Source organism: Callionymus lyra, chromosome 19, assembly GCF_982586985.1.
Source record: "Callionymus lyra chromosome 19, fCalLyr1.hap1.1, whole genome shotgun sequence".
Classification (NCBI taxonomy): Eukaryota; Metazoa; Chordata; class Actinopteri; order Syngnathiformes; family Callionymidae; genus Callionymus; species Callionymus lyra.
The window spans coordinates 6,682,095-6,799,136 of NC_141836.1; the positions used below are offsets into that span (position 1 = coordinate 6,682,095).

Here is a 117,042-nt window from a genome sequence, read left to right on the forward strand (position 1 = left end):
CTCTCCTGGACGATTGAGAGAGCTCGAAGAATGTTGGGGAAACTTATTCTGGTCACTTGTATTTGGTCTGGACCTGAACCTTTCCAGGTGGGAGGAGGCCCGGGGTCAGACCCACAACAGTCAAGAGAGATTAAGACAAGAAGCACAAACCTGTGAAGAGTTCATGTTCTGTGTGGAAGAAAGTTCAGCTCCAGTTGTGTGTTTGTGTGTGTGTGTGTGTGTGTGTGTCTGTGTCTGTGTGTGTGTGTGTGTGTGTGTGACACAGACAGAGTGGGTGTGTGTGACAGGGACAGATAGCACACAGCTAAGATAAAGACACACGTACACACACATCCATCACTCGTTTCAAACACACAGATTAGCAGGCTTTCGTGCTGCTGGAGAGGATTTGTGTGTTTACACGCCGTCAGAGACAGGCGAGCGTTCAACCAGCAACCCCTGGATTCTGCTAACTGGGTTGCCCTTATCTCTCGATGCTCATCGACGACTTAAACACAGGTATCGAAAGTGAAGTCACTGATAACGGCTCAAGGCCATGGAAGTTTATCAGGGCCTTGAACGATTCAATTTAACAATTCGAACTTTATTTTGTAACAATTATTTATTGACATTTAAACGTTTTATACGCATTTAGTTATATTTTATTTAATTATTTAGATATTTAAAGGTGTAATTATTATTTTTATTTTTTCAATTCAACAGTTTAATATTCAAAGTACAACCAAATTCAACCGTTTGATATAGAAATAATTCAATTAAATCGGCAAATTGACAATTAAATGCTTGAAAAAACAACTTGAAAAACAATTAATGAACTAATCCACTCATTTAGAAGTATTTTCGACCTAAAATAAAATAAAAACAAACGTGATAATAAATTCAAATAGTAATAATAAAGTCTTGCAGGAGGTTTAAAATTATGAAAAGGTCTCTGACGTCACACACCGTCATCAGGTGAACCAGCGTGGATGCTGTGTGGCGATCATCATCAGTGACTCGGCAGTATGGCGCCCTCTGGCGACCCCTCTAAGTAACGACTTTCCGTTTTCACCGTTGAAGCACAACAACAGCACCTCTGTGGTTGAAGTCTTTTATTCGGTTGTTCTTCCACATGCACAGCAGCCGACATGTCATAAAAATCCCTTCATGACTGCATTTTTATTTACATAAAAAAAACTGTTTTCCTGGAGACCCCCCCCCCCCCTGCCCTTGAGCAGAACCAGCTGATCTGTAGTTCCAACACTCAGTGTGTGACCAGCGGAGGAAGACCTGTTTTGGCACCGTCTGCGGAGCGTGACATGCGTGGACCATTATGAGCAGAGGATGAACATGCAGGTGAGTCGTTGAGACCGACTTCAAAAGGAACCAAACGGAAAACGTCAGCGTAATTGTGTGTCTTGTGTTTTTACTCTTCTTCTTGCCAACACTTCTGGTCTGGAAAACATCTCGTCTCTTCAACTTGATTAAAAAAAAAAAGTATGATTCATAAAACATTAGAGTCTGCTCGTAAATTAATCTCGACTGCCTGTCCTGGCTGTGTGTGTGTGTGTGTGTGTGTTTGATGGAACTACACGTGTGTGTTGATAGAATCCAGGAACACATCAGCGTCACTGACTGTCTTCTGCTTCTCATGACTTCATATCTTCATCCAAACCTTCAAGGATCCCACTGGAATGGCGGAAAAAGTGCACTTCAGTGTGTGTTCCGAACGATCCGACCAGAGGAAGGACTCTTGATAGAGGGAACGTTGGGGGTCTCACTTCCAGGAACTCGAGTCTCCTCCAGAAGTTGCACAGAGAGGCTCCAGGGGGCGCCCTCGGGCCTTTTAGTTGATGGACGTGAGCGTCATGCACCACAGCTCATCCACCTGACAGCGACACGTACACGCGTGTGACTCCAGTAGTCGTCCCGCTGAGGAATGTTCTGGTCGCCTGCACGAGCCACGAAGGTCCAATGAAAAGCAGAAACAAAGTATTTTTTAATCCGTGTTCAACCGACGAGAGTCTGAATCTTCTGCGAGTGTCCACAGAAGAGCCGGTTTTTAATCCAGAATCTCTCATGGTTTCGAGAAGTTCAAAGGTCGTCCTCCGCCAGCTGAGCCAGGTTGCTGGGTCTTCGTCCGGCCGAAGGGCCCGTCAAAGGAACCGGGTTCCCGAAATCAGCAGTCTGAGCTCTACGGCAGCTCTCTCCTGCCCTCTGCTGGAGGGAGAGAAACATCAACGTCAGAGGATTGAAAACGTAACGAGGAGATGGATGGAGGCTTGAAATCATGGTCATCACTGTGTCTCTGAGCAGAACAACATTTTTGAGTGGTTCTGAATATCAGGGAATTTTTGAGACATTGGTAACTGTTTTGTGTGTTTGTTGTGAGTTCGGGAATGGTGTCCCAGAAGGTTTGTGGGTCTAGTTATGCTCAAGGTTTCTGCATGTCATTAGGATTGTTTTCTCTCACTCATTGTTGATTCGCCTTTTTAATTTTCTCTCTTAGTCTTATTTTAACTGCAAAGTGTGGTAACTTTGTAATGATTTCGACACTTAAAATAAAATTGAATCGATGAGGTTTTAAACGTAAGATGATGACTTTGATTCTCAAACTGTTGTCGAATAAGTCACCATGGCAACCAAGACAACTCACACACAGTCAAAATTTTCTATTTGGGACGAGAACCACTTACACACTTCCTGGTCCTGCCCAGTCCGCTTCCTGTTTTCGAAGGAGTCTATAAATATGTGTAGTTGCGACTCACCTCGCGCCCAGCAGGGGGCGCACTCACCACACTCATGCAAGCTTCAAATAGAGGACGCGAGTTTACCTGCAGGTGTGTGGCAGGTGAATAAAGCCCGTTGGTCAACGTGCGGCAGTTCTGGTCGGGGAAAGCCAGCTGGACGTGCGAGGGGCAGGAACTGTGGGGGTCAGCAGGACACGGGGGGGCCAGAGAGGTCTGCAGACACAAGAGGAAGATACATGCATTTGTCTTCAAGACCCACTGGAGGAACTCTCCGGACCACCATCAGTTGGACCGACAAGGTGAGACTCACGTCTGGTAGCGGGCAGAAGTCCACAGAGCCGGGGTTCTGGGTCTGGCTGGGCAGGTAGAGCGTGGGCAGGGACGTGTTGTAGGACTGCAGGGACGGCAGCCGGTGACGGTCGATGGAGGCGGAGGAGTGGGGTCGGAGGGCGCTGGCTGCAGACAGGGGGGGTCTCATGCTGCGACCCAGACTGTTGGACTTGCTCTCGCGCCGCTGGTACTCGATGGGCGACTGCAGCGCTGGAGGACGGATAAAGACGGAGCCGTTATTGAGGCCCCACGGATGTCAGGGGCCCGATCGTACCGTTGAGGAAGTTGCGCTGCGACTCCAGGATCTGCACCACGTCGTTGGTCCACGACCTGCAGATGTCGGCGGACGACGCCTGCAGCTGGTAGCGGACCACGTTCCCGTCCGGGTTCCTGGACGTCAGCACCAGGCGCGACTCGTCGCCCTCGACCGTCGGCTCCAGCCCGAGGCAGCTCACCTGCAACACATCGCGACGCCGGTGTTAAACAATGCCGGAGGCGACAACGGAGGTGTGAGGCTGTTGTGTAGCTGTGAAGCTGTTGTGTAACCAAACTGGTCCTGAAACAAGAGCCAGTAAATGTCACATGAATGTCTGGCTCTGGCGTGAGAAGAGCTGTAAGAACATATCGATACTTAAAGATCGCAATCTTTTTTTTTCTGCATGATAACAATATTTATAATTATCATTTAATTTGATCACAGTTCTTTTATGGTTTATATTTCAATAAAGCACATGTGTTTTTAAATGTACAAATATTTACTGCGTTTGTTATTTAAACTTCCTGCCGACATTCCCTGCCACAAAAAGACCAGGATCCCGGCAATGACTGAGGACAAGAGGATACAGTTGAATGTTTGGACATATTTTGGTTTGAAAACAAATGAAAGCAGTTACGACTTCATTCATTCATTCATTGACAACCGATTTATCCCGCGGTTGGGGTCGCGGAGCCTATCCCAGTGTCATAGGGTGAGAGGCAGGGGACACCCTGGACAGGACGCCAGGGCACAGAAATACAGACAACCATTCACACAAAGTTCTCAATTAACCTCTGTATGTTTTTGGACTGTGGGAGGAAACAGGAGTAAACCCACGCAACACGGGGAGAACATACAAACTCAACACAGAAAGGTTGCCTTGGCCTGGAATCTAACCAGCAACCTTCTTCCTGTGAGGCGACGGCGCTAACCACTGCGTCACCGTGTGCCCTTCGTCAAGAGTCATGTGGTCTGTAAATTCTGCGACACCAGAGTCTGGTACTCGACAATACTACTTCCTATCAGCTTTAAAAGTTTCTGGAGTCGACTGTATCCTCTCGTCCTCAGTATCTCGCAGGTTTTCATTGTTCTATTATCTGCAGACGACCTAATGATGAGTTTTTCCTCGCCTTGATGCTGTTCTTGAAGACATATCCGGGCAGCGAGAAGCCTTTCCTCCGGTCGATGGGCTCGCTGAAGATGACCAGCTGCTCGAACAGGAAGATCCTCCTCTCCTTGGCGCGGGACAGGAAGCCGCGGTCCTGCTCGGTGACGGTGAAGGTGTCCTGCTGCAGCAGCTTCCCCTGAGCCGTGATCTTGCCCTGCAGACGGCGGGTCGGGGGGGGGCTCAGCACCAACCCTTGCTAGACGTCGCACCTCCACACTCACCTCGAAGCCCTGCAGACGCCCCACGTTCATCATGTCGTTGCAGCGCTTTGGCACGAAGCACATGACCTCCACCGCTCGCTGTGGGACACAAACCACGAGATGTTCATCTTCAACGACCGCTTCACATCATGTCCAGATGATGATCTCCACACACCTGCAGCTCCTCCGTGTCCGTGCCCGCTTTGGTGCAGTACTTCAGGAAGTCCTGTTCAAATAAACACAGCGTGGTCACGGCAACATCTGGAGCGGGATTTACGAGGAACTTTTCATCAAAGGCGTTTACAGCCACGTGTCGGAGCGCCGGAGCTAATGAGTGTTCCAGAGAAGTTTCTCTGAAGCTCTGCTGCTCTCGAGTGAATCAGACCATCCAACAACATGATCAGAGTCACATGACAAACGCTGGACTCACCTTCAGCAGCAGCTGGTACTTCATGATCCTCTGCACAGGTTTGATGAGCAGGTCGTTCAGTTGCAGCCGGTGACCCAGCAGCTGCCTGAGCTCCTGAGCAAACACAACAACATGAACTGATGGTTCACATTCAGGTGTTCAATCCAGAGCAGCTTCATCCATTCACTCAGCAGACAGTCGTCACCTCCGCTCCGACAACAACGTCTACAACAGCTTCACAACAGAATTCTGATTACAAACACAACGACAGTGAAGAATAATGACAACCAACACAATAACAGCAACAAAAGTGATGACAGCAAACACAACATCACCAATAATAAAGACAACAAACACAACAGCAACAGTAGGAATAATGACAACAAGCACAACAAAAGCAAGAATAATGACAATAAACACAATTAAAACAACAGGAATAATGACAAACACAACAACAGCAACAAGAACAATGGCAACAAACAAAACAGCAGCAGCAAGGACAATGACAACAAACACAACAACAACAACAACAAGAATAAGGACAACAAACACTATAACAGCAACAACAACAATGACAACAAACACAACAACAGCAACAAGAATAAGGACAACAAACACAAGAACAGCAACAACAACAATGACGACAAACAAAACAGCAGCAACAAGAATAAGGACAACAAACACAAGAACAGCAACAACAACAAACAAAACAGCAGCAACAAGAATAAGGACAACAAACACTACAACAGCAACAAGAACAGTGTCAACAAACACAAGAACAGCAACAACAACAATGACAACAAACAAAACAGCAGCAACAAGAATAAGGACAACAAACACAAGAACAGCAACAAGAATTAGGACAACAAACACAAGAACAGCAACAAGAATAAGGACAACAAACACAAGAACAGCAACAAGAATAAGGACAACAAACACAAGAACAGCAACAAGAATTAGGACAACAAACACAAGAACAGCAACAAGAATAAGGACAACAAACACAAGAACAGCAAAAAGAACAATGACAACAAACAAAACAGCAGCAACGAGGACAATGACAACAAAAGCATCAAGAATAAGGACAACAAACACAACAGCAGCATTGATGATGAGAACAAACAACAACAGCAGCAAGAACCATGAAAACAAACACAACAACAGCAACAAGAATAATGACAACAAACACAACAACAGCAGCACGAATAATGACAGCAAAATACAGCAACAGCAGGAACAATGACCACCAACCAAACAACAAGAATAACGACAACAAACACAACAAGAATAATAAAAATTCAATATCAACAGTAATATCAAAACACAAAAAGAATAATGACAACAACAGCAGCAAAAACAATGACATCAAACAGGAAAATAAGAATGAAAACAAACAACAACAGTCTCTCGTCTCAGTAACTCACCTCAAAATAGGTGTCGATGTACTCGGAGACGATGTGCTCCGACTTCGGCTTGTTCTGACAGTAAACCACGTACATGTGCAGACGTCGCTCCTGAAGCGACAGCAACACAAAGACTCATCAGCGACGACACAGTTCATCGGTGACGCGGTTCAGTCGACCGTTATATATAATTCACATGGAGCCGGCGTGTAACCCGAGATAAGTCTGTACCTAGCAACAACTGACCCGGAGACCAGTGAGCCTCGAACATGGAAAAATGATTAGAGCGGCAGACTTTGCTTCAGGGACGTTGTGATGGAAATACAACGTGAAAAGACACACGCTGGCATCGAGACGCAGACAACAGTGTGTGTGTCTGCAGCAGCTCATTTGTACAATAAAAGTGTCTGATGGTGAACACAAGACTTTAAATCATGGAAACAATCTTTGATCTTCTGCTCACAGACTAGCTTTCATGACTACAACCACCTACGGCTGTTTATTTTCACTCATGTCTGTAGGACTGTAACAAATGTGCACAGTCAGCCTTTTTAAGCTACTTTTTAAAGACCTGCATGAATGTTTGGTGTGTGTCTGTGAATGTTTGGTGTGTGTCTGTGAATAATAATGAATGTTTGGTGTTTGTTTGTGAATGTTTGGTGTGTGTTTGTGAATGTTTGGTGTTTGGTGTGTGTCTGTGAATAATAACGAATGTTTGGTGTTTGTTTGTGAATGTTTGGTGTGTGTTTGTGAATGTTTGGTGTTTGGTGTGTGTCTGTGAATAATAATGAATGTTTGGTGTTTGTTTGTGAATGTTTGGTGTGTGTTTGTGAATGTTTGGTGTTTGGTGTGTGTCTGTGAATAATAACGAATGTTTGGTGTTTGTTTGTGAATGTTTGGTGTGTGTTTGTGAATGTTTGGTGTTTGTCTGTGAATAATAATGAATGTTTGGTGTGTGTTTGTGAATGTTTGGTGTGTGTCTGTGAATAATAACGAATGTTTGGTGTGTGTTTGTGAATGTTTGGTGTGTGTCTGTGAATAATAACGAATGTTTGGTGTGTGTTTGTGAATGTTTGGTGTGTGTCTGTGAATAATAATGAATGTTTGGTGTTTGTTTGTGAATGTTTGGTGTGTGTCGGTGAATAATAATGAATGTTTGGTGTGTGTTTGTGAATGTTTGGTGTGTGTTTGTGAATAATAATGAATGTTTGGTGTGTGTTTGTGAATGTTTGGTGTGTGTCTGTGAATAATAATGAATGTTTGGTGTGTGTTTGTGAATGTTTGGTGTGTGTTTGTGAATAATAATGAATGTTTGGTGTGTGTTTGTGAATGTTTGGTGTGTGTCTGTGAATAATAATGAATGTTTGGTGTGTGTCTGTGAATAATAATGAATGTTTGGTGTGTGTTTGTGAATGTTTGGTGTGTGTCTGTGAATAATAATGAATGTTTGGTGTGTGTCTGTGAATAATAATGAATGTTTGGTGTGTGTTTGTGAATGTTTGGTGTGTGTCGGTGAATAATAATGAATGTTTGGTGGGTGTTTGTGAATGTTTGGTGTGTGTCTGTGAATAATAATGAATGTTTGGTGTGTGTTTGTGAATGTTTGGTGTGTGTCTGTGAATAATATTGAATGTTTGGTGTGTGTTTGTGAATGTTTGGTGTGTGTCTGTGAATAATAATGAATGTTTGGTGTTTGTTTGTGAATGTTTGTTGTGTGTCTGTGAATAATAATGAATGTTTGGTGTGTGTTTGTGAATGTTTGGTGTGTGTTTGTGAATAATAATGAATGTTTGGTGTTTGTTTGTGAATGTTTGGTGTGTGTCTGTGAATAATAATGAATGTTTGGTGTTTGTTTGTGAATGTTTGGTGTGTGTCTGTGAATAATAATGAATGATTGGTGTTTGTTTGTGAATGTTTGGTGTGTGTTTGTGAATGTTTGGTGTGTGTTTGTGAATGTTTGGTGTGTGTTTGTGAATAATAATGAATGTTTGGTGTTTGTTTGTGAATGTTTGGTGTTTGTTTGTGAATGTTTGGTGTTTGTTTGTGAATGTTTGGTGTTTGTTTGTGAATGTTTTGTGTGTGTTTGTGAATAATAATGAAGGTTTGGTGTTTGTTTGTGAATGTTTGGTGTGTGTTTGTGAATAATAATGAATGTTTGGTGTTTGTTTGTGAATGTTTGGTGTGTGTCTGTGAATAATAATGAATGTTTGGTGTGTGTTTGTGAATGTTTGGTGTGTGTCTGTGAATAATAATGAATGTTTGGTGTTTGTTTGTGAATGTTTGGTGTGTGTCTGTGAATAATAATGAATGTTTGGTGTGTGTCTGTGAATAATAATGAATTCTTGGTGTGTGTTTGTGAATGTTTGGTTAATGTTTGTGAATGTTATTGAATGTTTGGTGGGTGTTTTTGTGTGTTAATGATTGTTTGGTGTGTTTTTTGAATAATCATGAATGTTTTTGTGTGTTTTGGTGATCGTTATTGAATGTTTGTGCGTGGTTGGGGGCTGTTTGGTGTGTGTTTGTAAATGTTTGGTGTATATCAAATGTTTTGTGTGTGTTTTGTGAACGCTATTGTCTGTATATGAATGCTGAGTGTTTGTTTGTGAATGTTAATGGATGTTTCCACTGTTTGTGAAAGTTTACTGTGTGTTTTTGGAAGTAAGGTTTGTGTTATTGTGAATGTTTGGCATGCATATGTGAACGCTATTGTGTGTTTGTGAATGTTTGTTGTCGGTCTTTGAGTGTTAATAAATGTTTGGTGTGTGTGTATTGTGTGTTTATTGTGCGTTTTTGACTGCTCTGTGTATGTGTTTGCGAAATCTTTGTGTGTGTGTTTTTCATCTGTTTTTGTCCGTTTGTGAATCTTTGGTTTATGTTTGTGTGTGTTCATGTGTCTCACATGTTTAATGAAGAGTTGACTCAGTCGCTCCGGCTCAGCCAAACTCTTCTCCAGCTCACCCAGGAAGTATCTAGAGAGAGAGAGTGACACACACAGACACACACACACACACACACAGGGGTGTAAACAAAGACGCACACTTGGAGAAACAGCTGCGATGAGTCACTTGAGTGTTGACGACTCACTCTTTGTGCCAGTCATAGATTTGGTGAATATTCCCAAAAACTATTTTGTCTTTTCCCTTCATGTCCTCTGGGACTCCCTTGGAGCTCATGGTGTTCATGTAGCCCTGCAGTAACACACACACACACACAGACACACAAGACAAGTGGTCCAACACTGATGAAGGGTCTCAACAGTCGTACCTCCACGATGTGTCCGAGGTCTGCCACGTAGATCTTCTCCGTCTCCACCAGCTCCTGCAGCACGAACCTACACAGATGTCACGTGGTCATGTGGTCATGTGATCACGTGGTCATGTGTGAGGGTCAGTGAAGACCTACAAGCTCTTCTCCGAGGCGCTCCTCCTCTCCTCCTCGGTGTCGGCCGACCACTGGCTGCACGAGTCGTCCGTCAGGACGGAGCTGTCGTCGGGCATGAGGGCGCAGCTGTGCACGTCCTGCAGGACCAGACGGGAAGTTCATCAAACTGACACGGTGACTGGGGGTTGCCACGGTGACCGGAGCGGCAGAGAAGATGATCGGATCACGAAGCAGATAAATAAGAACTGTGTCATGTGAGCGTCATGATCTTGAACATGGACACTTCCTGTCCCTCACTGTTGTGTTGTGTGTTCTCACGACGACACACTTTTGTTGGATCTTCGGTGAAGGAGAACCATCTCACGTCCGTGGAGAACCTGGTGAACCATGGATGTCACGCTGGTCTCACCTGGTAGTTGTGCAGCGACGTGCAGCCGATCAGAGAGTCCGTGATGTAAGTCGGGGACTGCAGTGTCGCCGGAGAAAGATCCTCTGGACTCGCCAGCGCTTCCTTCCACTCCTGACACAAGTGGATCCATTATGAAACATGAATATATTATTATCTTCATCATCATCATCATCATCACAACCTTTGTAAGTTTCATCATCCTCTTCATCAATATCTTCATCAACACCATAATCTCTACCCTCATCATCATCTTCAAAGTGATTATCATCAATATTTTCATCATCTCTACCATCTTCATCATCATCTTGTCTGCAATCTTCATCTTAACCATATTCATCATCATTATCACCTTCATTAGCTTCCTTATCAAAATCGTCATCATGATCATCATAACCTTCATGAACATAATCGTGACCATCTTCATCATCATCATCACCTTCATTACTATCTTCTTCATCATCATCATCACCTTCATTACTACCTTTATCATCGCCTTCATCAATATCTGAATCATCGCCTCTACCATCTTCATCTTCATCTTTATCATCAGCAGCGATATATTTTCATCATCCTCACTACCATCTTTATCATCATCAATATCTTCATTATCATCTCTACCATCTTCATCACCACATCTACCATCCTCATCATCATCACCTTCATTCATAATTATACCATCAATATCTTTATTATTATTGCTCCATCTTCATCTTCATCAATATCTTAATCATCCCTTCCATGTTAATATTCATCATCCCTACCATCTTCATCATAATCAATATCTTCATCATCACTACCATGTTCATCTTCATCATCCCTACCATCTTCATCATCATCAATATCTTCATCATCCCTACCATCTTCATCAATATCTTCATTATTATTGCTCCATCTTCATCGTTATCAATACCTTCATCATCTCTATCATCATCAATATCTTCATCATCACTAACATGTTTTCATCATCCCTACCATCTTCATCAATATCTTCATCATCCCTACCATCTTCATCAATATCTTCATCATCCCTACCATCTTCATCAATATCTTCATCATCTCTACCATCTTCATCAATATCTTCATCATCTCTACCATCTTCATCAATATCTTCATTATTATTACTCCATCTTCATCGTTATCAATACCTTCATCATCTCTATCATCATCAATATATTTATCATCTCTACCATTTTCATAATAATCAATATCTTCATCATCTCTATCATCATCCCTACCATCTTCATCAATATCTTCATCATCATCATCCCTACCATCTTCATCATCATCATCTCCACCATCTTCATCAATATCTTTATCATCTCTACCATCTTCATAATAATCAATATCTTCATCATCTCTATCATCATCCCTACCATCTTCATCAATATCTTCATCATCATCATCCCTACCATCTTCATCATCATCAATATCTTCATCATCTCTACCATCTTCATCAATATCTTTATCATCTCTACCATCTTCATCAATATCTTTATCATCTCTACCATCTTCATCATCATCAATATCTTCATCATCCCTACCATCTTCATCATCATCATCAATATCTTCATCATCATCAATATCTTCATCATCTCTTCCATCATCATCAATATCTTTATCATCTCTACCATCTTCATCATCATCAATATCTTCATCATTTCTACCATCTTCATCATCATCATCATCATCATCTCTACCATCTTCATCAATATCACCATCATCTCTACCATCTTCATCATCATCAATATATTCATCATCTCTACCATCTTCATCATCATCAATATCTTCATCATCATCTCTACCATCTTCATCATCTCTACCATCTTCATCATCATCTCTACCATCTTCATCAATATCTTCATCATCTCTACCATCTTCATCAATATCTTCATCATCTCTACCATCTTCATCACCATCAATAATCTTCATCATCTCTACCATCTTCATTAATATCTTTATCATCTACACCATCTTCATCATCATCAATATCTTCATCATCTCTACCATCTTCATCATCATCGATATCTTCATCATCCCTACCATCTTCATCATCATCAATATCTTCATCATCTCTACCATCTTCATCATCATCATCATCTCTACCATCTTCATCAATATCTTCATCATCTCTACCATCTTCATCATCATCAATATATTCATCATCTCTACCATCTTCATCATGATCATCATCTCTACCATCTTCATCAATATCTTCATCATCTCTACCATTTTCATCATCATCAATATCTTCATCATCTCTACCATCTTCATCAATATCTTTATCATCTCTACCATCTTCATCATCATCAATATCTTCATCATCTCTACCATCTTCATCATCATCATCATCATCTCTACCATCTTCATCATCATCAATATATTCATCATCTCTACCATCTTCATCAATATCTTCATCATCTCTACCATCTTCATCATCATCAATATCTTCATCATCTCTACCATCTTCATCATCATCAATATATTCATCATCTCTACCATCTTCATCATCATCAATATATTCATCATCTCTACCATCTTCATCAATATCTTTATCATCTCTACCATCTTCATCATCATCACTATCTTCATCATCATCGATATCTTCATCATCTCTACCATCTTCATCATCATCAATATATTCATCATCTCTACCATCTTCATCAATATCTTTATCATCTCTACCATCTTCATCATCATCAATATCTTCATCATCATCGATATCTTCATCATCCCTACCATCTTCATCATCATCATCATCTCTACCATCTTCATCATCATCAATATCTTCATCATCTCTACCATCTTCATCATCATGATCATCATCATTCATCAGCACCTTCAGCATCATAATAATGTTCCACACAAAGCAACTGTTTCCAGAGTAGACTCATGAAGATCAAACTTTTCAAATATACATTAAATCAAGGTTATTTTCCCACCAGTTCTTTGTGAGTGACAGGCAGGACAGTGAAGGCCTCGTCCGGTCTCGGGGGGGCTCCGAGGTCTTCGCTGTGGACATGGGGCTGGAGAGGGGGAGGTTTTCCTTCAAGTTTGCGGATCTGTCGTTCCCCTTTGGCCGAGGCCCCGGCACTCAACTTGCGCACCGGGTTGGTCAGCCACTTCTTCAGGGTGCTGACCGAGCGCCTGGACCCGGGCGAGCTCGGCGCCGAGCTGCTGGACGCCAGAGGAGGCAGCGACACCACCGAGGTGGAGATGCTGCCCTCGCTGCCCGCCGCCGAGTACGAGTCTGGAACCCGAGAGGAGAAGTTAGAAACGGAGATTGGATCTGAGCTGAGGTCAGTTTCACGTCTGCTCAACAAAACATGTCCCAGCTGGTCACCGCGCTCACTTCCTGTTCCAAATTGCAGCGGAAGCGCTGCGAACACAATAATGACCGACGACTCTTGCATGACCCTGATGTGATCCGACGATACCGCGACTCCATACATCTACACAAGTCCAAAACTTAAGCATGAGGAACACACTTCCTCCCGCTGGATCCAGGCGGCCATTTTTATTCTAGTAGGACGCCCTTATACCACAATCAGAATTGTTGAACACAACTTTGTTCAGGCGTGCGTCTGACGGACGGTCTGTCGTTCTGGAGCACTATCTGGGTCACCAGTCGAGGAACAAAAACATCCTCCACACGTCTTCGGAGGAGGATGATGATGATGAGTTTCCCCCTCGGAGCCAGCGGCGCCCACACACTGCAGAGGCGGCACCGGAGAAAAACCTCCTCTCAGTCACGGCGACGGTGCCTCGCGCTCCTGATCATGGAGCGACAAAGACACGCTTGAAGAAAGTCCACATGTGACCGGAACTACAACCCACAACCACAAAGCAATGTTTTTTAGAAACAATAAGTGATGATAATAATTAGCGTTTAAAAACAATCAGAGGCAGCAGCTGCACCTTCTGTCGATGTGTTGAATATTTGATGTCGATATTGAAAACATCATGATTGTGAGTCACTGACTGATGGACTCACTGTAAAAGCTTCTTCCACTGACTTTGTCACATGAAACCTGAGCTGCTGAGTCCACAGAAGCTGCACTGAAGGAAACATCTAGAAGCCTCATCTCACACACACACCATCTCACACAATCAATTATCACACACCTACACTCTCACATATACACAAATACCTCACCCCGCAATCACACAATTACAATTTCAAAGACACACACGCACAGCATCATAAAAAGAACACAGACCAAAAAAAAATGCACACACCTTCACAAACAAAATTACACAGATTCACACACACACAACACACACAGGAATAATTACAAAGAAACACTTACTAAAACAAACACATAGGCTCATATCACCTAAACACACACTAACAAAACACACACACACTTAAATAAACACACCATTACACAAATAAAAACACACACAAGTAAAGAAACAAACAAACAAACAGACACACACACGCACACACTATGCTCACCTAAACACACACTTACAAACACACCTCTACAAAAATAAACACACAGACACACAAATAATTAAACACATATTTACACAAATAAACAAACACACAAATGCACGGCATCACACCAACAAACAGACACAAAAGACCAGTCACGTAGATAAACACACAATGGACACCTTTACACAAATAATAATAACACACACACAATTAAACACAAACAGACCTTCACACAAATAAACAAACACAAAGAAACGGACACAAATGAACAAACAGTCACACACAGACACACACACATACAAAACAGAATTGCTCCTGACGTGAACTGTGATATTGTGTCATTGTTTTTCTCTGCGTTTCTACACAACAACTGATGAACGACGTCTGAACTTCGGAGTCTGAACTTCAGTGCTGATGAAGAAGGTGAGAAGAATGCAGTCAAGATGGACTTCCCGTCACTGAGCTGCACTCAGTCATCAGACCTCGCAGCACTTAGTAGTGAAGCACGTGAGCACAAACGCTGTCCTGTGATGAACTCCTGCTTCAGCCGGACCAGAACATCGGACTGTTTAGCAGCATCACATGATCACGGCGGACACACAAAGTCACCATTAGACACCACTGACACACAAACGTCTACACATTCAACTGTTCACCAGCCTCAGGTGCTGAAGGGTGAAGAGTAAATGTGTTTTGTGTCGTTGGCTCCATGGTTCCTCTGTCAAATATCAACTGTTTGTGTGTTTGCATGTATTGTGTGTCTGTGATGCAGTATGTTTTTGTGTCTGTGTACCGCTTTGTTAGGTGTGTGTGTTTTTATGTGTTGTTTTTTTGTGTGTGTGCATGTTTGTCTGCGAGTGTTTTTGTGTGTGTCTGTGTGTTGTGTGTTTGTCTGTGTGTGAGTGTTTTGTGCTTTTGTGTGTGTTGTGTTCTCCGTTTGTGCGTGCATGTATTGTGCGTCTGTGATTCACTATGTTTTTGTGTCTGTGTACCTCTTTGTTAGGTGTGTGTGTTTTTGTGCGTTGTTTTTGTGTGTGTGCATGTATGCCTATGAGTGTTTTTTTGTGCTTCTGTGTGTTGTGTGTCTATGTGTGTTTGTCTGCGTCTGAGTGTTTTTGTGCATGTGTTCTCTGTGTTTGTGTATCTGTGTGTAAGTGTTTTGTGCTTTTGTGTGTGTTGTGTTCTCTGTGTCTATTTGTTTTTGTCTGTACAAGCATGTTTTTTGTGTGTTTGTGTTTGTGTCTGTATGTGTGTTTTTGTGTTCTGCGTGTGTATGTTTATCTGTGAAAGTGTTGTGCTTTTGTGTCCTCGGTTTGTCTTTGTTTTTGTGTATGTGTTATTTTGCGTGTGTTTTTGTGTGTGTTTTGCCTTCGTGTGCGAGTGTTTTAGTGCATTTGTTTTTTGTGTTCATGTCGATATGTGTGCGTATTTGTGTTGTCTGTTTGTGTGCATGTGCCTGTGAACCCTCTTGTTTCATCATCTCTTGCAGCATCTCAGCAGTTGTGATGCATTTTTATGTTGTGACGAACAGGCGGATATATTTACACGCTACTGACAATAATAGTCATAATAACAACAATAATGACCGTTATCATCATCTTCTGGCTGCACCTTCTTGATCTCCTGAACCAAGAGAGATCGGTTCCTCGACCATCAACGTTCTCATCACGTTTCAGTGTCACAGGCTCGTTATTTCTGAACCACCTGCAGCTCCCAAGACTTTCTTCTCCGGCTCGTCACCATGGCAACCGGACACAGGAAAGTGAGGGACGCCCGCTCTCGCAGTAGCCTCCAGCAGAACCAGCACAGATGTGGACACATATGCTGACTCGAGATGTTTGTCATCGACCAACAGTCTGCAACACACGTTCCATCACTGAGGAGCTTCATCGTCGTGAAGTCAAACCTGTGGCTTCTGAACTCGTATTTATCACGATGTTTTGAATGAAACGTGTTGAAACACACGGTCACTGTTGTCGTCTGCATGATCCGATGTGTTAATATGGTTTCATGTTCCACTTTGATGAGCCGCACGAGGAACTCACGAACAAAGGAACCTGCTCGGTAACTCGATCCGTACCTCAGAGGCACGCTCGATGTTTTCACTCGTCCGCTCGCGTGTTGTGATGCTAAACCGCTAATCACGCTAGCATTGATGGATGATGAACGCAAACATCGACCCGTCATCCACCTTCTGCCGCGTTATCCTGGGTCAGGTCGTGGTGGCAGCAGCTGGAGCTAAGAGTTCCAGACTTTCCTCTCTCCAGAAATATTTTTGAGTTCTTCTCGAGATGTTCTCAATGGCTGAGGACGGGAGGATACGGTCGACTCCAGCGGTTTTAAATATTTTGGTTTCGAAACAAATGAAAGCGGTTACGACTTCGTCAAGAGTCATGTGGTCGGTAAATTCTGCAACACCAGAGTCAAGTACACAACAATACTGAAAATATATCTACAATACCACGAAATATCGCATCGTTTCCTGTGTATCGTGATACGCATCGTATCGCCCAGATTCTCAATACACACCCCCGTGTTTGTAGCTCTCAGCTTTGTTGAAGTTGTTGGTCCACTTCAACGCTAAACTGTCAAGTGTGTAACTGCAGTGCAGAAGTGTTTTTGTCGTCGACGGCTCAGAAGGAACCGCAGACCCCCTTCAGCCTGAGAGCGTAAAAAGACCCATATGGTCTGGAAGTGGGGGGTTGAAGTTCGGGGGAAGCACCTCTCCCCCCTCCCCTGTGGTGGAGCATTATTTCTAAACAAGGTATGGAATGCACTCCTGAGTTTCCGACTTGTTCCTGTGTTCTCCCTTTTTTCTGACACAAACGGAGCAGGAGAGAAAAGTCATGGAAAACTGGGATGGACGGAGGAGAGCCGACCAGACGGAGCTAAAGGAGGATTGAAGTGAGAGAATGTGGAAAAGCCTGAGGGACGATCCGACGCTCCCTCGGTGTTTCACATTCCAGGCTGACCGATCGTGCAACGTTTGTCCAGCTGGGAGACTCGGAGCTCTGGGAATTCTTTTCTCTCCCTCCCCTGCATGTACAGGGGGAGAAACAATATGGAGATCGTTTTCAGAGCCGAGAGGTCGCGGGGGGTTGAGTGGGAGGGCGACAGGGATGACGAGGTGGAGGGTGGGCTCGCGTGCAAAGATTAAAAATATCTCCGGCTGCCGAAAACAAGGCCGAGCCGCCGCAGCACCTTTAATTTCGGCTATTTTTGTTGCTTTTTCCATCGTGTCTGCCTTCCAGCCTGCGACCCCCCGGGAAGAGAAACTCTTTTCCCTCTCTCCTGCCAAGCAAACTGATTATTGTCAGACCAAACCAAACGATGGCAGAGACATCTCTGACCACTTCACTGGATTTAGTTCCTAATCGATGCAGCCATGAGCTCGTTGCCCACATCCGCCGCAAAACAAACCCGATCCTTTCAAGACACAACATTCCAGTGTGATGAAAAATGTCAAAAAGAAAGCGCAGACCTCTCTCAAGCAGCTCATCTCCAGCCATTAAGTTCTCTTGTTACATCTGAGGACTTGTCAACAAATGTTGGCACCAAAAATAAAACGTCATATCATCAAAATATTTTCACGTCAGATTTTCCGTTTCACTGCATGTGGCCCTGAACGCAGCACGGTAGGAGCCCAATAAGTCACGACAAACACTTGAAAATAATCTGTTAAAAAAGTTAATCGAGAAAAATGTTTTGCTCCGACAAACGCATGACCTCCTTGGCAGAGGTAATGAAAGTGTGGAACAATGCTTGGGGCTCTGGAGAGAGTCCAACGCTGTTAGTTTTTCTAGACTTTTAAAATCCACTTCCGGATTTTCCGGCACCAACAATAAACAATCCAAACATCTTTGCTGCGGATGTGCAGAGAAAACATGGAGCTTCACCCCCACCTCGCCATCAATCTTCCTCCGGCTCACAGGTCTCACTTACTTCCTCCCCCAGACTCACAACAACACAAACTGACGGTGGAGCTCAGCGACGAGAATTATTGATTATTGTCGTTTTTTCCTGATGCAGTGCAGCTGCTCGCCTGCACAAGACGACGTCCTAAAAGAGGAACCTGTCTCACTGTGACACTAACCTGGATGAAAACATCTTCACACGGTCAGGATTAAACATAAAACACTGGACCAGACCTGGGCGGAGTGCGGCCCGGGGGCCACATGAGGCCCTCGTAATGTTAAATTATGATCATGTATAAATGGTTCTAATGCATTAAAAAGTGTATTTTGTATTTATTATTCATTTACATTTTTACTTATTTACTTTTTCCCTTATTGTGTGTAATTTTTTGATCATATAATAATCCCTCAAAATATTTAGTTAGTTAAAGAAATGTTTTGAAAAACACTCATATATACAAGAATACAATGGCAGCTTTTTGAGCTTTCGAAATGTCACGGCCTAATGACGAATTTCCTTTTTTTTTAAGGGATTTTCTTGTCTTTCTTTTTGCTTGACGGCCCCTAACAACATTCACAGAATTGAATGTGGCCCTTGAAGAATTTGAATTGCCCACCCCTGCACTGGACAGTTGTAGCTAGTGTTAGCATTGCAATTACAATGATGAACGTGTGTGTGCATCTATATGTTAGTGTGTATAAATGTGTGTGTGCATGTATATAAATGTGTATGTGTGTATGAATACATGTGTGAGTATGCGAGTGTGTGTGAATGTGTATGAGTGTGTGTATTTGTGTAAGTAAGTAAGTAAGTAATATTTATTTATATAGCGCTTTTCGAGACCAGGGTCACAAAGCGCTTAGACAATCAAAACAATACTCAAAAAAGTACATACTTTAAAGATCAAGATAATACTGAGAACAACACAGGATAAAATGTGTATAAAAGTTTGTGTACATTCATGCGTGTATCAGTAAAAGCTAGCGTTAGCATTGTTGCTATCTCGTAGGAACGCAGACACATTACACCTGAACCAGATCAGGTTGTTTTTGTTGAAACTTTGTTTCATATTTTACGCTCAAATTTACAGAATTTCCTCAAAATAACGACATCACATATTGTCTGTGAATATCGTAATAAAAGGGATATTATCGGGTCGAGCTAGTATGAGCAATCATGCTAGCAACATCACAATTGTGACTTAAAAAAAAGTAAGATATCTTTACGAACAGACTAGGAGGTCAGAGCGCCACCTATCATGATGGAGGTGTTTGACTCACGTGTGTCGGGAACACTCTCTTTTCGCAAACGTTGTCGTTGGCGACGGTAAACGAACGACTTGCCAATGAAACTTCGCCCGTAGGGTAAACAAGGAAATGACAAAACGACATCCGGGAGGGTGTCAGTGTTGTTCAGGCACGTGACCCGGTGCAGGATTGGGACGACCCACATGCTGCGGCGTTTACACACCACAGCCGTCCTGGTGTTTGTGGTCTTGCATGGGTGACGGGGACGAGACCTACTGACGGTGCCGCTGGTGAAGATCTGGTTAGCATGTTAGTTAGGCTAGCCATGAAAAATTAAAAGCACAGGGATCGTCCTCCACGTGTTTGTGCGCCGTGATCCGAGCGTGCAGTCAGCAGAAGATTCATTACATAAGAGATTAAACTGCAGGAATCTGAGCTATGTATCCAGGCCAGCCTGGTCCGAGACCCCCCCCCCCCCAAAAACAAAAACATATATGAGAGGAAGCAACACCAGCGTCGTCTCCACGCACCAGTCAGAGGTCACGAGTGGACGACTGAGGTCAAGTTTGTCACTCAACTGAGCCAGCAAGTGGAGAATATAGTCACCTGATCTGGATCAGGCGTGTCTGAGGAGCAACATTAAGGGAGACACTAGTCTTCAGGAAAGTATTTCCACTCATCATCATCATCATCATCATCAGTCAGGTCAGTGAGAGCACCTGGAAACAATTCCTGCACAGAAACGTCGTGGACGGTTTCAGGAGGTTCTGACATTAAAATAAATGAGTTGGAAAAAACACATTAATTTTTCCGGAATCAGAGCCAAATATCAGTGAAGAACTTTTGTACAAAGATCTCTTGTATTCACGCGACGATCTGATGCTTCATAACCGTTTATAAATGTATTTGTGAGTGTGTATGTATGCGATTGTGTGTGTACGTGTGTGTATGTGTCTATATGGAAGGGAGTATAGGTGTGTAGGTAAGTGTGTGTGCATGTGTGTCTGTGTATATAAATGTATGCGTGTATGAATGCATGTGTGTATGTGAATGTGTATGAGTGTGTGTATTTGTGTATAAAAGTGTATGGGTTTTTGCATGTGTATAAGTGTAAGTGTGTGAATGTGAGTGTGTGTATAGGTGAATGTGAGTGTGTTTATGTGATTGTGTGTGTATAGGTGAATGTGAGTGCGTGTATGTGATTGTGTGTGTATAGGTGAATGTGAGTGTGTGTATGTGATGTGTGTGTATAGGTGAATGAGAGTGTGTGTATGTGATTGTGTGTTTATAGGTGAATATGTGTGTGTATAGGTGGATGTGAGTGTGTGTATTTGGTGTGTGTGTGTATAGGTGGATGTGAGTGTGTGTATGTGTGTATGTGGTGTGTGTATGTGTGTATGTGGTGTGTGTATAGGTGGATGTGAGTGTGTGTATGTGGTGTGTGTATAGGTGGATGTGAGTGTGTGTATGTGATGTGTGTGTATAGGTGAATGTGAGTGTGTGTATGTGGTGTGTGTGTGTATAGGTGGATGTGAGTGTGTGTATGTGTGTACGTGGTGTGTGTATGTATAGGTGAATGTGAGTGTGTGTATGTGGTGTGTGTATAGGTGGATGTGAGTGTGTGTATGTGATGTGTGAGTGTGTGTAGTCATGAAACATGGCTCCCGCTGCTTCACTTCATCTGTGATCCGCTGCTTCTATTCCTGCGACTCTAGGATCCAACAAATAAAAGTTAAATAACTGTTGTTTGTGTTGTGTTGGACGCGCCGCTCTGTCGACCTTTGTGTGTCGTTCACCCATGTTCACGTACACACCGGAGCGACACACACACACACACTCCGACTGTTAACGTGTATTAGAAACACATTTTTCTGTAACAAGAACTTTCTGCTGCTCACTGTGTGTTGATGTCGCACACATGTTGTGTAGCTGCAGGCGTCAACACACCATGGCTGTTATCTGGACAACTTCTCCGTCACGGTCGGGAGGATTACTCAGCACTTTCTCCCCTCTGCACCTCCGTATGATGAGCGAGCGTCTCTCACCTGTCGACTCGCGTCCATCAATCACTGTGACATCACAGAGTCACATGACTCCTCACTGTTGATGCTGCCATCAGAAGTTCCTCAAAGTTACACGTCTGGACTCGCGACCACGACACACACGCTACACACACACACTGACCTCTGACCCGGGCATAGCAGCAGCCACACTTGGCCAGGACTTTCCGGAACAAGTGCTGGCAGCCGCAGCTCCGCTGGTGTCTGCGCTGATGGTAGTGACCTCCTTTCATGCTGCTGAGGCGCTCATGGTCCGTCACTCTCTCCCTCGCTCGCTCTTCGCCTCCACAAAGTTTAATCCCTCAGAGACCGACGTCGGATCTTCACGAAGAGAGGAAGGAAAGCTTCGGACGCGTCTGTGAGCCTCCGTCAACTGGTCGACCCACACGGAGCTTCACGAGGAAGGAGGGAGGGAGGGAGGGAGGGAGAGAGAGAAAGAGAGAGAGTCGGGTGGAGTCAGCTCCAGTTGCTGCTGACTGACTCAGGATCAGGTTCCCACTCCCCCCTTTTCTTCCTGTGCTCTCCCCCCTGCTGCTGTTTTTCCTCGTCCACTCCGTCTGAGCTCACGTCTCCCTCTCTCTCTCGCTCGCTCTCTCTCTCTCTTCATGACCCAGACTCTGTTGTCCGAGCGAGTCGTGCAGATGTGCAGACGAGTCATGTGACGTGTGGAGGATGAGAGCTCCAGTCATGTAGCGTCAGTTTTCTTATGCTTTGAACTGAAGACATGAACTAAAGACATGAACTGAAGACATGAACTGAAGACATGAACTGAAGCCATGAACTGAAGACATGAACTGAAGACATGAACTGAAGACATGAACTGAAGACATGAACTAAAGACATGAACTGAAGCCATGAACTGAATCCATGAACTGAAGCCATGAACTGAAGCCATGAACTAAAGCCATGAACTGAAGACATGAACTAAAGCCATGAACTAAAGACATGAACTGAAAATATGAACTGAAGACATGAACTAAAGCCATGAACTAAAGCCATGAACTAAAGACACAAACTGAAAACATGAAATGAAGACATGAACTGAAGACATGAACTGAAGACATTAACTGAAGATAAGAACCGAAGACGTGAACCGAAGACGTGAACCGAAGACGTGAACCGAAGACGTGAACCGAAGACGTGAACCGAAGACGTGAACCGAAGACGTGAACTGAAAACATGCACTAAAGGCATGAACTGAAAACATGCACTAAAGACATGAACTAAAGACGTGAACTAAAGACGTGAACTAAAGACGTGAACTAAAGACGTGAACTAAAGACGTGAACTGAAGCCGTGAACCGAAGACGTGAACTGAAAACATGCACTAAAGGCATGAACTGAAAACATGCACTAAAGACATGAACTAAAGACGTGAACTAAAGACGTGAACTAAAGACGTGAACTAAAGACGTGAACTAAAGACGTGAACTGAAGCCGTGAACTGAAGACGTGAACTGAAGACATGAACTAAAGACATGAACTAAAGACATGAACTGAAAACATGCACTAAAGACATGAACTAAAGACGTGAACTAAAGACGTGAACTAAAGACGTGAACTGAAGACATGAACTGAAGACGTGAACTGAAGACGTGAACTGAAGACGTGAACTAAAGACGTAAACTGAAGACGTGAACTGAAGACGTGAACCGAAGACGTGAACCGAAGACGTGAACCGAAGACGTGAACCGAAGACGTGAACCGAAGACGTGAACCGAAGATGTGAACCGAAGACGTGAACTGAAGCCGTGAACTGAAGCCGTGAACTGAAGACGTGAACTGAAGATTGTGAACTAAAGACGTGAACTAAAGACGTGAACTGAAAAGATGAACTAAAGACATGAGCTAAAGACATGAACTGAAGACATGAACTGAAGACATGAACTGAAGACATGAACTGTAAACATAAACTGAAGACATGAACTAAAGACATGAACTAAAGACATGAACTGAAAACATGCACTAAAGACATGAACTAAAGACGTGAACTAAAGACGTGAACTAAAGACGTGAACTGAAGACATGAACTGAAGACGTGAACTGAAGACGTGAACTGAAGACGTGAACTAAAGACGTAAACTGAAGACGTGAACTGAAGACGTGAACCGAAGACGTGAACCGAAGACGTGAACCGAAGACGTGAACCGAAGACGTGAACCGAAGACGTGAACCGAAGATGTGAACCGAAGACGTGAACTGAAGCCGTGAACTGAAGCCGTGAACTGAAGACGTGAACTGAAGATTGTGAACTAAAGACGTGAACTAAAGACGTGAACTGAAAAGATGAACTAAAGACATGAGCTAAAGACATGAACTGAAGACATGAACTGAAGACATGAACTGAAGACATGAACTGTAAACATAAACTGAAGACATGAACTGAAGACATGAACATCTATAGTTCATCCATCCATCCATCATTTATCCACGATCTGTCTATCAATCATCCCTCCATTCATGATTCATCTTTACATCAATAATCCATCCATTACTGATCTATCCATCCATCATATATCCAATGTCAGTAGAACCATCCCTCCATCAATCCATGTATCCACTACCCATCCATCAATTTAGATCCATTCATCTACCAATTCCATCTATTATCTCTCCATTCTTCCTTCATCCATCCATCCAACATTTCTTCTCTCATCCATTGTCTATCAACATCCTTCATTCCAGGTGGAATCAGAGGTAAGAAGTTGTAGTTAAGACTTTCATCTCTCCATAAATATCTTTCAGCTCGTCTGAGAGGTTTTTCCAGGACAAACACAAGACACTATGTCCCGATGTTTGCCGGGTCTACCACCTAAAGTCTGTGAGTTTGACTCTGAACCAGCAGAAAACAGAACCACTGTGAGTTCAGAAGTGTCCCTCGCTCGTCCAGCTGAAATTCTGCCAAAATCTGCTCACTTGAATTTGATTTTCCTCCCACAGCTCCCCCTCTTCCTTCCTCGTGTGCAAACCCAGCTCCAATTAAGGAAAAACTGGCATTCTGCAGGTCAGCGCGATAAAGAGAAACTTTTGGCCGACGTCCTAACCAGGAGCAGGAGTCACAGAACAAGTCCAGAGCTGCCAGGCCCGCGTTTTGTCCACCGTTGGCACCGATCTGGTGGCAGATGGATTCTTACGAGTTTGTTTTCGGTACCAGACGGGGATTACCGAGACGATCCCCGAAGGTTCGAAATCCACGAAGAATGAGTTGCACCGACCACAGGAACCGAGGCCACAAACCAGTCCAGATGTGAGAAACTAACTAGATCTAGTTACCGACCAGGAGTGAAGGGATTTGACTTGTGCGTGTCGTGGCACGACCGTCACTGACGGGCACAAGTCTTGATTCAGACTTGCTCCTGATAAGCATCGGTGACCATTTCCTCTGGACCCGTGGGTCGGCTTCACTCGCACGTCCCTGTACGCCGTGTTCTCTACACGGTACAACAACACACGCTCAGACCCACAAAGACCCTTTTGTTCCACTCCAGCACGCCACGACCACATCTACACATGTGGAGCTAAAAGTTTAACGAAGACTAGATACATGTCGTCCCTCGCAGAGACAACCTCTCACGCTGAAAACAGTTGTTTTTTGGACGGATAATTGTAACTAAAACTGTTACAGACTCGCACTCTCAACGACACTGACTGCTCAGATCCTGGAGGCTCCACATGATAACACAATAACAGTGTAGTACACATGCCAGGCCTACGTGTGGCGCTAGAACACTCACGGTCGAAGAAACGGAGAAGCATCGCACGAGTAAGAGAAGAACAACTCAAACCGTAAAACAAAACTACACAGACAACAGGAAGATGGAAGTATATCAGGACAATTAGAATATTGAATTGAACATTTAAAATGTTGAAACTTAACTTTTTTTAAGGGTTTAATTATTTTTAAAAATGTATTATTAAATTGAATATTGTATATTGAGAGTAAGAATATTTCTAAACGTTTTTTTTTTTTTTTTTTAGACTTAATTACTTAAATTCAATAATCACTTTATTAAAAAATGATTTTTATTGAATGACCTAATTGGATAATTTGAATATTGAGAGGTTGAATTGGTTCAAATTCAAAGTTTTAACTTTTCACTTATAACCTCAAAAATGCATTTTCTAACTTCAATATTTTTTAATTCGTAACCTTTTAAATTCAATATAAAAAAACCGTTTTATATATCGTAATATATTGCCATCAAACAATATTGAATTTAAAAGGCTGTGAATTAAAATGATTAAATTGTGAAGATTTATCTTTTGAAATATTGGAACAAGGGTATCAAAATCCATGTGTAATTTGTTAAATACATAGATTTAGCCTCACAATATACACATTTTTAAATATAATAATAAAAAAAAGATGAAATGCTCTTTTTTTTTTTACATGTCAGATTCAACCATTCGATATACTGATGGAACATCCATAGAGATGGTTCCTGCGACACATTATCACAGTATTAAAGATGTATATCTTAACATATAATCTGATGGATCCACTCGATGTGTTCTGATGATCCGTGCTCGCTGTTGTGCGCTCACGAGACATGATCGCACAAGGATGGTGTTGAAAAGAGCCATTAAAGTGTTTGGAGTCGGTGGCGATGACTGACGCAGCAGCTCTGCAGGTTTCTGGAATCGTTCAAACAATCACAGAGTTTGTGTTTCGGTCAGAGCTGGTTTGGTGAGGGTCCGTGTTTGGAGTGCGTCACGCTCGCTGCAGCTTTCCGGTCCTACCTGTTCTCGCCTCCTGCTCCGGACCCGTCCAGTCTGACCCCTCCGGCTCCAGCCGACCCCCCGCAGGTCGCCCCTCCTCCTCCTCTCTGCTGGAGTGGACGTCGCTGGCGCACACCTGAGGGACACACGGGTGAGTCACGGTAAAAACACACAACTGAAGCCTTTCCTTAACCCGCAGCCGCACAACTATCAGGATCACACTTGTCGTCCACCTGACTTCATTGGACTGGTCAGAGACCCCGTGAGCTCGAGGTCACAACACACAGTGAACAATCACATCAACGGAAACGTCAAGCTGACACGATCACAGACACACTCAAGCCTGATGTGGATCTACTTAATCCAGTTTCTTTTTTTTTTTGAAATGTGAAAAATAAAGATTCAAATAAACAATAAAACACTTTATCAGTTAGCTAACCTGTTAGCAGCATTAGCATTGCGCCACAGAGTGTGGCTCACAGAAGGAGACGATGGGAAACAGATGCAAATCCATGAATTAAACCATCGCACTGTAAAGCTCTTCATCAACAATCCTTTCACATTATGACCACCAAGAGAAAAGCAGGAACATGTCAACTTGAAATGGATCCATGAAGGTCTCCTCGTGACCATGAACTCACCCACTGGGTGTTGGGCAGCGCCACAGAGGTCAGGACGTCGGCCATGGCCCCCAGCATTTGGTCGGTGCGCCCAGAGTTCTTTTGCAACGCCTTCATCCTCCGGCTGGTCGTCTCCTCGTCCACCTTAAAACTCCTCTCTGTGTGACTTGTGACTCCTGACGGACGCCGTCAGCTGGTGTTCTCTGCTGGAACCTGAATCTGCTGAGCAGGACACGTCCTCCTCCTGGAATCCTCCTTCTTCTCCTTCTTCATTGGCTCAGAACTGGTCCGGCCCACCGCCTCTCCTGGTCATCAATCTTCAGTCTCACATCCTCGCGATTTCCTCCTCAAACTCACCAGATGAAAACTTCTGAATCTTTTTCCCCCCCCGAGAGTCTCGGATCCAGTCGGTCTCTCACACGTGCCGGGTTTTCAACCCCCGGATCAAAACTCAAGCCCCAAATAAGGCCTGGACACACGACTCTTGTGGCTGCCGCGGTGCTCATGAGCAGAGCAGCGGCTTGAGTTACCAAGTGTTTCTGAGTCTGAGCAGGATCAGTGCACAAGTGGTTCCTTGCAAGTGCAGGTGTGTATGCATGTGTACGAGTGTGTGTTCATGAGGAACAGATTCAAAACTCTGATGAGGAAAAATGTGAAAATAAACTTTACCAAAGGTCTATTCATCAAATAACAAAAAGCTAACATGCACAAGTGCACAAACACCGGAGGAAGACGTGCTTCATCTCCGGGACTCGTGAACCTTCAGTTTTTGTTATCCTTGTTTTTTTCGTTGGGTTTTCCATTTTTGTCTTTCCCTCCAACCCGTCGCTGCTTCTCACGTTCCCTGTTATGGTCATGAAGCGCCCAGACTCTCGAGCATGATGGTCTACGTTCTGAATTTTGTGTCACGGTTCTGACGAACAAGTGAGTCAGTTCTTGCTCATGCGACCTTCGTTCGGGGCACACACACCCTCACACCCAGCGAGCACCAACCAAAAGTGCGTCTTTGTCCTGCTTGACTGGGTTTAGCTCAGTTTCCTCTCCACTTCCTTCCATTCATCCTCCTGCTGTTCTCACAGTCAGTCGCTGCTCTGCCGTCACTAATGGTCAGGCTGGTGTAGTCCAGGTCAGCCGGTGACTTGAATGACGTCATTTCACACTCAGGTCATTCGAAATGATGAAGATCAAGTTCAAAACCCTTTCATTACAACATATATTTATACACGAAAGTACACAAAAACGTTTGTGCTTTTATTGACTTTTATTTGTTTAAATGCACTTACTATATCCCAAAATATTTTTTATTGTTTGCCGATATTAAATAGTATTTTGATCCTAATTTATTTTCCTTTATCTTGACATTTAACGAGCAGGGGTAACACATTTATTTTTCAGTGAACTCTGCTGCTCTCTAGTGGTTGTATTTATTCACTACATATTGAACTTCGTGACCTGCAGACACACCTGAACAACTTTATTATCTTCCTTTGTTTGACAGCAGCAGCAACAACAGCGCTGTCAGGGCTCTGTACATGTCAGTGTAACTCAACAACTTTCATCCGGATGAAGAATAAGAAGAAGGCAATGCAGGTGAATAAGGTGATATGCAGGATGGAGGTGAGGAAGGTAAAGATGAAGAATGTAAAGAAGACAATGGAGGCTCAGATGAGGATGGAGCTGACGTATGTGAAGAAGATGATGGAGGTGAAGAATGTGAAGAAGATGGAGGTCAGGATGATGGAGGTGAATATGACAGTGGAGGTAAAGATGATGATGGAGGTGAAGAATGTGATGAAGAAGTTGAGGGGAAGATTATAATGGAGGTGAAGAATGTGGAGGTAAAGAATGTGAAGAAGATAATGTAGGTGAAGAAGATGATCATGACAGTGGAGGTAAAGATGATGATGGTGGTGAAGAATGTGATGAAGAAGTTGAGGGGAAGATTATAATGGAGGTGAAGAATGTGGAGATAAAGAATGTGAAGAAGATAATGGAGTGAAGAAGATGACCATGACAGTGGAGGTAAAGATGATGATAGAGGTGAAGAATGTGATGAAGGCGTTGAGAGGAAGATGATGACGGAGGTGAAGAATGTGGAGGTAAAGAATGTGACGAAGAAGATGGAGGTGAAGAAGATGATAAAGGTGATGATGACAGCGGAGGTAAAGATGATGATGGAGGTGAAGAATGTGATGAAGAAGTTGAGAGGAAGATGATGACGGAGGTGCAGAATGTGGAGGTAAAGAATGTGACGAAGAAGATGGAGGTGAAGAAGATGATAACGGTGATGAAGAAGATGGAGGTGAAGATGATGATGGAGGTGAAGAATGTGATGGAAGTGAGGTTGATGGAGGTGAAGAATGTGAAGATAGAGAAGATCAGGGACCTGAAGAAGGTGAATAAGAGGAAGAAAAATACAAGGTGAGAAATGTGAAGATGAAGGTGATGTGCTTGAGTAGAATAAACAGTGAAGAAGACAGAGGATGTGGGAGAGGAAGATAAAGCGAAGTGAAGATGGTGAAGCAGACATGACAAGATAGACCAGAGCAAAGACAAACCCGCACACCATCAGAGCAGGAAATTCAGTTGTCGTCTGCTTCCTCCTGCTAATCTCTAAATCTTCCATAATCTGGATGAGAGTTGGAGTCGCCGGTGTTAGGACAACAGAGTCTAAGTTGGGACGTGATGATTGTTGGCTGGTCAAACAGAGGGAGGGTTAACTAGCTGCTGCCAACTAAACCAGTACAAGTCAAGGCAGTCGAAGGCAGAAGCTGAGAAGACAACATCGCTGGATTCAAGCCGAGTAGGAAGTTCAGGTAACATCAGCAGAAGAATAGATTAAATTCATTCACTCTTCAGTCATCCAGTGATTTACTCTGTTGTTTTACTCTGTATGAAGAAAAACAGTTAAATGTTTGTGTGTCAGTCACAGCAGTCCTTGTTGTTGTTAGCGTAGCATCACTAGCATTGGCGTTTGTGTTGATAGTTTTGTCCACTAGCAAAGTTCAAATGTCAGCATGATGCTGAATAACAGAGGATATACTGATTAAAAAAAACAAACACAAACTTCTCTTGCCTGTGAGAAGAAACTACCATCAATCGTAGATGCTGACAGAAAGAAATTAAAGGAACCGATTTTCCCGCCATAAACATCAAGTCAAATATATCAACTTCGTGTCAAATATGCTTCCACAAACAATAGACCGTATTAACTTGTTAGGTCGACTCAGCAGATTGTCTTCACTTAAGATAGACATTTTTTTGTGTTGTTAATGCAACATTTTTTACATCCAACAGTTTAAACATGATTTCTTTTCGGTGTTTTTGTTGTGCGTTTGCATATGTCTGTCTTGTGTGTGTCTTTCTCATGTATGTGTGTGATGTGTGTGTGTGCATATGTGTGTTTGTATGCATCTGTACGCATGTTTGTGTGTATTTGTGCATTTGTGTGCGTATGCATGTGTGTGTATGCATGCGAGTGTGTGTATGTATGCATGCATTTGAGAGTCTGTATGCATGTGGGTATGTGTTAGTGAGTGTGTCTTTAATGCACGAGTGTGCGTGTTTGTGCGAGTGTTTAATGCATGTGTGTTTTTGTGAGTGTGTTTAATGCATGTCTGTGCGTCACCAGAGCCACAAGTGTGTTCCGGTCTCATGGCCTCCTCAAGCGAGGACCCTCACCTGGGCAGCTGGCCGGACGAAGACTCAGAGATGCTCCTGACTAACGATTCAGACTCGGGGAGTCTTCTGTCTGAAGACTCGGTGCTTCCTGACTATGAGAGCAAAGAATCCTACACAGAACCTCCCAAGACTCTGTACGAGGCCTGTGCCAGGAACGACCCGGACGCCCTCGCCAGCATGCTGCAGCGAGGAGTGAGCCGAGAGGAGGTGATGGAGCTGGACATCAACGGCAGAGTGAGCAGAACAAGTCCACCCAGACTAGATGTTCATTGATCCACCTGCTCCTCCGCCATCAGGTCCCAAACTACCAAATGTGTTCTGTGCAGAACGGACTCATGCTGGCGGTCAGCAAAGGTTTCGTGGACATCGTGACTGGACTCCACACGTGTCCCCACTTGGACATCAACCACCAGGACAAGGACGGAAACACGGCGCTGATGATCGCAGCTCAAGCAGGTGTGTGACGACACACCAGCAAGGATGTGCAATACCACGCATATATACTGTAGTAACAAGGATATAGTTGTAGTATTGTTGAGTACTTGACTCTGGTGTTGTAGAATTTACAGACCACATGACTCTTGACGAAGTCGTAACTACTTTAATTTGTTTTGAAACCAAAATATGTCCAAACATCAGCTTTAAAAGTTGCTGGAGTCAACTGTATCCTCTCGTCCTCAGTTATCGCCAGGATCTTGAATCTGAATCCAATTATAACCATAAAGGAACAATAATAATATTGTTGTCCTCAGGGTTCGTCACCATTCTTAACTACACTCTGAACTACTACTCTGGGGTGGACACTGAGGTCCGAGACCCGAGAGGCTTCACGGCTTTGATCAAGGCTGGACTGCAGGGTCGAGAGGACTGTGTTGCTTCTCTGCTCATGCACGGTGAGCGTTGCTTGTAGTTCACAGGTTCAACCACAGGGTGGAGACATTTCTCTGACGTCATGTCTCTCCCTCCCGTTCTCCAGGTGCAGACATGAGCGCAGTAGACCTGTTCCAGGGCAGAGGCCTGAAAGACTGGGTCATCCACACGGGAAGATTCGAGACCCTCGACAGGATCTGCCGGCTGGAGTCTTCCCCGAAGGCGGAGCAGTTCTGTGACTCGTTTGCTCCGGAGTGGCCTGATCTGGAACACCTGGTGGTCACAGCGGCTGCTCCCAGAACCACCGGTCAGAGGCTGCGGCAGCGTCTGAGGGACAGCCTCACCCTCAGGTTCCCTCAAGACCCGGAGAAAAACGGAGTCATGGACCAAATGGTGAGGATGACTACGAGCGTCCACAGCCCGCTGATCGCCACCGCCTGTCGACCCCTACTTCCCAGCAGCCCCCCAGAAATCGGCAAGAGACGCCTCGCCGTTCCTGAACTCCTGAGCAAACACAGCAGGGAGGAGCTGGAGGAATGTTCGGTTTCTCACACCGACAGCACCGTCACCTCCGTCCCTCGGACATCGATCTCAGCCACCTCCGTGACGCTCACCTCCTGCTGCCAGGAGAACCACCACGACGGGACGTCGTCGGGTGGGATGCCGCGCTTCATTCCTCTGAGCATGGTGCACAGGAACAGCATCTTCCCCGCCGGGTGCATCCCACAAATAGAAGTGACTAAAACTGTCGAACCCACTCCCAAGAAAGAGAAGAAGAAGAAGCGGGACAAGGGCTACCTCGAGCCCCCGGTGTGGAAGTACAAGGAGGCCAAAGAGAAGAAGAAGAAAGAAAAAGAGTTGGACAGGGAGAACAAGCGGTCCAAACACTCTCAAAGGCAGCATTGAAATAGATGCGTCTGCAGGAGAACATCGACGGTTGCTGCTCACCTGGCATCAGGGCAGGTGACGGAGCGTCTTCGTGGAGATCTTCTGATAACCGGTGCGTCCGTGTGACCTCAGGCATCTCCAGAGACCTGGAGTAGAGCCCTGCTCCTGCACAGAAAAATACAAGATGATCTCCAGAGACCGTCATAGGAGTAATCTTGAGGGAGGCCCAGCTTTTTAAACATCCACCTATTACTGACATACATGCTGATCATTATAATGTCATGTCAGCACTGATGACCACAGAAAAATGTGAAGCAGCCAGGATGAGTGTCAGCTCCTCTAAATCTGAGACCAAGTTGCTAAGAGGGAATAGGAAGAAATGTTAAGGTTGGGAGAGAGATTCTTCCAGTTCAAGTATCTTGAGGTCTTGTTCACGAGTGAGAGGAAGATGGAGCATAAGATCAACAAGTAAATAGGTTGAAAGATGGGTGAAGAATTGATGGATGCATGATGAATGGAATAATAAATGATGATAGATTGCCGAAATATGCATTGAAGGGAGGATGGAGTTATGGATGAGGGATGGATGAATGATGTTGGGTGATGGGTGAATGGATGGATGGATGCATTGAAGGTGGAGTGATGGGTGGATGGATTCGGAATGGTTAAATAATGGATAGATTAAACGATAAATGATGATGATGATGGTTGAATCATGGATGGATGAATGATGTCAGGATGATGGATGGATGGATGAATGATGGAGAAAGGATGGAATATTGGATTAAAGGGAAAAAGGCTGGACGAATGGAAGGTTAGATGATAGATTAATGGATGGATCAACGGCGGGACGAATGGTGGTTGAAATAATGATGGACTGACGTAAGGAACTGAATGAATGGATGATATATAGAGTGATGGGTTGGTTAAATGAATGGATGGATGATATATGGAGGGTTTGAGAGACGGTTGGATGGATGAATGGATGGATGATTGGATGATGGATGGATGGAGTGATATATGGAGTGATTTGTGGATAGATGAAAGGATGGATGGATGATAGTTGAATAAAGACTGTATGGACATATGAATGAAAAGATGGATTGAGGGATGGATGGATGGACAGATGGATGAAAGGAGGGACAGAGTGAGGGGTGGCTGGATGGATGGATGGTTAAAGTTGTCACAAACACTGTGTAGTTTTTCTTGAACAGATGAAAAACTGGTTCTTGTCGTAACAAAAGTGCTCCACAATAACATCTGAACCAGACGACCCTGATCTAATCTCAGACACGAGAGACTCTCTGAGCGGCTCGTGAACACTGTGCTGTCGTGATCAACAGGCCAACACAATGGAAATTACTCTCTCAGCACCTGAGAGAGTCTCGCTTTGATTGATGAACTTCAAGCCGTGAGCGTCTTAAGGGCTATAAATATTCTCCCCTGAGCAACCAGGAAGCACAATCTGGACTAAAACCTCTTAATCCAATAAACACTGGTCATTATGCAAGAGCTTTGTCTTCGAGTGGACGACTGATGACTCAAGTTATTTTGGACGTCTCACTTCCTGTTCACTTGAGGAACTTCAGGTCATTTTGTCAGCGAGTTCCCAGCAGAGAACTGCTGCTGCGCGTCAGTAAAAACCTGACCATCATCCACCAAATATTGAGAGAAACGTTCTGGCCTTAGATAAGAGGCAGAGAACGTCCGACTGGAGTAAGTCGATCCAGCTGTGAAGCTTCTTCTTCGACATGTACCGTCTCTGGACGTCACACAAACATGTGCCGGCAGCTGTTATCAAACCATAATGATGTGTTTCAGCCTCTCAACACAGCGAGGGACGTTCCTCCGTCAGAGTGACTGGACGCTTTATCATTAAAGTCTTATCTGAGCTGCCCCAGCCTTCAACGTCAGGTTAAATATTCTCAGAAATAATAAAGTTTCTTTATTTATAAGTCGATCTGCAATCATTTTATTTAACCAGACACAATAGATAGCTGGCTGTGAACAAGGCAACATTTTTCTGGGCAAAAATTAGGTTTATAATACCTCAAAGCAAATGTGTGTATCTAACAATAACACCAAAAGTCTGTTTTCCATCACCCACTCCCATAATCCTTTGCAAGGTTTTCTTCTGAATCACCACAATGGTGCAGTTGCGCAGACAGAAAAAAAAAAGGAGTACACTGTACTTGACTCAGATTCCATTAGGTATACTTGAGTGTACCATTTTGAACTAAAGTATTTTGAAAGTAAACTTCAAGTATACTACTTACATTTTGGTTTACTCATTGTACACTTGAATATACTTCTTTTAGTAAAGAGATGTCAAAAGTAAACTTAAGGTAGACTACTTAAATTTTAGTATACTCATCGTACACTTGAATATACTTATTTTTGCAAAAGTACACTTCAATTATACTACTTCAATTATAGTATAAAACAAGTATACTCATAGTACACTAAAACGTGCTTCTTTTTGCAAAGAGATGTTAAAAGTAAACTTTAAGTATACTACTTCTATGCTCGTACAATCAGTGTACACTTGTATATACTTATTTGCAAACATTCAATTCAAGTATACGACTTCAATTTTAGTATAAAATAAGTATACTCATAGTACACTCGAACATACTTCTTGTCGCAAACAGATATCAAAAGTAAACTACTTCAATGTTAGTATAACTAAGTATAATCATAGTACACTTGAATATACTTATTTTTGCAAAGTGATGTTAAAAGTAAACTTCAATTATACTACTTTAATTTTAGTATAAAAGGAGTATACTCATAGTACACTCGAACATACTTCTTGTTGCAAAGGGATATCAAAAGTATACTACTTCAATGTTAGTATAAATAAGTATAATCATAGGACACTTGAATATACTCGTTATTTCAAAACGTACTTCCAAGTGACTACTTCATCTATAGTATACAATAAGTATAATCATACTACACTAGAATATACTTATTTTTGCAGTGATGTCAAAAGTAAACTTCAATTATACTACTATTATTTTAGTATAAGAGGAGTATACTCATAGTACACTTGAATATAGTTATTTAAGATGCACTTTCAATATAGTATGCAATAAGTATAATAAAGCACTTAAACATACTTCTTCTTGCAAATGTCTGTCAAAAGCAAACTGTAAGTTTACTTCTTCAATTTAAGAATAAACTATGTATAATCATTGTCATTTGAGTATCGTTCGTTTTTCTAATGTAAACACGTTCTTTTGTTCAACGAACAAACATTTTCTTACCAACTGTGACTGATAAAGTTGTAATAAAACGTTTCCCTCGCTGTGTTGACGCCATGACACCTGCTCGACTTTCGACAACCACGTGGTCTTCAAACACTTCCGGGTCATCCAACCCAACCCTGAAGTTCAAGTTGCGGCCTCAGGTGTTCGAAACCTGCCATGTCACCCGTCAGAGATTCGGAGCAGAGTCAACATCACGGTCTGAAATCACCTCTTATAACATGTTGCTGCTCCACCCTGGCGCGGGAACGTGCAGGGAGATCTACGCAGTTTTTCGAGTCACTGTTGCTCAATAACACGCGAGGCCTAATCACTGCCAGGCTCGACTCTCTGAGGGGGAAATGAAGCCCTTGGACAGGAAAACCCGCCATGAGAACACATTCCTGCCGTGTCGGGCCGGGACAATAAAGGGTGGGACGAAACTCTACACTGTTCCAGACCTGCTATCTCGCCTCTGGATCGAGGACATGAACAACAAAAAGTCTGCCCTCCGCGGATACCAGTGGGTCTAGTCCTCGCCGCGGAAGCGTCTGAAGCGAACATGTCGGTTGATCAGCGGAGATTTGACGCGGAGATGAGATAAAAAAAAATAAAAAAAAACCTCCGCATCTGGATCATCCCGCGACGCAAACTTTCACAATTTCTGTTCAACTTTCGGATGAGTCGACGGGGTTTGTTCACAGGATGTGAAACATCTGCAGTGGAAGGAGACTCGTCTTCCGTGGAACTCCTGGACACCAGCAGCGCGATCTTGACTACTTCAGGCGAGAAGAACATGGACGTCACGCGCGGCTCACGTCTCTGCGTGTAGACACAGAATCAGGTACTTTTGTTTTTTTGTGTTTTTTATCTTCACTTTTACTTCCTCACGATGGAAGGTACAACTTTATTGATTGATTGGGAACTCACCTGAGCTCCCGTTTGAACATCTGTGTGTGTGTGTGTGCGCGTGTGTGTCATCAGGTCAGCAGCAGACACGCACACCTGCAGTCACCTGTATATTTACACATGTATTGTGTTGCTTTTGTGTGTAAATATATATATATATATATTTATATACTGTCTGGAAGTTGTTTTATTTTGAAAAAAAAGAAGCTTATATTTTCTCTGAAGTAACTCTTGACAAAATCAAGATGCTCGGTTCAGTAAAGTTTACTAAATAAAATACTAAAATAATACTTTTATATGTATATATATATATATGGTTATGTTATATATATATATATATATATATATATATATAAAACATAACCCTTTTTTCAAAATAAAAAAACTTCCAGACAGTGTATATATATAAAAAAAAATCAAGATGCTCGTTTCAGTCAAATTTACTCAAACAAATAAACCTGTAAACTAGTGAAAATGCATGGAAAAACTACAAACAAGGAGCAAATAACCAAACAAAAGGATAATAATAATTAATAATCATTTTATATGTATTAATATATATGTATATATACACTGTCAGGAAGTTGTTTTATTTTGAAAAAACGGTTATGTTTTCTCTGAAGTAACTCTTGTCAAAATCAAGATGCTCGTTTCAGTGAAATTTACACAAAAAAATAAACCTGTAAACTAGTGAAAATGCATGGAAAATGAACTCTAAATGATTGTTTTTATTAACATATATGGAAAAGTCAGTTATATATATATATACACAAACAAAATAAAAGATAAATGACACAAAATACATTAAAGTGATATTATTTAATTGTACTTTTTTCATCTAAAGGTCCGTCCGATCACTTATCCATGTAAGAATTTAGGTCCAACTTGTTTGATGATATTGTCACGATTCAGAACATTCTTTTCCCGCATCCACTCTTCACGCGCCTCATACTTGCACCTCTCTCACCCTGAACCTGCGAGCGTCACATGACTCGCAGCCGTCGTACCTGAGAGGAATCGGACCGGACAGCAGGAATGAAGCGGCAGGCGAGGCTGTCTCACCAGACGGTGTACGTGTGTTAGCATGCAGCCGATAATTAAGCCGTTTACACGCAAGGCCTGGTTTGTCTGGGGTGAGATCAGTGGCCCGGATCTTTCTTCACACATTCAAACTGGTCACACAACAACTCAAGCGTGTGTGCGTCTGGAAACGTTGCCACGGTCCACGTACGTTCATGAGGTTGACGCTGTGAAACATCGTGTGAACTTGGATCTAAGTTAACGCAACAGATGAAATGTTGTAAACAACCGCTTTGACGGCGACAACAAGCTGCAACACAAACATTACTAATAGAAACAATGATGTTGAGACGGAAATGACTTGTTTTCATGTCAAGATACAGTTGTTTTGATCTTTATAGTTGGAAACAACTTTGTGAAATGATGACGTCATTATTTAGCAGGTTTTTCATCGCACAACAACAACAACACAACAACAACACAAATACAACAGACACTAAGACATTAACTAATACAGGAACAATAACTACTACAACAACATCTAAGACATTAGAAATAGAAATAGAAATAGAAAAGCTTTATTCATCCCCAGAGGGGAAACACACTTTTACAACAGCGCAGTTTAAAAAAATAAAGTGCAAGGAAAAAAATAAAAATAAAAGAGATTAACTACTACAGCAACACTTACTAGTACTACAACAACAACTAAGTAGTACAGCTAGTACAGCAACTACATCAACTATTACTACAACAACTACCAAGGCATCAACCAACACAACAACAGTAACTACGACAACTACTACAACAACAACTAAGACATAAACTACTACAGAAAGAATTACTACAACAAGAACAACTAAGACATCAACTACTACAGCAACAACAAGTACTGCAACTAATACATCAACAATAACTACAATTACTACAACAACAACAACAACAACTAAGACGTCAACTACTTCAGCAACAACGAGTACTGCAACTACTACACCAACAATAACTAAAATTACTAAAAGAACAACAACAGAGACATCAACTACTACATCAACAACTACTGCAACTACTTCAGCAACAATAACTACAATTACTACAACAACAACAACAACTAAGACGTCAACTACTTCAGCAACAACGAGTACTGCAACTACTACACCAACAATAACTAAAATTACTACAAGAACAACAACAGAGACATCAACTACTACTGCAACTACTTCAGCAACAATAACTACAATTACTACAACAACAGAGACATCAACTACTACAGCAACAACAACTACTGCAACTACTAAAGCAACAATAACTACAATTACTACAACAACAGAGACATCAACTACAACAGCAACAAGTACTGCAACTGCTACAGCAACAATAACTACAATTGCTACAACAACAACAACTAAGACATCAACTACAACAGCAACAAGTACTGCAACTACTAAAGCAACAATAACTACAATTACTACAACAACAACTAAGACATCAACTACTACAGCAACAAGTACTGCAACTACTACAGCAACAATAACTACACTTGCTACAACAACAACAACTAAGACATCAACTACGACTCCTACTAAAACAATTACAGCAACAACTTCTACTACTACAACATTAACAACAACGTATTCCTGAACAACTGCTATAACAACTAAACTTCAACAACTCCTACAACAACAACAACCACAACTAAAATAACTTCTACTAAAAAAAACCCAGACAACAACAATTATTCTAACAGAAATGACTACAACCAATACACAGCAACTATTACCACTTCTACTAACAATTCATACAATAAACAATTACAACAAGTAGTAGAACAACTGGTACTAGAAACAAGTACTACAACAGTTACAGCCCTGATGATAAACACATGTACAGGGACATGGTGGCCTGTTGTGACAGAGGATCAGATGTGTCTTGTGTTTCGGACTCGGTGTCCATGACTGTGTCCTCCTTCAAAATAAAAGCGGCAGACAAAACCAAGAAGCTCCCTAGACTCCCCCCCCTCTCTCACCCCCCCACCCCGTCCTCCACAGTCATGCAGATGGAATGAGAGATCGCCTGATAGCTCTGTAGATGAGAGGAAGAGATGACAATGGCTTCCCCTCGGCTCTGGCGGGCGTAGCGTCGGACAGGAAGTGAGTGGAGTCTGAAGTCGGCCTGCGATGGCAGAGGGCGATAACAAACCTAAAAACGTTGGAGACCAAAGTAGAACATCTGGAGTTGTTGTTTTTGTTGCCAGATCTGACACACTGGCGCAGGAAGTCCTGGTCAAACATAGTCTCTGCAGGAAGCTCCATGTTTCGTTGGAGGCGGGATTTTGTCAGCTGTCACTCAAACGGAGTCAGAGCTAGTCAAAGTTCTTCTCTTTGCTCTTTAATCTTCAGCAGGAAGTTGTTTGTAACCTGCTAGGCCGGGGCTTGAAGTGACCCAACCGATGGTCGAGTGCTTTGCTAACTTTAACTTGAACTAGCTTCCTGCGGGCGGCGCTGAACAATGAGCGGAGTCTGGCGGAGGCCCCGGGCGGAGGCCCCGGGCGGAGCCGCTCAATGGCAGGAAGCTCAGCCATCAATATTTACTCTGGGAGCCCGCGAGGGGAGGCTCAGACTGGAGGAGCCGCTCCGGCCTCTTCCTACACTATTCCCAGCTGTGGTAATGAGCGGGGGGGCCGGCAGACTGGCTGGACCCTCTGCTGACCTCACCCGCTTCCTCGCACAAACACTCCCCCCCGACCCCCCTTGTTCCCCCTCCACGAGTGTAATTACACCTCAATTACCTGACGACGCAGTTCTCTCTCAGTAAACGTTGAACGTGAAATGAGACGCGGGAGTCTGAGCGTGTCTGGTGTCCACAGAGATGGGAGACTCTGCTCTGCTGACGCTGACGCTCGTCGCCCTGTTCTCCTGGATCCCGGCGTGTGGAGCAGGTAATTCTAAACACCGGCTCGTGATCTGCTTCTCATGTGGAGGCCAATGATTGAGATGTTTTGAATTTCTTCTTTCTTTTGTCCATTATTTATGTGTTAAAATGTGATTGGCCTCGTAGTTTTAGTGTTAATATATTATTGTTATTATTATTGACTTGATGTTGTTATTGTTTAGATGTATATTGTTAAAATTTGTTAGTATTATTTGTGTATATATATATCACAATTGTTTACGTGTGGTTTTTTATGTTCATTTTTATAGTTTATGTTTACATATATTATTATTAGTTATTATTATAATCAATAGACTAATATTATCTATATGATTATTGGTGTAGTTTATGTTTACATATATGATTATTGATTATGTGTATATATCGTTCATTTATATCTGAATAATTATTATCATTGTTATTATCAATAGATAGAGATAAGAACATTATTATCTAAATATCTAGTTACTAGTTTCTAGTTTATTGATATGATATTCAATCGATATTATTTCTACATATATGATATAGATTATACGTAAATAAATGTATTATTGAACTTTTGTAAATATATGTTTATTGATTTACTTCATGTTGACATATATTATTATTGTTTCAGTGTAAATATATGTTTATTGATTCACTTTATGTTGACATATATTATTATTGATTCAGTGTAAATATATGTTTATTGATTCACTTTATGTTGACATATATTATTATTGTTTCACTGTAAATATATGTTTATTGATTCACTTTATGTTGACATATATTATTATTGTTTCACTGTAAATATATGTTTATTGATTCACTTTATGTTGACATATATTATTATTGATTCAGTGTAAATATATGTTTATTGATTCACTTTATGTTGACATATATTATTATTGTTTCACTGTAAATAAATGTTTATTGATTCACTTTATGTTGACATATATTATTATTGTTTCACTGTAAATATATGTTTATTGATTCACTTTATGTTGACATATATTATTATTGATTCAGTGTAAATATATGTTTATTGATTCACTTTATGTTGACATATATTATTATCGATTCAGTGTAAATATATGATTATTGATACAGTTTATATTGACATATTATTATTATTGATTCACTGTAAATATATGTTTATTGATTTACTTTATGTTGACATATATTATTATTGATTCAGTGTAAATATATGTTTATTGATTTACCTTATGTTGACGTATATTATTATTGATTCAGTGTAAATATATGATTATTGATTTACTTTATATTGACATATATTATTATTGATTCAGTGTAAATATATGATTATTGATACAGTTTATATTGACATATATTATTATTATTGATTCAGTGTAAATTTATGTTTATTGATTTACTTTATGTTGACATATTATTATTGATTCAGTGTAAATATATGATTATTGATACAGTTTATGTTGACATATATTATTATTATTGATCACATGTGGATATGGGTTTATGCTCTGGTTGTGTTCAGCTCCTGACGACGGGCCGCTGCTGTGCACCTGTGAGAACGAGAAAGGCACCTGTGTGAACTCCACCTGCAGGGGCGACTACTGCTTCTACACCTGGGTGGGGGGGCACGAGGAGCGGGGCTGCTTCTCCTCGGACCACTACAGGGAGCAGTGCTTCACCTCCTTCGCTCGCTTCCACGTCTCCTGCTGCAAGGAGGACAAATGCAACGCCTTCATCACTCCTCCTCCCAACATCAGTCAGTACATCTTCTCACTCTTCTTTCTGGATCATAGTCCTCTGGGCCTGTGGTAACGCTGCTCTGCCGCCCCCGTGTGGCCGATTTTAGCGACGCTTTTCTGTGCTGTCAGCCCTCGTCCCATCACCGAGGGGTTCGAGACGTGTTCTATGAATATAGACAATGAAGAATCTTCTGTGTGTCCAGACGGCGTGGAGACCACCGTCCCTCCTGAAGCGTCTCACCCGGGCCTGTGGATCTCCTTGTCTCTGATGCTGCTGGTCCTGGTGGCCAGCGTTTGTGTCGTGCTGATGTTCCTGCGCTTCAGACGCACTCACTGTCGACTGGGAGACGTCGAGGACCACGAGCTCAACGCCCACAAGGCCCTGCACGGAGAGGACCCCACTTACGGAGTAAGACCAGACCCCCCCCTCCCCCGAGACCTGAGAGGTTTAAAGTTTAAAATCCGAATCTCTTCATTCAGGACATCTTCGATGAGTTCTGCACATCAGGGAGCGGGACTGGACTTCCATACCTGGTCCAGAGAACCATGGCCAGACAGATCTCTCTGGTGGAGTGTGTCGGTCAGTAGGCCACCCCCCCTCCCCCCAAACCCCCGCTGTTGACCCCCGCCTGAACCTGTTCTGACCTGTGATGCTGTGTGGCAGGTAAAGGCAGGTACGGCGAGGTGTGGAGGGGCACCTGGATGGGCGAGAGCGTGGCGGTCAAGATCTTCTCCTCCCGGGACGAGCAGTCCTGGATCAGAGAGACCGAGATCTACAACACGGTCCAGCTGAGGCACGACAACATCCTGGGTACGGAGTCATCGAGGCCACTAGAAGGGATGGAAAAAGTATCAATTCAAACTAAACATGTTTGTTTAAATTGTTTTTTTATTGCATATAATATAACTTTTTAATATAATTTAAATCTCGCTTATAAGCAGATAACATGTTTTTATATTCAATCAAATATTTTTGAGGGGCATAAAATTTCTTAAAGTCTTAAAACCTTATAGTCATGATTAGAGATTAGTAATGAATAATAGAATAAAGACAAAATAAAAAAAGTTAGTTTCTATGTAAACTTTGACCTCATGAGGGCCACATAATGTTCATATTTAAATAAAGTGTGTTTATAAATAAATAAAAAAGGTTATTAACATGCAAATATTCAAGCATAATTAGTTAGTGTGGCAATTAAACATCCGGCCTCTAGGTGGCAGCAGTTCTTACGTCCTCCCCAGCTAAAAGAACAACAAAATCATGCGAGGGCCCCGGCTGAGGACGAGAGGATACAGAGAACTTCAGCAAATCCACACCGTTGGCGCTGACTATGTTGACCTTCAGGTGTGTTGTTGTTGTTGCCGTCCAGGCTTCATCGCCTCGGACATGACGTCCAAGAACTCCAGCACGCAGCTGTGGCTGGTCACTCACTTCCACGCGCTGGGCTCGCTCTACGACGTGCTGCAGTTCACCACCCTGGACCCGGACAGCTGCCTCCGGATGAGTCTGTCGGTGGCCTGCGGTCTGGTCCACCTGCACACCGAGATCGTCAGCTCGCAGGGGAAGCCGGCCATCGCCCACCGGGACCTGAAGAGCCGCAACATCCTGGTGAAGAGGAACGGACAGTGCTGCATCGCGGACCTGGGTGAGTGACCCCCCCCGCCGGGGGCCCACCAGAACCGACCGATGACCCTCTCGTCCTCGCAGGTCTCGCCGTGATGCACTCTCAGTCGGGGGACTACCTGGACGTGGGCAACAACCCGAGGGTGGGGACCAAGCGTTACATGGCTCCGGAGGTTCTGGACGAGACGCTGCGCATGGACGTCTTCGAGTCCTACAAGCAGACGGACATCTGGGCTCTGGGTCTGGTGTTCTGGGAAATTTCCCGCCGGACCAACGTCAACGGTAACGACAATCCCACAATCGCTAAGATGACTTCCTGCTCAGACAAACCGTGTTCTGGTATCAGTCTGGTTCTGATAAGGTCCTGGACGAGGCGGTCCGGTTCGCATGTCTCTCGTCGCTGCAGTGATTGTGGGGTTTTGGTCCGACTGACCCGTGATTGGAGCGACTGTAATTATAAACAGTCTTATCTGGTGTCGGCACTCACTTGTACAGAGGCAGACAAGTACACACACTTCACTTGTACACACACTTTCTCACACACACTTCACATATACACACACTTTCTCACACACACCAGATATACACAGACATTTCACTTATACACACACTTTCACATATATATATATATATATATATATATACACACACACACCACATATACACACACTTTAGCATATATATATATACACACACACTTTAGCATATATATACACACACATATCATATGTACACACACTTTCACATATTTATGCACACACTTTAGCATATATATATACACACACATATCATATGTACACACACATTTCACCTATACACAAACACACAAAAACACTTACATTTATACATACACACTTTTCCATATATACACACACACACATGCACACTTTCACATACAGTATAAACACACACAGCCAGATGCACACCTACAGACACACACTCACACATATACAGTATAAACACAAATTTAAAACAGACATACATATTCACACACATGTACACACATACACATACACATACAGTCACTAACACACATTTCAGAACACAATTAAAACACATATTAACATACACATTAATCACACACGCATACATTTCACACAAACATATGAACACACATGTAAACACATTTAGACAAACCCATATTCACACACACGTTTACGCACAAAAACTAAAACACATGTTCATGTAGAGAAACGCACACTCGGACAGACCAACAGAGCTTGTGTGTTACTAGTTGAATGATTGTGTTTGTTTCTGTGACTTTCAAAGTGTCAGTGACGCGTTTGAAGATGTATCACATCAGTAACTGCCAAATTGCACTTCTCTTTTCCGCCAGCAGGGGGCATCATACAGTAACAATCACCGACACGGTCATGAACAGAATTTACTTGCATGAGAAGTTAAACTCGATTATTGTCTCACACAACAGAGCTTCCTGTGTGATTTGTCAAACTGGTGTTACAGTAATCCTTGTGAATGAATCGGGCGCTCACTCAGTTGTGCGTTGTTGTGTTTGTGGCAGGCATTGTGGAGGAGTACCGACCTCCCTTCTTTGACCTCGTTCCGTCAGACCCCAATTTCGAGGAGATGAAGAAGGTGGTTTGTGTGGACCAGCAGCGGCCCAGTTTGCACAACCGCTTCCACTCACACCCCGTAAGTCACCAGTGGAGGAGTGACCTGGTTTCTCCTCCTAAAACACTCTTGTCTGTGTGTGTGTGTGTGTGTGTGTGTGTGTAGATCCTGTCGGCCATCGTGAAGATCATGAAGGAGTGTTGGTTCCAGAGTCCAGCAGCTCGACTCACGGCCCTGCGTGTGAAGAAGACTCTCTCCAAACTGGACCACGAGAGTGACTTCAGCCTGGAGAAACTGAAGAGAGACATCTGAGGAACGTACCATTCTCATCACAGAAGAATTTGATGACAAAACACAGGCGAGGTCAAAGGTCATTTAAACACAACAACGTCGAGCTGAACACATGAACGATCACAAAAGTTTATTTTTACATTTTTACTCTTTTTGAACCCGGAATGACACACAACTGCCGGACACTTTTACCACAGACGCACACTGTTGTTAGTCAAATATACAAGTTTACACATCAACCTCTGTAAATAAATGACACAAGACTAAAGTATTATTTTATATTAACCCACATGTCTGATGTTTATCCCTGATATTATTCTGCAAATAATAATAACAATTACAGTCACTGCTTGACATGAAACCTTGTATATGTTGAAATAAAGATTGTATTTTTCAAACCATCTGAAGTCATGAATCATGTTTAGTGTGTGATTAAACGACACAAGTGTGACCTTTGAACTCTAAATGCGGGAGGTACTCATCAAGGTGATATTTTGAAATAAAATGTGGGCGTTCTGTTCGGAACATACCTTTAAAACCAAATCTGATGCTAACAGCTGTTTTATTTTGGATTTTTCAAATAGTTTTAGGATTTATATTCTTGTATTTTCTTTCTTATTCTGTATTCACTATTTTTTTTTTTTTTTTTAAATTACTGACAATTAATAAAAACATGTAGTGCTTAACAATACATTAAAAATAATAAATAATCTTTGGTAAAATGCTTTCATAATCAAAAGTATTTTACCCCAAAATGTTCTACTTCTATTAAGGTAAAACATTTTTTAAAATCACACACAATCATTTATTTCCATAATCCTGACATGATCACACATTTACAGCATTTGTATAGTCTTTGACACTGGATTTTGTTATGGGAAAAAGTTGCTTCAACCAAAGAAATAATAATAATAAAAATAAAAATGAAACTATTCGTATAATCCTCACATCCTGATAGTCTTCTACATTTGACACTTGATTTTATACGGAAAAATACCTTTAATAATAATAAAAAATATATATACATTTGCAATCAAAATAAAATAAGTTGATTGACTCAAAATATGAATATTTAAATTAATAAAAATAAATAAAAGTTTCTACTACCAAAAAAAAAAAAGACTCCATAAGAAAGTACTCACATTTATTGAAGTGTTTTTGAAACTTGTTTTATATTAAAACTGGTTTCTTTGTTTGAAGTAATATTGTTGTGTGTGGGCCATAATATCTGTCAGTCATTTCAATGGCTTCCAGTTTCTTTCAGGATCAACTTTAAAATTCTGGTTCTTACTTTCAGATCTATTCATGTTCAGGCTCCTCCTTCCGTCAGTGATCTGATCCAGACTTACACCACAGCTCGGGCTCTGAGGTCTGAGGATCAGAATCTACTGAAGGTTCAGAGGAGAGAAATCCTTCCAGGCTGTTGCTCCTAAGCTTTGGAACGATCTTCTTGTTGTGTTGTGTTTGATGATCTACTGACTCCTTCAAGAAACATCTTAAGACGTTTTTATTTGTTTCCTTGATTTTCTGGAACTCCTGTGATGTTATCAGTGTTATCTTGACCTTTAAAGTATATACTTTATTGAATATTGTTTTGATTATTTAAGCGCTTGGTATTGTGACCCTGGTCTGGAAAAGCGCTTTACAAATAAAAATTACTTACTTACTTACTTACTTATACACACACTTTCACATATATTTATATATACACACACACTTCACATAAACACACACTTTTACATATATACACACTTTCTCACACACACACTTAAAAATTACTTACTTACATTTGTGTCTTTTTAAATCTTAAAAAGTGGCATCATTTTTTAAATTAAATAATAAAAAATAATAAATGTATGTCCATTATTATGCATTATTATAACTTCCAGTGATTTCACTCTCACTAGTCGACACTTAAAATTAAAACCCAAAAAACAAACACCTCCCCCCACCGTGCGCGCTCACGCCCCTTTAAACGCGCAGCCATCTGCGCGCCCTCGTCATTACTGGCTGGTTCGGCGGTCAGGTTCGTGGGTCTGCGGTTCGCTCCTGTTGATCAACACCGGCCGGAACACGTTCCTCCTCCGAGACATGTGAATTTAAACCCGACATGGACCCTCGGCTCGTCGCTCCAGCGCTGCTCGCCCTGCTCGGGCTGCTCTCCGTCGGCAGCGGTAAGTTTTTCGGACCTTTTGTCTGCGGGACCGTCATGGCTGCGGTCTGGGTTTTTGTTTTTGGCTAACCATGGAACCCGGCTTCACCTCGAACCCCGTCCGGGCTCGGCGGTGGCGGAACCAACATGGAGCCACATTGTTGTTGTTTTTTATATTATAGTTAAAGCTTAATAGTTTGGGACCAAACACGAGTTTTACCTGGAACCAAAACAACAAGCGGGTGTTAGCAGGGTGAGCTAACAGAACCAAAAGAACAAGATAGTTTAAATATTTACTAAAAAAGTGTTGGTCACGTGATGCGTTTATTCCTAGGAAAGTTTGAACTATTTTTATTTACACAACTCTGAGTTGTTGTTTGTGTTTATCACAAACCTGGTACTTGCCAATTCCCGAAAGCGAGAGATTTATTACACCACTTTGTATCGAGTTGTTGGAAAGTAGTTCTTTTATTTAATTTATTTTGGAGCAAACATTTGTGGTCCAGACGTGGCAGAAGGTGTCGAACGTCCCATTCAGAGAGTCCCAGACTAGAGTCAGAGTTCATGTCTGGTCCATTGTGATGGAAATGTTCCTGGGGGCCTGAAGGGCCCCAGCCGGGGTCAGAGACCCCCTCGTCTTCAGCTGGTGGCTTCGCAAATGATGATAACTTTTATACCTTTGTGTCATCGTTGGTTGTTTTAAACTCCCATATTTTTTTTTTACAGAAGTGTGCGTCTGTGCGTCTGGTTGTGTGTTTGTTCCTCCCTCGCAGATGGTCTCAACACACCGGTGTGACCAGTTTGTTCGCTCATTGGCGGCGAGGTGAGGTTGGCGGGGGAGGTAATGGACGGTACTGGAGTTGGTACGACTGAAGGGGCTGCCGTGGAGTGTTGTTGTTTACACGAGTGTCGTGCCCCAGGTCAAAGGTCAAACGGGGGCATAGCCATGTGTTTAAATCTTATTTTAAGTCCCTCAACTTTTCCTTGAAGACACACAGGGCCGACTATGAGACTTGGTCCAGTTGACCTTGAACCCGGACTTGACACTTTTTTTTTTTTTTTTAAGTACGGGGGGGTCACACCTGTACAGGTGTTGCTTCACGTTTCGTGCGTCGACGAGCCGCGGCGGCGCTCGAACGTGTTTTCACTCGCCCGAGCGACTCATTTTCGCAGCGTCACGCGTGTCACATGTGATGGAGTCACATGACTCTCCGGGGCGCTCGTCGTTTTTTCTTACCAGTGGAGACCAGGACCAGACGCCGCAGCCTCCCAGTGACCCGCTGGATTGACGGAGACCTGTGGAGGGTCATGTGCGTCTGTGACCTCGGGCAGAACTTCCTCCGATCAGATTAGATCGTCATGAAAACCTCTCGCACTGTTGCCAAAACATCAAGTGTTGTGTAGTCGTTGTAAACACAATGTTGTCGACTTGAAGATGGTTGCGAGAGGTTTTCTCAGTGGTGGGTTGTTTTTTTTCCCAATCCCGAGTCCTGGTCATGTGACGTCGGATCAGCTGAGTCGGCCACACACACACACAGACTCGAGTCTGGATCCGAGTCCGACATGATCCGGGTCTGTCGGCAGACAGTTGCCTCCAGGGGTGAGCGAGCGAGAGAAAGAGAGAGAGAGTAGCTCGTCCTCGCATCGGCAATCTGACCCCCCGAGCTGCAGACACGGGTAATGGCGCGCCCCTCCCCCCACCCCCCCGACCATTGATTGGCGTGTGTGTGTATCCGAGAGTGTGTGTTTGTGTGGGTTCACTCTCACTGTCTGCTGGCGTCTGCTTGTCTTGATCAGTCGACAGTCTGGTATCTCATTTCTGCTCCAGCATTTTAGTAACGCGGCACTCACACACACACACACACACATTCGTGCACACACACACACACTGAGGCAGAAAATTGACACACACACACACCCATATGTGCACAAAAAAAACTGACCATTGCAGTGCGAGACCCTGCAGCGACACAAACATGAACACACAGATGCAGTGAGACGCACAACAAACGTTGTAAAAAAAAACAACAACATAGAATTCCATTTACATAACACACACTCAGACAGTCGCACACTCCGGGGGTGTCTGGGGCAGACGGCGTGTGCGCTTGTTTTCGTACATGATAAGCGGACGCAGGGGTGTGTGTTTTTCGGACTTTTATTTGTGTAGTTTGAACGTGTGAGTCTCTGTGGTTTCCTGGCGGCTGGAGGTGAATCCGCTGCTGATGTTTTATTAATCGCTTCCTGGACGCGTCTCCGCTTCCTGTCTGGACACGACCGGAATGATGGGAACTTCACACTAAAGGAATCACTCTTTTTTTTTTTTCCCTTTAGTGGTTCCTTTTCCTGTTATTTAACTCACCAAGTCAAAGTCTAGACTGAGTTTTAATGACGGTCGCAGCTGGTCACTCAGACCTCTCTGCTGGGGGCCCAGTGTAAGTCCTGCTCGTGGTCCTCTGAGCCCCCACCTCATGATTGCACTTCCCAATTTGACGACCCCCCCCCCATCACACCCACCCCAGTCTGGCCCAGAGCCGCCTGCGACATGGTTTGTTATCCTCAGTAATGCCTGGCGTGCCTCCCCTCCCCCACGTCCATGCAGACCCTCTGAGCTCTTTGTTTGCTCAGGCCCGGTCCGTCTTAATCTCCCGCACAAAGAACCAGTGTGAAGGGGCCGAGATTACACCCTCGTGTAGTCCGGGATCTCCCCGAGGTCCAGCTGGTGTTGATCAGACGTCCAGTTTTGGTTTCAGGGAAGTTCAGACCGACGTGTCAAGTCGGGTCAAGGGTTTCTGCGACGACACTTTAGGTGACCCAGAACAGAACCAGACAAAACAAAAATTACCCGCGACAATCTTCGGCTTGTCTCGGACGTTGGTCCGGCAGCTGCTCCAGCGGAGACTTGAAGGAGAACAAAAGTGACCACAAACCAAACGTTGGTAAACCGCTGACATGTTCCCTTTACTGGAGGGTTCTGGAGAGAGTGTGTGTGAAGTGTAGTGGGTTTGGAACGAGCCATAAGTTCCACCTGGTCCGGTGTCTGGAGCGGACAGACATGTGGGTCCCGGAGTTCCAGAAAATATTTTTTATTTAAAGTCAATGTGTTAAAATAACCTCAATTACTTGTAATTGTGGTGTAATAAAATGTCAGTTACACTTGAATCAAAAAACGAATAAGAATAATCGTAACAGTTATCGTGAATTAAAAATGAATTGTGAGGCAGTTTATTTATCATGCAAATATTCACAGCATTTTTTAAAATTTTTGTGCTGCAATTAAACATCTCGGACGGTGACTGAGGACGAGAGGATACAGTCGACTTCAGCAGCTTTTGAAGCTGATGTTTGGACAAATTTCAGTTTGAAAACAAATGAAAACAGTTACGACTTTGTCAAGAGTCATGTAGTCTGAAAATACTGCAACACCAGAGTCAAGTACTGGACAATACTACAAATATATCCTTGTCACTACAGTATCACAACACCAGAGTCAAGTACTGGATAATACTACACATATATACTTGTTACTACACTATCACAACACCAGAGTCAAGTACTGGACAATACTACACATATATCCTTGTTACTACACTATCACAACACCAGAGTCAAGTACTCGACAATACTACACATATATACTTGTTACTACACTATCACAACACCAGAGTCAAGTACTCGACAATACTACACATATATACTTGTTACTACAGTATCACAATATCTTGTGTCGTTGTCTTGCATAAACACAACCATAGTATAACAATACAAAATAACCTAAATTTTAGTTTTTAAAAATGCTGTCAATTGTGTAAGAAAAACAAGAAAAATTGTCTTCACACAAGTTGTTTGTCTCTATTTTATTTTCAATGTTCACGAGCAATTTATCGTCGTTTAATTTCCATTTTGAACGAGACATTTTTAGACTTGTCTGGTGACCTTAAGTAATTTCTCCAAGACCTGCTGAAAGAAGTGATCGTGACTTGATCTCTGGTTCAGGGTCGTGTCCAAGACTCTGGCTTAACAACCGTCACGAGTGGGCGACAAACGCACATCAAATCTAATCACTCTCTTGGTCACCGGGTTCATGGTTCTGACCCGCCTCACTGATACTGGACCGCTTTGTTTTGACATGCGAGACCACGAGGAACACATCCAAGTACACAGACGCACAACAACAAGAGGAGCCTCATTGGGTTCTTCACGTGAGCGGTTGTGAGTCTGCAGGTCCGTGTGTGCGATTGTTTTGAAGATGAAATGTGTGTTTTTATTGTTGGTCATCCAGAGACGGTTTGGAAAAAGTCCAGATCAACTGGATGTTTAAAATATACCTGCAGAGAGTTGTGAGTCTGTTAATTTAATTTTGGTGTGTGTGTGCGTGTGTGTGTGTGTGTGTGTGAGAAGCTTCAGTTTCGGTCCCGGCGGACGTCTGACTCCACCCAGAGTGTTTGTGTTCATCTGCAGTAAAGGATCTGATTTCATGTGTCTGCGGCTGCAACACATTCCTGCACCTGAACTACACACTCCACACAAGAACCCACAACAACGGCGTGGACTCGTAAACAAGCGTGTAACTTTCAACACTGGCCTTAGTTGAAGACTTGTCTACATTTTAACCCTTGAGTCAAATGACACCGTGTGACACTGTGCGACTCTCTTGTGACGCTGTGTAACTCTTCTGACGTTGTGTAAATGTTGTGTGGCACTGTGTCGCTCCTTTATGCGCCGTGTACTCTTGTAGTTTGACTCTCTTGTAACGCTTGTGTGATGCTGTGTAACACTTGTGTGAGGTTGTGTAGCTATTGTTTAACTCTGGTCTAACAAATGTGTGACGCCATGTAACACTTGTGTGAGGTTGTGTAGCTATTGTTTAACTCTGGTGTTACAAATGTGCGATTCCGTGTAACTGTTGTGTGAGGTTGTGTAACTATTGTTAACTCTGGTGTAAGAGATGTGCGACACCTACAATTCTTGTGTGAGGTTGTGTAACTATTGTTTAACTCTGGTGTAACAAATGTGCGACGCCATGTAACACTTGTGTGAGGTTGTGTAGCTATTGTTTAACTCTGGTGTAACAAATGTGTGACGCCGTGTAACACTTGTGTGAGGTTGTGTAACTATTGTTTAACTCTGGTGTAACAAATGTGTGACGCCGTGTAACACTTGTGTGAGGTTGTGTAGCTATTGTTTAACTCTGGTGTTACAAATGTGCGATTCCGTGTAACTGTTGTGTGAGGTTGTGTAACTATTGTTAACTCTGGCGTTACAAATGTGCGACGCTGCGTGACTCTTGTGTGTGGTTGTGTAGCTATTGTTTAACTCTGGTGTAACTCTTTTTTGACCCTGTGTAACACATTTTAAACTCTGGTGTAACAATTGTGCGACGCCGTGTAACACTTGTGTGATGTTGTCTAACTCTTTTGTGGTGCTGTGTACTTCTTCGTTAACTCCATGCAACTCTCGTTTGAACCTGTGTAACTCTTATTTAACTCTGGTGTAAAAAAAATGTGCGACGCCGTGTAACACTTGTGTGAGGTTGTGCAACTCTTGTGTAACACTCTTGTGTAACCGTCTTGTGTCGCAGCGCTTCACTGTAACTGCACCAACTGTGAGAACTCGGGATATGAGTGCGAGACGGACGGGGCCTGCATGGCCACCACTTACCTGATGGACGGGAAGGAGCAGCACATGCGCATCTGCATCAACCAGGACCGGCTGGTTCCTCCGGGTCAACCCATCTACTGCCTGAGCGCCGACGGCCTGCACAACACGCACTGCTGCTACGAGGACTACTGCAACAGCATCGACCTGAAGGCCCCGGGTGAGACTCCTTCGTCGTGATGTCACTTCCTGTCATGAGTGTTAACGTCTGCGTCGCTCTGTGTTTCTCAGTGCCCACCAAAGAGGGCGAGGGGTCCGACTCCGGCGTCTCCTGGGGGCCCGTGGAACTGGTGGCGGTCATCGCCGGTCCGGTCTTCCTGCTGTGTGTGCTGCTGATGCTGGGCGTCTTCCTCTTCCAGCACCACCAGAGGGCGTACGGCCATCGACAGAGGCTGGACGTGGAGGACCCCTCGTGCGAACACCTGTACATGGCCAAGGACAAGACCCTGCAGGACCTCATCTATGACATGTCCACCTCCGGGTCAGGATCAGGTGAGTGATCGGAGCAAGAGCTTCATCATCCTCAGGTCTATGGAAGTGACTTAAAATGATTGAATATACAGTTATTATTTGTATTATAATAGAATATTTTCTTCTTTTTTTTTGCATAGTTTAATATTCTTATTCCAATAGTTCAACTTCAATTTCATTTTTTTTATTTAAGCTTTTAAGAATTTAATACAAAAATGTAAATGCCTTTATACAAAAAATGTTCTAAATTCAATACGTTTTTAATTCAATATAAAAATGTGTGTATAATACTACCAACATTAATTTATTATTATTTATTTATCTAGTTTGATATTCTTGCTCCAAAAATGTATTATTTTGCCTTTTAAATTGAATATAAAATTGGGTGATGATTTTATACATTATGCCACGAATTTTTGCAACAAAGATTTCTCTTTGAAGTGATGAAAATACAATATCAAACTGTGAATAAACATTCTTAAATTCATTTTAAAAATATTTGACTTTTAAATGAAATAATGAAAAATATTGAATTTGGTTATTCCAAAATAATTCAATGCTTAAACAACATTTCCATAAATAAATTTCAACGTTTAAAATGTTAAATGAACCATTCTCTGATGTACTTCCACGTGAGGGCCACGTGTTCACGAATATTAGTCATTTTCATCCGCGGTCCTGCTGTGACGTCACAACTGGCCCACTTAAAAGCCACCAACTCCGTGTCTCTGCTGCCCCCTGCAGGCCTGCCCCTGTTCGTGCAGAGGACGGTGGCGAGGACCATCGTGCTGCAGGAGATCATCGGCAAGGGTCGCTTCGGCGAGGTGTGGCGGGGGAAGTGGCGAGGCGGCGACGTGGCCGTGAAGATCTTCTCGTCCCGGGAGGAGCGCTCCTGGTTCAGGGAGGCCGAGATCTACCAGACCATCATGCTGCGGCACGAGAACATCCTGGGCTTCATCGCCGCCGACAACAAAGGTAAGTTTTTTTTTTTTGGGTCACGTGACCAGTGTCTCTGACGCTCTCATGTCCAGACAACGGCACGTGGACGCAGCTGTGGCTGGTGTCGGACTATCATGAACACGGGTCTCTGTTCGACTACCTGAACCGCTACTCCGTCACCATCGAGGGGATGATCAAGCTCAACCTGTCCGCCGCCAGCGGCCTGGCCCACCTGCACATGGAGATCCTCGGCACCCAGGGTGAGTCCCCCGCCCCCCCACGTCCCCCTCGGTCCCGACCCGACCTCTGACCTCACTGTTCGCTCGCAGGTAAACCGGGGATCGCCCACCGAGACCTCAAGTCCAAGAACATCCTGGTGAAGAAGAACGGCATGTGCGCCATCGCCGACCTGGGCCTGGCGGTCCGGCACGAGTCGGTCACCGACACCATCGACATCGCGCCCAACCAGCGGGTCGGCACCAAGAGGTACATGGCGCCGGAGGTGCTGGACGAGACCATCAACATGAACCACTTCGACTCCTTCAAGTGCGCCGACATCTACGCCCTGGGCCTGGTGTACTGGGAGGTCGCTCGCCGCTGCAACACCGGAGGTGAGAAGACGTATCACGATACAGTGTCAGTGATACGATGTATTGTCAAAACGAGGATGTATTTGTAGTATTACACAATCACTACTTCATGCGTTTTTAATTCAAAATAATCCAACCCTCGGCTTTAAAAACCTGCCGAAGTCGACCGTATCCTCTCGTCCCCAGTCACTGTCGTTCGATTTAAACGCAAAATGAACAGACGCTGTGAATATTTGCATGTTAATTAAGTAAGTAAGTAATTTTTATTTGTATAGCGCTTTTTTAGACCAGGGTCACAAAGCGCTTAAACAATCAAAACAATACTCAATAAAGTATATACTTTAAAGGTCAAGATAACACTGAGAACAACACAGGAGTTCCAGAAAATCAAGGAAAAGCCTGAACAAATAAAAACGTCTTAATAATATACTACACAATTTATTTGAATATAAACCAAAGCATAACTAATGGAATAAAATGTGATTTGATTTTTTCCGTTTAATAGTAAAAGTCAATACAGTGTTGAATATTGATACTGTATCTGGAAAAGTTTGCGACAAATCAGTGATTTCGATATTTTTCTCACGCCATTATTCCGCTGTGTTGAAGGAATCCACGAGGACTACCAGCTGCCCTACTACGACCTCGTGCCCTCTGACCCCTCCATCGAGGAGATGAGGAAGGTCGTCTGTGACCAGAAGCTCCGTCCCAACATCCCCAACTGGTGGCAGAGTTACGAGGTCAGTGTCTCTCTCTCGCTGTCTGTCTGTCTGTCTGTCTCTCTCTCTCTCTCTCTGTCTGTCTGTCTGTCTGTCTGTAAACCCGTCTGTCTCTCTCTCTTTCTCTGTCTGTCTGTAAACCCGTCTGTCTCTCTCTCTCTCTATCTATCTGTCTGTCTGTAAACCCATCTGTCTCTCTCTCTCTGTATGTCTGTAAACCCGTCTGTCTCTCTCTCTGTCTGTCTGTAAACCCGTCTGTCTGTCTCTCTATCTGTCTGTCTGTAAACCTGTCTATCTCTCTCTCTCTCTCTGTCTGTAAACCCGTCTGTCTCTCTCTCTCTCTCTCTGTCTGTCTATAAACCCGTCTGTCTCTCTCTCTATCTATCTGTCTGTCTGTAAACCCGTCTGTCTCTCTCTCTCTCTCTGTCTGTCTGTAAACCAGTCTGTCTCTCTCTCTATCTGTCCGTCTGTAAACCCGTCTGTCTCTCTCTCTGTCTGTCTGTCTGTAAACCCGTCTGTCTCTCTCTCTCTCTCTCTGTCTGTCTGTCTGTCTGTCTGTAAACCCGTCTGTCTCTCTCTCTTTCTCTGTCTGTCTGTAAACCCGTCTGTCTCTCTCTCTCTCTATCTATCTGTCTGTCTGTAAACCCATCTGTCTCTCTCTCTCTGTATGTCTGTAAACCCGTCTGTCTCTCTCTCTGTCTGTCTGTAAACCCGTCTGTCTGTCTCTCTATCTGTCTGTCTGTAAACCTGTCTATCTCTCTCTCTCTCTCTGTCTGTAAACCCGTCTGTCTCTCTCTCTCTCTGTCTGTCTATAAACCCGTCTGTCTCTCTCTCTATCTATCTGTCTGTCTGTAAACCCGTCTGTCTCTCTCTCTCTCTCTGTCTGTCTGTAAACCAGTCTGTCTCTCTCTCTATCTGTCCGTCTGTAAACCCGTCTGTCTCTCTCTCTGTCTGTCTGTCTGTCTGTAAACCCGTCTGTCTCTCTCTCTCTCTCTCTCTCTGTCTGTCTGTAAACCCGTCTGTCTCTCTCTCTCTCTCTATCTATCTGTCTGTCTGTAAACCCGTCTGTCTCTCTCTCTATCTATCTGTCTGTCTGTAAACCCGTCTGTCTCTCTCTCTCTCTGTCTGTCTGTAAACCCGCCTGTCTCTCTCTCGGTCTGTAAACCTGTCTGTCTCTCTCTCGGTCTGTAAACCCGTCTGTCTCTCTCTCGGTCTGTAAACCCGTCTGTCTCTCTCTCTGTCTGTAAACCCGTCTGTCTCTCTCTCTGTCTGTCCGTCTGTAAACCCGTCTGTCTCTCTCTCTATCTGTCTGTCTGTAAACCCGTCTGTCTCTCTCTCTATCTGTCTGTCTGTAAACCCGTCTGTCTCTCTCTCTCTATCTGTCTGTAAACCCGTCTGTCTCTCTGTCTCTCTGTGTGTCTGTAAACCCGTCTCTCTGACCCGCCTGTCGCCCCTCAGTCTCTGCGTGTGATGGGGAAGATCATGCGAGAGTGCTGGTACTCCAACGGCGCGGCTCGACTGACGGCTCTGAGGATCAAGAAGACGTTGTCTCAGCTCAGCGTGGAGGAGGACGTGAAGATGTGAGGCGCCGCCGGGGCGCTCGGACTGGTCTACCTCACCTTCAGCAAGACTACTGAGACCACCCCTCGCCCTCCCTCCCCCCCGCTCGCCCCCTCCTGGTCATGGCGAGCCGTGAACTGGTCCGACAGACGACTGCAGCTTCCACGTCTGAACTGTTTAGTTTAACTTATTCTGGATCAACACTGTGACCCACAAACTGCTGCCGACGGTACGTACGGTACTCGCGACGGGGGTCAACCGTCCCCTCGCTCATCCTGCTGCAGGCGACTCTCGTGAACTCGACGGAGCGCTGGTTGCACTTCCTGCTCGACTGGCATCTACTTCACTGGAATGTTTTCCACTGGTCATGTGACTGTGAGGCAGCTGACGCTCTGCACTGTTTCTGTTTTTTTTATTTACCGTGTTCGCTTGTTGCTGCTACGGCGTCGACAGGAAGACGCCGGAGAAACGTTTGTTTTTTGAATCCGCGACCCAAGACTCCAAATGTTTGTACATAGACAATAAATCCTTCTTTTTTTTTGTTAACGCCGACTTCTGTTCTCTCTTTAGACTTAAATACATCACTGGACCAGGGTCACAAAGCGCTTGAACAATAAAAACCAATACACAGTTAAAGGCCAAGACAAGAAAAACACAGGAGTCCCAGAAGATCAGGAAAAATAAAAAGGTTTCTTGAAGGAGTCAGTAGATCATCAAACAGAGAGATGGTTCCAAAGCTTAGGAGCAACAGTCTGGAAGGATTTCTCTCCTCTGGTCCTGAACCGTGTTCAGGAACCATCAGTAGATTCTGATCCACAGACCTCAGAGCCTGAGCTGGGGTGTAAGTCTGGATCAGATCAGTGATGTAAGGAGGAGCCTGACCATGAATAGATCTGAAAGTAAGAACCAGAATTTTTAAAGTTGATCCTGAAAGAAACTGGAAGCCAGTGAAGAGTTTTAAGGATCGGAGAATGTGAGTTCTTCTACCAGAGCAGGTCAGAATTCTTGCTGCAGAGTTTCGTATCAACTGCAGGCGAGACAGATCCTTCTTGTTTAGACACTAAAATAAAGTGATTGGGATAAACACCTACATCACAAAGTGGAGGATGGTTGAAGGTTCAAATCCCACATTTGACTGAAATTTTCATTAATTATCGAATCGTTGACAAAGAAAAGTTAGTGGGAAAAAAGTGTTGAATGACTACAGCCTATCATATGTGATCCAGACACTTTTATATTGAACATTCAGACTAAGATTAAAAAATAGATGAGTGAATGGAACCTGAAGAAGTCCACTGAACCAGTGACCTGTTCGATCTTTAGTATTGTGAGACTTCACAAGTGTGAAGCTCAAAGGCATCGAAAACATTTTTTTTAAGGAGTCAATGTGATCTGGTGTAGTGGTCTAACTCTGACATTCAGAGGTCATGGGTTCAAGACTCAAGGAGGGGGTTATGCCGGTGACTTAAAAAGTTGTCTCTCCTTTTACTTTACTCGTTAATGGTGAGTATAAACAACAAGTTACTTGCATTAATAACTTTATCTTGACACCTGCAGGTTTAGTGACAACAGCGCCCTCAACCGGCGTTAATGCGTAACAACAAGTATTTTGTTTTTTCATTATCCTTTTAGTAACTTATAGACTTAATATGAGAGGTTTAAAGGGAACAAACCAAGTAACTTGCATAAATAAAGTTAAGTAGTTTGTAGCAGGGAAGACGATACGTTTACTTTTATTTGACTCGTATCTTCATAATGTTGTTCTTTTTAATAAATAAAAAAGTTACAGCGTTTAAAGGCATCTTGAGTATATTACGAAAATAAATAATTCTCAAGTCCACATTTAAAAATCATCTTATCCTCACAAAGAAATACGTGTGAATTTAAAAGTTAGTTCTAAATAATCATCTCTTGATTCAATCTTATAAAAACCTATAACAGTCATTTTTGAAGAAAACGTGTTGATCGCACGTAAATAGCAAAAATAGCGTGAAATTACTTACACTGACAAAAACGTAGTGTTGAGAAATATTGTCTGATTTTAACCAGCAGACTTTCTTTCAAATGTATTTTTTTCCACAGAAACTAACCTTCATATATTGTCACTCCAATCGTTTTTTTTTTTACATTTTAGTGTATTGTTTTAGTTATTAAACGCACTTTTTATTATCCATTTTTTAATTACAACTTTTTGTCACAATCATCCATATCATGTTACTTTACTATCAAGTTATTTTTAATTTCCTCTAAATTCTTTCATATCTATATTTACATGGAATCTTTCATATAAACATATTGAAAGCGCTGATGGTCACCAAATTAATGTCACTTATGCAATACCTCCATATCAAGTTACTACACTCCTCAGTTGTTTTAATTTCTTCTGTACAATTTCAAAATCGCGATATTTCACATACATTTGTAATGGCTTTGACCATCACAATTGTAATTACAAAAATAAATGTAAAAAACTAATGAGTGTACTAACATATATATGGATGCCCTTCTTTAGTCACGTTAATATGGAGTTATAAAGACGGGAATTAAAAGAAGTCAAGCCTTTTTCGGTGTTCGTCTATTGGAGGACGGTCCCTTATACGCCGCCTGTATAGAGTATTTTCTCAGGACAATATTTAGAAATCTTAAGGTTCAAACGTTTGTAGTCAATTCAGCAGGTGACTCTGATAAGAAAGAGGTAAGATTTGTAATTCAACACCTTAGCGAGTTATTAACGCGCAAAGATCGAATCTGTTAATATCGAGCCAACTTTACAAATAACATTTACCCTCTAACGGTATTGATGCGTAACAACAAGTATTTTATTATTTCCATTCGTGGTTTTTCATTATCCTTTTAGTAACTTACTTTACGTAAGCAACGTAATCTTAAAATTATAGACTCAAGTAATAAATGAGGTTTAAAGGGAACAAACTAAGTAACTTGTATAAATAGAGTAAAGAAATTGAAAAAACATGCATGTGTTGAATTAAAGTCACTTACAAAACCATCAATTGATCATTTTACATTCAAAGAGTGGAAACATTTCTTCCTCATAGTAAACCAACCACTATTCAAACAATACTTCGCAGCTTTCAAGTATAATAAACATTTGTCTTAGAATATTTGTAGATTTATTGACACTTTTATAAGACGAATGTTCTTTATTATCACTGTTGGAATCAATAATAGTTGTTGATCATCTTAATTAATTAATTATTTTTAACAGGTTCATCTCTGATGACTTTTGGGAGAATAACAACATACAGGACATTTGAAAGTGAAACTGAAAAGTTGTGAACAACACAAACTGAAGGTTTGATCCAGATTTAAAGTAGGGTTCGATTTCAGAACCCTACTTTCCTCCCTGATCAACCCAGATTCGATCCGGGTTTGACCCAGATCCGGTCCAAGATCCTCCCCAGATGAAAGACCTTCTGGTGTTCTCGACGTCTTCACTTGGACCAGTTGAAACCTGAAGAGCGCCTGAGAGCAGGACATCTTGAGCCGGTGTCGTGTGTCAGGATAACGAGGAGCTGTGACCTCGACGAGCCGTCGTTTGTTGTTAAAATGTTTGACCCTGACAGGAGTTGGCAGAGCGACTGCTCAGAGCTGTGCAGAGACCGCGCTAGTAAAACTCAGACGACGTGATGGTTGAGCATCTGTGGGTCGTGTGGAGGTCAATGATCAGGTGGTCGTTGTTGGAGTTCGTGAAGAGTCGCTCGCTTCAGGAAACATTACTCAAAGCGGGGTTTTTTTTTATACTTCATTAATGGTTTATATTTCCAGAAACTGTTGTAAATAGAATTTTTTTATTTTATTTGTAATAATATGCATTTGTTCATTTTTGATCTGCAATTAAACTTTTGGCCACTAGATGGCAGCAGTCACTACGTCCTCCACAGCCAAAGAAACCCCGGGGATGACTGAGGACGAGAGGATACAGCTTTTAAAGCTGATGTTTGGACATATGTTTTTGAATCATTTGGTGTTGGATCATCAAGCTCGAGTTGTTTTGCTTCTGAAGAGACGTCTCTGAGAAGTTCCCTCTTGTGTTCTCAGGCATCAACTACAGACCTCCGGAGTACCCGGAGCACGACTTCAGCGAGGCGCCCAAGTTCACCACGAACCTGTGTGACCGCGCCGCCACCGTGGGCTACACAACCAAACTGCTGTGTTCAGTACGCGGCAGCCCCAAAGTCAGTCACACACACACACACACACACGGGTTGTGTATTTGTCATTGTTGATGAGTTGTCGACAAGTGTTAAAGTCGTCACATTCTTTCTAGATATATATTTATATTTCACAAGAGACTTTCTTCTGCTCAGAGCGTGAGACACAAAGATGTGTAGATCTTCATTCACGTGTGTCTTTGTTGTGAGTCTCGTTCACCCGATTGAATGAGTTTCTATCGAGATTATCCACTAGGTGGCGCCAGTACACGTTTTATTAGAACCGTTTCGCGGCGTCGTTTTGTGTGCACGTGTGAAGCCGTAACGCAAGCGAGTCATTCATGAACATTTGTGTTTGTGCGACCGAGATTGTGACAAAGTTGTGCGTCGGGCCTTCGGTGTGTCACGACGGAGGTGCGAGTTTATGTCGCTGCTATATTTGCTCTCGGAGCTCATCGCTGCGTCGCTGTCGCCAGGATCGTCACGTCCAAATATAAACCCCAGGAATAATGCCGTGTTTGTGCACTAATGTGCGAGTGCGACTCCCTTCGGTGACACTTGCTCAAGTCAGTAGAGGTTGTTTGTAGAGCACCTCGAGGGCAGTTTCTAGCACTTGAGATTTGAAATAAATATAATTGTGATTTTAAAAATGTAATAATGTTAAAGTAATTATATCCTATAACAAAACATGTGATTGAATCAAAATATAACTCCTGCAGCCAACGATCGAGTGGATGAAGAACATGATGGTGATCGGAAAAGACCCGAAGTACCGTCAGCTGTCCAACCAGGGCATCTGCTCCCTGGAGATCAGGAAGCCGAGCAGCTTCGACGGCGGCACCTACACCTGCATTGCCAAGAACCAGCAGGGCGAGGCCACCGTGTCCTGCAAGCTGGAGGTCAAAAGTGAGTCCAACCTGGAACCCTCTTGATACAAGTGTCGACACTGTTTCCTCCAGTCGTGTGTAACCACTGTGTGTGTGTTTGTCTTCCAGAGGTGATCGTGGATGACAAGGCGAAAGGGAAGTAGACAAGTGTGTGTGAATGAGTGCGTTACGTCTACACACTGAGGTGTGTTACGTCTACACACTGAGGTGAGTGTGATTATTTCAATAAAAAACAAGTGTAGATACCACTGTTTGTGTTGTTGTGTGATCTTTAAGTGTGAGTTTACTATGGGTGGGGTGTGAATTGTCAAGAGTCTGACAATAAAATATGTATCAACATACAGTCAACAATACTGTAGTAAGAAGGATATATTTGTTGTATTGTCGAGTACTTGACTCTTGTTTTGCAGAATCTACAGACCACATGACTCTTGACGAAGTCGTAACTTGAATCCACACTAAACTATATTGTTTTTTTTAAACCCTATAAAAATTAAAATATATTTTTTAGACTAAATAACAATAAAAATAAATAACGTCTGGATGTTAATAAAAAAAGGAGTAGATTGAAGGAGATCTGTTACATTTTTCATTGTTCGAATTATAATTTAAACAAACTTAAATGTTCACATGAATCAATAATTGTGCTATAGGTTCAAATTCATCTGGTCGATATATTAATTCAAAGATCAATTAAACGTTGAACGAATTCTTAAACTTGAACTTCCATCCACCAGAGGGCGCTCTAACATCACTATCCGGATATAGTAGCCCTCCCGTTTAGCGCCGTCACAGTCACGTGACCAAACTTGCTGATGCTCCAGCTTGAACAACATTGAAGATGAAAACTTCCAACATGCTCATGACCCTGGCTTACTGGGACATCTGCGGGTGAGAACGTTGACTTTCTACACAACTACAGCAGCTGAGAACCATGTTGTGAACTTAAACTCATATTAATGACGAAACTAGCGTTTATTAAAAGTCGTGAATCTATTTTGTTGAACTTTTATATTCATTAACTTTTGTCCTGAAGTTTGTTTGTAAATAAAACAATAGAACTGAGTCTCGTTCGTGCATGTGTTGAATTAAAGTCACTTTCAGTGTAACTCTACTTGTTGTTGAAGCTAAAGCTAATGCTAATGCTAAGAAGAACACCTGACACTGATGAGGTCAAAGGTCAGAAGGTAAACTATTCTAAATGGTCTTTCGAGGGAAACTTGTTAAAGCAATCTCGTTTTTAAATCTGGTCTTAAATGTGTCAAAAAGCTTTTTAAAGGATGAGAAAGAAAAATCACTGTGTACTTGAAAATACGTTCATTTCTCACATTTATTTATTAAAGATTGAAACAAGATGAATATTGGTTTATAGAGAATGAAATGTTTATTTATAACAGGCCTGAACAAGGAACCACATGAACAAAACATTTTTTATATATATATATATATATATATATATATATAAATAAATAAATGTTTTAAATGTAGACTTGATATTTGCTGAGGATAAAGAAAAGGTTTATAAGAAGTTCAGTATTTGTATCTTGGTGTCGATAATACGATAATAAGGGACTGATCAGACTTTTATGAACAACAACGTTATGAAGATGTTTAGAGCAACTCATCGTCTTCTCTGCTACACATAAAGTAGGTTTTGCAAATAAACGTGAATAAAATGATCATATATTACAACAATAAAACTGATGTAAACAAATCCAATAAACTGAATTAGTTTTGTCGCGAACCTGAAATTTGGATCATTTGATCCATTAAACATGACTTGTAACATGAAGTAAGTTAAATTGTTTAACATTGTTGCAACCTAAACTAAACTTGTGTCATATATACTAACGCACTAACGCACTAAAAATACTAACTTTTAGTACGCTAGTATGCGATTTGAGACACAGCAACAGACTTTGGTTTAAGTTGAACACAAAATGTTTTTGGTCCATGTTTTTTTGTTTCCCTCGTTTAAGTAAATATCTTGTTTTTTGAGGACAAAACTAGGATAACATGGTAACAAACATCTTAAAGTTGTGTTTAGTGTCTTAGAAATATCTGAATGTATTGAGACTTCACTTATTAGATTCTGTTGTTGTGTAAACGTGTAGTTTCATTGATTGTTCTTCTCTTTAGTCTCCAGCTGGCTCAGCTCGTCTGCCCCCTGCTGGAGTTCACTGGTACTGGGTACGAAGACAGGAAGTCCAGCTCTTGAGAAGATTGTGGAACATATGTGACGGAGATTGAACCTTCAAGGTCGTCATGAGATCCTTTGCTTGCTAACACCACCTGTGAGTGTCTTCAGTCGTCCATCAACTCTGGTTTGGTCCTAATGTCTCCTTCCTGAACAGGTGGTGAGACTGAAGAGCAGAAGGTGTGCGAGGACATGATGGAGAAGCAGGTGATGGACTTCAGGAACAGCTGGGTGAGGATGAGCTTCTGTGACTGTTGTATTTGACCTTTGACCTGCAGAGTTGTGACATCCTCTGTTCTCCACCACAGGAGCATCTGAAGCTGCTGCATGGAGAACCTGAGGAGTCTTCATGCTTTTCTTCAACTTCCTGGGCGACAGGAAGTGGTTCGATGAAGATCAAGTGTACCTCACTTGATCTTCATGGAACCACTTCCTGTTTGGGGAGGAGGGGATATAGTGGGGGCCGCAGAGGGGGGAGGAGAGACCAATTTTTGATGCCATAGTTTTTCAGATGCAAAATAAAAGTATAACCCCCTCCTTTTGCTCTCTCGATCTTTCGGGGGAGGACACGGCCCTACTACCCCGGCTCGCGCCCGGTCTGGTTTGCTTCAGCTCCCCGAGTGAAGGGTGGGATTCGAACCCTGAGCTTGTGAGGCTCAGAGAACCGCCAGTCGGTTGATCTCACCACTACACTAGATCACCTTCACAGCAAATATTTTCGTTTTGTTCTATTTGACCTTCACTTGCAGTCAAAATCTCAAAACTAAGGCAGCAGCTGGGTCTTGAACCCATGACCTCTGGTTGTTCATGCAGAGAGTCCCACCACTAGACTAGATCACCTTCACTCTTCATTTTTTTGGTTTTGTTCTATTTGACCTTCACTCTCAGTCAAAATCTCAAAACTAAGGTAGCAGCTGGGCCTTGAACCCATTACCTCTGGTTGTTCGTGCAGAGAGTCCGACCACTAGACTAGATCACCTTCACTCTTCATTTTTTTTGGTTTTGTTCTATTTGACCTTCACTCTCAGTCAAAAATCTCAAATCTAAGGTAGCAGCTGGGTCTCGAACCCATGACCTCTGGTTGTTTGTGCAGAGAGTGCTACCACTGGACTAGATCACCTTCACAGCTCATATTTTGGTTTTGTTCTATTTGACCTTCACTCTCAGTCAAAATCTCAAAACTAAGGTAGCAGCTGGGTCTTGAACCCATGACCTCTGTTTGTTCATGCAGAGAGTCAAACCACTAGACTAGATCACCTTCATGCTTTGTTTTTTGGTTTTGTTCTATTTGACCTTCACTCTCAGTCAGAATCTCAAAAGTGAGGCAGCAGCTGGGTCTTGAACCCATGACCTCTGGTTGTTCATGCAGAGAGTGCTACCACTGGACTAGATCACCTTCACAGCTAATGTTTTGGTTTTGTTCTATTTGACCTTCACTCGCAGTCAAAATCTCAAAACTAAGGCAGCAGCTGGGTCTTGAACCCATGACCTCTGGTTGTTCATGGAGAGAGTCCAAACACCAGACTAGATCACCTTCACACTTTGTTTTTTGGTTTTGTTTTATTTGACCTTCACTCTCAGTCAAAATCTCAAAACTAAGGTAGCAGCTGGGTCTTGAACCAATGACCTCTGGTTGTTCATGCAGAGAGTCAAACCGCTGGACTAGATCACCTTCACTGTTCATTTTTTGGTTTTGTTCTATTTGACCTTCACTCTCAGTCAAAATCTCAAAACTAAGGCAGTAGCTGGGTCTTGAACCAATGCCCTCTGGTTGTTTGTGGAGAGAGTCCAACCACTACACTAGATCACCTCACAATTCATTTTTTTGGTTTTGTTTTATTTGACCTTCACTGTCAGTCAAAATATAAGACTAAAGAGAGACATTGAACCCAAGACCTACGGATGTCAATGAAGAGAGTCTGACCACTTCACTAGATCACCTTCCAACTTAAGATTTTCGGTTTTGTTCTATTTGACCTTCTCTCTTGGTCAAAAAATCTAGACTAAAGTAGCAGCTGGGTCTTGAACCCAAGACCTCTGGCTGCTCATGCCAAGAATTTAGCGACTCTGTTTAGTTGCGTTTGGACGCCTTTGACCTTCACTCTTGTAAATCTGTTGGTAGAGAAGTAAGGAACTTGCAGAGATTTTGCCAGTGAGCTAATTCACCACATAGATGTCTTTCTGCAAACTTTTCTTTCCCAACAATTCAATAGTTGATGAACATTTGGGTGAAATGAAGGATTTGAACCGGTAGCTGTCCTGCACCTCCACTATGAGATGCAGATGTTAATCACAATGAGGTTTTCAGCAACACAAGTGAATTTTCGATTCTAGTATTTGTCCAACTAACATGAACAAATCCGATTGTTAAAATGTACCAGACAGGGACTTGAACTCACGACCCACCGAGCATTGAGCAGAGACTACACTATCAGACCACAGGAGGTCATGAGCTCAATAAGAATTCTTATGCTCATGTCCTCAAATAAGATTGAGAACCTACATGAAGATTCAAATGCTGCACCTTTCTAAAATAAGATAGAACATTATATACATTTTCAGCTTTTATTTTTTGTTTACTGATCAAACCAAAACAGTTCCGCGATTGTCCAGTAGATGTCGTCACGTTGAACAAGATATGTACTATGGGGTGTTTTTTTTTGGAACAAAAAGTCTTGAGAAAATGTTTCCTTGACAACCAGACGACGAACAAGCCGCTGTGGATGGAAGTCGAACGTGTGACGAGGCTGATGCTCCTGCTGGGCTGCAGTGGTCAGTGGCTGCCCCGGACTTAACTCCACGTCATGTTGTGAAACACACACCAGTTCATTTCTCACAATCCAGCAACAACAATAGAAAACATTACAAAACATAAACTAAAAATATTGTATTTAAGAATTAAAGTGTTGAATTTATTCTCATTAATACACGATTTTAAAAAAATGACAAGACGTTTCCACATGTCGGAGAATCTCTACTTTTAGTCAGAAATATTGATTCGAGGATTTTTGAGGCTGAACCACCAAAGAAAACCCAAAACATATTGTGTTGAACTCACGACTCCATTTCCAGGTGCAGTGTTTGTCCACTAGATGGCAGTCGAGTCACAAGAACCTCATATTTTGCTTCTCTGCGCTTTATTTGGGATTTTTATCCGGATTCGCTCCGTATTTTTTTTCAAATCTTATTAATGGATGGATGACAATATAAGCAGATTTATTTGGGAAAAACGAACTGAGTAGGGACAGGGTCGGCCCTCCCTGTAGGTGGACTACGAAACCTTACATTTTTATTGTATTGTGTTGCTGATAAAACAGGTCAGTTGTTGTGAGTTTTACCAACAAAAAAAAGTCTAGTTAGTGAGTGTAGTAACTTCATATGGAGGTACTGCATAAGTGACATGAATTTGGTGACCATCAGCGCTTTCAATACGTTCATATTACAACGTTTTTATGAAAGAATTTAGAAGAAATTAATAAGAACTAATTAGTAAAGTAACATGATATGGATGATTGTGACAACATGTGCTGCCCATAACAGTTGTAATAAAAAAAATGGGTTATGAATAGTGCATTTAATATATATATGAAGGTCAGTCATTTGTGGAAAATATACGTTTGAAAGAAAGCCTGCTGGTTAAAATCAGACAACACATGTTTTTGCCGTTGGAGGGCGCTGTTGTCCCTAAACCTGCAGGTGTCAAGTTATTAATGCAAGTAACTTGTTATTTATACTCACCATTAACGTGTAAAGTAAAAGGAGAGACAACTTCTTAAGTCACTGGCATAACCCCCTCCTTCTGTCTCTTGAGCTTCCGGGGGGAGGACACAGACCCTCCACCCTGGCTCACACCCCCGGTTTGATTTGATCCAGATCCCATTACCGCTTGGAACCAAGGGTTGGTTGATCTCACCACTACACCAGATCACCTTCACAGCAAATGTTTTCGTTTTGTTTTATTTGACCTTCAAAACCTGGTCAAAATCTCAAGACCAGATACTCTCCCTGAACTGTGGCCTTGGTATTAAATAACCACAATTTCAATTGTCACAAGAATATTGACTAAAACAAATGTATCACATTAAGAACAAAGTGGATCTAAACTGTAGCTATTTATTAGCCTTTTATCTTGATGCAAAATCTGTCAAAAGCGTGTGAGAACCTGAAGTCAAATCATAGGTTCGAATCCCAGGGTTTACAGAGAGTCACTTAGAAGGGGCTTCTTGCTAGTGGTTGAAAAATGGGGTCTCAATCTGTTAAGGGGGTGAAGGAGTGCGATGGTCATCAAGATAATGAATGAAAAATGTAATGATTTAAACACTACAATTTATATTGGTTAGGGTGCAAAATATACAACGATAATCCTACGTGTCTTTAAAAGAGAATTTGGTGTGACAAATACTCACAAAAAAGTTGAATGAGATGAAAGAAAAAAAAGACTCATATTGTAAACCCTTATTCATTAATAGTTGAGCCAGTAATGAATAAGACATGTATTTAAATGTGTACTATGTTAAAAAGGTATGCTGTGATTATAATAAATAAGTTGGAATTGATAGTTTCATCAATTTTATACATTTTTAATTGTCAATATAAATAAAACAACACAGCTAATAAATACAAACGCTTTTTTTTTTTCTCAAACTTTGATTATAATTTGTCTTTCACTTCAGTTGAACTACGTGGGTTCAAATGACTCAGTTACAAACAACGTTTCGTAGATTATTTAGTAAATTATTCTTTCATAATAAGGAGCTTACATTATTTTAAACCTTTAAACAAACTTTGAAATATGTGAAGCATCTTTCACTTCCGTCCAAACCACGTAGAGAATCAACTATATTTTTCAATGTTCTACGGATAATTCAAATAAGCTCAAATCTTTACGTAAATGAATAATTTTGACGTGGATTCAAATTCATCTGATCTATATAATAATTAAACATCGAAGTTTCAGCTGATTCGCAATGGACGATGTATGTTTTCTTTAATCCACCAGAGGGCGCTCTAAGAAATCACAAACCGGATGTCGTTGCCGCCAGGTTAGCTCCGCCCACCTGCGCCGTCCCAGTCACGTGACCAAACCAGCTGATGCTCCAGCTTGAACAACATTGAAGATGAAAACTTCCAACATGCTCATGACCCTGGCTTACTGGGACATCTGCGGGTGAGAACGTTGACTTTCTACACAACTACAGCAGCTGAGAACCATGTTGTGACTTAAACTCATATTAATGACGAAACTAGCGTTTATTAAAGGTCGTGATTCTATTATATATTTATATTCATTAACTTTTGTCCTGAAGTTTGTAAATAAAACAATAGAACTGAGTCTTTCTCGTTCATGCATGTGTTGAATTAAAGTCACTTTCCCTGTAACTGTAGTCGCTGCTAATGCTAAAGCTAATGCGAACACCTGACACTAATGAGGTCAAAGGTCAGAAGCACATTATCCACACATGTGCAGAAGGTCAACTATTGTAAGGGAAAAGTTTATTCATTATTTAAGGTTTAAAGTTAGAAAAATGTTATTTATAACAGGCCTGAACAAGGAACCACATGAACAAAACATTTTTTTATATATATATGTATATATATATAAATAAATGTTTTAAATGTAGACTTGATATTTGCTGAGGATAAAGAAAAGGTTTATAAGAAGTTCAGTATTTGTATCTTGGTGTCGATAATACGATAATAAGGGACTGATCAGGCTTTTATGAACAACAACGTTATGAAGATGTTTAGAGCAACTCATCGTCTTCTCTGCTACACATAAAGTAGGTTTTGCAAATAAACGTGAATAAAATGATCATATATTACAACAATAAAACTGATGTAAACAAATCCAATAAACTGAATTAGTTTTGTCGCGATCCGGAAATTTGGATCATTTGATCCATTAAACATGACTTGTAACATGAAGTAAGTTAAATTGTTTAACATTGCGACCTAAACTAAACTTGTGTCATTATATATATATATATATATGTTATTTATCATTGATCGCCATGAAGTCATTTTTATTTATTAAACCTTTATTTAACCTGTATTAAACTCGCTGTTTAGTGAATTAAAGCAGATTCTAGTGATGACAGGCGTCGTCTAAATCTTCCCCGTTTTTTATTTTGTTTTAATTAATTTCAATGTAAAGTGAATATTTATTGTCTTATAGATCTTATAAATATTTGTATATTATACTTTCGAAATTACTAATGCATCGGTCTAATGATTATTATTGTAATACAAAATAATTTGATGCAAAAAATACTTCCTTGTTGTTACGTGTCAATGCCGTTTGGGGGCGCTGTTGTTACTAAAGGCCTCGGAGCAGAATTTAATTTGTTTAAACGTGTAGTTTCATTGATTGTTCTTCTCTTTAGTCTCCAGCTGGCTCAGCTCGTCTGCCCCCTGCTGGAGTTCACTGGTACTGGGTATGAAGACGGGAAGTCCAGCTCTTGAGAAGATTGTGGAACATATGTGACGGAGATTGAACCTTCAAGGTCGTCATGAGATCCTTCGCTTGCTAACACCACCTGTGAGTGTCTTCAGTCGTCCATCAACTCTGGTTTGGTCCTAATGTCTCATTCCTGAACAGGTGGTGAGACTGAAGAGCAGAAGGGTTGCGAGGACATGATGGAGAAGCAGGTGATGGACTTCAGGAACATCTGGGTGAGGATGAGCTTCTGTGACTGTTGTATTTAACCTGCAGAGTTGTGATGTCCTCTGTTCTCCACCACAGGAGCATCTGAAGCTGCTGCATGGAGAACCTGAGGAGTCTTCATGCTTTTCTTCAACTTCCTGGGCGACAGGAAGTGGTTCCATGAAGATCAAGTGAGGGACACTTGATCTTCATGGAACCACTTCCTGTTTGGGGAGGAGGGGATATAGTGGGGGCCGCAGAGGGGGGAGGAGAGACCAATTTTTGATGCCATAGTTTTTCAGATGCAAAATAAAAGTATAACCCCCTACTTTTGCTCTCTCGATCTTTCGGGGGAGGACACGGCCCTACTACCCCGGCTCGCGCCCGGTCTGGTTTGCTTCAGCTCCCCGAGTGAAGGGTGGGATTCGAACCCTGAGCTTGTGAGGCTCAGAGAACCGCCAGTCGGTTGATCTCACCACTACACTAGATCACCTTCACAGCAAATATTTTCGTTTTGTTCTATTTGACCTTCACTTGCAGTCAAAATCTCAAAACTAAGGCAGCAGCTGGGTCTTGAACCCATGACCTCTGGTTGTTCATGCAGAGAGTCCCACCACTAGACTAGATCACCTTCACTCTTAATTTTTTGGTTTTGTTCTATTTGACCTTCACTCTCAGTCAAAATCTCAAAACTAAGGTAGCAGCTGAATACAGCCAGGCCTTGAACCCAATACCTTTGGTTGTCTATGCAGAGAGTGCTTCCACTGGACTAGATCACCTTCACAGCTAATGTTTTGGTTTTGTTCTATTTGACCTTCACTTGCAGTCAAAATCTCAAAACTGAGGCAGCAGCTGGGTCTTGAACCCATGACCTATGGTTGTTCATGCAGAGAATCAACCCACTACACTAAATCACCTTCACGCTTTGTTTTTTGGTTTTGTTCTATTTGACCTTCACTATCAGTCAAAATCTCAAAACTAAGGTAGCAGCTGGGCCTTGAACCCATTACCTCTGGTTGTTCGTGCAGAGAGTCCAACCACTAGACTAGATCACCTACACTCTTAATTTTTTGGTTTTGTTCTATTTGACCTTAACTCTCAGTCAAAATCTCAAAAGTAAGGTAGCAGCTGAATACAGCCAGGCCTTGAACCCAAGACCTTTGGTTGTCTATGCAGAGAGTGCTTCCACTGGACTAGATCACCTTCACAGCTAATGTTTTGGTTTTGTTCTATTTGACCTTCACTTGCAGTCAAAATCTCAAAACTGAGGGAGCAGCTGGGTCTTGAACCCATGACCTATGGTTGTTCATGCAGAGAATCAACCCACTACACTAAATCACCTTCATGCATTGTTGTTTGGTTTTGTTCTATTTGACCTTCACTATCAGTCAAAATCTCAAAACTGAGGAAGCAGCTGGGTCTTGAACCCATGACCTCTGTTTGTTCATGCAGAGAGTCAAACCACTAGACTAGATCACCTTCATGCTTTGTTTTTTGGTTGTGTTCTATTTGACCTTCACTCTCAGTCAAAATCTAAAAACTAAGGCAGCAGCTGGGTCTTGAACCCATGACCTCTGGTTGTTCATGGTGAGAGTCCACCCACTAGACTAGATCACCTTCATGCTTCCTTTTTTGGTTTTGTTCTATTTGACCTTCACTCTCAGTCAAAATCTCAAAACTAAGGTAGCAGCTGGGTCTTGAACCCATGACCTATGGTTGTTCATGCAGAGAGTCCGACCACTAGATTAGATCACCTTCACTCTTCATTTTTTTGGTTTTGTTTTATTTGACATTAACTCTCAGTCAAACTGTCAAGACTAAAAATAGAGCCAGGCCTTGAACCCAAGACCTTTGGTTGTCTATGCAGAGAGTGCTACCACTGGACTAGATCACCTTCACAGCTAATGTTTTGGTTATGTTCTATTTGACCTTCACTCTCAGTCAAAATCTCAAAACTAAGGTAGCAGCTGAATACAGCCAGGCCTTGAACCCAAGACCTTTGGTTGTCTATGCAGATAGGGCTTCCACTGGACTAGATCACCTTCACGCTTTGTTTTTTGGTTTTGTTTTATTTGACCTTCACTCTCAGTCAAAATCTCAAAACTAAGGTAGCAGCTGGGTCTTGAACCAATGCCCTCTGGTTGTTCGTGGAGAGAGTCAAACCACTACACTAGATCACCTTCACAACTCATTTTTTTTGGTTTTGTTCTATTTGACCTTCACTCTCAGTCAAAATCTAAAAACTAAAGCAGCAGCTGGGTCTTGAACCCATGACCTCTGGTTGTTCATGGAGAGAGTCCACCCACTAGACTAGATCACCTTCATGCTTTGTTTTTTGGTTTTGTTCTATTTGACCTTCACTCTCAGTCAAAATCTCAAAACTAAGGTAGCAGCTGGGTCTTGAACCCATGACCTCTGGTTGTTCATGCAGAGAGTCCGACCACTAGACTAGATCACCTTCACTCTTCATTTTTTGGTTTTGTTTTATTTGACATTCACTCTCAGTCAAAATGTCAAGACTAAAGATAGAGCTAGGCCTTGAACCCAAGACCTTTGGTTGTCTATGCAGAGAGTGCTACCACTGGACTAGATCACCTTCACAGCTAATATCTTGGTTTTGTTCTATTTGACCTTCACTCGCAGTCAAAATCTCAAAACTAAGGCAGCAGCTGTGTCTTGAACCCATGACCTCTGGTTGTTCATGCAGAGAGTGCAACCACTAGACTAGATAACCTCCACGCTTCTTTTTTTGGTTTTGTTTTATTTAACCTTCACTCTCAGTTAAAATCTCAAAACTAAGGTAGCAGCTGGGTCTTGAACCCATGACCTCTGGTTGTTCATGCAGAGAGTCTGACCACTAGACTAGATCACCTTCACAATTTTTTTTTTTTTGGTTTTGTTTTATTTGACCTTCACTCTCAGTCAAAAATCTCAAAACTAAGGCAGCAGCTGGGTCTTGAACCCCAGACCTCTGGTTGTTCATGGAGAGAGTCCAAAGACTAGACTAGATAACCTTCACTCTTCATTTTTTGGTTTTGTTCTATTTGACCTTCACTCTCAGTCAAAATCTCAAAACTAAGGCAGCAGCTAGGTCTTGAAACCATGGCCTCTGGTTGTTCATGGAGAGAGTCCACCCATTAGACTAGATCATCTCCACGCTTTGTTCTTTGTTTTTGTTTTATTTGACCTTCACTCTCAGTCAAAATCTCAAAAACTGAGGCAGCAGCTGGGTCTTGAACCCATGACCTCTGGTTGTTCATGGAGAGAGTCCAAACACTAGACTAGATCACCTTCACTCTTCATTTTTTGGTTTTGTTTTATTTAAACTTCACTAGCAGTCAAAATCTCAAAACTAAGGTAGCAGCTGGGTCTTGAACCCAAGACCTCTGGATGTCCACACAGAGAGTGCAACCACTGCACCAGATCACCTTCACAGCAAATATTTTGGTTAGGATTTATTTGACCTTCACTCTGATTTAAAAATCTGAGGATTAAAGTCACAGCTGTGTCTTGAACCCATTACCTCTGGTTGTTCATGCAGGGAGTCCAACCACTGCACTAGATCACCTTCCTACTCAACATTTTGTTTTATTTGACCTTCACTATATCTCTAGAGTCTAGACTAAAGTAGCAGCTGGGTCTTGAACCCAAGACCTCTGGCTGCTCATGCCAAGAATTTAGCGACTACGCTAGATCAGCTCAACTCTGTTTAGTTCCGTTTGGACGCCTTTGACCTTCACTCTTGTAAATCTGTTGGTAGAGAAGTAAGGAACTTGCAGAGATTTTGCCAGTGAGCTAATTCACCACATAGATGTAAACATATACAAACTTTTCTTTCCCAACAATTCAATAGTTGATGAAAATTTGAGTGAAATGAAGGATTTGAACCGGTAGCTGTCCTGCACCTCCACATCAGTTGATAAGATCCAGAGAGTCTTTGAACCTCAGGTCGATCCTCCTGCTTTAAAAGAACCAGTGACTATGTAGCAACATGTCCTAGTGGGAATCAAACCAACAACCAGTCAGATACTTTCTTAACCAAGTGCTCAACTGACTGAGATACTAACAGACATTAGTGGTCCTGATCAACAGACCCTTTGAATCTTTGCTCAGATTTAAAAGAGTGAAGGTCAAAGGCATCGAAATGAAATTAAACAGTGTCAAAGTTCATCTAGTGTAGTGGTCTAGAACCCAAGACCTCTGTCTGGACATCCAGAGGTCTTGGGTTTGAGATCCGGCTGATAATTTAGGCTATATATATATATATATATATATATATATATATATATATATTTAAACAATGACTTTTAATCTTTTTACTTGACAATTAACATGATTTTTTAAATTTATTATCATTTTATATTTGTATGCTTTTGTCCTCGATGTGGAGAAGAAATACGTGAACAAAGATTTAAACAACTTTTTGAATGAATATATTTTCACTATGAACCTTAAATAAATTAAATATACGACTTTGCAGGAATTGACCTTAAGTAATCTTGTGGTGAAAACACATACATGTCGATGTCTTCCAAGTCTGAACCACGAGATGGCGCTGTTTCTATAGATTTAAAGCAACATCTTTAAAACTGATTGGTTATATAATAATTAAACATCGAAGTTTCAGCTGATTCGCAATGGACGATGTATGTTTTCTTTAATCCACCAGAGGGCGCTCTAAGAAATCACAAACCGGATGTCGTTGCCGCCAGGTTAGCTCCGCCCACCTGCGCCGTCCCAGTCACGTGACCAAACCAGCTGATGCTCCAGCTTGAACAACATTGAAGATGAAAACTTCCAACATGCTCATGACCCTGGCTTACTGGGACATCTGCGGGTGAGAACGTTGACTTTCTACACAACTACAGCAGCTGAGAACCATGTTGTGACTTAAACTCATATTAATGACGAAACTAGCGTTTATTAAAGGTCGTGATTCTATTATATATTTATATTCATTAACTTTTGTCCTGAAGTTTGTAAATAAAACAATAGAACTGAGTCTTTCTCGTTCATGCATGTGTTGAATTAAAGTCACTTTCCCTGTAACTGTAGTCGCTGCTAATGCTAAAGCTAATGCGAACACCTGACACTAATGAGGTCAAAGGTCATAAGCACATTATCCACACATGTGCAGAAGGTCAACTATTGTAAGGGAAAAGTTTATTCATTATTTAAGGTTTAAAGTTAGAAAAATGTTATTTATAACAGGCCTGAACAAGGAACCACATGAACAAAACATTTTATATATATATATATATATATATATATATATAAATAAATGTTTTAAATGTAGACTTGATATTTGCTGAGGATAAAGAAAAGGTTTATAAGAAGTTCAGTATTTGTATCTTGGTGTCGATAATACGATAATAAGGGACTGATCAGGCTTTTATGAACAACAACGTTATGAAGATGTTTAGAGCAACTCATCGTCTTCTCTGCTACACATAAAGTAGGTTTTGCAAATAAACGTGAATAAAATGATCATATATTACAACAATAAAACTGATGTAAACAAATCCAATAAACTGAATTAGTTTTGTCGCGATCCGGAAATTTGGATCATTTGATCCATTAAACATGACTTGTAACATGAAGTAAGTTAAATTGTTTAACATTGCGACCTAAACTAAACTTGTGTCATTATATATATATATATATATATATATATATATATGTTATTTATCATTGATCGCCATGAAGTCATTTTTATTTATTAAACCTTTATTTAACCTGTATTAAACTCGCTGTTTAGTGAATTAAAGCAGATTCTAGTGATGACAGGCGTCGTCTAAATCTTCCCCGTTTTTTATTTTGTTTTAATTAATTTCAATGTAAAGTGAATATTTATTGTCTTATAGATCTTATAAATATTTGTATATTATACTTTCGAAATTACTAATACATCGGTCTAATGATTATTATTGTAATACAAAATAATTTAATGCAAAAAAGACTTCCTTGTTGTTACGTGTCAATGCCGTTTGGGGGCGCTGTTGTTACTAAAGGCCTCGGAGCAGAATTTCATTTGTTTAAACGTGTAGTTTCATTGATTGTTCTTCTCTTTAGTCTCCAGCTGGCTCAGCTCGTCTGCCCCCTGCTGGAGTTCACTGGTACTGGGTACGAAGACAGGAAGTCCAGCTCTTGAGAAGATTGTGGAACATATGTGACGGAGATTGAACCTTCAAGGTCGTCATGAGATCCTTCGCTTGCTAACACCACCTGTGAGTGTCTTCAGTCGTCCATCAACTCTGGTTTGGTCCTAATGTCTCCTTCCTGAACAGGTGGTGAGACTGAAGAGCAGAAGGGTTGCGAGGACATGATGGAGAAGCAGGTGATGGACTTCAGGAACATCTGGGTGAGGATGAGCTTCTGTGACTGTTGTATTTAACCTGCAGAGTTGTGACGTCCTCTGTTCTCCACCACAGGAGCATCTGAAGCTGCTGCATGGAGAACCTGAGGAGTCTTCATGCTTTTCTTCAACTTCCTGGGTGACAGGAAGTGGTTCCATGAAGATCAAGTGAGGGACACTTGATCTTCATGGAACCACTTCCTGTCGGGGGAGGAGGGGATATAGTGGGGGCCGCAGAGGGGGGAGGAGAGACCAATTTTTGATGCCATAGTTTTTCAGATGCAAAATAAAAGTATAACCCCCTACTTTTGCTCTCTCGATCTTTCGGGGGAGGACACGGCCCTACTACCCCGGCTCGCGCCCGGTCTGGTTTGCTTCAGCTCCCCGAGTGAAGGGTGGGATTCGAACCCTGAGCTTGTGAGGCTCAGAGAACCGCCAGTCGGTTGATCTCACCACTACACTAGATCACCTTCACTCTTAATTTTTTGGTTTTGTTCTATTTGACCTTCACTCTCAGTCAAAATCTCAAAACTAAGGTAGCAGCTGAATACAGCCAGGCCTTGAACCCAAGACCTTTGGTTGTCTATGCAGAGAGTGCTTCCACTGGACTAGATCACCTTCACAGCTAATGTTTTGGTTTTGTTCTATTTGACCTTCACTTGCAGTCAAAATCTCAAAACTGAGGCAGCAGCTGGGTCTTGAACCCATGACCTCTGGTTGTTCATGCAGAGAGTCCCACCACTAGACTAGATCACCTTCACTCTTAATTTTTTGGTTTTGTTCTATTTGACCTTCACTCTCAGTCAAAATCTCAAAACTAAGGTAGCAGCTGAATACAGCCAGGCCTTGAACCCAAGACCTTTGGTTGTCTATGCAGAGAGTGCTTCCACTGGACTAGATCACCTTCACAGCTAATGTTTTGGTTTTGTTCTATTTGACCTTCACTATCAGTCAAAATCTCAAAACTAAGGTAGCAGCTGGGCCTTGAACCCATTACCTCTGGTTGTTCGTGCAGAGAGTCCAACCACTAGACTAGATCACCTTCACTCTTAATTTTTTGGTTTTGTTCTATTTGACCTTAACTCTCAGTCAAAATCTCAAAAGTAAGGTAGCAGCTGAATACAGCCAGGCCTTGAACCCAAGACCTTTGGTTGTCTATGCAGAGAGTGCTTCCACTGGACTAGATCACCTTCACAGCTAATGTTTTGGTTTTGTTCTATTTGACCTTCACTTGCAGTCAAAATCTCAAAACTGAGGGAGCAGCTGGGTCTTGAACCCATGACCTATGGTTGTTCATGCAGAGAATCAAGCCACTACACTAAATCACCTTCATGCTTTGTTGTTTGGTTTTGTTCTATTTGACCTTCACTATCAGTCAAAATCTCAAAACTGAGGAAGCAGCTGGGTCTTGAACCCATGACCTCTGGTTGTTCATGCAGAGAGTCCCACCACTAGACTAGATCACCTTCACTCTTAATTTTTTGGTTTTGTTCTATTTGACCTTCACTCTCAGTCAAAATCTCAAAACTAAGGTAGCAGCTGAATACAGCCAGGCCTTGAACCCAAGACCTTTGGTTGTCTATGCAGAGAGTGCTTCCACTGGACTAGATCACCTTCACAGCTAATGTTTTGGTTTTGTTCTATTTGACCTTCACTTGCAGTCAAAATCTCAAAACTGAGGCAGCAGCTGGGTCTTGAACCCATGACCTCTGGTTGTTCATGCAGAGAGTCCCACCACTAGACTAGATCACCTTCACTCTTAATTTTTTGGTTTTGTTCTATTTGACCTTCACTCTCAGTCAAAATCTCAAAACTAAGGTAGCAGCTGAATACAGCCAGGCCTTGAACCCAAGACCTTTGGTTGTCTATGCAGAGAGTGCTTCCACTGGACTAGATCACCTTCACAGCTAATGTTTTGGTTTTGTTCTATTTGACCTTCACTATCAGTCAAAATCTCAAAACTAAGGTAGCAGCTGGGCCTTGAACCCATTACCTCTGGTTGTTCGTGCAGAGAGTCCAACCACTAGACTAGATCACCTTCACTCTTAACTTTTTGGTTTTGTTCTATTTGACCTTAACTCTCAGTCAAAATCTCAAAAGTACGGTAGCAGCTGAATACAGCCAGGCCTTGAACCGAAGACCTTTGGTTGTCTATGCAGAGAGTGCTTCCACTGGACTAGATCACCTTCACAGCTAATGTTTTGGTTTTGTTCTATTTGACCTTCACTTGCAGTCAAAATCTCAAAACTGAGGGAGCAGCTGGGTCTTGAACCCATGACCTATGGTTGTTCATGCAGAGAATCAACCCACTACACTAAATCACCTTCATGCTTTGTTGTTTGGTTTTGTTCTATTTGACCTTCACTATCAGTCAAAATCTCAAAACTGAGGAAGCAGCTGGGTCTTGAACCCATGACCTCTGTTTGTTCATGCAGAGAGTCAAACCACTAGACTAGATCACCTTCATGCTTTGTTTTTTGGTTGTGTTCTATTTGACCTTCACTCTCAGTCAAAATCTAAAAACTAAGGCAGCAGCTGGGTCTTGAACCCATGACCTCTGGTTGTTCATGGTGAGAGTCCACCCACTAGACTAGATCACCTTCATGCTTCCTTTTTTGGTTTTGTTCTATTTGACCTTCACTCTCAGTCAAAATCTCAAAAGTAAGGTAGCAGCTGGGTCTTGAACCCATGACCTCTGGTTGTTCATGGAGAGAGTCCAAACACTAGACTAGATCACCTTCACTCTTCATTTTTTGGTTTTGTTTTATTTAAACTTCACTAGCAGTCAAAATCTCAAAACTAAGGTAGCAGCTGGGTCTTGAACCCAAGACCTCTGGATGTCCACACAGAGAGTGCTACCACTGCACCAGATCACCTTCACAGCAAATATTTTGGTTAGGATTTATTTGACCTTCACTCTGATTTAAAAATCTGAGGATTAAAGTCACAGCTGGGTCTTGAACCCATTACCTCTGGTTGTTCATGCAGGGAGTCCAACCACTGCACTAGATCATCTTCCTACTCAACATTTTGTTTTATTTGACCTTCACTATATCTCTAGAGTCTAGACTAAAGTAGCAGCTGGGTCTTGAACCCAAGACCTCTGGCTGCTCATGCCAAGAATTTAGCAACTACGCTAGATCAGCTCAACTCTGTTTAGTTCCGTTTGGACGCCTTTGACCTTCACTCTTGTAAATCTGTTGGTAAGGAACTTGCAGAGATTTTGCCAGTGAGCTAATTCACCACATAGATGTAAACATATACAAAGTTTTCTTTCCCAACAATTCAATAGTTGATGAAAATTTGAGTGAAATGAAGGATTTGAACCGGTAGCTGTCCTGCACCTCCACATCAGTTGATAAGATCCAGAGAGTCTTTGAACCTCAGGTCGATCCTCCTGCTTTAAAAGAACCAGTGACTATGTAGCAACATGTCCTAGTGGGAATCAAACCAACAACCACTCAGATACTTTCTTAACCAAGTGCTCAACTGACTGAGATACTAACAGACATTAGTGGTTCTGATCAGCAGACCCTTTGAATCTATGCTCAGATTTAAAAGAGTGAAGGTCAAAGGCATCGAAATGAAATTTAACAGTGTCAAAGTTCATCTAGTGTAGTGGTCTAGAACCCAAGACCTCTGCCTGGACATCCAGAGGTCTTGGGTTTGAGATCCGGCTGATAATTTAGGCTATATATATATATATATATATTTAAACAATGACTTTTAATCTTTTTACTTGACAATTAACATGATTTTTTAAATTTATTATCATTTTATATTTGTATGCTTTTGTCCTCGGTGTGGAGAAGAAATACGTGAACAAAGATTTAAACAACTTTTTGAATGAATATATTTTCACTATGAACCTTAAATAAATTAAATATACGACTTTGCAGGAATTGACCTTAAGTAATCTTGTGGTGAAAACACATACATGTCGATGTCTTCCAAGTCTGAACCACGAGATGGCGCTGTTTCTATAAATTTAAAGCAACATCTTTAAAACTGATTGGTTGTCCGCACACTTAATATCAGTTTCGCTCTTTTTTTTTACTTGGATTTCATATGCTGGTACTTTTTTTTTTTAAATTAATTATTATTATATCTTTTTTTAAATTTTATTTATCATTTCAAGACCTGTGTAATTGTTTGAAAATTAAAAACTTATATTTTTAAATAAATATATTATATTTAATCTAGAACCGACTCAAAATGACTGAGCAAGTACAAGAAATACTCGATCCAGAATTGAAAAAGTACCTCAATCAAGTACCTACTTGAAATCCCGTCTCCTCTCACAATAAAACGGCAAAAAACATTTTATTTCAGCAATATTTAAAATGCATTTTATTTTCCTTTCCAAGAAACAAAAGCAGACAAAGTAATCCGATGACAGGGCGGGTGTGGGCGCTGTATATAAAGATGCAAAAAATATGTACAATTCAAAATAATATCCATACAAAACATGCCACATACAATAAAAATGATCATTATATTTATTCATTATTCCTAAAAGTACATCAGCTGTACAGAGCGACCTTCTCTTAAAAAATTTAATTTGAGCAAAAACTTTATTAAATTACGAGATATGCAGAGAACTTAAATTAAGATTCAGAGAAGTTTAAAAAAAAGAATCCAGTGAGCGGCAAAAAAAACAAAACGTTGTGATCTTCCCTTGACAAAAGAAAAAATAAAGCAATCACTGCTTGGGATCAAATATTTACCACTTTTGAGAAAGTCCTCCGTCGTACAGCAAGTGCAATTCATCAGCGGGTTAGTTACGGGATTCATCTCTAGTCAACACATCATAACAAACATGAGGCCAAGAACCATTTCACGAGGTTTCACCGACACATTCACTTCTAGAGGGAAGATATTTAAAAAAAAGAAACAAAAAAAAAACACTGACAATATTTCCAATCGTGAGTTGATGGTCAACAAGCAGGAGCATAAATAAAAGCACAAAGAAATGATGAGTCATGATTCTTTTGTGGAGCTAATTACCTCGGCTTGTCGTCACAAGTTTAACAAACGTATCTCTGAGCATATATAGCAAAAAACACTAATAGAAAAACAGAATAATGCAAAAAACACTCTGGTTCATATACATAAAGATATTAGTTTGCCATTTTACATATATTTATATTTATATACAGCTTCGTTAAAATGATATCCAGTGGTTGATTCTTGTCGTCCAATCGTTATTTCTCGCTCGTCTGGATTTTCCCGTGGGGCTGATCCAGAGTCTGCCCTGATGCATAAACTTTATTTACAGTTTGTACATTTTTGCATTTTCGAAAAAAATCACGTGAGGTCTCAGGTTCGGGGGGGAAGAAGGTAAGAACGGGAGGTTTTCACAACTTTCTTTTTTTTTTTTCGTTTTTTTGACATAGAAGTGAGAACGAATGCCCTTTTGAACGGAGTCTTTTCCCTGCCATCAGTACCGGCACGAGCGGGACCATGGGGGGGGGGGGCGGGGGATGGGGGGGCGCCCTCAGGCGAAGGAAGACCCACGACAGTAAAAATTCAACAGTCCCAAGAGTGAGGATGAGTCGTCATGCGTCCGCCTGCTGGTGGCGTCAGAGAGTGACACGAGCGAAGAAAGCATGGACAGCGACGGGTGGATGTGTTTGTGCTTCAACACGGTGCAGATAAATAAAAGCTACATCATGTCCAGGATGACGTGGCGGCGCCTGATTGTGTCTCCGTGACGATATCAAAAAGGGTCAATAAATTCCTCTGTATAAATAAAGTTGGCTCGTTATTGTAAATCGTCGTCAGCATAGAGAAGAGAGCAAACCTGCTGCCAAAAGATTCCCTGCTTGTCCGAGAAGCCCCTAAAAACAACCCCCCCCCCCAACCCACACCTCCCCCACCCCAGCGCTCCACGGTAGCAAGTTCTCTTTCGCCGCTTCCCGCTAAATCAATGAGGTAGACCGGGTCAGAGCGACCCGGGTGGGACTCCGCAGAGCCGCGGGTCAAAAGTAAAAACTTTTGTTTTCCTCCGTTGATGGAACGATTGTCTCAATCGGTGACGAGTCCTTGTTGACGACCGCATGGGAAAGTGCCTGTGAGGGGGGGATGGGGGGGCAGGAAGTAGGTCCGACTGGATAAAAAGTTTCACTAGTTCCTTCTTAGTATCTTTTTTTAAATGGCTTTTTAGTCGCTGATTCCAGAGGATCATTTGGTTGATGTTGAGGATTCGATTCCAGCGAAAAAGGAACGTCCGGCTGGAGTCGTCAGTCGTTGATTGGTTGAAACCTTTGGCTACTTGTCGACGCCCCTCGCTCCCAGAACAGCTTATTCACTGGCGACGTAAAGACGGGGAAAAAAGGCTTTGGCGCTGAACTCTTCTGGCACCGGAGGGTCTCAGTTCATCCACTTCCTGCAGTTCCAGGCCCCGCAGTGGCACGGGATCTTGTTCTGGTCGTCCTCGAAGTCGAACTGGTAGTCGTACGTCAGCTGGAAAAAACGAGACGGCGGCGTCAGTGACCGGTTCGAGGTCGAGGGTCAAAGGTAACGATTGTTTTCTACACGCGTCTTATTTTGAAAAGCTCTGTGATAAACACCATATTTTATGTATTTAATTACAGTTAAAATTTTCGTGTTACAATAACACTTCCGGACACTAGATGGCAACCATTACGCCCTCCTAAAGGACCAATGAAATACTGCAAGTTACTGACTGAGGACGAGAGGATACATTAAACTTCAGCAGCTTTTAAAGCTGATGTTTGGACATATTTTAGTTTGAAAACAAATGAAAGTAGTTACGACTTCGTCAAGAGTCATGTGGTCTGTAAATACTACAACACCAGAGTCAAGTACTCGACAATACTACACATATATACTCGTTACTAAAGTATTTAAATACACCGCAATGTACTGTATACACTACCGACAAATAAACAATGTCGTTCTTGAGCCCCTGACTAAGAGAACACTTTGACTTATGACACTAATTAATATTAGATTTTGTCGTTAAATTTACTAATAAAGTAACGGCAACAAAAATGATCAGAGATGCAACAAAAGGCTCTGGTGCGAGTGTCTGCCAGATGCCGGAGCTGCTCTCTCTGACCCCACACCTGGCCAAACTAAAAATGATATTTCTTCACTGCATTCGTCTCGTTCGTGTTCTATCCATTTATTGTACGCATGGTCACGTGACAGGAAGTGAGTCACCGGTACCTCCTCTCCTTTGGGGATCCTGCGGCTGGAGATGATGATGATCTTGTCTTCCTTGTCGAAGGTCACGACCTCGGCGACACAGTTGGGGGCGCACGAGTGGTTGACGTATCTGAAAGAAAGTCAATTTTAGGGGGGGGGTCCGGGATGCGACTCCTTAGTGTGGAGACTCACCGTGCAGGCCCGCCCGTCAGGGTGGCGTCGATGACCTGCTCGTTGTTGATCCGGAACATGTAGATGCCGCGATTCTGAGGACGGACAGGAAGTTGATTCTTCTCTTTCGTTCAAGGTCAAGAGCACGTCAACATACCTGCTCCTCGTAGATCTTCTCGCGCCGGTTGGCCACCTCGTTGCGGATGACGGTGCCGATGTACTCGATGACCATGGTGTGCTTCTCCAGGTCCTTGGCGGCGTACAGACCCAGACCCTGGATCCTGGAGCGCGCCAGGTACACGTTGTTCTTCCACTCGGTCTTCAGCCGGCGGTACTGCGAGGACTTGGAGTGAACGAACTGCTTGCTGTAGGGCGTGTTCATCTCCCCGGTGAAGGTGCTCTGGTAGGCCTTGGACACGCTGGTGCTGTTCAGGGTGTGCGGCCTGGAGCGGAGACAAGGGTCAAGACGGTGTGACCCCGGTGTCGACCTTGATCGGTAGATTCCTCACCGTTTGCATTGCGTGGCGACCTTGGGTTCGGAGCGGGCGGAGCCGGTCGGGTTAATCATGAGCGGCAGCTCCATCAGCGGGTGGCGTCCGTACCTGAACTGGTAGTGCTGACAGTTCTCCACGCCAGGCAGCTTAAAACGAGCAGAGTTCAAAGGTCAACATCGAGCGGGTTTAAGTTGGCGTCTCGTCTCCGTGGGACTCACCGACTCGGTGATGCGCATGACGGCGTGGATGGTGAGGCCGTACATCTCCTCGCCCTTCACCTGGTCGGTGAACAGCTTCAACATGGACGAGTCGTCTCGGAGCTTCGCCACCTGCTGGACGATCTGCTCCCAGATGCCTGCAGACGAACAGATCAGGCTTTAAATAACATTTTAACTACATTTAAGACCAACTCCATAATTACTAAAAATTAAAAAACAATTATTCATCATCAAGCATGTAATACTACAGAGCCTCAGTGAGTAATACCACGGAGCCTCAACAAGTAATACCACGGAGCCTCAAAGAGTAATACCACAAAACGTCAACAAGTAATACCACGAAGCGTCAACGAGTAATACCACAAAACGTCAACGAGTAATACCACGAAGCGTCAACGAGTAATACCACAAAACGTCAACGAGTAATACCACGAAGCGTTTACGAGTAATACCACAAAACGTCAACGAGTAATACCACAAAACGTCAACCAGTAATACCACGGAGCCTCAACAAGTAATACCACGAAGCGTCAACGAGTAATACCACAAAACGTCAACGAGTAATACCACGAAGCGTTTACGAGTAATACCACAAAGCGTTTACGAGTAATACCACAAAGCGTCAACGAGTAATACCACAAAACGTCAATGAGTAATACCACAAAACGTCAACCAGTAATACCACGGAGCCTCAACAAGTAATATCACGAAGCGTCAACGAGTAATACCACAAAACGTCAAAGAGTAATACCACAAAACGTCAATGAGTAATACCACGAAGCGTTTACGAGTAATACCACGAAGCGTCAACGAGTAATACCACAAAACGTCAAAGAGTAATACCACAAAACGTCAACGAGTAATACCACGAAGCGTTTACGAGTAATACCACAAAGCGTTTACGAGTAATACCACAAAGCGTCAACGAGTAATACCACAAAACGTCAACGAGTAATACCACAAAACGTCAACCAGTAATACCACGGAGCCTCAACAAGTAATATCACGAAGCGTCAACGAGTAATACCACAAAACGTCAAAGAGTAATACCACAAAACGTCAATGAGTAATACCACGAAGCGTTTACGAGTAATACCACGAAGCGTCAACAAGTAATACCACGAAGCGTCAACAAGTAATACCACAAAACGTCAATGAGTAATACCACAAAGCGTCAACGAGTAATACCAAAAAACGTCAACGAGTAATACCACGGAGCCTCAACGAGTAATACCACAAAGCCTCAACGAGTAATATCACGGAGCCTCAACGAGTAATACCACAAAGCCTCAACGAGTAATACCACAAAACGTCAACGAGTTATCCTACAAAACGTCAACGAGTAATACCACAAAACGTCAACGAGTAATACCACAAAACGTCAACGAGTAATACCACAAAACGTCAACCAGTAATACCACGGAGCCTCAACGAGTAATACCACAAAACGTCAACCAGTAATACCACGGAGCCTCAACAAGTAATACCACAAAGCGTCAACGAGTAATACCACAAAACGTCAACGAGTAATACCACGAAGCGTTTACGAGTAACACCACAAAACGTCAAAGAGTAATACCACAAAGCGTCAACGAGTAATACCACGGAGCCTCAACGAGTAATACCACGAAGCGTCAACGAGTAATACCACAAAGCGTCAACGAGTAATACCACGGAGCCTCAACGAGTAATACCACGAAGCGTCAACGAGTAATACCACAAAATGTCAACGAGTAATACCACGAAGCGTTTACGAGTAATACCACAAAACGTCAACGAGTAATACCACGAAGCCTCAACGAGTAATACCACGAAACATCAACGAGTAACACCATGAATCCTCAACAAGTTATACCACGGAGCCTCAACGAGTAATACCACGAAGCGTCAACGAGTAATACCACAAGACGTCAACGAGTAATACCACGAAGCCTCAACGAGTAATATCACGAAGCGTTTACGAGTAATACAACGAATCCTCAATAAGTAATACCGCGGAGTCTCCATGAGTAATACCACAAAGCATGAACAAGTAATACCAAATCGTTTTTAGAGAAAAGTATAGGATTTCATTATAGTCTGAAAAAGACATTTTAGGTCAATCAAAGCCTCGTCTTTAGATCCATGAATCTAATGGTTCAACACTGGTCTCTGGACGAGCTCTTCAACACTGCAGCGTCAGGTTCTCACCTTCTGGACTGCTGTCGCGGTAATGCAGGTCCTCCAGGCCGTGCTCCAGGACCCGCACCTCGAACAGCGGGTGACTCTCGTCCTCGCCGATCCGGCAGCGGTACCTGCAGCGCTTGTTGGGGACCCGCGTGCTCCAGTAGATGCGCGTGGCCTCGTAGCCCACGGGGAAGATGGCGCTGGGCGAGTGGAAGTTGGTCATCTGCGAGGGGAGCAGCTGCCCCACGGCGTGGAAGATGAGCCCGCCGACCCTGAAGAGGTGAACGCGGTCGCTCCGCTGCAGGATGCTGGCGATCTGCTTCACCTCGTCGCGCTCGATGTAGACCCGTCTGAGGACGGCGAAGGTGCTGAGCTCGTCGTCGCTCGGACCCTTCAGCTTGTGCTGCGTGCACAGCATGGTCTTGTCCTTGAAGAACATGCAGCGAGCGCGGATGGCGCAGGCGAAGTGGTAGACGTTGGGGCAGCGCAGCCGGTTGCAGCTGTTGGTGGCGCCGGTCTTCTGGCAGAAGGCGCACAGGGTCCTCAGGCCCCGCCGCAGCGCCACCTCCACGTTGATGAGAGCGCCCCCTTGCGTCTCGTAGACCTCGGTGGACCACAGGGCGCAGTTGAGGTGCACCCAGAGGTCCACGTCGATGTTCAGGAGGCGCGCCGGGCCGTCCGTGGGCCCGTCCCCCTGCTCGTGGCAGAAGCAGCACTTGCGCTTGTCCCGCGGCAGGCGGTCCGGCCGGAGGGTGATGCGGAGCCGCTCCATCAGCTCGGAGACCTCGCGGCTGCTCTCCTTCTTGGATCCGCCTTTTCTGATGGTGATGACGATCTGCAGCCGCTTCCAGCGGATCCCTTTCCACTTCTTGACCTTGGGCAGGACCAGCTCCTCGTCGGGGGAGAGGGGTCGCCGCAGCTTCACGGCTTTGGGGGAGGAATCCACAGAGTTGGGCGGATCCTTGAGAGGTCGATCGCCGACCGTCTCTTCTTCCCTGCTCGGCTGATCGTCTCCTGAGGTCACATGATCCGTGGGCGGCGGCGCCACCTCGCTGATGGGACCGTCTTCCTGCTCCAGTTTGACGGCGACCAGACTGAAGGGAGCCGCCGAAGGAGACCCCGACGTCGTGGGAGGTTCTGCTCCTCTGGCGGGACCCGGCGTGTGCGAGGGAGGAGGCGGCGGCGGCGGCGGCGGCGGAGACGGGGACGGCGGCGGAGACTCTTCCACCGGGATGACGGGAAGATGGCGCACATCCAGGTCGCTCACTTTGGTCGTGTAGCAGTGCTGCGGCGCTTTGTTGTCGCCGTCGGAATACTCCTGGACACAAGGTCACGAGTCAGCAAATCACAACCTCTGGATTATATACTGAAACACTGCGGTCGGATTATTTGTTATTATTTGTGTATAAACACTGATTTTAAAGTGTGAGCGACCAGGAAACACTGTTGGAGAGAATGTGGTCAAAAATATGTATTTCGTAAGAAGGTGCAAATATTCTGGGTCAACGCCATAAACACAATTGAAGAAAATTCTCTAGAGACCCTCAGACATTTTTGTTAGGTTTTTTTTATCAGGTCAAAGATCATCTTTCATTACTAGTATATATTAATATTTAGTCTCAAAAAGATGTAAGATATCGATTTAATCCATGCGTGTAATTTTGTTATTTTGATTTGTTCTCCTTATGATGATGATTCTCAAAAATATGGCAAATAAAAATGTCAATAATATTAATTTGATAATTCCATGACTGACCTGCTTGATGAGGGCCAGGATGTCCACCTGTTTCTTTAAGGTACAGCCCGGCAGAGACACGTCAAACTGCCGCAGCCACTCGTCTTGACTCACGGCTCCGTCGGTCACACACAAGGATCCTGAAACATGGAGTCAAGGTTCAAACGTGTCCACTGGTCACTGTCCTGCTACACTTTGATATGGTCACCGTTACCGTAGTAATATTTCAACAGCAGATTCTTTCCAAAACACACACCCCTACCTGTCAACTTCCCGGGATCGTCCGCCTGCATGTCGGGGTTCTGTGGCGGGAACGTGACCTCGTAAGACACGGGGATCCTGATCTTGAGCAGCTGAGCCATCGCCATCATCACGTGGTTGAGTTTCTGCAGAGACGCACTTTCGTTAGACGGCGGCGCCGACACCGGCGTTTCGGTGGACGGCCTCCGGCGACTCACCTTGGCGGCTCCGGAGGTCATCATGAAGGTCACGGACACCTCGTTGTTCTTGCTCTTGTCCCATTGGTCGGCGGTGGGCGCCGCCTTCCCCTCGGCTGCGTCCATGGGTTTGTTCTCGTTGAATGCTGTTGATCAGAGGAAACGTCAGTTTTATCAAAACTGGTGACGTTTGTTCACACGAGCAGGAGGCGGAGCTAATGACATCAGAACACGACCTACAGCACGAGTCCGCAACTTTTACCGCGGACCAGTTACTTTAGACAATATATTCCGACTTTCAGATAAAAACTGAAACACAAACTAGCCTTATTTTGACCAGTTAGCAGGTTTATAACTTGAGTCAAAAGAGGGTCTTGAGGAGAGTCACTTGCTAATATTACTTCAGAACCATTTTAGACAGTAATAATTAAAGGTCTAAGGACATATCGATACACTTTCTCTTAAATCAGTTTTTCCAATTACAATTAACATGCAAATAGTCATCTTATCTGTCATACTGCAAACTCCTGACTGAGAACGAGAGGATACAGTGGACTCCAGCAAATTTTATAGCTGATGTTTGACGTATTTTGGTTTGAAAACAAATGAAAGCAGTTACAACTTCATCAAGAGTCATGTGGTCTGTAAATACTACAACACCAGAGTCAAGTACTCGACTATACTACAAATATATACTTGTTACTACAGTATATCCATCCATCCATCACCATATATTGTATAGTTGCACGTATCTTATCGCCAGAGTCTTGACAATAAACACAGCTAGTAATAATAAATACAACAGAAATTAAAATACATTTTTGTTGTTTTTTTTCTTTCCCGACAGCCTGGTGAGAAAAGCGTGACCTAAGCCTGCCACGAGTGCGTTACCTGGGATAGCGGTGCGTGGTATGAGGGGGATGATGGGAGATATGGCTCTCTCGGTCTCCTCCTCCTTGGGTTCCCGCAGTTGAGGGAAGCGTGGAGTTTCCTCCCCGACGCCGCTTTCGGGAGACGACGCCGGAATGATGGTTTCTGGAGGATCCTCGTCGTCGCTCTCCATCCTGAGGGGCATTTGAGATGTTGAAGTCTCCTGCCGAGAACGACTCGACTCGTGCGGACGTACCTGATGTCCTCGTTGTGGTTGTGAGGTGGTGTGGGAAGAGCCGCCAGGATGTCGACGCTTTTCGGCTTTTCCTTCACAGAGTCTGAAAACAGACGCGAGCATTAACTACCGTTAAAGTAAATCAGTGCCATCAGAACATTGAATGGTTGAATTTATTCTAACTATTTAATCTTTAACTCTCTAAAATTTAACAAATGTTTAATTTAATTGGTGTTTTTCTTTTTACCATCAAATGAATACATTGAATACAATCATTTCTATATTGAAAGGTTGAATTTGTTTTCTATACCAACATTTAAAAATCTACAAATCAAAAGTTAAGTTTAACAATTATTACATTTATTTTAGAATTAAAGATCAAACTATGTGCATTGCTTTAATAAATTATAATTTTACCTTTCAATATAGAAATAATTAAATCGAATTATTCAATGACACAACATTTGTTAAACAGTTAAAAAATAACCGTCTTGTTTAAATGAAAGGACACTGACCCATCAGGTCCTCTGCTGGCTCCGCCCTCTTCTGGCCTTCAGACATCTCATCCCCCGGGGTGACGCCGTTCAGCAACTTGTGCTGAACCGATGGGGGTGGTGTGGGAGGGAGTGAGGACGGAGGCGTCGGTGGGTTGCTGAGGTCGCACTGCAAGACACGATGACTTTTAAAACCCTCACGACCTTCCTCGACTGATTTCTTCTTCCCTCCATATGTTAAAGTAATATAATAATAATCATTATTTCAAGGCCTCATTTTATGTGGACTGTCAGAGCGTTGGTTCAAAATCAAAGAAGATTGATGTTCTGTCTCTAATGAAATGGTGACCTGTGAGGATGCAAGTGATTAAGACTAGATAAGGAACAAAGATTATCGATTTGTATAAGAGATAAATAAGTGTATTTGAAGTGACTGGTAAAGACTAGTGGTAAATAACTAACATCCACTGGGTTGAGTCTAAATCAGACGTGGGTCAAGTGCTGCCTGAGGCCCTTTGTTAGTTTCTACATGATCTTTGACCTCATGAGGGCCACATAAATAAAATCAATTTATATTGTGTTCCTTTTTATTATTCATTGATAGTTAAACTCCCAATATAATGAAGGGACCTTTGTCCTTTTAATTTAGTATTGATTCCTCTCAAAAAGACCATTTAGTTTTATCCTCCTTTATTTTTTGCTTGATGGGCCCTCACAAGAGTCCAAGTAAAAATATGGCCCCTGAGGAAATTTAAATTCGAGTCTGAACACACCTTGGTAAGCAGCTGTGAGTAGTAGTCGGGAATATTGTCCAGCATGGCATTCCCAAAAGACCCTTTGAGTGAATCTTTTCCGTCCGCTGGGCTGCTCCCGAACGGCGCGAACAGGTCCAGACTGGCGGTGATCGACGGCTCCATAAGGGGGAGCAGAGAGAGACCCTGGACGAAGACCAGTCATCATTTTAGAATGTTTATTTAGACGTTAATTCAAGTAAAGGAGGAGCTTCACGCACCTGTTTTATTTGTTTGATCAGAGCCTCTGCACTTTTCCCGACTTCCTCCTTCCGGTTTTTCTTCCGCGAGTTGATTCCTCTGTCGCCGCCGGGTTTGTTGGTGCGTTTCGGCTTCTGCAGCGGCGTCCTCTTGGTGATCGATTGTAAATCCTGTCGTGGTGAAGACGCACACGTCAGACCGGCACAGCACAACTGTTGTGATGACACACCTACCTCCATGTTGCGCGGCGTCCCCTGAAGCTTCTGCTCCAGCAGCGCCAGCTTGCTGTTGATGTGGCCGTTGATTTCATTGTGGATTCCTTCAGACGGCCGCTGAGCTCCCAGCTGGAGGTTCTTGGTCCTGAGCAGCTTCTGGAGCAGCTGTTGTCCGGTTTCAGACGGCGATCTAGTCCCGGGGTTTTCTGTGCCCATGAGGTTGTTGCCCGACGTCACCAAGTCACCAGTAGCTTCTCGCTTCACGGCTCCGTGCGACACCTCCAGGCCTGCGCACTGAAACTCTCTGGGCTCCTGCTTGATGTTCAGGAGAGTCGGTTTACACTCGTCTCCCTCTCTGAAGCCCTGAGGAGCTTCCTTCGCCTGCAGAACCTGTTGATGGACGTTTTGTAGCATGTGAGGACCGTTTGGAACGCCCTGTACTGACTGACTTTCTGCTTTTGGACAGTCCCCTGGAGATCTTAACGGGGACGCCTTGATCTGGTTGTACGGACTTCCTCTTCCGACTCGACATTCCGACAGGGAAGGCGAGGAGACGTGAGACGACATGGGGGATCCAGGGTGAGCAGGGCTCACGCCAAAAGCAGGTCGTGGAGAGTACCCACTGGAAGGCGAGCCCTGGACTCGTCCTGCTGCCTGTTGGAGCTGGTTCTGGTTCGGCTGGAGAGCCAACGGGTGGCGCTGAGGATCCCCTGGTGAGGATGTCAGTGGCTGCCTTGGAGATCCTGGCCCAACCATCCGAATCTGGTCCAAAGGCGAGCGTGGCACCGGACCTCTCACCATGTGTTGCGGCATCATACCTCCAACCTGCCCAGGGACCATCATCCTCTGCTGGAACTGAGGGTTAACTCCCGGTGGCTGGCCCACCATGACCGGCTGCTGCTTCCCCATCTCGGGATACTGCATCTGTTGGCCTTCCACCCGCGGCACCTGCTGCACCATGTGCGGCCGCATCTGATGGTGCGGACCCTGGTTGACGGACATCCGCAGCATCTGGCCCTGCTGCAGCTGCCTCTGGGCGATCATGGCCTGGATGTGCTGGATCTGCTGGTTCGGCGGGAGATTCCGCAGCTGAGGGTTCTGAGCGATGATGGCCTGGATGTTGATGGGGGCGCGGACCGGCGCCGGAGGAGCCCCCGGCCTCTGAGCCATCATGCCTTGCTGCTGGGCTCGGATCATGCCCATCATGGCCTGTTGCTTCTGCTGCTGGGTGAGCAGGACCTGCGGATGTGGGCCGTGGGCCACGAGGACTTGCTGTGGCTGGGCCGGGTTGTTCTGGAGCATCGGTTGATGGACGTTGGGATCATGCGAGGATTGTACGGCATCTTTCACCACGGAGAGCTCGGCTGGCTTCACCTCCTCTTTCACCGTCAACATAGGGGAACCTTTTTCAGGATGTTGTTGTTGTTGTTGTTGTTGTTGGGTCGCACCAGGTTTCTGGTTCTCAGCAGCACCTGGTTGTTGTTGTTGTTGTTGGCTCATGTAACCATCGCCCATCACTTGCTGCCCCAACTCTGTCTTCATGTCTTTTGGGTCCAGTGGCGGCCCCTGAGTGGGAGTGGAAGGCGCACTCTGCTGTGGTGGAGTCCTGACGTCCGACCCGACCGTCTCCATCTCTTTAGTCATGTTCTGACCGTCTGCAGGGGCCTGTGGCATGAGATTTCCTGCGGACGGTGACGAACTCATCTGTGGAGTGGAAGGCTGAGAAAGGCGTCCCTGCTCCTGGCTGGACTGTGGAGTGACTTGTCTCTGTTGCGTCATCTGCTGCTGCAGCAGAGTCATGTTGTTGTTGGAGACGCTCTGCTGCTGCTGCTGCTGTTGCTGTTGCTGTTGTTGCTGCTGCTGCTGCTGCTGTTGTTGCTGCTGCTGGGCCAGCATGCGCTGAGCCAGAATGCTCTGCTGCTGAGGCGTCAGCGGGGAACGAGGGTGACCCGGAGACTCCACCAGGCCCTGCTGGACCATCATCATCGGGGGTCTTTGCGGGTGTACACCCGTGGGGTTCCCCATCATGCCCGCTTGATTCGCCATCATGGCTTGGTTCTGTGGCATCATCTGTTGGTTCCCAGGCATGCCCGCGTGCACCTGCGGCAGGTTAGCTTGATTCGTCTGCTGAGCCTGCTGCTGCTGGGCCAACGCCGGGTTCCCCATCATGCCGGCCTGAGGCCCGATGATGCCCGACTGCTGCGGCTGTTGCTGAGCCAGCATCGCTTGTTGCTGCTGCAGCTTTGCCATCTGCATCCTGTGCTGCATCTGTCGCTCCTGCATCAGCCTGGGATCTTGACCTTGCATCCCGGGACCCTGAGGGAAGAACCCTGCTGGAGTACCCTGAGGAACCGGAGCCCTTTGAGCAACTTGTGCTGGAGCACCTCCAATAAAGGGCTGAGCCTGGGGCATCCTGACAGGCATTCCGCCGTGAGGAACCATACCAGTGTGTTGTCCCATGACTGGCGCCCCCTGCTGGCCCATCATCATCGGCCCTGGCATCTTTTGGAACATGTGGGGGGGCGCACCTGGCCCAGGATGTCCAGGCACCATGAGACCTGAACCCTGCTGATGCTGCTGCTGCTTGCTTCTGTACTCCGCAATAAGGTTGGTGTGCTCCTTCTGTTGCTTTCGCACCTGAGGTTGAAGAGTTATAAAAATAGTTTGAGCTGCAAATCAACAAATATCAATGGGTTTTAAATAAACATGTGGTTTCTACAGTGAGAATCCTTATGGAAGTATATTAGTACCATTAGACGTTGAACGTTTACATTGAAAAAGATTGAAATTTTGAATTTCTTCATTTTTCTTTCAGCATTGAATAGTTTAATAATTAAGTTACAAATTGTACTATATTGAAAGCTTGAATTTATTTTCTTTAATAATTCAATTTAAATGATTAAATATTTTCTAAATGTTCATTTTGGAATGAAAACATTTGTTTATTTATGTTAGAGTTTTATATTGTTATTCACATAAACACAAAATAAATGTTCTTTTATTTTATTTTGAATATGTTTAGCGTTTTAAATATGGTTTAATGCCGATACCATGATTCATTGAAGGTTCGATCAAGTATCTTTTAGCATCCAAAATAATTGCAAAAAAGTATTCATTTTGAAAATATCCTAATGGTTATTCAATTATAAATTAAATAATTCAATGCTTAAAACATTTTAATTAATAATTCAGTTTTCTGATTGCACTGATACACTTTAATACATCCGTCTGCCACTTCGATCTCACCTGGTCGAGCTGCTTCTGGATCTTGCTCTGCTCTTCCGTCACCAACTTGAGTTTTTCGGAGTCCACCTCGGCAAACTCTCGGCCGGCTTTTTTGGCAGTGCGCTGCTTCGCACACAGAGCCTTGCGCGACTTGCGGTGAACTCCGATTTGTTCCTCCAGGAACTTCAGCTGCATCTGGAGCAACTGCTGCGTGTGGAGGAGCCACTCTTCGTACTGGTGCTGCTCGGCGTCGTCTGTGACAGAAGCATGAACAACGTCAGCTGATGAAGAGAACACGGAGCCACAGGGAGCTGGAAGTTACTCACTGATGATTCCCTGCACAAACTGAGGTGGGTTTGGACGTGACTGGGAAGGATCAGTGGGTTCTCCTTCCTGAAGTCAGAGGGAACCAAAGTGAATGACGAGACTGAATCTGGTGTGTTTTCTACCCATGAGGATGCAGGACTTACCTTCGGAGGTCCAGGTACAAGCTGACCTGGATCTGTGCCGGGGGCGGAGGCTAGCCTTTGAGCAAGCAGTGACACTTGTTGCCTAAAAGAAAATATAAATGGTTAAGTAGACAATCAATCACCAATTCAATCCCACACATTCGCATTAAATTGAAGTGGTAAAATGAAAGTAATGATGTATACCGTGTGGCTTTGTGACCTAGATTTAGAAATTGCTGACCATATTTAGCGTGAAGCGAAATAGTGTATTGTATTATTGGAAATACTTTTTAAGTGTCCCTGGAGAAAGTATCCTTTATATTATAGGGAAAACATTTTGATCTAATTTTATTCTTTACCTTTGTTTATTATTTATGTTATTTTGATCTTGTTTGTGCGTTTTGAATTTTGGTCTTATATCACATTGATTGCAGTATCTCCATTATTTAATGTAAAAACTAATAGATGTTTTTTTTTTTAAAGAAATGTGACAAACTCTGACGCTCACCTGTCCCCCTTAGAATGACAGAACATCCCACGTACCTGTTGATGCCAGGAGAACCCACCATGGGGTCTTGTGCCAACACTCTCTTGATGCCCTTCAGAGCCACCATCTTCGCTTTAGCAATGGGATCCAGGATGTCATCTGTGGCAAATGTGTCCAAATATGTCAGAGGTCAACACACAGTAAACACTGAATCTGACAGTTAACACTCACCTTTCTCCGGGAAGAAGTTGTTGGGCAGGGCCTGTTTGATCGGCGTCTGCTGGTGCTGCTGAGGGTGACCCGGGTTTGTGTGCATCCCCGGCTGACCCATTCTGATCATTGCTTGGTGTTGGTTCATGGCCATGTGCGGAGTCATACCAGGTCCCATGAGCCTCTGCTGCATCATGGACGGGGCACGGGGAACCATCCCCGGCTGAGCCAGCATGGCCGGAGGCCGGTGATGCTGAGGCAGCATTATTTGCCCGGGGGCTTGAGTGTTGGGCGGTTGACCCTGAAGGCCGACGAGGTGTCGCGTCATGCCTCCCTGCTGGAGGGAGTTGAGCTGCTGCTGCTTCTGCTGCTCCTTTTTCTCGTGCTCCAGCAGGTCTTGGATGAGCAGAGGAAGCTCTCCGTCTAAAGAACTCTCCACTTTCGCCAAATCCACAGCAGGCGAGTGCTGCCCCCCGACATCAGGCAGCTCGTCATCCATGTCTGAATGTGGGGTGGATCCGGGAAAAGGAAGGGAGTCCGTTTGACCGGGCAGGGGATACTGAATGCCTCCTAATCGCACAGAGCTCAGTGAAGCCGAGGGGTTTTCAGAGTGTGCATGTTTGACGGATGGCCGAGTGTCCCCAAGAAACATGGACACCGCCGCCACCATCTCATCCTTTACAGCTGTCTGATCTTCCTGGTGTTCCACTTTGACCTTGGATAGATCAGGAATTAAACTGGTCGTCTGAGTCAGACCGGCTGATGAGGACTGAGGTTTTCGCTCGGTCCCTCCACAGCCTTTCTGTCCAGCTTTGGTCATCTTGGCTCCGGACGAAGATGGCGTTTCACTCTCGGCTTCAACCAAACGCAGCTGGTCAGAGAAGCCGTCTTTAGGGTCCCCCTGGTCCAGCTCGGGGTCGGTGTAGGCCAGCAAGTCGAACTCATCGCTGTTTAGCAAGTCGTCTAAATGCGGGTCATTGGTTTCCAGGTTGTCCAAGTTCCCTAAATCATCATCTCCCTTGTCCGGATCCAAGTCAAGATTCAAGTCGTCGTCATCCTCAACCCCTGTATCTCCCGTAGCATCTCCCAGACCCTCCAGGTCCGGCTCAGGCAGGTCCTCGTTGTTCGACGCAGATTGTTGCACTGGATTATGTTGAAGAAGCCGGTTCTGTCCTGGGGTGGACTGATGTGGTTGTGATCCAGGGGGCATCAAACCCGAGACCCCGCCCTGCTGCAGCATGACCTGTGACCCGGAGCCCTGTGGAAGTCCACCTGCTTGAACCAAAGGGTGCTGCTGAACGAAAGCAGAGGTCATGTCCTGCTGTGGGACAAACATCCGAGGACGATGCTGAGGACCGCGCTGCATGAACTGAGGCCGGGGAAGGGGAAGCCTTTGCGAGTTGTGCCTCAGTTCAATGAACTGCGGTGGCGGTCCCAAACCCATCGGCTGCATGCCCTCTCCACCGTGTCCGGGCATGACCGCGTGAGGGGAAGACAGACTCTCCATGGACTGGATGTTGTGCCTAACACCCATGACTTCCATACCAGGGTGCGGGAACCTTCTTGGACCAGGAGCTTGACCTTGCCAATGGGGAGGGAATGGCGGACGTGCATACATGCCCGGTGGTCTGGAAGGAGAAGGTTGCCTGAGGAGCACAAAACATCTCAAGGGCTCAACAAAAGAACCTTCTCAGTAGACACCATTTGAGTCATTCCATCTTCAAGATGTGACTTACCGTAGTGCGTTTGGATCCATGATGGCGGGAGTTCCTGCTGGTGAGGGTCGAACAAGGTTCCCATCCATGCCAATGGCAGCCATCGGCACCTTTCCCACAACATGACCCTGGGGACCACCAACACGGTCCTGCAAGAAAGTGTGAACTGATCCATCACAAAAGTTGCTGACTGCGTAGTAACCAACACTCCCTCCATCAATCGCCGATCTCTTGACTTTTACATCTACACAATGAACATCTTTTTACTTGCTTCTTCTGGTATGTACCTGTGGGTATGGAGGAGGAGCTCTGTGGGACTTGTCCTGGGGGAAGGAGGCCATATCTCCTTCAGTCCAGCCAGAAGAAGCGCCGCTCGCAGCCGCTGCTGCTGCGGCGGCGGCAGCTGCAGCCTCCTTCTCCTGTCTCATGGAATTTCTCTGCATCTGTTGTCTGATGAGGAACTCTCGGAGCCTCTGACGCTGTGGACACACGCAGAGATGAACAAGGAATCGCACAGCGCTTCCACGACTCCCCCTCTAGACCAAGTACCTGTTTGTGCTTCTCCAGCTCCGAAGGACTCAAACCCACCAACGCCGGGTCTTGTGCTGCAGAGATCTCAGGGATCTCTTGACTCGCCGGTCCACTGGGCTGCTGCGATGCCTCGGAGGGACGGACCGTCATCTCCTGGGAAACCGGGACAGGAGCCATGCTGAAGTTGTCTGCTGGTGGGGTGGACTGCAGCTGAGGTTGTGGGCCTTGACCGGAGACGACAAAGCCCTGCTGTGGAGGTCCAGAACTGGGGCTGAAGGGTGGTGGAATAGATGGTTTACCAGAGAGAGGATCCATGGACGACCCACTAGGTGGGTGTATTGGAAGCGGCTGATTAGAGTGAGGTGAACCTTTAAAGGTGGGTGTTCCTTCTGGGGTACCAGTAACAGAGCGAAGAGGTTTGTTGGCTATAGCAAAGGGGTCTCTGGATTGTGGCCTTGATGGGGGGCGACTGCAGTGTTCTGGGGACTGGAAACGAGGGGTGGCGGGGGACTGAACCGAGAAGGCGTCGTTGGAAAGCCCACCAGGAGTGTGGGGTGATTGGCAGCTGCCTTGAGACTGGGGACTAGAGGGCACTCTGGGACAACCTTCCTGTTGTCCACCAGGGTGTCTCTGAGGCCCGAGAGAACAGTTGTCCACTGACGGTGGTCGAAGATTCGGCGGTAGCTGAGAGTGGGGGTCTGAGAAAGAGTGAGAGGGAGACTGCCTGTAGCCTTCAGAATGGTGGCTCGGGGATGCACCCGGGTAAGGAGTTCCACCATCACCCTGGTGCATCCGCGGAGTCATAGGGGCTTTAAATAAACCATCTCCAGAGTCCAGCATTCCTGCAGGAGAACCTGAGGTCACATCAGCTCTTCCTAAAGACGAGCGTGGAGAAGGGACACCCCCTTCTGGCCTGTACTGCCCCTGTAGGGGCGAGGAAACCACAGCAGAGGGTGATGGAGCTGAACCATAGTCGGGCCTCCCGATCTGTTGCTGGGTCCTGAAAGAATCTCCGTAATGGGCACTGTGAGTCGGAGAGAACAAAGGTGACCCTCCAGGCCCTCTTGAATGAGGACTGTCTGGAGGTCCAAGTGACTCCTGAGAGCCCTGCTGGGACTGTGGAAGATGACCCTGTTGCATCTGCGATCTGAAGTAGGGATCAACCTGTTGAGCCCGTCTGGGTGTTCCAGGAGTTCCTGGTTGCATGTCGAAGGGACCAAGACTTGCTGGCCGTCCCTGAGGAGGACCCTGTGGGCCAGAGGAGGAAAAACCTGAGGAAGAGGCCTGAATAGGGCTGGCCCCCGCAAAGGAGAAAGGGGTGTTGGGGTGAGAGTGGGAGTGCGGGGACTGAGGTGGAAGTCTGCCAAGAGGGTCAGTCCGAATTTCAGCAGAGCCGGGGGTCTTAACAAGTCCGTCTGAGAAGAAGACTGAGGAGGATCCTGAATCTGGAGGGAAGGGAAACGGGCTCCCGGCTGAGCTGGGCTGGGACGAGGCCGACGTGCAGCCGGAAGGCGGAGGAATCTGGAGGTGCAAACTCGGCCGCTCTCCCTTCACACGGACCGGCTCCGTCTTGATGGGTCTGCACACCTGGATCTCGGCCTGCTGTGTGAACAGACAAAAGCAATTGATTTGAAAAAGGTTCACGCCCCATAAGATTTGTTTCGTTGATTCTCACCTTCTGTGCCTTATTGATTCTCTGTGCTGCTCGGTTATCTTTGGCCTTTTGCTGGAATCAAAAGAGAAGCTGTCAGATGCGAGTGACATTTGTAACCGGGGTTCATCTTATCCTGGACTTGGAACACCTGCTGAACCTTTCGCAAAGCTTGATTAAAGAGCTGCAAAAAAAAAAAATCAGAAACCTACCAAGTATGGAACTTTGTCAGCTGCTGACACTTTCCTCCAGATCTTCATGATTTGTTTACAGCGACTGGCCCAGTCTGTGGACGCAGAAAAACGTTACCCTACTGAACATCTTACGAAGTCTTTCACCTTTCAAAACTCACCAGGGTAGTCCTGTTTGAGATTGGGGAAGTTGGTGTTGGCATAAAGAACGGGGGAGATGGTGGAGAGTTCTGCCAGCTCCTCGTCCTTCTCCCAACGCTGGAGGCTGCGCTGGTTGTAGGAGAGCCCGTCACCTTCTCCCTCTGTGGGTGTCGGTGGGGAGGAAGGAGTGACCGGTGTAGAGGGAGTAGCCCAGGGACTCTCCTCACCCCCGTCTGGACTAAACAGACCCGCCCTGTCTCTGTAAAACATTTGACGAGACATGTTTTAACATCTCTGTGAATCACAGCTTCTCTATTGAAAGATCTTATTCACCGCATGTCAAAGAACGGCGACTGAGAGAGTCCAGGGAAGTTTTCCATCATACCAGCAGATGGAAGTGAACCTGTGAGACATGCTGGAATTACCATCTGCTCTTGTACAGATATAAGTCGCACTATATATCAATAGTACCTGATAGGGTGGGTCTCTGTGGCAGAGAACTGGTGCCTTCTCCCCTGTTACCATCCAAGATGGGTTTCATTCCCTCTAAAGAGGAGCTGTCCGACACACCGAGAACTTTCCTGAAAAACTGCTCCGAATCCTGACTCTCCCCGCCTGGACCATCTGAAATGGAAACTATGGTTGAAGCTTAAAAAAAAAACTTGTGCTTTCTTCTGACTTTAATGTCTCTTAAAGACACTGAAACTAACCATCTCCTGCTGCCGAGTCAAGGCTGCCAGCTGAGGCCTGCTGCTTCACCGACGACGACGCCAGAACACCTGTCAAGATGAGACAACTCCGTGTTAGGCAGTGGAATAGAAACACAAACTGTATCAGCGAAAGGGTTGGTCTGGATGTTTTGTTAAGGAAGATTATTATGTTATTTTTATCATTTTAACTATTGTCTCAGAATCTGCTGCTGATCCGTTCATTCCACATCTTATCCCTTGTGTGGTCTCTGGGTCAAGATGAGAGACCTCCATCGCTGCATATGCATTTCTGGAAGCCAGAGAGGTCGACACAAGGGGTTGATAAAAATATAATGTTTTAATAAGTGTTTATAGCTTTCTTCCCCCTTCTGTAGTGAGCACTTGTACCAATAGTTCATTGTTGTTGAAATATTTATCATTTAATTTATTCACAATTGTTTTTATCGTTTTTCAATTATTTAATAATTATTTATATCATAACTCTTTTTTATCCTATTGGTTTTATTTGACCATTTATTATTTTAATAAAATAGCTTTTGTTGTCATTTAATATAATTAAATGAAATATGTGTACTTTATCTTTTTATATATATTTTTGGTAAACTGTTGACAACTACTTTAATTTTCCCAAAGTGGGAAGAATAAAGGCGTAATAACATTATCATTGCACGCACCTGGACCATCTCCATAAACCTGGGGAGTTTCACCCTGTTGATGCTCCATCAACTGTTCGACACCACCCTCCCTCGCCTCTGCTGGTGACAGGGACAACAGAGATTAAACCACTCGCATGCATCCCGATTCTCGTGCACATAGTCAAGTGTTCTTACCCTCAAGGGGGGCAGTTTTGACGTCTGAAGGTGCAGGTAAGGGAGGTCTGGTCGGACATGTGCTGGGCCTGTGGCCCGGTGGGACGAGGGCTGCCTTCTTACTCATGTCGATCAGAGTCTTTCCAAAAAACGCCTCCTGTGGCGAGTGATGGAACATTTAATAAAAGAGCAAAGCAGTGATTGTTTGACATTTGTCAGCGTCGAACCTGGAGATACGACGGAAACATGTCCTCCAGTTTGCTCTTTTTCCTGCCGCGACGTTTCTTGGCCTGCTCCTCACCCTCCAGTGGTTTGGGGTCCATGATGTTATCAGTGTCAGGGTGGGGTCCTGTGACACACAGACAAGCCTTTGTTAACCAAATATTCACGACCAAGACTCCGTGGGAGCAGAGGTGGTCGAGGACGTATTCAAAACACTTGGAGTGAGAGCATGACTCACAGTTGTGGTTGAAGAACATGAGTATTTGGCATTTGTGCTTAACCGCGAACATTTAGCAAAAAACTGCTTGACAAGGTAACAGATCTTTGTCCGATCAGTCTGTGACGTTTTTATTCAAATAAGAGAATTTAAAACAGAAACGACTGGGGTGGGATTATAGTTGACAGGTATTCAAATATGATGCATGCATGTATATTCAGTCCCCTGACAGTTTTCTCTTAATTATTATTGTTATTATTTCTCTGTCATTGTAATTTACCACATCACTATTATTTAATCTAATTTATTCATAACTTTAAAGTATTTTAGAATGTTGTATGTTTAAAAGAAGAAATAAGGAATGTCACTGTACAAATGTATACATGGTTCTTTTATCGTCAATAAACATGTTTGGAAAAAAGAAAAGTAAACAAGTTTACGCCTGTAAAATTAAATCAACACTGACCTTCTTCGATGGTTCTCTCTATGGGCTGTCCGTCCAGCGTCGTCTCTCCAGCCAGCTGAGCGAAGAATTCCTTCTTCAAGCGCGTATGACACTTTCTTTGACGGACCATGAAGCCTCCGATTCCTGCTCGAACGCACGTCACAGGCATGAATAAGGAGGAACAAACCAGCTTCAATGGTCTCAAATATAAGATGAGTTACATGACATTTTACAGTAAAGAAGCCAATGCACAACTGTAATATCAAATCTGGTCACAGTATTTCAGAATTATCAATCAATCAAAAATCAATTTCAAGATTCTTACCCGGTCTGTACGGCTTCCTTTTCTTTTTCTTGCCGTCCTCCATCTCGTCTGCAGCTCCTTTGATGCCATCACAGTCTGCCATGCCATCGTTGCCTCCTTCTGCGCCTCCTTCTCGGTCCGGACTCCCTGGATTCTCCATCTTAGCGTCGCACTCCATGGACTCTCCGAAACCTGGAAGTGAAAACATAAGTTTAACTTAAGCTTTTTGTATTTGTCAACAATGATCACTGACCTTTCCCATCATCTCCTTCAGCGTATCTCAGGTCCATTCCGTCGGGGCCTCCGTCGCAGCAGAGAGCCCCGAGACGCGAGCGACGTTGGCGCCTTTTGAGCAGCGGCGACATGGAGATGCTGCGGAGCAGCGACATCCCCGACTCCGTCAGCCACACGCCCTCCAGTCGATAGAACTGAGGCTCTGCGGTCAAACGTTTGTAAACATAAGAGACTTTCAAAGTGAAAACAAATCAATGTTATTACCTGGTTCTTTAATCTTTATCGAGGCCATGATGGACGATTCTACTATGTTGAGCAGCAAGAAAATAAACAAATTAATGTTATTAATTATTAATGTTGAAGAAATGACAAATCAAGATCCGGTCAGTAATACAGTGAATTTTTTGCGTTTCTGTTTTTGCCCATGATACTGCATGTAGGCTATATATTAGCAACTATCAACTGTTACATAAGGTGATTTATTTGAACGGCAGATACACTTCAACACAACTGTAGAAATAAGTGGGAGGCACCAAATACTGCACCCACCTTCCTTATTGTGCCAACAGAACAGTAAATAGAGCAGTGTGTAGAAAGGCGTCATGGTAGTTCTGTGGGTGATTGGTCGCTACAAGACTGTATTTAAATTATATGTCTATGTTAAAAGTGATTGACAGCTGTGATTGATTTGCTGGACAGCAAAGCATTATGGGATCTATTCAGGTCACTGTTACGAAAAGGGTTGTAGAAAACGATGGCACCTCATATGGATTGTTGAGTTCAAAGAAATGTTGTTAAATTAAACAATTGACGAATAAATGCAGGTTTTTTTTATAAGGTAATACTTGGAAAAAAAAGAGGGACCACTGTAGTGTAAAACAAAATTGTTCAAACAAGTCACTGCCGAGGCAACCCATTTATTTTTTAGTGAGCAAGATTGAGATTAATGCATTTGAACAATCACTGGAGAATTTGCCATTTGCCTGTGTTAAACTGTGCCGAAGCACTGTTGTGTTTTCATGCATTGTAAAATATTTTGGTCATACTATTGTGAAAGACTAGTCGAATCAACTCCAACCCTCACACCTCGCCTCTTATTTAGTTTGCATTTCGATTCAGGACTTCAAAAGTGCTTGATGAGAAAGTCCTCGACTCACCCACTGGTCTTGGAACATAAGGGCTGCATGACGTGCAAGCGAAGCCCTCGTCTGACGCTTGTTCCACTTCATCTTCAGTGTAGAGACTCTCACAGACGGCGTGCACCCACCTGCGCGGTCACACAGATGCACGATGCGAGGGGAACATTCAGAAATTTAAAAAGAAAAATCAAAGACGGAATAATTAATGTCATGAAAAAAACATCATCTGTTCCCCACTAGTCTTCATTAGCGATGATCTAATGCAGACCCCAGATCTGTGAGTGTAATTCTAATGAGCGGAACCCACCGGTCGCAGTGCTGACACTGCAGCAGCAGCTCCTCCTCCATGAAGTTCTCCTTGCACACCGGACAGGTGACGAGGCTGGCACAGGGGCCACAGTGAGTGTAGTTGTTCTGCCACTCGCAGTGGAACCCGGGAGTGTTAGAACCACACTGAACGCAGCAAACACACCTGCGCAGAGAGTAGGGGATCAATATGCAGGAATGTTAAACAGATTTTATTTCTAAAATAAACGCAGAGCGCGGGATGAGAGAAGCGCTAAAGGAGGCCAGAGGCACGGCTGCTTTACATAAGATGCAAATGGTTGACGATTTACATATGACCCCCTTTAGCTAGAAAGATGAACAAAGCATTTGAATTCATGCATTTTCTTTTTTCTTTTTTTTACCATTTGCACTTCCAACCACCCTTCGGTACGGTGTGCAGCGGCGGGTCCAGGCAGTAGGTGTGATAGCTGACGTCACAGTCGTCGCACAGGAGCAGGCGGGAAGGATCGGACGCCTTCCCGCAGACTTCACACACGATGCATTCCAAACACCGCCAGCCCTTCCTCAGCATCGTCTTGGTGATCTGTGTTCGAGAGCAGAGGGCCACGTTTACACGCCTGCAACGGGTCAGAACGTCGATCAACGCACCTTGCTGTTCACACAGTACGGATGGTAACACTGCGCACACTGAGCGCAGGCCAACAGCTGCCCCTCGGGACCTTTTCCGAAACTGCCGCACACCACACACATGTCCTGAAACCAAGATGTGCAGCGTTAGGATGACGTGAAGATAGAAGACGAGAGGTCAGAGTAGAGAGAGAGACGCTACCTGTAGCAGGACAAACTTATCAGTGTTGGAGAACAGAACCACCGTGTTCTGCATGGTATCATCTTCCTCCTCCTCTTCCTCCTTGCTTAGAGCAGTGTCGACCGTCATGCTTAGCTGTGGAGAGATCAAAGGAGTCACCACTGGGATCATCAGATCAAATAAATTCAAGAACTGTAGTTCAAATTGAAAAAGAAGAAAAATCACATCCATTTTTGGCATCCGAGTCCCTGCTGCTCACTTTTAAATTTGTTCGGCTATTTTTGATGTTACTGATATGTAATGACTTAATATTTTACCAGGTATTTTGAGATTTGAAAGTAACCTAAATCTCACTTACTGTTTTACATTAATATTTATATTTTATTTATTTTTAGATTCATAAATGTCACGCCTCTAAAGAGTTTAAGGATCTGCTGTAAGTCCAGATCACTCCGATTATCTCATAACCTCACTATGAGGAAACACCGGAAAATAGCGAAACAATACAAGGCAAATACAATAGAAAACAGAGGAAATCAATAGAAGAGAAAATGGAAAGAAAAACCTTCCTGAATAAAGTTGAAAACATGCAAGCATTTTCTGTAGATGTTGGAATTCTAATCAAGACAAAACAGAGTCGATTCAAGACTCACCAAAAAAGCGTCGATACACGAGGCCATGGCTTTGAGCCGTGACCTTCCCCCTCGGCCCCGCCCCCCGCCTCCTCCACGAGGCCTTCTTCTGCCGGGAAAACTGTTGCTTCTCCCCTGTTTGCACAAGTTTCAAAAAAATTGCGTGTTTAGTTGCGGGAAATGGAAGTAACTTGAAACACCAGAACACCGGACCTGTTTTACCCGAGAACGGCCAGGAGACCCTCGCCGCTTCACCGTGTCCCTGTCGCTTCTGAGCGGCTCGAAGGGTAGCGAGTCATCAGTCTCTGAAGGTATCAGCTGAGAATCGGGTTCTCCGGGAGAACCCAGGAACTCGCTGCTGCTCTCGCTTTCGTCGAGCAACAAGTCCGGTTTAATATCCCTCTCGAGCATTTCTTGCTTGAAGTCCAGTTCATCTCCCTTCATGTGATCCTCGTCCTCGTCGTCGTCCTCTTCTTCTTCTTCAGAGTGCTGTAGTGCCGTTTCCCGCCGCGTGTCGTCTTCCAAAGAGCAGCCGAGAGTAGACGTGGTGTCTTCCTGTTCATACTCGATTTTGATAGCACCAGACACTGGAAACTTTGGTGGTTCAGCCGTGACCCTGCGGCTGGAGCTGCTCTGCGACAACTCTTGCGACGCCGAGGAGGCGGAGTCGAGAGTTTCTTCCGCTCTTGTTTGAGCAGCAGGACTAGAGGTCCGTTCATTTCCTGCAAGAAAGACCACAACATGAGCATCGAAAGAGTCTCCTCGTCCATGGAATCACAGTTTACCTGAAGCATCAGCAGGAAGGCTGGAGTCGACAACAGCATCTGGAGTGAGTGGATATAAAGATTGGTAAGATGTATTCATCTCATAGGACTTTAGATCTTTCACAAACGTACCCAAGTCCATCTCTTTCTCGTCTCCTTCACCGGCTGCTGCGTCGGACGAATCCTTCTGACTCAGGGCCACGTCGCTTAAATCCATGTGCTCCTCCGAGATCATGTCGGCGTCTGTCTGGATGATCATCTCCACCAGGTGGACCTGCTCCTCCGTTTCCTCAGATGCTTCTTTCGTCTGTATCCCTGGCTGATGGTGATGATGGTGAAGATGATGATGGAGATGATTGTGACGACGACTCTCGTTACAGAGCAGGCAAACACACTTGGACTCTGGTGACTCCCGGTGTGACGCGCAGTCGCCGTGCACCCACCTAATGGACGGAGAGAGGATTTGTGTTGTCAGACGCAGCAACAAGACTTTCTTACACAACCGCCGACAGAAGTGTCACTTGATCAAATAGCACCATTAACCAGACTCGCCTGTGGCAGGTGCTGCAGCACTGCAGATCCACTGAATTGTCGGTAGCTTTACTACACACCACACACGAGGTGGTGCGTTGGCGCTGGCAGGACTCGCACACAGAGAAGTTGTCAAACCACTGAGCCGAACCCGACAGCAACACACCACGAACACCGCACTCTGTGCACGTCCGACACCTCTGCGATGAAAGTGACACAATGGAAGAATGGTTAACAGTTGCAGAGTGAAAATGCAACAATAAAAGGAACTTTTCTTTTAAATGATATGAATATGTGGATAAAAGCAATTCTATTCATGGGAGATCTGAAACGGTTGTGACTTTAAACATTTTTTCAATTTAGTTTGATCGTTATATTTTATATGTTTTTATTTTGGCAGAATCCGTTTAATTGTCATGGTCAGCTTGAGCTGGACTTACTCTACATTTCCATGGATCAGTGGGGAGAGAATCCATGGGAGGCTGCAGACAGAAGGTGTGGTAGCCCTTATCGCATGCATCACAGACCAACATTTTGGAATCGTCCCCTGGTTGTCTGAGGAATTGGGGAAAAAAAAGTGTTAAGAAGGAGAGTTTTTCTTAAAGACCGTTGTGGTGAGATCCACTCAGCTCACCTGCAGGTCTGGCACACTTTACACTCCGGACACTGCCAACCCGCCCTCTGGATTGGCGTGGCGCCGATCTCCAGACAGGCAGCATGATAATGGAGGCCACAACCCGTACAAAAGAGTGAGTCTGCGAGCTCCCCCGCCGTGTCACACACAGCACACCACGACTCTTCACCTGCTGTCAACCCACAGAAATGACCTTAGACTGAGCTTAAAAGGAAGAATCATTCGCACATTAATGGAGATGAGAAACAGTTTCTGGCTGCTTCTCATAACGCATAAATAACAGTCATACACTTATTACCGACTGTATGTGTGATTTTTTAAGTATTTATACCTGTATATACCAATATATATCAAGTTTTTCCCCAACTATTCCCAATCTTTTACCCAATAGGAGGTTTTACCATTTGGTCATCAATACGTTGTCATGTTAAAAACGTAAGAGAGAATTCCTTACCCAACTCCTCTGCCTTGTCTATGTGCTCGGAACAGAGGAGCAGTAGCTGCTTCATGGACTGGAACGATCCACTTGCAGCTGCGCAGGGGAAGTGGTAAAACCTAGAGCAGCCCTCAGCGTGGCAGCGAATACTTGCTCCCAGTCTCTTGCAGTATTCACAATGCTGGTGATGTAGATTGAGATTTGTGAGAAGACGTTTTTTTACCTTTAACTTTCTCTCTGGTCACATGGAACGAAGGGGGAACGATGTCACTCACCCGTTGTGTCCCTGAGATAACAGCTTTGTCGACATTCTCCAGCTCCTCGTTCTCTTTTTGCTCGACTCCCTCGGACCAAACCGCACACCAGTGATGGACCCAGCAAGAACCTGGTGAATGATGGTTTAAATAAATTATTTCCCTCATAAATATGTCATTTATTTAAGATACGGATAGTTGAAAGCCATCATTTCTTCCCGCTTGTCTTACTTGACAATGACCCATTGAATTTATATTCTTTCCTCAACTTTTGAATTCTAAAAAGTTGCCAGTCTAGGACAAAGTTTTGCTTTTTTTACACCACCTGAGTCGTCCAAGAGCGCAGCCGGACTGGTGGTGTCCGAGAATCCAATGGAAGACAAGTCATCGTTCCCAGGCTGGGGCAGTGTGGTAGCTGAAGCCTGCAACGGTGGTGGCTCGGGAGTTTTGCCGAAGTGTCGGAGTTCCCTCTGTCCGTGGAGGCTGCGCTCGGTGCAGTTGCAAAGTGCACACACTTGAACGCTCTCCCTGCAAAGTGACCGATGAGTCGAAAAAAATAAATCATCGTTGATTAGAAAATGAAGAAGTCTGGTACTTACTCTGGTGGACAGGAGACCACGTTGGCATCAGGAAGGGGTTTGGACTCTCCATCTGAGCAGACGAGTTGCTTCGACGAGGCTTTATCATCAGCTGAACAAAAACCACAATCAAAAGATGGATAAAAAGGTTATACTTCTATAAAATGTGGTACCATGAGTAAGCAAACAGTATTTATTAAGAGTCTGATGATGTAATTTAAGAAGAATGGAGCTTTTTAGGAACTAACAGTTGAAGAATTAAACTAAAACAGAAGTTTAACGTGACGTTTTTTAGTGCAAGAAAATAGCCACAGTAGTAGCTAACTCTGGCCAGTGATCTTCCATGTGGAAGCTTTCGGGCCATAACTTGATCAATTAATTTACTACCTGTTGGTTCAGACTCGCTCTCGTCACAGTTTGACTTCTGCTCGTCCATACCCCCCACTGATCCTGACCTCCGTGACAGAGATCTGAAAGAAATGGAAAGTCATATCATTATTACATTTCTCTATCAAAGAAACCCTGAGACCTCAGTTGAGACATTCCTTACAGGGTCAAACCCAAATTCAGGTTGTTTCTTTCTTATCACTCAAAGTGTTTTTCATTCCCTCGCCTTTTTAATTCAGCCAACTAATGGAAACATTGACACGGTCACACATGAGGTCATCCTCCCAATTGTTTCTTCAAAAGAACCACAACTCATCAACACGTGGGCGCCGTTCCTCATCCATCAAAGCACAGATATGTTTTGCCCTGAAGGTCAGTGGCTTTTGTAGCCCAGCAGAAATTGGCAGAAAAAAAAGTGAGTTTAAAAACATTATATACAACATGCACCTTACAACACTGCAAAGAGAAAGAATGCAACTTGAATACAGCGTGGAGCGAAGATTTATACATTTAGGTTGAACACATTTCTCCAGAGGATGGCTGGACTTTCCCGTAGGGGTCAGTTGAGGTGACCAGGTTGCTCTGCTAGTGAGGCGTTCAGGGAATGTGTTGTAGCATCGGAAAGGGAAGTCTTGGCCTCCCTGCTAAAGCTGCTGCCCCTGCGACTTGACCCCAGATAAGCAGTACAAGACAATACGTTTCTTTCAGGCTGGACCATGTTATTACACTTGGAGATGCCATGACATGATAATACTGAAGAAAACCGTAGCTTAGATTTAGTTCCTGCTAAATATTTTACAGTGCCAGGATTTATTTATTTTCTCATCTAATCTCAAACACAGTTAAGGGTCCAGCACGAACATTAGTCTGCCGCAAAAACCAACACGTAAATGTTATTATAAGTAAACAAATCAATATGAATTATGCAGACAAAAATCAAGCAGTGCTCTCTAAATCAATGCTAGGACATAAAAAGCTCAAACTATGGTTTTCATTAGATGAAGCCCCCCACTGCGCTGCTCATCATGTAAATGTATTCCAAACATCACATTCAGCGACTTGCTGTGAGATAACCCAATGTTTATACTCATTAACATGGAATTCATTTATCAACAAAACACATATAATAAACTACTATAAAATATAAAGCCTAAATGTCAATATGTGTGACTCACACAAAGTAACCATGAAGGAAAACAAACGCCGGGGAGTTTAAAATTTTGATAAATAAAGTATAATGGCTTTTCATGTGTTTTTAGGATTTCTAAATGATGGTTGTACATGGAGGTGGCAGGACCTTTAACCCTTCAAGTCATAATCCATAGTGAGCAGCTGCCTGGAGCTAAGACTTGACAACAGTGACATCTAGAATGTTGAAGGAATAGTAGAAAGATAACAAGAAACACGATAAAACTTCCTGTTGCGAATGTGTTATTTTTCAGCAAAACCTGTCCCATTTGGTTCCACACAGGGATGCAACACCATCTACAAAATACTGTAAAACGAAGTGTTCGGGATGGTTGACATCACTATTTTTGCATATCGTACTATTCCAGGAATGCGGCGTGAATAACCAGCATGCGTCAGTCACACATAGCTCACTCTTGTAATATCTCTTTGACAACTCATTTAAAACCGAAACGACACACATTTTGGTCGATGCTTGGAGCCACACATGTCGGGTCAATATTGCGTTGCATAGAAACAATTTGAGGTGCGTTTACGTCCCCTCGTCTTTATCAACAAAATAAATAAGCTTTGCAATTACATGTAGATTTATTAAGGATAAATGGCAATAAACAAATGTGAGAAGCTCTTTTTGAACTCTGGTACGAGCTCGCAATAATTTAATGTGAAAAAGAAATGTTTTCTTGACAAAGTGGACAAAGTATATAGTAGATTGTTGTTCTGTAACTAGCTTATTCGCATATTTAGCGAGTAAAAATGTATTTAAACCCTTTCCGAATAACCCTCACTGCAATACAGAACGATACACTGGCTTTTTCAGTAGCTATTACGCATTTGTTACTCCATTAATCCATAATGCTCCGACAATACATCGAGGGCTTTGTAGTTTACCAAAGCTGTACTAAACATTTTTACAGATTTAAGAGAAGATTGAGTGCCACATAAAATCAGTCCGAGGTCAGCGAGTATAACCAGTATTAAAACATGGAGGCGCACGGTTCATTTGAGAGAAATTTAACAGGGTTAGTCGTAGGTTTAAAATGAATGTATTTGAAGCGATGATCTTTATTTCTGCACCATCTGACCAAAAGTAGAGCCTCTTGCTCTGCCTGCACTCTTAAAACTTGGATAAGCTGCACGTTTCAGAACCCTGGTCTACAATAACAACACGTTTTACTTAAAAGCACTATTCAGAGCTCTAAAATTCGCTTCAAAAACACCAAAGATAACAATAATAAACCACATAAATACAAGTATAGCTCGAAAATTATAATTCATCATATCTCTGCTCACCTTTGACCCAAGTATGTCGGACTGTGCGTGAGATCTTAGTTTAAAAACGTTGACTTAACCTGATGTTTGTCGTTAAATGCCCGAAAACAATTAACAAACCTTCGTTAACAATAGGCAGCAATCTGGCTAATGGACATCGTGGATTTCCCTCTGCAATGGTTCAATAAACGAAACACAGATCAGCTCAACGTTCTCCTCCAAAAAAAAACAACACACCAAACGCCACAACTTGTGTCCAGTGTTTGTGTACAAGTGTGTAGAGATGGACACCATCGGATGTTCAAAAATACAAGTGGAAGAAACACCATGATGGCCAAGTTAACCTCCGAGCTAGGTTAACCATAAAAAGTGTAATCGTTGCAATTTACTTTCACGGGTGGTATTGTTGGCATAACGTTGCGGTGTTGGGTTCGATGTCGTTTGGGCTGAAACTCGACGATAACGCGGAAGATGTTACTGTTGTGCAAACGCGCAATAACCGCCGTTTTCTCAATGTAAACACCGATGTCGATGGCTTGGTGCGCTTCCAGCAAATAGCCATGTCCGCGTCATTGGTAATACCATGGGACGGAAACGCAGGAGGATACAGATGGCACCGCGGCGAAAAAGTGTCACAAATCCGCACCAATGCACGGTTTATTTAAACGACATACACGGGTGTTATCGAATAAAGCATTGTCATCTGTTAGGGTTGTGTGGGGGAAGCATGGGACACACCGTGCCATCTGAAGTTAACACTCAGGTAAGAGTCAGCGAGGCCTCCAGGAAATAGACCCCGACATCTTGCTACATGCTAACAACAGCGGAGCTAACGTTGCCCGGTTGTAAGGTCAGAGAAGCCAGGATCGAAAACAACTCACCTCACAAAAACAACAGTGTCTCCTCATACATCAGCAGAATCCGAGCAGCCACATTGCTTCCCAAAACGCTGCTGGTCGCCTCATTTTATGTAGCGGACTAACGCTGCGGTTAGCCGGCTGGAGGGAGGAGAGTGGGGGAAGTGCACGTCGGCGGAAGGCAGGCTGTGCTGCTAGCTGCTGCTAACGCTAGATGGATAAAGATGGTTCGCAGCCGAGCGAGCCCCGTGGCTTTATTCTCGTAGAGCTGTGGCGTGCAGTCCCGGTGTCCACCCCGGCAAACACGCTTCCACGGTCACACGCCGTGTTTCCACCGCTGCTGGCTTGTTGTGGATGTAGCCTCCATGCTAGCTAGTTAGCTTGTGTTTTGGGAATCTCTCGCGAGGTCGCGGCTCCTGCAGCGATTATACACATCGTGTCATAACGTCTTTAAACCGTTTGGAAAACACACTTCGTGCGCTGTTACTTTTTTTATCCACGACCAGGCGACCCGTGTTTAATGTCGGAACGTGTGCTGAACTTTGAATGGACTCTCTGTAGGTCACTTCACTAAACTGCGTTGCGTCTGCAAACGAGCTTGTTCCGCTAAAGGAGCTAATGCTAACCGCTACGTCTGAAACAATGTGTGCAAAAACAAACACTATTTATCCTGTTTATGGTTGATTTATTTGATGTTTACATACTTCAGACATCTCATTTATGTGTATATGCATTTGATTATTTTTAAGGGGTTGTGTGTCTCCCCATGGTTATTAAACATTATGACTGTGTATTGGCGATATGATACGTATCACGATACAGGGACAACTATATTGCGATACTTCAGGAACATATTTGTTGTATTGTCCATGTACTTGACACTAGTGCTGCATTATTACAGACCACATGGCAATATTTACAAATGTCAGCTTTAAAAGCAGCTGTAGTCGATTGTATCCTCTTGTCCTCAGTCGTCACTGTTATCTCACTGGGTTTTATTGATTATTTTGATCCCACCTAGCGGCTGGAAATTTTTATTTTCAACATCACATGAAAAAAAAAGTATTTGCATGTTAATTGGAAATAAAAAAAAACATTTTATTGAAATGTAAACCATAAAAAAAAAAAGTAAAAATGTAATTGGAAATCCCAACCACCCCTCAAAAAAAATCGATACAGTACTGTTGAATATTAATACAGTATCGTGAAAAGTATATTTCTCCCGACCGTATTAAACATGTTCTCGTCAAGGGAAGCCATTTTTCACGAGACGACGGATCAGAGCGAGCAGAGACCGTTAAAATGTCACAGTAAAAACAGCCAGACGATGAAAACGGCTCCGGCAGGAAACATCCCGGCGAACAGACTTCCACGTTTACGTGATATCGACGAACCCACAGGACGTTATGAAGACTTGGATGCGTACTGCAGATGAATAATAGACGAGCTCTACACTTGGCCTGGCCTTGCCTTTGCCGCGACCCGTTTGTGGCTCAGGGCGATCGACAGGAAATCAATGGTTTAAATTAGAGTGCCCGGATCAATATTCAATTACATCTGATCATTAATAATGACTGAAGATCTGCCGTAGGTTAGCGCTGGCTTAAGGCTTCTGTCCACGCTTTCGACATAAGGGTGTGAGAAAATATTGCAGACAAAACGTAATACTTTTTTTGGCTTTTTAAATCATTGAATCGTTTTGTTATTATCATAGTTATTTGATAGCTTTATATTTTAGATACTGTAAGTTTGTATAAAATACATTTATTCTCAATTAACATGCAAATATTCGTGGAGTTTGATCACTCCTGTGTAGCTATTAAACTTCTGGCCGCTATGGCAGCAGCTAAAGGAACGCGAGATCCTGGTGATGACTGTGGATGAGAGGATACAGTCGAGTCCCGTGGCTAATTTTTTTTGGCTTTTTCAACAGTTTAATTTTTTAATTATATCTTTATTTACATATTATCTGCATTTTTTTCATTTTTGTGTTGCAGTTAAACTTCCTGCCGTTGGCAGAAGTCATTACGCTGCATTGAAATCCTGTGAGAACCCAGTGATGACTGAGGATGAGAGGATACAGTTGACTTCAGCCACTTTTAAAGCTGATGTTTGGACATATTTTGGTTTGAAAACAAATGAAAGCAGTTACGACTTCGTCAAGAG

General features: G+C 43.5%; 5 protein-coding genes and 3 long non-coding RNA genes across 11 annotated transcripts; 6 read left to right on the forward strand and 2 right to left on the reverse strand.

Annotated features, from left to right (window-relative positions):
- Window positions 1–1,094: 1,094 nt before the first annotated feature.
- arhgef25a (Rho guanine nucleotide exchange factor 25a) lies at window positions 1,095–27,487 on the reverse strand. 4 transcript variants are annotated; one of them, XM_087780994.1, is made up of 17 exons: window positions 27,306–27,487; window positions 26,686–26,800; window positions 13,225–13,532; window positions 10,286–10,396; window positions 9,898–10,013; window positions 9,760–9,826; window positions 9,580–9,683; window positions 9,395–9,464; window positions 6,517–6,606; window positions 5,114–5,206; window positions 4,859–4,909; window positions 4,705–4,782; window positions 4,446–4,637; window positions 3,334–3,514; window positions 3,040–3,269; window positions 2,814–2,942; window positions 1,095–2,196 (listed from the first exon to the last, which is right to left on the reverse strand). In XM_087780994.1, exons 1-17 carry the CDS (start codon window positions 27,399–27,401, stop codon window positions 2,074–2,076), a joined length of 2,154 nt encoding a protein of 717 aa, XP_087637120.1. In that variant the 5' UTR covers window positions 27,402–27,487; the 3' UTR covers window positions 1,095–2,073. The 4 variants fall into 4 exon arrangements, with proteins under 4 accessions (XP_087637120.1, XP_087637119.1, XP_087637122.1 ...); XM_087780993.1 differs by having other exon boundaries at window positions 1,095–2,199; XM_087780996.1 differs by lacking the exons at window positions 26,686–26,800; window positions 27,306–27,487 and adding an exon at window positions 22,070–22,371 and having other exon boundaries at window positions 1,095–2,199.
- Window positions 27,488–30,938: 3,451 nt separating this feature from the next.
- Window positions 30,939–32,741, forward strand: ankrd33aa (ankyrin repeat domain 33Aa). The gene is made up of 4 exons (XM_087781434.1): window positions 30,939–31,199; window positions 31,292–31,421; window positions 31,718–31,858; window positions 31,942–32,741. The coding sequence occupies exons 1-4, from the start codon at window positions 30,939–30,941 to the stop codon at window positions 32,739–32,741; spliced, it is 1,332 nt and encodes a 443-aa protein (XP_087637560.1).
- A 3,679-nt stretch (window positions 32,742–36,420) lies between these two features.
- acvrl1 (activin A receptor like type 1) lies at window positions 36,421–46,425 on the forward strand. The gene is made up of 10 exons (XM_087780997.1): window positions 36,421–36,815; window positions 40,761–40,832; window positions 42,321–42,554; window positions 42,741–42,946; window positions 43,018–43,117; window positions 43,202–43,348; window positions 43,908–44,183; window positions 44,246–44,443; window positions 45,684–45,814; window positions 45,899–46,425. The coding sequence occupies exons 2-10, from the start codon at window positions 40,763–40,765 to the stop codon at window positions 46,043–46,045; spliced, it is 1,509 nt and encodes a 502-aa protein (XP_087637123.1). The 5' UTR covers window positions 36,421–36,815; window positions 40,761–40,762; the 3' UTR covers window positions 46,046–46,425.
- Window positions 46,426–48,040: 1,615 nt separating this feature from the next.
- Window positions 48,041–58,632, forward strand: acvr1ba (activin A receptor type 1Ba). The gene is made up of 8 exons (XM_087781040.1): window positions 48,041–48,198; window positions 53,758–53,994; window positions 54,066–54,326; window positions 55,050–55,280; window positions 55,337–55,504; window positions 55,574–55,855; window positions 56,444–56,574; window positions 58,012–58,632. Exons 1-8 carry the CDS (start codon window positions 48,135–48,137, stop codon window positions 58,135–58,137), a joined length of 1,500 nt encoding a protein of 499 aa, XP_087637166.1. The 5' UTR covers window positions 48,041–48,134; the 3' UTR covers window positions 58,138–58,632.
- Window positions 58,633–63,976: 5,344 nt separating this feature from the next.
- Window positions 63,977–65,775, forward strand: LOC148059205 (uncharacterized). Its single transcript, XR_015709359.1, has 4 exons — window positions 63,977–64,063; window positions 65,312–65,466; window positions 65,527–65,600; window positions 65,678–65,775. It is a non-coding gene; the product is annotated as an uncharacterized LOC148059205 (long non-coding RNA).
- Window positions 65,776–71,771: 5,996 nt separating this feature from the next.
- On the forward strand, window positions 71,772–72,153 carry LOC148059206 (uncharacterized). The gene is made up of 3 exons (XR_015709397.1): window positions 71,772–71,907; window positions 71,968–72,041; window positions 72,112–72,153. It is a non-coding gene; the product is annotated as an uncharacterized LOC148059206 (long non-coding RNA).
- Window positions 72,154–78,121: 5,968 nt separating this feature from the next.
- On the forward strand, window positions 78,122–78,523 carry LOC148059207 (uncharacterized). The gene is made up of 3 exons (XR_015709363.1): window positions 78,122–78,239; window positions 78,300–78,373; window positions 78,444–78,523. It is a non-coding gene; the product is annotated as an uncharacterized LOC148059207 (long non-coding RNA).
- Window positions 78,524–82,702: 4,179 nt separating this feature from the next.
- kmt2d (lysine (K)-specific methyltransferase 2D) lies at window positions 82,703–115,160 on the reverse strand. Its single transcript, XM_087780985.1, is given in 53 exon segments — window positions 82,703–84,832; window positions 85,562–85,670; window positions 85,733–85,806; window positions 85,869–86,351; window positions 86,424–86,560; window positions 88,614–89,907; window positions 90,346–90,464; window positions 90,587–90,710; window positions 90,783–90,907; window positions 91,653–91,825; window positions 91,888–91,969; window positions 92,382–92,529; window positions 93,134–93,298; window positions 93,373–93,522; window positions 93,586–96,204; window positions 96,814–97,046; window positions 97,119–97,185; window positions 97,263–97,344; window positions 97,785–99,584; window positions 99,675–99,802; window positions 99,941–100,132; window positions 100,203–101,786; window positions 101,860–101,910; window positions 102,048–102,121; window positions 102,188–102,426; window positions 102,501–102,570; window positions 102,639–102,791; window positions 102,878–102,946; window positions 103,552–103,632; window positions 103,708–103,843; window positions 103,914–104,035; window positions 104,592–104,714; window positions 104,896–105,066; window positions 105,128–105,310; window positions 105,373–105,414; window positions 106,266–106,375; window positions 106,555–106,719; window positions 106,937–107,118; window positions 107,184–107,288; window positions 107,365–107,478; window positions 107,997–108,110; window positions 108,189–108,697; window positions 108,761–108,799; window positions 108,872–109,182; window positions 109,292–109,470; window positions 109,711–109,825; window positions 109,905–110,076; window positions 110,359–110,521; window positions 110,616–110,725; window positions 110,920–111,122; window positions 111,194–111,284; window positions 111,560–111,642; window positions 114,901–115,160. Coding segments are annotated over 52 exon segments (14,226 nt in total). The 5' UTR covers window positions 111,609–111,642; window positions 114,901–115,160; the 3' UTR covers window positions 82,703–84,739.
- Between the last annotated feature and the right edge of the window lie 1,882 nt (window positions 115,161–117,042).

Bases quoted from the DNA above. Each gene is read 5' to 3' on its own strand.
- arhgef25a (XM_087780993.1), bottom strand. From the start codon at position 27,401: ATGAAGGCGTTGCAAAAGAACTCTGGGCGCACCGACCAAATGCTGGGG. The intron at 9,684-9,759 runs GTACGACTGTTG...GTGTTACTGCAG, and splicing joins ACCTCGGACACATCGTGGAG to GGCTACATGAACACCATGAG. The intron at 4,910-5,113 runs GTGAGTCCAGCG...TTATTTGAACAG, and splicing joins AGTACCAGCTGCTGCTGAAG to GACTTCCTGAAGTACTGCAC.
- ankrd33aa (XM_087781434.1), top strand. From the start codon at position 30,939: ATGGCCTCCTCAAGCGAGGACCCTCACCTGGGCAGCTGGCCGGACGAA. The intron at 31,200-31,291 runs GTGAGCAGAACA...TGTTCTGTGCAG, and splicing joins AGCTGGACATCAACGGCAGA to AACGGACTCATGCTGGCGGT. The intron at 31,422-31,717 runs GTGTGTGACGAC...TGTTGTCCTCAG, and splicing joins GATGATCGCAGCTCAAGCAG to GGTTCGTCACCATTCTTAAC.
- acvrl1 (XM_087780997.1), top strand. From the start codon at position 40,763: ATGGGAGACTCTGCTCTGCTGACGCTGACGCTCGTCGCCCTGTTCTCC. The intron at 40,833-42,320 runs GTAATTCTAAAC...GGTTGTGTTCAG, and splicing joins GATCCCGGCGTGTGGAGCAG to CTCCTGACGACGGGCCGCTG. The intron at 42,947-43,017 runs GTAAGACCAGAC...CTCTTCATTCAG, and splicing joins GAGAGGACCCCACTTACGGA to GACATCTTCGATGAGTTCTG.
- acvr1ba (XM_087781040.1), top strand. From the start codon at position 48,135: ATGGACCCTCGGCTCGTCGCTCCAGCGCTGCTCGCCCTGCTCGGGCTG. The intron at 55,281-55,336 runs GTAAGTTTTTTT...TCTCATGTCCAG, and splicing joins CATCGCCGCCGACAACAAAG to ACAACGGCACGTGGACGCAG. The intron at 56,575-58,011 runs GTCAGTGTCTCT...GTCGCCCCTCAG, and splicing joins ACTGGTGGCAGAGTTACGAG to TCTCTGCGTGTGATGGGGAA.